Consider the following 144,179-nt stretch of genomic DNA (forward strand, 5'->3'; position numbering starts at 1 on the left):
CCCAGACTCACTAATTCAGGTGCTTATTTTTCTTTCTCCTATATGGTTCTGCTTTAAGTTAGATTATTTTCTCTGGTCTCCTTGTCTCCAGATGTGTTCCGTCAATCTCCCCTCCATACCTCTGCTTGTATATTTGTAAAATTAAATCTGACCTTATGTATCCCCTATTTAAAACCCTTCAGCAACACTACAGGATTTGATCCAGGCTCCTTGATCTAATATGTGTAAGGCCCTTCCTGTCTGCTTCTCTGACCCTTAGGGCCCCTCCTACCCCCACCTTTGTTTCCCTCATCATCATCTTTGCTACTGCTGGCCTTTCTGTCTTAAATGTGGTCTCCTTTTGTTGTCAACCCCCTGTCCCCACATAGATAATACTATTCATCATTTAAGATTCAGCTCAGACATCACTTCTTCAGGAAGGAAGCCTTCCCTGATTAGTCCCATCCCCTGGTCCATTAGGTGCTTACATATCTATATATACCTCTATCGAGGCACAGACCTCATTCATTATTGTTATTTACGATTTCTTATAATTACATTATACTTATATGTCTCTTTTCCTGAACCGTAAGCTCTTTGCAGACAGAGACAATGTCTTTATATCCTCCATTTCTAGTATAGTGCATAGCATAAACTAAGTCCCCAATAATTGTTTGAATGATTGAATATCAGAAAGGTATTCGTAGGTTTAAAAAATATCTTTAATAAACAAACTAGAGGGTATTATGTTAAGCAAAGTAAGTTAATCAGAGAAAGACACGTATCATATGATCTCACTGATATGAGGAATTCTTAATCTTAGGAAACAAACTGAGGGTTGCCGGAGCGGTGGGGGGTGGGAGGGACGGGGTGGCTGGGTGATAGACATTGGGGAGGGTATGTGCCATGGTGAACTCTGTGAATTGTGTTAAGACTGATGAATCACAGACCTGTACCTCTGAAACAAATAATACATTATATGTCAAAAAAAAAATAAAAAAGAAGATAGTAGGAAGGAAAAAATGAAGGGGGGGGGAATCAGAGGGGGAGACGAACCATGAAAGATGATGGACTCTGAGAAACAAACTGAGGGTTCTGGAGGGGAGGGGGGTGGGGGGATGCGTTAGCCTGGTGATGGGTATTAAGGAGGGCATGTATTGAATGGAGCACTGGGTGTTATACGCAAACAATGAATCATGGAACACTGCATCAAAAACTAATGATGTAATGTATGGTGATTAACATAATAAAATAAAATTTTAAATTTTAAATTTAAAAAAAACTAAAAAAAAATCTTTAATAGTAGAAACAAAAAAATTATTTTAGCTAAACCTCAGTCACCTGATGTTCTCTTGCCCCAAATCCCTGAGCATTTTAGCTAGTGAACTGAATTGATTTTTCTGACTATATTGTGCCAAAATTACATAGTGACATTGCAAAAAGACATTTCTTAGACATTTCAGTGCCCGATTTGGTGATTACAGATCTCTTGGCTTCTCCCCTTGTCTCCACACTACTGGGTCGCCAAAGAGCTGGAAGAGTCACACATATCTCAGATATCCTTCTCCCCAAACCAAGTTGGGGGGCAGAGCTCTGGTGTGGTCACCTGGGGGCAGTGCAGACTTGCAGATGGGTTTCACAGCTGAGCCTGGGGAGCCCCAGTCCTGAGCAATCCCAGTCTTGTGTGCCACTCTACCCAGCAACCTTTCCTCCCACTTCCAGGGGATGTCCTTGGTCAAGTCTACCTTTGACTCAGGCTCCCATTGAATTGGTAAGAGAGGGACCAGACCGGAATAGGCATTTTCATAGAGCAGCATGCACACCCATACACACATATCCTGGAATACTTCCAGCTTCCAACTCCTGAGAGGCAGGTTAACAAATCAAATTGGAGGTTTCTTTGAGCCAAGAAACCTAAATACTTTAAAGGAAGGGGTGAAGGCTGGTGTTAAACACTGTTAACAGGTAAAGCTTTGTTCCATGATATACGGGTCACATTTCTTTAGTTTTCTAGATTAAATATCCTTTGCTCCCATCCACCAATGGATATAAAATCCAACCTTAGTCCTTTTTCAGGGGCTTATGGGTATTTGGGGGAAACTCTGTAATCAGTGCCTGCCACCCTTGGAACTCTTTGCCCAGGACAATTGTCTATTCTAGGACCTTTTCTCTAAGTCTAGCTGGGGCATAGAGACTTCTGCCGAGGCTCCCAAATAGCACTGCCTTTGCTCACCTCCCTGAGCACTCGGTCCTCCCCATTCAAGGTTCTGTCATGCCAGGGACCTGTGGGAGAGTGGGAGAAGGACCTGGCTGTACAAGAAGACTGCCATACCCTTTAGCACCGTTCCCTCCAGAGCCAAGCTCCCGAGATTCTCTCTCCTCTGCCCTCCTCTAATCCTGAAAGCACCTCCTTCTCTCAGTAAAAACAGCTTTGTCACCTCTGAGACTCTAGGCTGATTTCAAAAACAAAAGCCTGTTGAATTTGTTTGTTTGTTTGTTTGTTTGTTTTCTGGAGGTGAGAAAAGTCCTGATCTCCAGAACAAAAGGCCCTGGTCACTCTTTTGGGGTGGGAAGTGTAGAGAAAGGTAGGAATGATTCATTCTTTCACAAAGAAAAAATTGGCTGATATCACAGAAAATAAGACCATTAATTCCTCAAGCAGGTTAGCCCGTCAAACACTGAAAAACAGCCTATCTCATACCTTGTTCCCAGAGTGTGGGGCATCTCCAGGAAGAGGTAATAGGCCAAACCGGTGGTGGAGATCCATGCTGATACCATACCAGCCACTGAGGAGTGTTTCAGGTTGGAAGTAAGCAGCAAATGGCTCTGCCATCTTCTGCTATGTCCCAGATTAACTGGGGAGGGCCGCGCTGGTACTACTAGGTTCCAATTCCTGGGAGGTGGTCTGGTTTAGGCCTTCTCATTTCCTGATCTGAGGAAAGAGTTTGAAGAACCCATGAAAGAATTACCCCAAGATCACATCTAAACCTTGAATAATGAGCTGGATAATGGAATAATAGAAGAGAGCCTCCCTGATCATTGATTTCTTTTGCATAAATTTTTATCTTAATAATTCATTTAAATATTATTATTTTGATTACTAAGATTTTTGGCACCCCCTTAAATTTTAAAGATTTTTTTATTTTTAAGTAATCTCTACACCCAATGTGGGGCTCAAGCTCATAACCCTGAGATCAAAAGTCATGTGTTCCACCAACTGAGCCAGCCAGGCACCCCAACATCCCCTTAAATCTTATACCTTTGATGCATGTCTTGCTTATCTCACCCTAGTCTGTCCATTGACAGCTACCCCTGCCTTAGCTACCTGGAGCCCTTATAGTTCGAGGGAGGTGGGGAGTAGCCTGGGCCTAGCTGTGTGTGAGACCCTTGGTGGGACAAAACCATATCACCCTGACCTTGGGTCAGAGTTGGGGGCCCAATATCCTGGCCTAGCACTTCTCCCAGACCCTCAGCTGGACTGTATTGAGGCTACACCTGTGAGGTGCATTGAGACCTCTGGGCATCAAGCCAAGAATCCTTTGATTAATTTTTGTCATAGATGGAGAGAACTTGCTAACACACCACCACTCATCAGGGGTCACGTAAGATCACTACTGAATCGGGGTTGTTCTGATATGACTAAATCCATATTCTTTAGCATGGCCCATAATAAGACAGCCCTTCACATTTCATCCATGTTTCTAGCCTTATCTCTAGCCATTTTACCATGTACACTCTGTTCTCATCTCAGGGAACAATTTGGTCTGCCTGCTGTTTTCCAGGCATAACAAGTACTTTTACGCCTCCACACCTTTGCTCATGCTGTTTCCTTGTCTGGAATACCCTTTTTCTTTCTGCCTGATGAGTTCTTTACTTATCTTCAAGGTGCAAATCATATGCCATCTCCTCTGTAGTTTCCCCTGAATGTTCCCTTACTGAATTCCATAACACTCCTGATAAACTCTGCCCCATTTTCATGTAGCTGTTTCTTCTGTGTCTCCGTATCAGGTGGTGAATTCAAGGAAATGGTTTGAAAACTCAAAGAAGAGCCTCTCCCCCTCGTCTTCAACCTATTAGTTCATTCACCTTTGTATCTGTAGCTCTTAGTACACAGGAAGTACTTACCAAAAGTTTATTGACTATGATGAAAACTGGAAGGTATCAGACAAAATATGGTTGTTCTTTTATTTTCACTTTCTAATTCCCCTTCTCAGAAGATTGGTTACTGGTCCCAATTTCCTCTCCTGATCATTTCTGTTCTTTCTAGCCATATGCATACCATTCCAATTCTACTTAGCTTTCCTTGGCTAGCTCTCCCAGTCCTTACACTCTACTCATTTATTCATATATTATTGTTCAGCACATATTGATTGAAGATCCGCTGCTCTGCAGGCACCATTCTAGGCACTGAAGATGCAGCAGTGAACAAGATAGATGGGATATTTTCATGGAGCTTACATTATGGTTGTATAACTCAAACCAAAACAAGTAAACAAACAAGATACAGGCATACCATGGGAATATTGAAGGTTTGGTTCCAGTCTACCATGATAAATGAGTATCTCAGAGTAAGTCAAATGAATTTTTTGGTTTCAACCATAGTGTAACATAACTATACTGTAGTCTATTAAGTGTGTGTTGTATCTAAAAAAAACATGTACATACAGTAATTAAAAGACATTTTGTTGCTAAAAGGATGCTAACCATCATGTGAGCTTTCGGTTAGTCCTGATCTTTTTGCTAGTGGAGGGTCTTGCCTTGATGTTGATAGCTGCTAACTGATCAGGGTGGTGGTTCCTGAAGGTTGGGGTGATTGTGGCAGTTTCTTAAAATAAGACAACAATGAAGTTTGCCAAAATAATTGATTCTTCCTTTCACAATTTCTCTGTAGCATGCAGTGCTTTTTGATAGCATTTTACTCACAGTAGAACTTTCAAAATCGGAGTCAATCCTCTCAAACCCTGCCACTGCTTTATCAACCAAGTTCACGTGATATTCTAAGTTCTTTGTTGTCATTTCAACAATCTTCAGATCATCTTCACCAGGAGTAGTTTCCATCTCAAGTAATCTCTCTCTTTACTCATTTGTAAGAAGCAACTCCTCATCCATGTAAGTTTTATCACGGGATTGCAGCAATTCAGTCACACCTTCAGCTCCACTTCTTATTCTTTTTCTATTTCCACCACATCTGCAGTTACTTCCTCCACTGAAGTCTTGAACCCCTCAAACCCTGAGGGTTGGAGCCAACTTCTTTCAAAGCCCTGTTAATGTTGATATTGTGACCTCTTCCCATGAATCACAAATGTTCTTAATGGCATCTAAAATGGTTAATCCTTTCCAGGTTATTAATTTGCCCAGATCTATCAAAGCAGAGGAATCACTATCTATAGCAGTTACAGTCTTATGAAATGTATTTTTTAAATAATAAGACTTGAAAGTCAAAATTACTCCTTGATCCATGGGCTGCAGAAGGATGCTGTGTTAGCAGGCATGAAAACAACATTAATCTTGTATATCTCCATCAGAGCTCCTGGGTGATCAGGTAGGTGCCTTGTCAATGAGCAATAATATTTTGAAAGAAATCTTTTTTCTGAGCAGTAGGTCTCAATGGTGGGCTTTAAATATTCAATAAATTGGGATGCCTGGGTGGCTCACTTGGTTAAGCGTCTGCCTTCGGCTCAGGTCATGATCCCAGGGTCCTGATCCCAGAGAGCTTGTGCTCTCTCGCTCTGACAAATAAATAAATAAGTAAATATTAAAAAAAATAAAATAAATATTCAATAAATCTTGTAAATAGATGTGCTGTCATCCAGGTTTGTTGTTCCATTCATAGAGCACAGAGTAAATTTAGCATAATTGGTTTTTTTTAAAGATTTTATTTTATTTGGGCGCCTGGGTGGCTCAGTTGGTTAAGCGACTGCCTTCGGCTCAGGTCATGATCCTGGAGTCCCTGGATCGAGTCCCGCATCGGGCTCCCTGCTAGGCAGGGAGTCTGCTTCTCCCTCTGACCCTCCCCCCTCTCATGTGCTCTCTCTCATTCTCTCTCTCTCAAATAAATAAATAAAATCTTTAAAAAAAAAGATTTTATTTTATTTACTTGACACAGAGAGAGAGACAGAGAGAGAGCACAAGTAGGCAGAGCAGCAGGCAGAGGGAGAAGCACGCTCCCTGCTCAGTGGGACTCGATCCCAGGACCCTGGGATCATGAGCTGAGCTGAAGGCAGATGCTTAACTGACTGAGCCACCCAGGTGTACCAATTTAGCATAATTCTTAAGGGCCCCAGGATTTTTAGAATGGTCAGTGAGCACTGGCTTCAACTTAAAGTCACCAGCTGCAGCCTCTAGCACAAAAGTCAGCCTGTCCTTTGAAGCTTTGAAGCCAGGCATTAACTTCTTCTCTATACTATGAAAATCCTAGATGGCATCTTCTTCCAATATAAGGCCATTTCATCTAAAACCTGTTGTTTACTGTAGCCACCTTCATGAATTATCTTAGCCAGATCTTGTGGATAACTTCCTTCAGCTTCTACATCATCACTCACTGCTTCACCCTGCACTTTCATGTTATGAAGACACCTGTTTTCCTTAAACCTTTTGAACAAACCACTACTTGCTTTGAACTTTTCTTCTGCAGCTTCCTCACCTTTCTCAGCCTTCAGAGAATTGAAGAGTGTTAGAGCCTTGCTGTGGATTAGATTTTGGCTTAAGGGAATGTTGTAGTTGGTTTTATCTTCTGTCCAGACCACTAAAACGGTCTCCATATCAACAATAAGGCTGCTTTGCTTTTGTATCATTTGTGTGTTCACTGAAATAGCACTTTTAGTTTCCTTCAAGAACTTTTCCTTTGTACTCACAACTTGGCTAACTGTTTGATGCAAGAGATCTAGCTTTTGGCCTATCTCAGCTTTTTTTTTTTTTTAAGATTTTATTTATTTATTTGAGAGAGAGTTAAAGCAAGAGAGATCACAGAGGGAGAGGGAGAGGGAGAAGCAGACTCACCGCTGAGCTGAGAGCCAGAAGCTGGCTCGATCCCAGGACCCCAAGGTCATGACCTGAGCCTAAGGCAGATGCTTAACTGAGCCACCCAGGCACCCCCTATCTCAGCTTTTGATGTGCCTTTCTCACTAAGCTAAATCATTTCTAGCTTTTGATTTCAAGTGAGACACATGCGATTCTTCCTTCCACTTGAGCACTTAGAGGCCACTGCAGGGTTATTAATTGGCCCAATTTCCATATTGTTGTATCTCAGAGAATAGGGAGGCCTAAGGAGAGGAAATGAGATGAGGGAACAGCCTGTTGGTGGAATAGTCAGAACACACACATTTACCAATTAAGTTGCCATCTTGTATGAGCACGGTTGGTGGCACCTCAAAACAATTACAACAGCAAAGATCACTGAACACAGATCACCATAACAAATATAATAATAATGAAAAAGTTCGAAATATGGTGAGAATTACCAAAAATGTGACACAGAGTCACAAAGTAAGCAAATGCTGTTGGAAAAATGGCACCAATAAACTTGCTCAATGCAGGGTTGCCACAAATCTTCAACTTGTAAAAAATGTAATATCTGCAAAGCACAACAAAGTGAAGCACAATAAAATGGGGTATGTCTGTAATATCAAATAATGATGAGTTTTAGGAAGGAAATAATTGATATGATAGGGAGTGAAGTAGGGATCACCTGAGAGAGGTTGGTTAGGTAAGCCCTCTCTGAGGAGGAGACATTGAAATCTGGAGGACAAGAAGGAGATAACTAACAAAATATAGGAGATGCTTGAAGTATTTGCTAAATCAAAAAAAAAAAAAAAGGAGATAACTCTATGGGGATCGGCTTTAAAAAGCATTCCAAGTGGAAAGGCAAATGCATGGGTCCAGAAACAAGACCAAAAGACTAATAACTATAAAACATTATATAAATAAACAAAATGTTACTTCTGGGTTTTTCTTAGCCTGTCACCATCCCCTCACCCCTTTCACGTAAGAGTATCTTTGATCACTTCTGAGAAGTGATTAACTTCCCCTAACCTTCACCTTCCTTACCACTCAAATCACAGAATTTTCTTCCACTGACTCCCACGGAAGCTCATCCGAAGTTAATCTGACTGCAGCTGTTTTGCTAACTGAAGCACCAATTTGTGGGATTAGAATCTTTGTGTGGTCCCTAATGTCAGACAATACTTCCCTATCTTTTCCAGAAGGACTAGGTCCTGCTCTCACATCTCTAGGGAAGGTCATCTCATCAGAAGACTCAGATGGAAATCTGGGGGGAAAGTCAGTTCTCTGGACAGACACCCAAAGGTGGCTAAATTGGAGTCCACCTCTTTGAATCCCAGGAATGTCTCCCCACCCCTACAGCCATTCTGGGCACCCCTCCTCCACACTGCATGTTACCCTCCATTGGGCTTTTATGCCCAGCTGGTGAGAGAGTCCAAAAGAACTGGCATCCTCTCTTAAATGCCAGAGCAGCTACTTAAAGAGGCCAGAGGGCTTCCTGCCACCAGAGAGACATGAAATGCTCTTAGTAAGTCAGAAGCCAGAATCAAAACCATATGGTTTGCTTTGCAGTAAAGATCACAGGGCTTGAAAAACTACAGGAAGGGGGCCCAGCCAGGGGACAAGATTTTGGGTAAAGGGGAGGCACCTACCCTAATCACAGCAGCCCTGAACTCAAAAGTATAGCCCTCCTGCCAAGGGGCCTCCTGTCCTTGAACTTCTGGCCCACTCGGACTCTTCTCAGGCCCAGACTGGTGGAAGTTCAAATAATAAAGGATGGAAGATTGGGACTACTACTGCCTAGAACATCAGGATTCCCTAAAAGCCTCCGGACCAGATGCCCCCCAAATGGAAACTATCCCTATTTGCTCTTGTCTCTAACGAACGGACATATCCCACATCTTAAAAATATTTAAGAAGCAGCTTGCTTACCATGTATCTAAATAGATTCAGGTTGTCTAAGAGGGGGTCTTAGATTTTTCCAAGCTGCTCCTGAAGGAGCATCCACAAGTATTAAAAAGAAATTCATGCTAATAACCCCTTCTACAAGGGTAGACTACATGGACCCAGTGTGGCGAGCCTGGATTTGGATCTGCTTAGAACTTTAAATGTGAGGGCTGTGTTGGTTCCAGTGGGTTCCTGTCCTTCCTGATACGTGAGCAGGAATTATTTATGGACAAACTGGGGAGGAGATGCTGCATGCTTGGAACTGGGGTAGCTAGCAGTGTCTTTTCCTTTGCAGACCAAGACCAGGGCACCTGAGGAAAGGTTGAATCCTAATTCTCACTGTCCTCCCACTACCTCCCTGCTCCCCATCCAACACACAGTTTCAGTGACTCCATGCAAAAAGCAGCATTTGTGGGCAAAGATCTATGTTCACGTCCCCATGTGCATGCAGAAGAGTTTGGGGCAGATGCCTTTGCTTTAGCGCCCAGGCTGACCTATAAATGAGAGGAACATTCCAGGCAGCCCTTTGATACAAGAAAGGGATAGACCTTCAGTGCCTTAGAATTGATAGCCTGCTCCATAAGCCTCTCCCATAATCTCTTCACCCAGGGCAGATCTGCAATATGCTGGGTCGTGGAAGAAAAAGCAGAAGCAAAAAATAAGACAAACATTGGGTTTTCCTAACTTTCTTCTATAAATATTTTCTTGGATGGGAAGGGAAACAAAAAATCTGATAAACAGGACCATTCTCCTTCTGGGTTGCTGTTGAAAGTCAGTGTTTACAGGGTTCTGGGTGATGAGTGATTTGAGGGTAGGACTTTGTCTTAAGCTTCTCAAAGTTGCAAGGTTGATCCCTTCCCTGCCTGCGGAATCTCCTGACTTGCTCCACTATATACATATTTTTTAAAGATTTTATTTATTTATTTGACAGAGAGAGACAGAGCGAGAGAGGGAACACAAGCAGGGGGAGTGGGAGAAGGAAAAGCAGGCTTCCTGCCGAGCAGGGAGCCCGATGCGGGGCTCGATCCCAGGACCCTGGGATCATGACCTGAGCCGAAGGCAGACGCTTAACGACTGAGCCACCCAGGTGCCCTTGCTCCACTATATTTTAAGGTCAGAGCAGAGAACATCTCCTGAAGCCGTTAGGCTCCAAACATGCCCCTCAATACTAGCCGTCAGAGACGTGGCTTAAAAACTTCAAACATGCACACACGGGAGACTTAGAAAAGCTGCAGCTAAGCCTTTGTTCATCTCCTAGTATAATTTCTCATTGCCCTTCAAGGACTACACTCAGAACCCAAGGGACTGGCTATTTGGGTGAGTTCAGTGAAGGCATTGCCAGTTATATTCTGGTCAGCCACAAAAATAGGATTAAATTAAGTTTCAGACAAGCTTGCCGCAGCATATTAGACACTGCTGGGTTGGCGGGATTCTTTTGAAGTTTTTGACTAATATAAGTTGTATTTTTATTTTTATATGTTTTATATTTTCTTGTATAGACCCCATCTTATTTAAGCTTCACAATTATACTATGCTTTGGAAAAGGAAAGTATGAATAACACAATTATATAGGTGAGGAAACAGACGCAAAGAGACTAAATGACTTGCTCAAATTTATCTAGCTCTGTTACCAGAATCAGGACTAGAACATTAGTTTCCTAACTTCCTGTTTAGTACCTTTTCCATTCTGCCTTAGGAGCAAATATCCTCCGAAAAGTTGCATTAAGACAGGAGTATTTGGCAGTCATTGGACTCCTTCCTTAGTTCCCATTATAACTGTGGGGTCTTCCTTTTTCAAGGCAGAGTTCTCCTTTGCCATAATGTACTCCCCCAGGTTCATATGCTGTTCATGTGCATTGAGCCCCACCATCACGTTACATACCATTATCTCAATTCATTCCCCAGTATCTCCATTGAGGATATTTACCCACATTACTGATAAAGAAGCGGAAGCTCAGAGAAAGCAGATAAATTAGCTTAAAATCCCAAGGCTTGTAAGTGGCAGAACTGAAACCAGCTCTTCTAACATTTTGGTCCTCTTTCTGCTTTACCCTAGAAATCCAGAAACATTAGCCATAACTGGAATCAAACATAGATCTACTGCTCAAGACATGAACATGTTTGTGGCCTTTACCTGCATGAGTCATATTCTAGGACTGGGACACCACACTATATAGTAGAGAACCTCCAGTTCTCCAGAAGTGGCAAATACTCCTCCCACTGGGTATCCATACAGAAATATGTGAGCATGCTCACATGGCATGTGCTGCCCCACCTCCCCCTGCCAGGGATTTGGTCACAGCTACAGCATCTTGACAACCTATTTAAATAAACTTGTAGTAACAGGCAGCACAGTATCATTCTCTGGCAGGCTGAGTCATTGAGCCTCTGCGACTTTGGAAGAGAGAATCATTAGCCGAACATTCAAGAGCCGGGGGTCCCAGAGAGGTATGTAATAAATCCCATCCAGATGTTGGGATTGTTTTTTTCCTTTTCCTTTTTCTTTCTTTCTTTCTTTCTTTCTTTCTTTCTTTCTTTCTTTCTTTCTTTCTTTCTTTCTTTTTTTTTTTCCCAATCACACTGAAAGAGTGAACAAGTTGTTTTCACCTTATCAAGCATGGTGGGAAGAACATCATTTCCTTTATTCTTGGGTGAGTCTGCACCAAAGGATTAAGAGGGCTAACAGAATCTAGGTAATTCAGGGTGGCATCTGAATTATCAGAGAGCACTTTGTACACATGAAGGAATTATCCAGATAGGTAAATAATATTGCACATACTTCAGCAAAATCCAATTAGAGGTCTCCAAGTCCATTCCAATTTACAGCTTCCACACCATTTACCTATGGGGTAGTCAGCCTGTTTTGAAATCCTTCTAAGAAATTATGGCTGTGCAAATTGGTCCAACAAATAGCTGAATGTGTGCGTTGCTCTGTTAGAGAAGGAAAGGCAGACCTATCCATAAGTACTAAATTTTATCTCATGGCATGGTAGCTTTGTCATGCTTTATAGCTAATAACTGGGGCATTAGGTAACTCAAAAAGTCCTCTCCAGCAGTCCAGGCTCTACTGGGGTTAACTTTTGCTGTGGGGCTAAGATGAGGAAATACAGATCATCCTAAGCTACAGCCTCAGTTGACATCCTTTTCACCCCACACCTGAGCTCCTGCTCCCTGGAAGAGAAACCTGAGTAAAGACAACTGTGGCCGCAGAAAAAGGTTCTTCCTGGCAGTGGCTGCTTCTGACTTCAGGGATGTAGGCATTGAACTAAAAAGCAGTGCTGAGAGAAGACCAGGAAGTAAATGACACTGGGAAATGGAAAACAGGGAAGAAAGGACCTGACTTTCCTCCTCTGGAAAAGATGTGCTTTGCAAGGTTCACTTTTTTATCTGGACTGGTGAGTCTTAAAAGAGTTTTAGTCCTTAGACTACCTGAGCAGGACAAAAGAGTCTTACCTGTTTAGTAGATTAAATAAATAAGCCAGCAAACAAACAAAAGAAAACATTTTTGAGGTGTTTTTGCTTAAATCCTGTCAATTATTTGTAGCTCCCTTTAAACATGCTTGTTTTGGTGCTTTTAAGTTTTGATTGAAATCCACAGTGGAAATTATGTTTCAAAGGGAAAAAAGAAAAAAACATCCAACACACTACTACGCCTTGCATTTTGACCCAGCCCACAAAACGATTGGAAGAATCTTTGCAGACCCACCAGAGATCCCTGGATTCACTTGGATAATCATTGATCTAAAAACAACATCTTGATTTCAGAACCCTTCTTTTGACCTGGAATTATCTGTTATTGACCACAGAGAACTGCTACTGACGACTCCTGGGACAGGGCCCTGTATAGTGAGAGGTGAGCCCAGTGTGGGAAGAAGAAATCTCTTTCTCTTTCTCAACGGGTGTTTTGGTATAGTACGGTATCTATGCTTAGTATATCTGTGGACTCAATTTCTTTCCCTCCTCCTCCTCCTTCCTCCTTCTCCTTCCTTCCTCCTTTTCATCTTCTTCTATTTTTTGTTTGTTTGTTTCTTCTATAGTAAAAATTTCCCAAGCCCTTGGTGCCTAGATGATTTTTGCCTGGCACATTTCACTGATTGGAGTTTCAGAATCACAGTTTCTTATTTGCGTGCAGAATTTTTCTAAATATCTAAGCACCTAAATTATTGTAAAAGCAGCTAGCCACCACCATGCCTTGTAGACAGGTAGGTGAGATGGTACCAGAGAAGAGAAGGCTTCAGGTCTCTACCCTTCACTGCGTCAGAACTCGGAGCTCTATTGAGATACATGTAAGAAAGAAGAACCTTCATGGAGGGAGCAGCCATGTTGCAATGAGCTGAAAACATGGACAAAATAAAGAGCAAGTCCAGGGAGTAATGGAACCATACCCTGGAAGCATGAAGTTACAAATCTCCCAACCACGCTGAGCCTTGAGAATGAAATAGTTCCTTTGGCCAAACTGCTCTGAAAATAAGGGAAAAGACTCTGACTCACATTGAAGGTAAGGAGTATGTCTGCGTCTCTTTAGCTTAAACCACGGGGATCTCATTAAGGATCGGGACACTTTGGGCACAATTCTCAGCAGAAAGGCCCCATGCAAAGGTAATTACCAGGAATGGGAGGGGGGGCCCCATTATAGCCTTTTGATTTGGTCACTCAAACATCCTGTTAGGCAGATGTAGAAAGGAGATTGACCCTTACCTCAAAAGAAGTAAATTGTAGGTTGAAGTATTTGGTTTCAGTATCTGTCAGGTTGAGGCTTTGAAAGGCAAACCTGTGGTCTAGGAAACCACATACGGAATTCTGTTGCTTTGGAGCTCTGAAAATTCAACAATATAAGGAAATGTATAACCCAGATTGAGACAATTACTTTTAATTGGCTGTTTTACTGTCGAGTGCAATAATCCCCATTTTGTGTAAGTGGCCCTGGGTTAGAATGCAATCTTTCTAGAAAAAGAGCTGTTTCTAGTTCTTCAAGACTGTCTAGAGGAATTTCAAAAGTTAAAATAACATAAAACTTGCCATCTTTTGGTTTTACCATGAATGTTTCTTTATTCCAAGCACTTCTGCATATAGGTAAGCATTCTAACAAAAGTACCGTTACAGCCCGGCACCGGGAAGCAAAGTCAGATGTCCAGAGTTGGGCAAAAGAGGTAAAGAACCAGAGCCACAACACTAGTCCAAAAGAGAGAAGAGTTCTTATAAAAGAGAAATAGAAAATAGGAACCAAAAAGATCAGATGGGGGGTGAGGGGAAGGGCCCAGGGTGTCATCTTTGACTGAAATAAAAAAAGAATACAATTCAGAGAGGAAAATATACACAAAGAAATAGATTATGATTTGAGAGAAAACTGACTTCAGCTGGATAGGGAAGATTTATTCAGATTTTAGGGAGGAAATTGGAAAGAACTGTAAAGTTAGAGTTATCCAACTTAAATACCTGTGTAGCTGGGTCTGGGGGCCAAAGTAATCCCTCTACCTCTTAGAGGTCTGTGTGTTGTTCATAAGCAGCTATCTTGAGGAGAAAGAAGAAAAATGGGGGCATGGGAGAGGGTGGAGAGTTCCATAAGCCCCCCTAATGGCCTCCACAAGGCAGGTTTCAGCCATAAATTGCCTGCTAGACAGCCACCAATTCTGTCTCCCTCTGTTCCTCAAAACTTTGCTTACAGATTCTTTTTTTATATTCGGGTGTTTTTAAAAAAGAATCAGCTTGAAGCAAAAGTACTACACTCAAAACATTCTAAATCACAATTTGAATCTTGTTTAAAAGATGAAAAGATAAGAAGTGTAACTCTATTCACTTGTTTAGAAATAGTCGATGCAGATGGGTGTTAAGTGTTTTACTCTTCCCTAGGTTTATTCTGTTCTCAAGTGCCATCAGGCCTCATTTAATAGTCAGTAATTGGGCTTTGAGAAGGGAGAAAAGTGGTTATTTCAAGTTTTCTCCTTATGTTCTGTAGCTGCACCACTTGACATTTGCTTCCAGGGAAGTGTACGCAGTGATAACTGACTGGATATCTGCTTTAAGTCTGTTCAACTGAAATAAATTAGGAGGCCATCCCCATCTTTGCCATCACTATAAATTAAGGACACAGAGAAAAACTCACTGGACCCTAGTGAAGGCATTCATGGCTTAGAGCCTAGCCTCAGAGTGGTCAGGTGGCCTGGCTCACAGGAGTAGCAGGTCCTGGTTCACAAAGCTCAGGAGCAGATATTAGGGGACCAGTTTTTGGTACCGCATCTACCCCTAACTGACTGTGAGGCTTTAATCTAGTCATTGGCCTGCTCAGGGCTGCCATCCTCCTGAGCATCCAATGGGAAAACATAGACTAGTTTCCTCTACTTGCAAGGATGCTTGTGGATAAGAGGACAACCGAAAGTAACTGCCTTAGCTGGGGTAGAGAGAGCTGGGTCAGAGAAAGAATGTTGTGGTAGCTGAGTTTATCATTTCATTGCTTAATTTTTAAAATCCTCATCTCCTTCTTCCCTGAGCTCCTGAATGGTCTGGAAATACTTTTATTTTCTTTTAAGTAAAGTTTTCATTGAAAATTTTTCTGTTTTTATTGAACAAAAAAGTCTCCACCATGTGAACACACTCAGGAAACCAGAACCTAGATATAGAAATAGGACATGGGGCACCCGGTGGCTCAGTTGGTTGGGCATCCGACTCTTGATTTTGGCTCATGTTGTGGTCTCGGGGTTGTGAGACTGAGCCCCCATGTTGGGCTTGGTGCTCCTTGGTTAGCGGGGAGTCTGCTTCTCTCCTTCTGCCCCTCCCCCAGCACACACCCATGAGCACACTCTCTCCCCTTCCCTCTCTAAGATAGATGGATGAATCTTTAAAAAAATAAATAGAAATAGGACATTACCAGCACACAAAGCCCCCTTAGGTCCTGTAAGTCCCTTCCTTTCCAAGGGTAACCACTAACTGACTTCTAACACCATGTTTAAGTTTTGCTTGTTTGAGGGGCTTTATATATATGTGTATGTACTTTTTTAATGTGTGACTTCGTTTGTTTAATATTGATTTGTAAGATTTGTTTATGTTACTTTATGTAGTCATATTTTGTTTATTCTCAATGTTGTATAGTATTTCATGAATTAATATGCCATAGTGTGTTTATCCATTTCCTTATTGGTGGATGGTTAGATTTCCAGTTGAGGACTATTATGACCAGTGCTACTAGGAACATTCTTGAACAGTTTTTTGATGAATATATGAGTACATTTCTATTGAGTTATCTAGAAGTGGAATTGCTGAGTCACAGAACATATGTTAAGTTCTGCTTTAATAGCCACTGCCAGTTTTCCAAAGTCCAAAAGCATTTTACACTCCCACCAGTCATGTCTGGGACTTCTGTTTCTTCTACATCCTCATCAACAGTTGGCATTGTCTTTTACATTTAGCCATTGTGGAATGCTTTTGTTTTTAATTTTAATTTTCTTGATGACTAACAAAGTTGAGTATCTTTTAATATTTATTGGCCATTTGGATATCTTGTTTTATGAAATATCATTCAAGTCTTGAGCCTGTTTCTTCTGTTGGATTGTCTGACATTCTTATCCGTCTATAAGAGTTCTTTAAATATTATAGATACTTGTTGTGTACATGTTGCAAATATCATTTCCCATAATGTTGTCAAGTCATATTGGGGCTTGAGGCAAAAGGAAACATCAGAAATACTGATACTTATCTTTATTTAAAATTTTGATATTTTGTTTATCATGGCAGTTTTTTGCATTAATTATGATTTTTTAAAATATTGCATTAACATCTCGCTTGTCTTGATTACTGAGTTTTGGGCATCCCCTTAAAAATTTGTGTCCAAGCCAAGTACTTCACTTGCTTCACCCTAGTCCTGGCTCTTATCCCATTCTGTATCTTGTATTTTCACTCTCTATAGTGTTATTTGTTGAAAAGGAGTTCCTAATTTTTTTAAAAGATTTTATTTATTTATTTGAGAGAGAGAAGAATGAGGGGTGGGGAGGGGCAAAAGGAGAGAGAGAGAAGCAGGCTCCCCACTGAGCAGGGAGCCTGATGCTGGGCTGGATCCCAGGACCCGGAGATCATGACCTGAGCCGAAGGCGGACGCTTAATGGACCGAGCCACCCAGGCACTCCAGGAGTTCCTAATTTTAATGAGGTCCAATTATTCAAGCTTTTCTTTTATAGTTAACATCTTTTTTTAAAAAAATTCTGTTTAGGACATTTTTTCTTACCTAAATTCATGAAGATATTCTCTTACGACTTCTAGAACAGTGCTGTCCAATAGAACATTCTGCAATGATGGAACTGTTCTGTAGCTGTGCTGTCCAGTATGGTAGCTACTAGCCCCATATGTCTCTTGAGCACTTGAAATGTGGCTAGTATGTCTGAATCACTGAATTTTAAATTTTATTCACTTTTAATTAAATTAATTAATTGTGGCTAATGGCAATATAGTCTGACAGTGCTGTCCACCTGGAATAATTTTGGGGTATGGCATGATGTGAAATTTCCTTTTTTTTTTTCTTTATAGATATCTAGTTGACCCGGCATCATGTACTGTTAATTCCTTACTTTTATAATTAACCATTTGTTTATATGTGAATCTGGTTCTGGAATATTCATTCTTTTCTATTTGTCTGTTAGTCTGTCTTTGTGCCAATTCCATACTGTTACAATTATTATACATGATAGAAAAACTTCTTTTCTGGTGTTCCCCAAAATTGTATTGACTATTCTTAAACTTCTGTGTTTCCACATAAATTTTAGAATAACTTTTCAAATTCCACCAGAAAAAAAAAAAAGCCCTCCTGAGATTTTTATTGGGATTGTATCAAATCTATACATCAACATGGGAGTCTTTACAATATTAAAATTTCCTATCCATGAATATGGTATAGTCCTCCATTCATTGAAATCTTTTTAACATTTTTTTATAATGTTTCATAGTTTTCTGTGTAGAGGTCTGGCATATCATTCATTGGATTGATTCCTTATTATTTTATATTTATTGTAGTTATATGATTGGCATGTTTTAATGTCCAGTTTTTTAATTTTTATTTTTTATTAAGTTTTTAATTTTAATTGCAGTATAGTTAACATAAGTGTTATATTTGTTTCAGGTGTACATGTAGTGATTCAACAATTCTGTATCTGACACAGTGTCCATCATAATAAGTATACTCTTTAATCCCCGTCACCTATTTCACCCATCCATCCCAATCCCACCTCCCTTCTGGTAACCATTGGTTTGTTCTCTATAGTTAAGAGTCTGTTTCTTGGTTTCTCTCTCTGTGTCACTTTTCTTCTTTGCTAGTTTGTTTTGTTTCATAAATTCCACATATGAGTGAAATCATATGGTATTTCTCTTTCTCTCACTGACTTTTTTGCTTAGCATTATATTCTACCTCCATCCAAGTTGTTTCAAATGGCAAGATTTTATTCTTTTTTATGGCTGAATTATATTCCTCTGTGTGTGTGTGTGTGTGTGTGTATCACATCTTCTTTATCCATTCTTCTATTGATGGACACGTAAACTGCTTCCATAATTTGGCTATTGTAAATAATGCTGCAATAAACACAGGGGTTCATATATCCCACTGAATTAGTGCTTTTGTATTTCTTGGGTAAATACCCAATAGTGTGATTACTGGATCATAGGATAATTTTATTTTTAACTTTCTGAAGAACCTCTATACTGTTTAGAGTGGCTACTGCAGTTTGTATTCCCACTAACAGTGCATGAGAGTTCCTTACTCTCCACATCCTCTCCAACACGTGCTGTTTCTTGTGGTTTTTTTTAATTTTAGCCATTCTGACAGGTAGAGGTAATATCTCATTATAGTTTTTTTACCCTATTTAGTTTTGATTTGCATTTCCTTGATGATGAGTGATGTTGAGGATCTTTTCATGTGCCTTTTGGCCATCTGTATGTCTTCCTTGGAGAAATGTCTGTTTATGTCTCCTGCCTATTCTTTGATTGGATTATTTGTGTTTTGTGTTTTGAGTTTTGTAAGTTATATACTTTGGATACTAACCCTTTATCAGATATTTCATTTGCAAATATCTCCCATTCTGTAGGTTACCTTTTAGTCTAACAAGATTGTTTCCTTCACTGTGCAGAAACTTTTTATTTTGATGTAATCCCAACTTTATTTTTCCATTTGTTTCCCTTGCCTCAGGAGACATAGTTAGAAAATGTTGCTATGGCCAATGCCGGAGAAATTACTCCCTGTGCTTTCTTCTAGGATTTTTATGGTTTCTGGTCTCACATTTAGGTCCTTAATCCATTTTGAGTTTATTTTTGTATGTGATGTAAGAAAGTGGTACAGTTTCAGGGCACCTGGGTGGCTCAGTTGGTTAAGCTTCTGCTTTTGGCTCAGGTCATGATCTCAGGGTCCTGGGACTGAGCCCCACATCAGACTCCCTGCTCAGCAGGGAATCTGCTTCTCCTTCTCTCTCTGCCCCCCACCCCAGTTGTGCTTGTGCTCTCTCTCTCAAATAAATAAATAAAATCTTTTTTTTTAAGTGGTACAATTTCATTCTTTTGCATGTAGGTGTCCAATTTTCCCAATACCATTTATTGAAGATGCTGTCTTTTTCCTATTGCACATTGTTGCCTCCTTTGTCAAAGATTAATTGGCCACACAATCACAGGTTTATTTCTGGGGTCTCTATTCTGTTCCATTGACTTGTGTGTCTGTTTTTGTGCCAGTACCATACTGTTTTGATTAGTACAGCTTTGTAGTATAACTTGAAACCTGAAATTATGATACTTCCAGTTTTGTTTTTCTTTTTCAAGATTGCTTTGGCTATTCGGGGTCTTTTTGTTTCCATACAAATTTTAGGATTCTTTGTTCTATTTCTGTGAAAAATGCTGTTGGTATTTTGACAGGGATTGCATTAAGTCTGTACTTTGCTTTGGGTAGTATAGACATTTTAACAATATTTGTTAAAATCCATGAGCATGGAATGTCTTTCCATTTGTTTGTGTTGTCTTCAGTTTGTTTCATCAGTATTTCTTAGTTTTCACCTCCTTGGTTAAATTTATTCTTAGGTATTTCATTCTCTTTGATACAATTGTAAACGGGATTGTTTTCTTCATTTCTCTTCTTCTGCTTCATTATTAGTGTTTAGAAATGCAATGGATTTCTGTACATTGATTTTGTATCCTCAACTTTACTGAATTCATTTATCAGTTCTAGTAGTTTTTGGTAGAGTCTTTAGGGTTTTCTATATAGAGTATCAAGTCATCTGCAAATAGCGAAAGTTTTACTTCTTCCTTATCAATTTGGATGCCTTTTATTCCTTTGTGTGTGTGTGATTGCTGTGGCAAGGACTTCCAGTACTATGTTGAATAGAAGTGGTGAGGGACGCCTGGGTGGCTTGGTCAGTTAAACATCTGCCTTCAGCTCAGGTCTTGATCCCAGGGTCCTGGGATCGAGCCCTGCATCAGTCTCCCTGCTCAGTGCAGAGTCAGCTTCTCCCTCTCCCGCTCCCACTCCCATTGCTCGTGCTTTCCCTCTCTCAAATAAATAAATAAAAATCTTTGGGAAAAAAAAGGAAGTGGTGAGCGTGGACATCCTTGTCTTGTCCCTGATCTGAGGGGAAAAGCTCCCAATTATTCACCATTGAGAATGATGTTAGCTGTGGGTTTTTCATATATGGCCTTTATTATGTTGAGGTATGTTCCCTCTAAACCTACTTTGTTGAGGGTGTTATCATGATGAATTTTCTATTTTGTCAGATGCTTTTTCTGCATCTATTGAAATGAGCATATGGTTTCTATGCTTTCTCGTGATGATGTGATTTATCACACTGATTGATTTGCAAATATTGAACCATGCTTGTATCCCAGGAATAAACCCCACTTGATCATGGTGAATGATTTTTCTAACGTATTGTGGGATTCGGTTTGCTAATATTTTGTTGAGGATTTTCGCATCTGTGTTCATCAGGGATGCTGGCCTGTAGTTCTCTTTTTTTTGTAGTGTTTTTATCTGGTTTTGGGGTCGGGGTAATGCTGGCCTTGTAGAATGAATTAGGAAGCTTTCTTTCTTCTTCTATTTTTTGGAATAGTTTGAGAAGAATAGGTATTAAGTGCTCTTTAAGTTTGGTAGAATTCACCTGGGAAGCCATCTTGTCCTGGTCTTTTGTTTGTTGGGAGTTTTTTGATTACTGATTCAACTTCATTGTTGGTAATCTGTCTGTTCAAATTTTCTATTCTTCCTGATTCAGTTTTGGGAGGTTATATGTTTCTAGGAATTTACCTATTTCTTCTAGGTTGTCCAATTTGTTGGGATATAATTTTTCATAATATTCTCTTATAATCCCTTGTATTTCTGTGGTGTCAGTTGTTATGTCTCCTTTTTCTTTTCTGATTTTGTTTATTTGAGTCCTCTCTCCTTTTTAAAATTTATTTATTTATTTATTTATTTATTTATTTATTTATTTATTTGGATGAGTCTGGCTAGAGGCTTATCAAGTTTGTTGATCTTTTTTTTTTTTTCCCAGAGTTTTATTGTATTGCAGTAAAGGAACAGCAGGACGGTTATACAATGTTCTCTCTCATTCAGTTTTGAAAATCTAAAGTACTTGCAAATTCTTAAGAATACCCTTACCACCAGATTAGAACAGTTAAGTATAATAACCAATTTCTTTATAAGTGATATCTTACAAATTAAAACACATTTATAATAGCTTTAAATGCCTTCTTCACAAGTAAATCAGCATATAGTTTTATATCATGTTCACTTCTGCTTAAGAATTAAAGCAAGTATATTACTCTGATGGAAATATGGGAAATCTCTCATTCATATGCAATATACAGGGATAATATTCAAGTTGGAGGGAAAAAAATCCCACTCTTCTCATTTTGTAAATATGTCCATATATAATCACATACATGATAAATGAGGAAACCCATGAAGTTTCCCACAAGTCAGATATATATTTTCAGTTCATCAGAAGCACCTGATATCTACAGCTAATTTATATTAGATGGCATTTCAGTAAAACCAAAATGAGCCCTACAAGTTCCTATATATAACAAAAGCTTCCAATGGACTAAGGATAGTCAATAATTAATGCAGTCATTCAAGGGATTATGGCTGTTCCTTAAGGAGTGCAAGTTCAAACCTGTCAACACCAGAGGTAGTCATTTTATATTAATTTATACGTAATTCCATGAAATTCTTTATCCAAGTATAACATATGGAAACAGTCCACAAGCAAAAAATGTGGAAACATTTAAAAAATAAGGAGTCATTTTTTAAAGTAACTGATCAGATTCCATAGACTACTCTTAGAAAGAGGATCTTGCTGGATAGAATCCCTACATTTGGTGGCTTTTTGCATGCACTTTGGACCAATTCTTCTGTGTGTTGTTCTAAGAGCTCACCAAAACATAGATCATGCTGTATAGGTAGTAAAAAAATGCTAGAAGATAAAAAGCTAATTTGCACCAGCCTTCTTTCTGACAATACGCTAAAATGTCTGCATTCATGATGGTCGTAGGGTCATAGAGTTCTGGTCCACTCATCACTCATCTACTCATATACCTCCAAATATGATATGCCAAGAGGGGCATATTGAGACCCAGTGTAAGCCACTCTGCTGCACAAAGAAACATGACACAGAAGAAAGCATGGATGAGGTACTCTGGAAGTACAAGAGGATTCAGGGTATTACACTGGTCTATAGGATTCCTGTAATCAGTCTTCAGTTCATCAAATGCTATAATGTGCCAGATGGTGAAGAAGATGAGCGCGGCAGGGAGCAGCAGTGCCAGCATGTAGCAGAAGGCCGCGAACATGAACGCCATGGCTGGGAAGGAGGGACAGGCAGCAGCACTGGTGCCAGTGGAGGAAGGTGGCGCATGGCCCTCTCAAGTTTGTTGATCTTTTCAAAGAACCTGCTCCTGGTTTCATTGATCTGTTCTGTTGTTGTCATTGTTTCAGTTTTAATTTTATTTGTTTCTGATCTAATCTTTATTAGTTCCTTCCTTCTACTCATTTGGGGTTTTGTTTGTTCTTCTTTTTGTAGCTCCTTTAGATTTAAGATTAGGTTGTTTATTTGAGATTTTTCTTGAGGTAGGCCTGTATTGCTATAAACTTCCCCCTTAGAACAGCCTTGGCTGCATCCCAAAGATTTTGACCATTGTGTGCTCATTTTCATTGGTCTCCATATACTTTTTTATTTCCTCTTTGATTTCTTGGTTGACCAAGAGTCAGTAGTCGGTAGTTAGTAGCACGTTATTTAACATCCATGTATTTGTGCTCTTTCCATATTTTTTCTTGTGGTTGATTTCCAGTTTCTTTCTTTTTTTTTTTTTTTAAAGATTTTATTTATTCATTTGAGAGACAATGAGATAGAGAGAGAGCATGAGAGGGGGGAAGGTCAGAGGGAGAAGCAGACTCCCTGCCGAGCAGGGAGCCCGATGCGGGACTCGATCCCGGGACTCCAGGATCATGACCTGAGCCAAAGGCAGTCGCTTAACCGACTGAGCCACCCAGGCGCCCCTGATTTCCAGTTTCATAGCATTGTGATCAGAAAAGATGTATGGTATGATTTTGCTCCTTTTGAATTTATTGAAACAGTTTGTGGCTTAATATGTGGTCTGTTCTGGAGAATGCTCTGTGTGCACTTGAAAAGAATGTGTATTTGGGCACCTGGGTGACTCAGTCAGTTAACCGTGGACTCTTGACTTTGGCTCAGGTCATGATCTCAGGGTTGTGAGATTGAGCCCAGCACTGGGCTCTGTACTGGGCATGGAGCCTGCTGAAGATTCTTTCTTTCTCTCCTCTGCCCCTCCCCACTCTCTAAAAAAGAAAAAAGAAAAAAAAAAAGAGAAAAGAATTTGTATTCTGTTATTTTAGGATGGAATGTTCTGAATGTATCTGTTAGATCCATCTGGTCCAATGTGTCATTCAAAGTTTCCTTGTTGATTTTCTGTTTGGATGATCTGTCCATTGATGTAAGTGGGATGTTAAAGTACCCTACTATTATTATATTACTATCAATTAATTCCTTTATGTTTGTTGTTAACTGGGTGCTCCCATAAATATTTACAATTGTTATGTTTTCTTGTTGAATTTTCCCCTTTATTATTAAATAGTGTCTTTCTTCATCTCTTGTTATAGTTTTTGTTTTAAAATCTGTTCTGTTCTGGGGCGCCTGGGTGGCTCAGATGGTTAAGCATCTGCCTTTGGCTCAGGTCATGATCCCAGAGTCCTGGGATCGAGTCCCGCATCGGGCTCCCTGCTCCTTGGGAGCCTGCTTCTCCCTCTGCCTCTCTCTCTCTCATGAATAAATAAATAAAATCTTTAAAAAAAAAATCTATTGTTCAGTATAAGTATCGCTGCCTTGGCTTTCTTTGACATCCATTTGCATTACAAATGTTTGTCTATCCCCTCATTTAATCTGTGTGTATCTTTAGGTCTGAAATGAGTCTTTTGTAGGCAGCATAATCTATACTGGTTTTTGGTTTTTATCCATTCCATCACCCTATGTCTTTTGACTGGAGTGTTTAATCCATTTACATTCAAAGTAATTATTTGGTAGATATGTATTTATTGCCACTTTTAAGTTTTTATTTTAATTCCAGTTATTTAACATACAGAGTTTATTTGTTGCCATTTTGGTACTTGTTTTGTGGTTGTTTTTGTAGTTCTTCTCTGATCCTTTTCTTGCTCTTTCATGGTTTGCTGTCTTTCTTTAGTGATATACTTGGATTCCTTTCTCTTTGTTTTTAATTACTTGTTTTTGATTTGTGGTTATCATTAGGTTTGTATATAACATTTTCCACATATAGCAGTCTATATTAAGTTGAGGGTTGCTTAAGCAAGTTAGGTCGTGAGTGTCAGCACTGTGCTGGTTCCTGCAAAGGGCTGTGTGTTTATGCTGGGGAGCAGGGGAGAGAGATGGCCCTTGCTAACTCCTTTGTTCCTGGAGAAGTCCCTCTGTGTGATCCCTGCCCCTTAGGACACACTTTGAAATGAGTAAACTACTCTCCCTCCCCTATGCCCCAGGCGTTTTGCAAACTGCTACTTTATACTGTATACTATATTCTCCCCTTCCCTTGGTTTGTCATGTGGTTTCTTTTCTTTTCTTTTTTTTCCACACACAGGCAAAATTGGCTTATATATTCTTATAATATATACATACATAGGTGTAAAACTTCAATGAAAATAAGGGAATGATTAACACAAAATATGATTTGATGGTTATCTTTGGATTTGGGGAGGAAGGGAATGCAAGCAGGGAGAAAGGGAATTTCTAATGCTGTTTCCTAACCTGTGTGATGAAGACATAGTGCTGATTATTCTTTGAATAATTTGTATATATAATTTGATGAAATTTTAATGTGATTAGCATGATATTTTATTTTTAAAAATTTTAGCATGATTTTTTGGAACTTAAACTTGTAAGCACCTTATACACCTTCCCTTACTTGACCATCTAATTAATACCGTTGCGATTTTTCTTTTATAGTATCATAAAATGATATTCTTTTTTTTTCTTTTTTTCTTTCATAAAACCTACAATTTGTAATCATATATTTACTTGGATGTTTAGATGTTTTACTATCCATTTCTCCCACTAAGCTGCATGTTCCCTGAGAGCTCAAACCATGTCTGTTTTGCTTAACACTGTGAGATTCAAAATGATTTCTTCTACATGAAGTTGCATATGGTTGAATTCTAGGGTTTTGAGAACTTTTCCATCCACAGATATGAGTTTTGCCAAAAGTTGGAGGGGGAGGCTTTGCTAAAGCAGTTATGCAACCACTCAAATAAGTAAGGTAACGTATAAATAGATCAGCACAATACATGATACATGGTGAGTACTCAATACATATCAGTACATGCTGGTATTGGTGTCAGTTCTGCATCTTTTTATTTAACTCTAGTGGTTGTCTAAGTCAATTTCATTCAAATTTGTTCATCAGGGGCACTAGTTATGTTGTAGTCACTCTTTCTTGCTGTCCAGTATATAAATGTAGACTATTTTGCCAATTCATGAATAGTGGTTGTAGCATCAACAGCTGAAAACCAGCAAGTCCAATAAGGTTGAGTGTAACTGTAGTCTTCCTAGTGGAAAGGAAGATCCATAGATTCGGGTTAGAGGTTGAGAGATGAAGCACTCATTTGCTAATTCTAATTCTCAATCGCAAGTATCTTGGAATGGTTTGTTTCACTATTTTAGAGGTAGGGTAACATCTAAAGTCTTCTATCAGGGCAAGTCCCCATTAAAAAAATAAGAAATTACACTAACACCAAATAAAGGGACAACTTTATAAAATGGATTAGGACCCAAGAGTTGGTGGGGAGATAAATTTAATGAGTTTCAACCAATACTTGTTGTAATGAGATAAAATGAATAATAAATAGCAGAGCACAAATAATTTATGACACTTCTGCTTTTGATATATATACACCATTTTTAAAAAATCATCTATTCATTGTGAGAAGCATGCTAACATCAGGGATGGTAACATGAAAGAATGGTCAATGGCAATTGTAAGAATTGTTGATTGAAAATTGAGAAAAAATTCTTCTTTCACAGATGTTAAAATATGATAAAAATTTGTATATTAGAATCAATAAAGTAAGGCATAAATACATATAAATACTAGTCTCTGATATTTAATATATTTCTTAGTGTGGATAGTGGCCAAAACATTTGAAAGCTAATGCTCTAGAAAATGTATTTTCTGGGCGCCTGGGTGGCTCAGTTGTTGGGCGTCTGCCTTCGGTTCAGGTCATGATCCCAGGGTCCTGAGATCAAGCCCCGCATCGGGCTTCCTGCTCAGCGGGAAGCCTGCTTCTCCCTCTCCCACTCCCCCTGCTTGTGTTCCCTCTCTCGCTGTGTCTGTCTCTGTCAAATAAATAAATAAAATAAAATCTTAAAAAAAAAAAAGAAAATGTATTTTCTGTTCCTTAGATTAGAGTTGTATGGAATATTGCAAAATCATACACATATCAGACTGTGAAATCACAGTGTCTATAAGAAACTTTTTGGTAAATTAAAACTAAAATAACATTTCTAAAATTGACACAAAAAATTACACATATATTATGAAGTTGTCAGTCAAATTATAAATCAAATCAACATAAAACATTCACTGACCATGAAATGTGACAGCTAGATGAGACTGTGTACATAATACTTGGATCAGTGAAAACTTTGATCCACCAAGCATGAAGAAATTGGACAGACATGTGAATTTCTCAAAATCACAGACTCTTGGAAAAAATATATCAGATTTTTCTGTAAGGTATGTAATTCATTGCCAGTTATGTGTAAGCGGTTTTGAAAAACTTCCAATTATTAAAATTTGAAAATAATAATAATATAACCATAGAAGCTTTCGGTAAGAGTTGCTTAAGTTGTTCTAGAAACACTGCTATATTTTGTTTCTGCAAATTCAAATGCAGAACCGAACAGGTTGATAAATTTATAAACATCATGAAAAGAGTTGTAGAGAGGAACTGGAGCCACTTGGATGCCGTTTGGTTCTCGCTTGTCACATACCACTCCTCCTTTTTCTAGTTCTTGGAAAACATATTTTATTGGAACAGTGTGAGCTGGCAGCCGTGATCCACTATGCGGGATGGAGTAATTATGTTTATAAATGGTTTCTTGGTATCTGCTTTATCTTTGTTATAGTAATGCTTGATCAAGTATTCCAGATAACCAGTTAGCAAAAAAGATTTTCTCCTCAATGTTTTCATAGTTGCTTGCTTAAAGATCTCTAAACTAGCATGTAAGGAACAGACCAACAAAATGGGAGGGTTTGAAATTCGAAATCCACTGACCCCAGAGATTAACTGCAGTTTATTATCCACCTTAAATTAGGTGCTGAGTTCATGGCCAAACCATCCCACTAATGCAGATTTAATTGTATGGGCATGCTTTTTATGGACAAAGGCACAGCAAGACCTCTTGCTCCTGAGTTTAAATACTTGTAGGAGTACCAGCAGGCAAAATCAACTCCCCAGTCATGTAACTGGAGTTCAACATTTCCAACTGCATGTGCTAGATCAAAGCCAACGAAACAACCCTTTGCCTGTCCAGCTCTTGTGATGGCAAATATATTAAAGAGCTGTTCAGTGTAAAAATGCAGCCCACTGAACAGGATCATTGCAATTGAGTCTCCTTCCTTCTCAATTACTTCAAGGATATCCTCTATTCTCAACGTTTTCTTCCCCGTCTCTTGGCTTTATCATCCACACACTTTCCTCAGTGTTAAGACCATGAAGTTGAAGATGTGACTCGATAGCATAATGATCTGAAGGGAAGGCTTTGGCTTCCAGAATTTTATACCGTTTTGGTATAGGCTTAAAAAAGGATAACAGTAGAAGATATAAATTAGCAGTTAAACCATTCATTAGGACCTATTTCTTTCTCATTGGGCTCCTACGATGTCATTCTTAAGGCCTAGAATAGTCTCATCTCCTGTAATCCAAGGATGTTTTCCTAGGCCATGTCTTGTGGTTTCTTTAAGGGTGGGTACTCAGCTTCCTATCACCCTCCAGGCTCTCCCAGAACCAGCCACTGATTTTTAAAATTCCAGGTTTTAAGTCCCACTGATTGTAAGACTTTATGAAATTTGGCCCCTCCCTTTCAAAACCAAATGTTATGGGGATTTGTCTTCCCTTTGTTGGCACTCTGGTGTGATAGTCTATTTCTCTCTTCTCCATTCCCAAGGCCCACCCCCCACACCCAGCTGATAGTGGAGGTCCATTTTGCTCCCCACCGTGTCTCTGTCCATCCTACCCTCTCAATGTGGCCTCTTCTTTACCTTTTGTTGTAGAGTTGTTCTGCCAGTCTTCAGGTTGTTTTCTGGGTTATTTATGCTGATGTGAGTGTTACCTAGTTGTATCCATGGACCAAGGTGAGCTTAGGGTCTTCTTACTCCCTCCTATCTTCCCAGCCTCCTGTATTAAGTTTTAAAATCTAGAAGTATAAGTCCTTCAGCTTTGTTTTTCCTTCTCAAGATTATTTTGGCTGTTTGAGTCCCTTGATATTCCATGTGAATTTTAGGATGATGTTTTTCTATTTCTGCCAAAACATCATTGGGTTTTTGGTAGGGCTTGCATTGAATCTGTAGGTCACCTTAGGTAGTATTGACATTTTAACAATATTAAGTTTTCTAATCCATGAACATGGGATATGTTTCCATTTATTTTTTTTTTTTTTAAAGATTTTATTTATTTATTTTAGAGAGAGAGAATGAGAGACGGAGAGCATGAGAGGGAGGAGGGTCAGAGGGAGAAGCAGACTCCCTGCTGAGCAGGGAGCCCGATGCGGGACTCGATCCCGGGACTCCAGGATCATGACCTGAGCCGAAGGCAGTCGCTTAATCAACTGAGCCACCCAGGCGCCCTGTTTCCATTTATTTATGTCTTCTTTAATTTCTTTCAGCAGTGTTTGTAGTTTTCATTTTTTTAAATTTAAATTCAATTAATTAACATATAGTGTATTATTAGTTTCAGAGGTAGAGTTCAGTGATTCATCAGTTGTATATAACACCCAGTGCTCATTACATCACATGCCCTCCTTAATGCCCGTTACCCTGTTATCCCATCCTGCCCCCCCCAGCAACCCTCAGTTTGTTTCCTATGATTAAGAGTCTCTTATAATTTGTGTCCCTCTCTGATTATGTCTTATTTCATTTTACCCTCCCTTCTTCTATGCTCCTCTGTTTTGTTTCTTAAATTTCACATATGAATGAGATCATATGATAATTATCTTTCTCTGATTGACTTATTTCACTTAGGATAACACCCTCTAGTTCCATCCATGTCATTGCAAATGGTGATTTCATTTTTTTTTTAATGGCTGAGTAGTATTCCATTGTGTGTGTGTGTATATATATATATATATATATATATATATATATATATATATATATACTACATCCTCTTTAGCCATTCATCTGTCAATGGATATCTGGGTTCTTTCCATAGTTTGACTATTTGGACATTGCTGCTATAAACATTGGGGTGCAGGTACCCCTTCGGATCACTACATTTGCATCTTTGGGGTACATACCTAGTAGTGCAATTGCTAGGTCATAGGGTAGCTCTATTTTTAACATCTTAAGGAACTTCCATACTGTTTTCCAGAGTGGCTGCACCAGCTTGCATTCCCACCAACAATGTAGGAGGGTTCCCCTTTCTCCACATCTTCGCCAACATCTGCCATTTCCTGACTTGCTGATTGTAGCCATTCTGACCAGTGTGAGGTGGTATCTCATTGTGGTTTTGATTTGTATTTCCCTGATGCCGAGTGATGTTGAGCATTTTTTCATGTGTCTGATGTCTTCTTTGGAGAAATGTCTGTTCATGTCTTCTGCCTATTTTTTGACTGGATTATTTGTTCTTTGGGTGTTGAGTTTCATAAGTTCTTTATAGATTTTGGATACTAGCCCTTTATCTGATAAGACATTTGCAAATATCTTCTCCAATTCTGTAGGTTGTTTCTTGGTTTTGTCAACTGTTTCCTTTGCTGTGCAAAAGCTTTTTATCTTGACGAAGTCCCAATAGCTCATTTTTGCCTTTGTTTCCCTTGCCTTTGGAGACGTGTCTAGCCAGAAGTTGCTGTGGCCAAGGTCGAAGAGGTTGCTGCCTGTGTTCTCCTCTAGGATTTTGATGGATCCCTGTCTCACATTTAGGTCTTTCATCCATTTTGAGTCTATTTGTGCATATGGTGTAAGGAAATGGTCCACTTTCATTCTTCTGCATGTGACTGTCCAATTTTCCCAACACCATTTGTTGAAGAGACTGTCTTTTTTCCATTGGATATTCTTTCCTGCTTTGTCGAAGATTAGTTGACCATAGAGTTGAGGATCCATTTCTGGGTTCTCTATTCTGTTCCATTGATCTATGTGTCTGTTTTTGTGCCAGTACCATACTGTCTTGATGATTACAGCTTTGTAATGGAGCTTGAAGTCCAGAATTGTGATGCCACCAGCTTTGGTTTTCTTTTTCAACCTTCCTTTGGCTATATGGGATCTTTTCTGGTTCCATACAAATTTTAGGATTATTTGTTCCAGTTCTGTGAGAAAAGTTGATGGTATTTTGATAGGGATTGCATTGAATGTATAGATTGCTCTGGGTAACATAGACATTCTTTTTCATTTTATCTTTTTATTTTTTTTATTATGTTCAATTAGCCAGCATATAGTACATCATTAGTTTTTGATGTAGTGTTCAACAATTCATTAGTTGCATATAACACCCAGTGCTCATCACCACACATGCCCTCTTTAATACCCATCACCCAGTTACCCCATTTTCCCACCCCCTCCCTTCTGTAACCCTCAGTTTGGTTCCCAGAGTCCAGAGTCTCTCATGGTTTGTCTCCCTCTCTGATTTCTTACCATTCAGTTTCCCCTCCCTTCCCTTGTGGTCCTCCACACTATTCCATATGTTCCACATATGAGTGAAATTATCATATGAGTTCCACATATGATAATTGTCTTTCTCTGCTTGACTTATTTCGCTTAGCATAATCCCCTCCAGTTCCATCCATGTCACTGCAAATGGTGGGTATTCATCTTTTTTGATGGCTGAGTAATATTCCATTGTATATATGAACCACATCTTCTTTATCCATTAATCTGTTGGAGGGCATCTTGGCTCCTTCCACAGTTTGGCTATTGTGGACATTAGCATAGACATTTTAACAATATTTGTTCTTCCAATCCATGAGCATGGAATGTTTTTCCATTTCTTTGTGTCTTCCTCAATTTCTTTCCTGAGTGTTTTATAGTTTTCAGAATGTGATTGTTAGGTAATTGTAAGTGTTAGGAAGTCTTTCACATCCTTGGTTAAGTTAACTCCTAAGTATTTTATTCTTTATGCTATCAATGGGAAATTGTTTTTGTTCATTGTTAGTGTTTAGAAACACAACTAAGGGCGCCTGGGTGGCTCAGTTGGTTAAGCGACTGCCTTCGGCTCAGGTCATGATCCTGGAGTCCCGGGATCGAGTCCCGTATCGGGCTCCCTGCTCGGCAGGGAGCCTGCTTCTCCCTCTGACCCTCCCCCCTCTCATGTACTCTCTCTCTCTCATTCTCTCTCTGTCAAATAAATAAATAAAATCTTAAAAAAAAAAAAAGAAACACAACTAATTTTTGTGTTGATTTTGTATCTTGCTACTTTGCTGAATTCATGTATTAGTTTAACAGTTTTGTGTGGAATCTTTAGGGTGTTGTACATATAAGATAATATCTGCAGACAGAGATAATTTTACTTCTTCCTTTCCAGTTTGGGTGCCTCATTTCTTTTTCTTGCCTAATTGCTCTGGCTAGAGCTTCCAGTAATATATTTTTTTAAGATTTTATTTATTTATTCATGAGAGACAGAGAGAGAGGCAGACGCAGAGGCAGAGGGAGAAGCAGGCTCCCTGCTAAGCAGGGAGCCTGACACAGGACTCGATCCCAGGACCCTGGGATCATGACCTGAGCCGAAGGCAGACGCTTAACCATCTGAGCAACCCAGGTGCCCATTCCAGTAATATTTTAAATAGAAGTGTTCCCGATTTTAGAGTAATAGCTTTCACTGTTTTACCATTGAGTATGATGTTTGCTGTGGATTTTTCATATATGGCTTTTATTGTAGCCATATATAAAATTATATTGAAATGTATGAAATTGTATATGCAACTGTATTATATATGAAGTTGTATTGTAGTCTCCTTCTAGTCCTAGTTTTTTAGTGTTTTATTTTTAATCATAAAAGGGTATTGAATTGAATTGAAACGTGCTTTTTCTGAATCATTTGAGATGATCAAGTAGAGGTTTTTTCCTTCTTTCTGTTAATATGCTGTATAATATTGATTGGTTTTTGTATATTGAACCATCCTTGCATTCCAGGAATAAATCCCACTTAGTCGTGGCATAATCTTTTAATATGCTGAATTTGCTTTGCTAGTATCATGTTGAGGATTTTTGTATCAATGTTTATAAGGGATATTGGTCTGTAGTTTTCTTGTAGTCTCTTTGTCTGGTTTTGATATCAGGGTAATGCTGGCCTCACAGTTAGGAAGTGTTAGGAAGTGTTCTTTTCTCTTTAATTTTTTGGAAAAGTTTGAGAAGGATTGGTAGTCTTAAATGTTTGGTAGATTTTGCCAGTGAAGAACAAAGGTTCAGAGCTTTTTTTGCTGGAAGATTGTATATTATTGATTCAATCTCCTTATTAGTTATAGATCTATTCAGATTTCATATTTTTTTGTGATTTAGTCTTGATAGGTTTTGTGTTTATAGGTATTTGTCCATTTCATCTAGGTTCTCCAATTTGTTGGCATACAGTTGTTCATAGTACTCTCTTAAATCTTCTTTATTTCTGTAGAATTTGTGGTAATGTTCCCACTTTCATTTCTGATTTTAGTAACTTAAAGGTTCATCAATGTTGCTGATCTTTTTGAAGAACTAACTTTTGGTTTCATTAATTGTCTCTATTGTTTTTCTATTTTACTTATCTCTGCTCTAATCTTTATTCTTTCCTTCTGCTAAATTTATGTTTAGTTTGTTGTTCTTTTTCTAGTTCTTGTAAAGTTAAATTGTATTTTAGTTCTTTTTTGTTTTTAATGTAACCATTTATAGCTATAAATTTCCCATGAGCACTGCTTTCATTGCGTCCCATAAGTTTTTGTTTGTTGTGTTTTTGTTTTCACTCATTTCTAAGTATTTCCCTTGTAGTTTCTTCTTTGAAACACTGGTTGTTTAAATATGTTGTTTAATTTCCACAGATTTGTAATTTTTTCATTTTACTTCTGTTTTTGATGTATAACTTCATCCCATTGTGTTCAGAGAAGATATTTTGTATGATATCTACCTTTTTTAATTTCCTGAGACTTAATTTGTGGCCTAACATATGGTCTATCCTGGTAAATGTCCTATGTACATTTGAGAAGAATGTCTGTGCTCTTGTTGGATAGAGTGTTCTGTATATGTCTATTAGATCTAGTTGATTTATTGTGTTGTTTAAAATCCTTTTTATCTTCTGTCTGGTTGTTTTATCATTTATTGAGTGTGGGATATTGAAGTCTCCAGCTATTATTTTTATGTCTATTTCTCCCTTCAGTTTTTTCAGTTTCTGCTTCATAATTTTGATGATATGTCTGTCATTAGGTAAGTAAATATTTATAATTGTTATATCTTCTTGTTGAATCTTTTATTAATGTAATGTCTTTCTTTTACCTTGTAGCCTTTTTTTATTTAAAGTATATTTTGTCTGATATCAGTATGGCCACTCCTGCTCTCTTTTGATTACAATTTGTATGGAATATCTTTTCCTATCCTTTCACTTTCAATCTGTGTGTCTCTTTGAATACAAATGGAGCTGCTTGTAGACAGCATATTGTTGAATCATGTGTTTTTATCCATTCTGCCAATCTTTGTATTTTTTTTGTTTTATTTTTTATTTTTTGCCAATCTCTGTATTTTGATTGGAGAGTTTAATCCATTTACATTTAAAGTAATTACTGATAAGGAGGGACTTAATTCTGTTATTTTGCTATTTCTTTTCTATATGCCTTATAGCTTTTTTGTTCCTCATTTCCTGTATTACTGTCCCCTTTTGTATTTAGTTAATTTTTGGTAGTGAAATGTTTAAATTTATTTCTCACTCCTTTTGGGTATATTTTATAACTGTTTTCTTTGTGGTTACCATGGAGATTACATTTCACATCCTAAAGTTATAACACTCTAATTTGAACTTGTACCAGCTTAATTTCAATAACATACAAAAACTCTGCTCCTTTACAGCTCCATCCCTACCCCTTTTGGTTGTTGATGTCACAAAATTCTGTCTTTTTTTAAGTAGATTCCACACCCAGTGTGGAGCCCAACATAGTGCTTGAACTCATGACCATGAGATCAAGACCTGAGCTAAGATTAAGAGTCTGATGCTTAATCAACTGAGCCACCCTGGCACCCCACAAATTATGTCTTTATTCATTGTGTGCCCCAAAACATAAATTATTAATTCTTTTAAATTCATTAGTCTCTTAAGTTATGTTATAAACAAAATGTAGAATTATCCCAAAGTTATAATACCAGCTTTTAGACTAATAATTATTTTCAAATGTCTCTTTTAGATACCAGCTTTTAGACTAATAATTACTAGCTTTTAGACTAATAATTATTTTCAAATGTCTCTTAAATCATCTAGAAGACAAAATTAGAATTACAAACCATTGTTACAATAATACTAGCTTTTATAACACCCATGCATTAACTCTTACTGAAATCTTTATTTCTTCATACATCTTCAAGGTACTGTCTAGTGTCTTTTCTTTTCACCTTGCAGGCCTCTCTTTTTTTTTTTTTTTTTAAGATTTTTATTTATTTATTTGAGAGAGAGAGAATGAGAGACAGAGAGCATGAGAGGGAGGAGGGTCAGAGGGAGAAGCAGACTCCCCGCCGAGCAGGGAGCCCGATGCAGGACTCGATCCTGGGACTCCAGGATCATGACCTGAGCCGAAGGCAGTCGCTTAACCAACTGAGCCACCCAGGCGCCCCAACCTCTCTTAAGCATTTCTTGCAGGGTAAGGTCTAGTAGTAACAAACTTCCTCAGCTTTTATCTATCTAGGAATTAGGTCTGTCTATCTGGGAATTTATTTCCACCTCACTTTTGAAGGATGATTTCACCAAAAATAGGATTCTCAGTTGACAGGTTTTTTTCTTTTTGTACTTCAAATATATCTGCCCACTGCTTTCTGGCCTTTAAAGTTTGTGATGAGAAAGATGCTAATTATCTTATTGAGAATCCCTGTATATAATAAGTAGCTTCTCTCTTGCTAATTTCAAGATTCTGCCTTTGTCTTTTGAAAGTGATTATAAATGTGTTTTGGTGTGGGTCTCTGAGTTCATCTTAATTCATTGTATTTGTTGGACTTCTCATTTATATCCATGCCCTTTATCAAATTTGGGAAGTTTCCAGCCATTATTTCTTCAAATATTCCCCCTACCCAATTCCCTCTCCAACCCAACCCCTCTCTCTTTCTCATGCCCCTTCTCTTAAAATGCATATGTTGGTCAACTCCGTGGTGTCCCACAGGTCCCTTAAGTTCTGTTCACTTTTCTTCCATCATTTTTCTTTCTGTTCCTTAGATAAGATAATTTCCACCATATTATCTTCAAGTTCACTGATTCTTTTTTATTTTTTAAAGATTTTATTTATCCACTCATGAGAGACAGAGAGAGAGATGCATAGGCAGAGGGAGAAGCAGGCTCCCTGCAGAGCAGGGAGCCCGATGCGGGACTCGATCCCAGGACCCTGGGATCATGACCTGAGCCAAAGGCAGACGCTTAACTGACTGAGCCACCCAGGCATCCCCACTGATTCTTTCTTCTGCCTTTGAATTCCTCTAGTGAATTTTTCTTTACTATTATTGTATTTTTCAGCTCCAGAATTTCTTTTTGATTTCTTCTTAGGTTTTCCAACTCTTTGTGGACATTGCCATTTTGTTCACACATTGTTTTCCTGACTTTCTCCACATCTTCCTTTAGTTCTTCAAGCATCTTGAAGATGGTTGTTTTATTTTTTTAAATATTTTTATTTATTTATTTATTTATTTATTTATTTATTTATTTATATTTGACAGAGAGAGAGAGAGCGCGCACAAGCAGGGGAAGTGGCAGGCAGAGGGAGAGGGAGAAGCAGGTTTCCCACAGAGCAGGGGAGCCTGATGTGAGACTTGATCCCAGGACCCTGGGACCATGACCTGAGCCGAAGGCAGTTGCTTAACCAACTGAGCCACCCAGGCGCCCAAGATGGTTGTTTTAAAGTTGGCTGGTATATCTGACATCAGGTCTTTTTCAGGGACAGTTTCTGTTGATTTTTTTTTTTTCCTTTGAATGGCCATATTTTCTTATTTCTTTATATACTTTGTGATTTTTTTTTTTGAAACTGGACATTTGAATCTAATAATTTGCTATCTCTGGAATTCACATTCTCTTCCTTTTCCAAGGTTTGCTGTTTTTGTTATTTTTTATTTTGTTCTATTGATTGTGGTAGGCTGTTTCTTTGCCCAGGATCAGCCTGAGGCATAAACTTAAGGTCTTCTTAGGTCTTTCCTAAGCCTTTCTATGGTCACTCTTTAATTTGCATATGTGGTTGTATATGTGGTTGTTTTTGAATGTCCTAGTATGACTTCCATAATGTCTGACTTCCAAAAAGGGAAAAAAAGAGAATTGAAAGGGGGAATGGGTGCTGGCCCTTTAAATCTACTGAAAGTCACTTTGACTATAGAGCTAGGGGGTTGCAACAACGTGGGGAAGTGCAACAACATTGACCACCCACCTTTTTGTCTGTACCTCTGTGACCAGAAGCAGGAATCAGCAATCAGAGCACAGATCCTGATATTTGGAGGACAGGGTTCTTTTTTGCCCACCCTGGTTCAGCAAACTAAGTGCAAGCTCCTCCAGGAACATGTGCACTGCTGTCTGCCACAGGTAACTGCTACTGTGCTAAGAGCCAAAATTAAGCACAACTTACTGTGCGAGCTTTCCCCTGGAAGTCCTAAGCCTTCAGTAGAGTTTAGAATTCCTACATAGTTACTTAGACAGATTCTGTCAGTTCTGGGATCGTGACCTGAGCCAAAGGTAGTCATTAACCACTAAACCACCCAGGCACCCTGTCATTTCCATTTTTAATTTAAGGCTCTAAAAGGCCCTACGAAAGGTCAAATAACTAGTGCATTTGCAGAGCCATGAGTCTAATAAACTTTGGAGCCAGGCAAACCTAATTCTGCCTGACTCTAAAGCCTATTCTCTGAAAGTATGAAAATGTGGCAGAAGTTCTTATTGACAATTAGACTATGCACAAATTTCTAAACAGAAGTATAATTAAAGAATTTGTTCATTGTTTTTCTCTCACAGTGGCCATCAGTATTAACCTGTTAAGAGTCTGTTGAGCATTTAGTAAATGCTCAGTAACTGGGGTTTGATGGGCAAGGGTAAGGTTATGAGTGGGTGGTGAGAAGAGCAGAGCACAGAAATGTTAACATTAACAAGCTTTTTCTTAACACCTAAACACTGAGCTTGTTATTCATAATATAAGAACAAGAGGTGTAAAACCCTTGTTTCCTACCCTCCGAAGCTTACAGCCTAGTTACTTCAGGGGCCATTTCTGTAGCATCTACATGTACAGAGTCTATAGAGATAATACAAAGACAAGTAAGCCTGTCTCATGAAATTCATAGTCTAAGGGTGAGTCAGACTCACAAACAAACACTTTCAATATAAGATATTGAGTTAAAAGGAAACACCAGGTTCTCGTGGGAGCATGGAGAAGGGGGCATTTAGCTCAATATGGGCCACCAGGGAAGCAGGAAGAAATGAATCCTGAACCTACAGGGGGAAGCAGAATGAATGCATCTGAAACACTTAGCAAGGAACACTGATAGTATATGTGTTCTGAACAGAATGATACTGATGATATGGTACTGTAGAAAGCCAATGAATATTCCTAATTGAACTGTTTCCTGAATAGCTTCAAAGTGGAAGTTATCAGACTACTAGCCTTTCCTTCTCTTCCCTTTGCTTTTGTAACTCCTAAAGCCAATTCTCTGTGGTGTGGAACTTTTCTTCCCCCCCTTTCCTCCTTTCATTCCTCTCTTCCTCCCTCCCTCCCTCCCTTTTATACTCTTTTTGTTTCTGTTTTTGTTTGTTTGTTTGTTCTCTACCTAATAAATATGGAGGCCATAAGAGCTAGAGAAACTCAGGAAGTCTGTAAGCAGAATATGATACTGAATGGTTTGTGAGATTAAATATAAAAAGGGAGGGCATCAAAAGGGAGACAAATGCCAACTGCTGGCTCACATTTACTGGACCCCTATTCTGACCCCTCATACCATGCTTTGGGAACAGAGATAAATCTGTCCCATGGGTTGAAATGAGCAGGCCGTGTGTATGGGCAGTAAATGGAAAGTATGTGTGCAATAGTGGGAAATAAAGCAAAATGGGATACATTGTGGGGCGCCTGGGTGGCTCAGTCAGTTAAGCGTCTGCCTTCGGCTCAGGTCATGGTCCCAGGGTCCTGGGATCGAGCCCCATGTCAGGCTCCTTCCTTGGCGGGGAGCCTGCTTCTCCCTCTCCCTCTGCCTGCCACTCCACCTGCTTGTGCTCTGCCTCTCTCTATCTATGTCAAATGAATGGATGAAATCTTAAAAAAAAAAAAAAAAAACGGATATATTGTAAAGGGCCTGGAAAACAAACAGGAGTTTAGACTTGATATGGTTAATATCAAGAGTCCTTTTAGGCTTTTGAGCAGGTGGGCAGGGGGTAGTAGGTGGGAAAGATTTGAGAGAAGGAAGACTGATGTCGTACAGACTAACAAAAGGCTGTGTCTGAGTCTAATTATGGTGATAAGGGTCTCTAGGGTATGGCAGCCGGAATAGAAAGGAGTAGGGAACATTTTAAAGAAAGAATGGACAGAGTTTAGGGCGCCTGGGTGGCTCAGTTGGTTAAGCGACTGCCTTCGGCTCAGGTCATGATCCTGGAGTCCCTGGATCGAGTCCCGCATCGGGCTCCCTGCTCGGCGGGGAGTCTGCTTCTCCCTCTGACCCTCCCCCTTCTCATATACTTGCTCTCTCATTCTCTCTCTCTCAAATAAATAAATAAAATCTTAAAAAAAAAAAAAGAATGGACAGAGTTTGTGGATATAAAGAATGTTTACCTCTAGGATATCTGTTTTTACCTTAGAAATGTCCAGTTACAGGGGCGCCTGGGTGGCTCAGACAGTTAAGCGTCTGCCTTTGGCTCAGGTCATGATCCTGGAATCCCGGGATCGAGTCCTGCATGGGGCTCCCTGCTCAGTGGGGAGTCTGCTTCTCCCTCTGACCCTACCCCCTCTGTGCTCTCTTTCTCTCAAATAAATAAAATAAAATCTTTAAAAAAAAGAAGAAGAAATTGTTTTGAATTGATTTTTTTTTTTTTTAAGTCCATTCCATAACCACTTCTATTCAACATAGTACTGGAGGTTCTAGTTAGGGCAATTAGGCAAGAAAAAGAATAAAATGTCCAGATTTGAGAGAAAGAAGTGAAATTATTTCCATTGACATGATTTATTCCTCCATGACATCATTTTGTATGTAGTGAATCCTAGGAATCCACAAAAAAACTATTAGAACTAATAAGCAAGTTCAGAAGATTATAGGATACTAGATTAAAATACAAAAATCAATTATATATATATATACATATATTTTTTAAAGATTTTATTTATTGGGGCGCCTGGGTGGCTCAGTCATTGAGCGTCTGCCTTCGGCTCAGGTCATGGTCCTGGGATGCTGGGATCGAGCCCCGCATCGGGCTCCCTGCTCCGCGGGAGGCCTGCTTCTCCCTCTCCCACTCCCCTTGCTTGTGTTCCCTCTCTCGCTATCTCTCTCTCTCTGTCAAATAAATAAATAAAATCTTTTTAAAAAAAAAAGGAAGAAAGAAAGTGAAAAGATAACCCACAGAATGGGAGAAAATATTTGCAAATCATTTACCTGATAAAGATTTTTTATCCAGGATATATAAAGAATTCTTATAACTCAACAACAGAAAGACAAATAACCCTATTTTAAAATGAACAAAGGATTGGGGCGCCTGGGTAGCTCAGTCAGTTAAGCATTCAACTCTTGATTTTGGCTCAGGTCATGATCTTCAGATCATGAGATCAAGCCCTGTGTCAGGTTCCAAACCCAGCACAGTCTGATGTCCCTCTCCCTCCCCCCAACTTGTGTGCCCCCTCTCTCTCCTTCTCTCTCAAATAAATAAATAAAATCTTTAAAAAAAATAAAATGAGCAAAGAATTTGAATAGATATTTCTCCAAAGAAGATATACTAATGGACAAAAAGTACATGAAAAGATGCTCAATATCATTTGTCATTAGAAAAATGCAAACCAAAACCAAAATGAGGTAGAATTGCACACCCATTAGGATGTCTACAATCAAAAAAATAGTAGCAAGTGTTGGCAAGATTGTGGGAAAATTAGAATCCTTATGTGATGATGATGGGATTGTAAAATGGTGCAGCCATTTTGGAAAAGTTTGATAGTTCCTCAAAATGTTAAACATAGCGGTACCAATGACCCAACAATTCCACCTCTAGGTGTATACCCAAAAGAAAATGAACATACATCCACACAAAATCGTGTACTCAAATGTTCATAGCAGCATTATTCATACCAGCCAAAAAGTGAGAACAACCCAAATGCCTGTCAACAGGTGAATGCATAAATGAAATATAGTACATCCATAAAATGGAATGTTATTCAGCCATGAAAAAGAATGAGTACTGATACATGCTACAACATGGAGCATGTAAGTAACTAAGTAAAAGAAACCAGTCACAAAAGACTACATATTGTCTGATGGTTGAACAACTCTGAATATGCTAAAAACACTATATTGTACATTTCAAAAGGATGAATTTTGTGTTATGTGAATTATATCTCAATAAAGTTATTTTTATTTTTTCATTTTTTAAAAGATTTCTTTTAGTTTTTAAGTAATCTCTACACCCAATGTGGGGTTCAAACCCACAGTACTGAGATCCAGAGTTGCATGTTCCACTGACTGAGCCAGCCAGGCACCCCAAGTCTACAAATTTTTAAATGATTAGTATCACACAGACCATATCCTGGGGACACAAAGCAATTAAGTTAGAAACCAATAATTAATGGAAAATTTGGAAAACTTCACATACTGGGATTTTAAAAACATACTTCTTAACTACTTCTAGGCTAAAAATTAAATTATAATAGAAACTGGGGCACCTGGGGGGCTCAGTCAGTTAAGCATCTGCCTTTGGCTCAGGTCATGATCCCAGGATCCTGGGATCAAGCCCCACATCGTGCTCCCCGCTTGGTGGGGAACCTGCTTCTCCCTCTCCCTCTGCCTGCTGCTCTGCCTACTTGTGCTCTCTCTCTCTCTCTCTCTGTCAAATAAATAAATAAAATCTTAAAAAAAAATTATAATAGAAACTAGAAAATACTTATAACTAAACAGTAGAAAAACTACTATATATCTAAATTTGTGGGATGCAACCAAGCACTGTTTAGAGGGAAATTCATAGCCTTAAAGGAAGAAAAGGGAAGAAAGTCTTAAAATCAAAGAACTAAGCATTCAACATGTGAAATTAAGGGAAAAAATAGCAGAATAAGCTCAAAGCAAAAGAAGTAATAAAAATGAAGCATAAATTAATGAAAAAGAAAGTAAACATAAATAGAGAAGATCAACAAAGCCAAAATTTGGTGTTTTGAAAATATCTCTGGTAAGATTAATTAAGTAAACAAAGAGAATGTGAAAATCAACAATACTATAAATGATATAAGGTGATATGGTAGGCGGTGAAGAGATTAAATAGATAAAAGAATAATATAAACAATTTCAGGCCAACAAATTTGAAAATATGAAATAGATAAATTCCAACTGATTGATGTAGAAATAGAAAACCTGAATTGTAGGGATGTCTGGGTGGCTCAGTCAGTTAAGCATCTGCTTTCAACTTAGGTCATGATTCCAGGGTCCTGGGATCAAGTCCCCCATTGGGCTCCTTGCTCAGTGGAGAGCCTGCTTCTCCCTTGCCTGCCTTGTGCTCGCTCGCTCTCTGACAAATAAATAAAATCTTAAAAAAAGAAAGAAAGAAAGAAAGAAAACCTGAACTGTCCTATGACCATTGAAGAAATTGGATCATAGTTTAAAAATCTTGCCATACTCTGTATGATGTTCTTTCAGAGGCCTGGATGGTAAGTTCTACCAAACTTTCAAGGAATGACAATCTTACATAAAGTTTCCAAAGAATTAAAAAAAAAAAAATTTTTTTTTTTAAAGGAGAGACATTTCCAGGGCACCTGGGTGGCTCAGTCAGTTCAACATCCATCTTCGGCTCAGGTCATGATCCTGAGGTCCTGGGATCGAGTCCGTTGTAGGGCTCCCAGCTCAGCAGGAAGTCTTCTTCTTCATTTCCCTATCCCCACCCCCTTGCCCTCTCTCTCCCAAATAAATAAAATCTTACAAAAAGAAAGGAGAGACATTTCCCTGTTCTTCTTATGAAGGTAGAATAACTGATACCAAAACCAAGCAAGGATAGTGGTAGAAAACAGGACAGGAAAAAAACACTGTACTACATCACCAAGTTGGATTTATACTAGGAATGCAAAGTTGGTTTAACAGTGGAAAATAAATTAATTTGCCACATTAACAAATTAAGGGATAAAAGCCATTTGTACCAATTGATGAAGAAAAACCAAGATCTGTTCGTGGCTTAAAAAGGAGGGGGAAAAAAGCAACAGAAAGGAACCTCCTTAATCTAAGAAAAAGCATTTCTAATACCACATATAATGATGAAATGTTGAAAGTATATCCTGTGTTGAAAGATTAGCAAAAATTCTTCACCTTATTCAACATGCTGAAGACCATAGCCAACACAATAAGATAAAAAGAAATAAAAGATATAACGATTGAAAGGAATAGAAAAAATGGTGTTTTTTGGAGGATGTATGTTCATCTATGCAGAAAATCCAAAAGAATCTGTAGGTGAATTATTAGAATTAAGAGAATTTAGCAAGGTTTAGCAGATGGGTATAAATCTGTTTATAAAATCCTATTGCTTTTCTACATGCAACAATAATTAGTAACTTGAGTTTATATAACATAACAACAATAGCAACAAAAAATAAAAAATACTTAGGAATAAATCTAACAAAAGTTGGGCAATTCCTATGGAGAAAATTTTTAAACCCTATTGAAAGACATTGAAGAATACCTAAATAAATGGAGAGATCTGTTCACATGAAAAGATATTGTAGGGGTGCCTGGATGGCTTAGTCAGTTAAGCACCCAACTCTTGATCTGAGCTCAGGTCTTGATCTCAGGGTCGTGAGTTCAAGCCCTGCATTGGGCTTCATACTGGGTGTGGAGCTTACCTTAAAAAAAAGATATAAAGTGACATTTCTCCTCAGATTGATCTATAGATTTAATGCAATTTTGATAAAAATCCTAACAGTCTTTTTTGGTGGAATTTGACAAGCTGTTTTTATGATTTTTATATGGAAGAGCAAAGGACCAGGAATAACCAAGACATTCCTGAAGAAGAACAAAATCAGGGGCGCCTGGGTGGCTCAGTTGTTAAGTGTCTGCCTTCAGCTCAGGTCATGATCCCAGGGTCCTGGGTTTGAGCCCCACATCGGGCTCCCTGCTCTGCAGGAAGCCTGCTTCTTCTTCTCCTACTCTCCCTGCTTGTGTTCTCTCTCTTGCTGTGTCTCTCTCTGTCAAATAAATAAAAAAAAGGGGGGGGAACAAGGGCGCCTGGGTGGCTCAGTCGTTAAATGTCTGCCTTCGGCTCAGGTCATGATCTCAGGGTCCTGGGATCGAGTCCCTCATCGGGCTCCCTGCTCAGTGGGAAGCCTGCTTCTCCCTCTCCCACTCCCCCTGCTTGTGTTCCTGCTCTCGCTATCTCTCTGTCAAATAAATAAATAAATAAAATCTTTAAAATAAATAAATAAAATAAAAATTAAAAAGAGGAACAAAATCAAAGGACTAGCTCTACCGGATATCAAGATTTATAAAGCAATAGTAGTTATGACAGTATCTTAAGACAAATAGCACTATGAAACAGAATTCCCAGAAACAAACACATGCATATGTGAAAACTTGGTTTATGACAGAGGTAGCATTGCAGAAAGGAAGGAAAAAGAGGGATTGTTCAATAAATTGTGCTGGGACAATTGTTATGATATGGGAAAAATTATATTCCTAGTTTATACTATATACAAAAATTAATACTAGTTTGACTAAAGATTTAAACATGACTCTGAATAGATATTTGATGGCATTAAGAAATTTTAAATATTTTTAGGTATGATATTAGTATCACAGTTATGTTTTTCAAAATAGTTCTTATATATTAATGGGTAAAATACTATGTTTTGAGGGGTGTAGTGGTTAACAATATAGATAAAACAAGATTGGCCGTGATTTGAACATTTTTGAAGCTGAGTGAAGAGAAATAGGGGTTTAATATACTATTTTCTCTAATTTGTATATATTTGGAATTCTCCACTATAAAAGTTAAAGAGATTTTAGTGTGAAAGAAAAACTATAGAACTATAGAAAACTTTTAGAAGGCAATATAAGAAAATATCTTTATGACCATGAGATAGAAAAAGATTTCTTAAGGGGCGCCTGGGTGGCTCAGTCGTTAAGCGTCTGCCTTCGGCTCAGGTCATGATCCCAGGGTCCTGGAATCGAGCCCTGCATCGGGCTCCCTGTCCCGCAGGAAGTCTGCTTCTCCCTCTCCCATTCCCCCTGCTTGTGTTCCCTCTCTCGCTGTCTCTCTCTCTGTCAAAAAATAAATAAAATCTTTAAAAAAAAAAAAAGAAAAAGATTTCTTAAATATACAAAATGAAAAATACTGATGAATTTGACTACATTAAATGAAGAATTTTGATTCTTCCGAAGATATAATAAAGAGAGTAAAAGGGCAAGCTACAAATTAGAAGAGAAGATTTGTAGCACATATAACCAACACAGGATTTGTGTATATTTATGAATCAATGAGAAAAAGACAGTCAACAGGGAAATGGGGAAAATACATGAACTGGAATTTCACAGAAAAGGAAGTTCAAATGCTCATAAAAATATGAAGAGGTGCTTGATCTCTTTAGTAATCAAGAAAATGTAAGTTATACTATAATGAAATACTGTTTTAAAACAGAGGGGCAAAAATTTTTTAAGTCAAAAAATAACCAAACGTTGGTGACATAAAGAGCAAAAGCAATTCATACCCACTTCTGACTAGAGTATAAAATTGGTAAAATGAACTTGGAAAACAGTTTGGTATTACCTAATAAAGTTGACCATACACATAACCTTATAACCCATCAATTCCATTTCTCAATATATGGAGTAACCACTACATGTGTGCTCAGGAGTCCTGTATAAGAATGCTCAAGGAGCGGGGCGCCTGGGTGGCTCAGTTGGTTAAGCAACTGCCTCCGGCTCAGGTCATGATCCTGGAGTCCCAGGATCAAGTCCCGCATCGGGCTCCCTGCTCAGCAGGGAGTCTGCTTCTCCCTCTCCCGCTCCCCTCTCTTGTGCTCTGTCTCTAAAATAAATAAATAAAATCTTTAAAAAAAAAAAAAAAGAATGCTCAAGGAGCATTGTTCTTAATAGTCCCCACTGGAGCAACTCACATGATGATCACAGTAAAATATGCAAAAATAAATTGCAGGATATTCACTATATAGCAGTAAAAATATCTAAATCACAACTTCACACATCAACAGGTAAAACAAAAGAAGCAAGTCCCATATTACGTACAATATTATTCCATTTAGATAAAGTTCAAAAACAAATTAAATTAAACTATTGTTGAGGTGCCTGGCTGGCTCAGTCAGTAGAGCATGGAACTCTTGATCTCAGGGTTGTGAGTTGGAGCCCCACGTTGGGCATGGAGCCTACTTTTTTAAAAAAATTAAATATAGTTTAGAGATTCATTATGTGGTAAACCATAAAAGCAAGCAAGGGAATTATTCAATTGAAAATCAAGGTGGTAATTTTGTAATCCCTAGAAGACCCTTAAAGGGTAGTGCTAATTCCAGATAGAAGTAAGTTTTCATTATGGAAAATATATATATATTTTTAAAGATTTTATTTATTTATTTGAGAGAGAGAATGAGATAGAGCATGAGAGGGGGGAGGGTCAGAGGGAGAAGCAGACTCCCTGCCGAGCAGGGAGCCCGATGCGGGACTTGATCCCGGGACTCCAGGATCACGACCTGAGCCGAAGGCAGTAGCTTAACCAACTGAGCCACCCAGGCGCCCCTGAAAATATTTTTTGATAGAAGGTTTTGGGCCTCCTGAATAGCACCAGAGGGGGTCTAGGCTCTTACCCCTTTAAGAGAAGTTCAGGCCTCACCTTTCGAAGCCACTTTTTTCCAACTAAGGAGAGATGAGTATGACCCTCAGAGGCAGTCTTGTCCCCAGAAAAACTATTCCAGTCAGTTCTAAATATGGTGCAGAAACAGTGTCATCACCACAACAGGCAGGCCACATGACCCCTACCTAACTCACCCCACACAGGAAACTATATCCTGAATGAGGCAGCCCAATGGCTTGTTCAGTCTCTCCTAGAAATAAGGGGCACTAGGTCAGCATTTCAGAGGTTTTAGAGGTAGTTCACAAGCATCCCCTCAGGCCTTCACAACCCTATGACATGCTCCTTGATCTTGAACTTCTCAAAACTCACACTTATTAGAGGTTATCTGGTCACCTGCATTATAGCCCATCTATAAAAACTAGCCAATAGCCTCCTGAGAAAGGAGCCACTCAATTCTACCCAATATAGGAAAACCATGAGAGTCTTCAAAACTAATTGAAATGTCAGTATTCTTGGAGAGTTTAATTATTTATACTTGTACCAAGAGCCATAAAAAAACCACAATGGAATGCATCAGAAGATATCTGTAAGACCTCAACCAACTTTGAGAAAGAGAAGGAAATTAGTATTTATTAAGCAACTATTATGTGCCTGGCACTGTGCGGGGGAGCTGTAAATGAATAAATTTCTCACAATAACAATGTAAGATACCCCATTTTCAGATGAGAGAGTCAGAGAGGTTTATTAACTTGTCCAAAATTACACCACTAGCAGAGCTGGAATTCAAACTCACATTTTCTGGCTTGCTCTTTCAGCACACCCCACTGCCTTTAAAGAGTTGGAATGGTAGAAAAGGTAAATAGAATACTTCCTCTTTTTTTTTTTTTAAGATTTTATTTTTAAGTAATCTCTACACCCAACGTGGGGCTCAAACTTAAAGTTCCGAGATCAAGAGTTGCACTTTTCTTCTGCTGCCTGCAGAGATCCCATCTTCTTCTCTGGGTTTAAGTTTCAAATGACCTGAGTTGTTAGAGAGCCCCTCTGTAAAATAAATGCTACCCTTCAGTTTTGCTTCTCTTGTAAAACCTGGCATGCTCTCCTGGTCTGCTTACTGATGCTTTTCAGCTGATGAAACAGTTCTTCTTTTCACTGCGCGTCAGTGAGAATCTTCCTGCCCATGAGATGGAGTGAAGTTTGGAATAATTTTTGTAGTATGATTGGTTGTTTTCTTATTCTTATCTTTGAAATTGCAGACAAACAAGCAGCAAGGCTATTCTGCTACAAGGTCAGAAACAAAGTTCCTTTGGCCTCTGTTCTTTGAGGGGAAGCATATGGAGTTTAGTTGGCAACTTAAATATGCTTTCAGAATGAGTGAAGCTGCTACTACTTTGGAAAGTTTAAAGAACTTGTTAGTCGAAGCAGATTACCTTCTGCTAACTAGTAGCTTCTTACTTTTCTTTACTCTGCTTTTTCCATTTCTTAGTAATAAAAAAAAAATTTTTTTAAGTCCTTAGGAAGAAGTACTCCAAAATCTCAACTCTGACTCCAGAGTCAAACTTTAGCACTTCATTAATGTCTTCAGAAAGATAGTATCAGATTTCTAATGATTGTCACAGAGCAGAATTTAGGATTTGGGGTCAATCTGCCTGTGTAGAACTGGTTTGTTTCATATTTATTAAAGCCAAAACAGATAGCCAAAAGTCCATTCATGGCAAAGCCTCCTTTTCCTTTCTAAATGTTTGAGTTTTCAGAGTGGATTCCCATTTTGGCACATTTTATTGGCCCAGAGGAAAGCTCAGGTTAATATTTTCTATTGTGGTTGAATTTGCTCCACTTCAGCAACACTGGACATTTGTTCTGCCATTTCCATTGAAGAGACGCTAGGAGAAGGAATGGCATGCTAGAGCCACTTTTGGTTTTCTTTGGTTATTTTAGAGGACTTTGTGGGATTAAAAGATCTTGACCTACTCCAGAAACACTTGCATGGGTATCTGTTTCAAAACTTGTTCTACTTTCTCTTGGAACTAATTCATACATAGTCTTTTTTTCTTTTTAAGATTTATTTATTTGAGAGAGCGAGAATGAGAGAGAGAGAGAGTACATGAGAGGGGGGAGGGTCAGAGGGAGAAGCAGGCTCCTCGCTGAGCAGGGAGCCTGATGCGGGACTCGATCCCAGGACTCCGGGATCATGACCTGAGCCACTTAACCAACTGAGCCACCCAGGCGCCCTGTTGTTGGTCTTCTTTGCTACGCATTCATTCATTCACTCATTCACCAGATATTTATTGAGAGTCTGCTATGTACCAGGCATTGCCTAGTAGCAGGGGCAGCAAAATGAATATGACAACAAGGTCCCTACCTTCTGGGAGTTTAAATTCTACAAGAAAAGGAAAGCCATTATGAAGATAAACATAGATAATTGCTAATTTGTAAGAGCTATGAAAGAAATGGATGATGGGACAGACAGAAACTGGAGAAAGTACACTTTCAGATAAAGTGGTCAAAGAAAGAGGTGATATTTGTATAAAGATCCAAAGGTTGCCAATGATCCAGCCAAGTGAAGAGCTGAGGGAATCAAGTTCAAGGCCAGGGAATGAACATTTAGGGTTAAGGGAATGACAGGTGTAAAGGCCCTGAGATAGGAAAGTTTAGCATATTCTAGGAACAGAATATGTCTGGAATATAGTGATTACACAGGAGAGTCTATCAGATGAGTCCAGAGAGAGTAACAGGGCTTTGCAGGAAATTTTGATTTTATTTCAAGAACAATGGGAAGCTCTAACAGGTTTTAAGCAGGGAGTGATGTGTGATTTGAATCATGACCCCCAGGGCCTCCTGGGTGGCTCAGTCAGTTAAGCGTCTGCCTTCAGCTCAGGTCATGGTCCCAGGGTCCTGGGATCGAGCTCTGCAGGGAGCCTGCTTCTCCTTTCCCTCTGCCTGCCCCTCTGTCTGCCTCTCTGCCTACTTGTGCTCTCTCTCTATATATCAAATAAATATATTAAATCTTCAAAAAAAAATGAATCATGCCCCCCTTCCCCAATCACTGGCTACTATTTGGGGAATGGATGGAACGGGACAAGAAAGGAGGCAGGATGTCAATAAAGAGACATTCACACACACGAGATATTCACAGTTGTCTAGGCAACAGTGTCAGTGGCTTGGCTTAGGGTAGCTTTGGTTAGCAGTTCAGCAGGGATGCTGAACCTCTGGGACTGGGTTAACCAAAGACAGAGCAAGAACTGTGAAGTTGGTGAATTCCTCATGCTCTGTTGGCCTTGTCTTTCTAACGTTTTTCAAACATGTTATAGATGAGGTTAATTAAATGATCCCTTGGAATGTTGGGCTCAGTCCCTCAAGTGCCTTTCTTCAGGCCCTTCCCGTCAGTCCCTTCCCCCCTTTTGGTGTCCCATCCCCACCCTCAGCAAAATCTGCTCTCCTAACACCATGTCCCAAAGTTCTCTGGACCCTTCTTTCTATGCTTCTCTTTCTCTTGCCCTTCTCAGAGGTCTGCCTAATCCTGTAACACTAACTGCCATGGGAAGAAAGCCTCAGAAAATATTTGTTGCTTGATTGGCTATTCTAGGAGAAAACTAAATAGGTAAAACATATTGACACCTTCATGCTACCCCAGAAATTACCATCACTGATAAGCCTGAGGGAACATTAAGGAATGAACCGATAGCCCTAATGGAGCCTCCTAAGCTCAACACAGCCAGACACCTGTCATGGATGCATATCACCTGTTGCTCAAATGGGTCAAAGATGTGTAGGGTGGTAGGATCCCTATGCAGCCACTGAACATCTTGTGGGGGGAATCTAGGTAATTACAAATGAGAGGTATTTCTCCTGTAGTTCTGACGTTCAGTATTTGGTATAGCTCATTTGGCTGAGAAACAAATCCATAACAAAAATTGTGTGTTACCTCTCCTAGGTTTTGGCATATCAGAAACAGTGGCTGATGAACCAGAACGGTAAAAGGCTTTGAGATCTTTCCAGGACAGAGAAGGGTAAAAGGAAGATAATGCTATGAGAAAGCCCTAAATTTTGGTGACAGAGTAGTAGGTGCTGAGAGCAAACTGTACCTTGAATTTGAGGTACAAATGGGGAGGAGGGCCCTGCAAATTCCACAGCCGCAATGTCAGAAATCAAATATAACTCTCCATCCATCTTTTTTAAATCCTTTGATGTTATGTCAAGTAGCATTCAGTATTTTATTTCTATCATCTTTTTTTTTATTACAAAGTAATAACATTCTTTTTTAAGATTTTATTTATTTATTTGAGAGAGAGAGAGAAAGAGGGGGGAGCAGAGGGAGAGGGGGAAGCAGAGTCCCCGCTGAGCAGGGAGCTCGATGCAGGACTCAGTCCCAGGACCCTGGGATCATGACCTGAGCTGAAGGCAGATGCTTAAAAGACTGAGCCAACCAGGCGCCCCAAAGTAATAACATTCTTGAAAAGGAAATTCAAATACAGAAGTACACGTCTCTACCTCACTCCCCATCCTCAATTCCACTCCTAAGAAGTATTCATTATTAAAATTTTAACGTGTATCCTTCCACTCTTTTTTCTTTGCATATGTAAGCATATTTACATTTGAGGGAGTTTTGGTATTTGTTCACAAATGGAACTATAGGGTTTATATTTTTTTGTTTGCTTCATTATTATATTTCTTTATTTTATACCAGTACTGGAATAATATGCCCCTTCCAACAAGCACACTTTCCCAGGTATAGAACTCAGTTATTGCCTGAACAGAAAAAAAATGACAGTATCCTCTGTTCTCATGTGCCTGTGGTTCTGGATGAGCCTCACTCAAATTGCAAAGAAGGAGTTCTGAGCTTTTTAGGGGCCAGAGACCCCCTTATAGATCCAGAGAAAGCTATGGACCTTCTCCCCAGAAAAAAAAATGCATATTTGGGCAAAGGTTTGCAGACAATTTCAAGGTTAAGATTCCCTCCTGGTTTAATTTCCTTTTCTTCCCAAGTATATGTTTTGTTCCAAAAGATTGATCAGGGGAGAGTCTGCCTCCAACACCACTGGCCTGTATGAGATGCTCCTCCATGTTAGGCCTCTACCAAACACTACTTTGCTTCTGGCCACTTTTTTCCTCCACAGGGATGAGCTTCACCCAGACCCCCATGTACCTGGCAATTGGTGCTTGGCAAGATTGGTAGAAGCCACTATTACAACCAACAGAGCCCAGTCACCTTCCCAGCAATGCCAACTTGCTGGCTTCCCAGACACCCTGGCTCCCCTCACTGATGCCACAAGCAAAACCCAAGGCAGGCTGTCAGGGCTGCTCCTCATTTATACCTAGTATGGTCAGCAACTAATATTGTTTACTCTTTTCAAGAAGACTCTGCTGCCTTCATCTCTTCCTCAGCTCTTATCTCTCACTATACCTCTGTCCCAATAGGTGTTAGCCCTTCCTCATCACTGGGAAATTATAATCCTTTCTTTTGCTTTGGGGACCAAGGCCTTGACCCTAAAGGATTAAGATATCAGGCTATCTCCAGTGCCATAGCTAAGGGGATATCTGCAGTGCACATACTGATACACTGCGTACTCATTTTATCAAACTCAGAGATGATCTGGATACTGTTGTCTCCCACATTCCCTCAATTGGAGCCATTATGCATTAGTACCCATGTGCTCGCACAACACACATACATGCACATGTGCACACACATCAGCAAGACTCCTGAGACACACAGCCAATTGCATTTAGCCATGACTTCCCATGCCCTCTTTACCAGGGTTTAATCAGATTCAGTCACATTCATGCATTTTCAAATCCTCTAACTCTTAAGGATATACAAGTGGCCTTAACAAAATCTTTGTACAACTGTTTAACCTGCTCCAAAGTCCAGGAAGCAAGAATCAGAAATCACTGATTCATAGGATTTTAGAAAGGTCTTAAGAAAGGTCTTAAGATTCTTTCATTCATTAAACAAATCTTTATTAAGTTTCAACTCTGTGCCTCATAATGTGTACTAAGTCATGTAGTCCTATCCTCTCTTTTTACAGAAGGGAAAGCAGAGGCCCAGATGGACCCAAGGTCATACAGCCACTTAAATAGCAGGTACATCCAGGGGAGTTAGGTCACCTATCCACCATGCTGAACAGAAACTCATCTTAAATCCTAAGCAGTAACTTAAACTAGATGATGAATTTAAGAGAAGGAACTGTCTCCAGTGATACCACAGATCAAAGAACAGTCTTCACCATGACAGAATGGAAGGACGAATTACTCTTGAGAAACACAATTGCACAGGTAGTCGTTGCTGTCAGTGTTATTATCCTGTATTAATAGCAGGAAGTGTGTGTCCCATGTTGAGCAGTAACAGCAATGAGGGTTTGTACGGGTCCATAATCCTTTACCTGAAATTGCAAAATCCCAAAAATCTGAAAACTGTCAGAATTTTTTTTTCCTTTGGCAGCAAAATCTGACCTTACCTGAAGTCTCTTGGCAACAAAACTTATCCTCAGTTGATGCAAAACAATCCATAGTCTTTGTTTATCCTGTTTATTATGAATATCCCCAACTTTTTGCTGCAGAAGTATCAAAATTTTTATTATGGGTGCTCCCAGACCCCTTGTATGTGGTTTAATATAGTATATAGATGATATTAGTTTTCTAAAATCCACACAATTCTGAATTCTTAAAAAAAAAAAAAAATCTGACCCTGAGGATGATAATACAACTAGGCATTATAGGCCTGTATTACATTTAGGACATACATATCCCTCTCCAGATTTGGTGCAAGGAATGCTCATTCTTTGCCCTCTCCCAACACACAAATAAGATTAATTCCACTGAGATTTCACCCTTCTCAGACTCAGTTTAGTTATATAGTTCCACTAAATTACTTAGGTTCTAAGAAATTGTATTTTATTAATTGTAGTTTATTAGGCTGGAAGGAGTAGGCTAGAAATTGTCAGGCTGCTGTAAGGGGATCCCAGGAGTGGGCAAGACCAGCATGAGCAGATTGTTTCTGTTTTTGTTTTTAAAGATTTTATTTATTTATTTGAGAGAGAGAGAATGAGAGAGAGCGAGCACATGAGAGGGGGGAGGGTCAGAGGGAGAAGCAGACTCCCTGCCAAGCAGGGAGCCCGATGCGGGACTCGATCCCAGGACTCTAGGATCATAACCTGAGCCGAAGGCAGTCGCTTAACCAACTGAGCCACCCAGGCGCCCGAGCAGATTGTTTTTATCCTCCTCTCACCCACGGTGCTTTATGGCAGGGCAAAGAGAACTTTGGAAAAGCAGCCTCTTTTTTCCCAGACTGGAGAGAACAATGCACAGAGCAAGGAGGAGTGGGGATCCCACACTCAGAGAAGGTGAAGATGTTAGTGAAGCTTTGAGCCCTAATTAAGCCAAACGGAGGATGCATGGGAAGAAATCCACTCTAGGATCTGTCTGCTTCATCAAAATCCAGCTAGCAATAAGTCAGTAAATGCAGTTAGCCTATGTCAACAGGTCCATCCTTCTCACACAAACCATACCTGCATCATTCCCTCTGGGCATGGGAATACAGCATATGCAACAACATATACACTTGTCTGAAGACGCCATTTATCACTGCATCTTTCTCAGAGAGTCTTAAGAGTTCTATCCTTTGCACCTTAGTAAAACCTCTGCCACTGTAAGGCACTACTGGGGACCATTCAACAATTCTGCCCAGGCCTAGGGTCTTCTGAGACCACTGACTTTAAAAAAAAAAAAAACAAACCATCACCCCACCCTCTGGATGACAGAGACCAACTGCAATGCATTCCTTTTCTCTTTGCTTCAATCTCCCTCCTTTCCTTGTCTCTCTTCCTCTCCCTATCACTTCTTTTCTCTCTTCTTCCTTCATCAGGTCCCCTTTCCCGTCCTAAGCCTTGGTGGTCCTCCAGCTCCACTGGGACACTTATAAAACGCGGTCAGAGCACCAGCCCAAAGAAACACAAGGAAAGCAAGAGGGCACATCCTCTTGCCAGGACCCCTGGCCCACCAACCTGACTGCCTTCTCTGTCCCACTCAGGCCTCCAAGAATGAATATCCTCCGCCTACTCCTGGCCACACTGCTGGTCTCCCTGTGCTTCCTCACTGCCTACAGCCACCTGGCACCTGAGGAAAAGCCCAGGGATGACAGGAGCCTAAGGAGCAACTCCTCCATGAACCTGTTGGATTTCCCCTCTGTCTCTATTGTAGGTAAGTAGCCTGTCTTGGTGCCTAGTCTCTGTACTCTGGCCCATGAGAGGGGGCTACAGGATGTCAAACATGCTCCCCAGGATTCATTGACATACATCAGAGTTCCTTTGTGCTTATTCTTCAAAGTAATGCTAGAGGAATAAAGTATTCCTTGACTCATGGTTTTAAAAAGCCCTGCATACCACTAATCTAATATGCAGCTTCACATGTTAGAGGCTCTGAGAAACCCTGAAGTTAAGACACTTTGTGAATTTGGTTTAACTTAGCATTTCTGAAACCTACTGAATCACAGAACTGTCAATAACAAAAATGTTAGAGAATGCTGCGGAATATAACCGAGTGTGGGATGAACTAGTCCTTTCAGGGTTGAGAACTGAGAATGACCGCTCAGGGGAAAATATCAGAGGCATTACAGCCTGGTATCAAACATCTTCTAGTTCAACTTCTTCTGATAAAAATAATAGTAACAGATATACTCCTTGTGTGCTAGGCACTGTAAAGTGAGTACTATTTTTTATTCCTACTTCACAGTTGAGGAAATTGAGGCTTAGCAAAGTTAAGTGACTAACATGAGATCACACAGTTCTTAATTGGTAGAGCCAGAATTCAAACCCAGGTGTTTAATTCCAGAACCCAAGTTCTAAACTAATGTCCCTCACTGCCTTGACTCTCACTACGAAAAGAGAATATTCTAGATGTATCAGGAAAGTAAGTCTCACCTTTGATCACCTTTGATGTGCCGGACTTCTCACTTTATAAACATATCTTTTTTATCCTCAAGACAACCCTGCAAGGTGGATATTACAGTACCCTATTTACAAATGAGAAAACTGGATCTTAAGAAGATTAAGTAGGTTGCCTAAGGAGACACAGTTGTTAAATGGCAGAGTCAGGATTCAAATCAGGTGTGCCTGGCTCCATAGCTCTGAGAAATGAAAATTAGGAATACAGGAAACACAGGTCCATCCATGTACATGACACTGAATCCATTTTTCAGGGCCTTCTTGGATTTCCTCTTTGCCTTCCCTCAGAGGACACTTTTCTTTCAGTCCCTGGCTCCAGGTTAGCAGCCAGGCTAACAAGAACCTGTTGGCCTAAGTCCCAAGTTGTGATTTATCCACCCAATCCTTCTTTTCCCCCACCCTGAGACTTCCTGGAGGCCCCTCCGATTCCTCCCGCTTCACTGCAGTTCATGGCCTCCAGAAACATCTGGCTTTGCTCCTTCTGTCTCTCTTTGAAGTGCTGAACAAGAAACCCAAAAAGATCAGCAGAAAAGAGGCGGAAAAGAAAAGATCTTCCAAGGTAGGACTGGAAGTTCTCATTGTGGGGGTGGGACTGGACTTAAAAGAGAATTCTAGCTGGGAACTAAATGAAAGATTTTCCATCCTTACATGAACAAAAGAAGCTGAAAGCTGTCTAAAGGCTTCCTGGCCTCAAGCCCTGAATCAGACTCCCACAGAAGCCCAGAGAGCTAAGGTTCACTAAGCAAAATAGCTTACTTGCTAAAAAGCATCTTGTATGAGCTAGCCCTCTTACTGAAATATCACCATCACTCATTCTTTTGAATGAATGCACTGTTTCCTAAAGCTCAGTTATTTCAGAACCACTTCCCACAATTTTTTTTTTTGAAAGCTTTCATTTTTAAGTAATCTCTACACCCAGCGTGGGGCCTGAACTCACAACCTCGAGATCAAGAGTCACATGCTCCACTGAGCCGGCCAGGCACCCCCCCACAATTTTTGCCATAACCGAGTTTCACTTATTTACTTAATATATTTGTTTGGTTTTTTTTTTTAAGATTTTATTTATTTATTTGAGAGAGAGAGAGAGAGCACATGAGAGGGGGGAGGGTCAGAGGAGAAGCAGACTCCCCGCCAAGCAGGGAGCCCGATGCGGGACTCGATCCTGGGACTCCAGGATCATGACCTGAGCCGAAGGCAGCCGCTCAACCGACTGAGCCACCCAGGCGCCCTACTTAATATATTTGTTTAAAATTAAAACCTAAGGGACCTGGGTGGCTCAATCGGTTAAAAAAAAAAATTAATTAAATTAAATTAAAACTTAAGGGGCACCTGGGTGGCTCAGTCAGTTAAGTGTCTGCTTTCAGCTCAGGTCATGATTCCAGAGTCCTGGGATGGAGCCCCAGAGCGGGCTCCCTGCTCAGTGGGGAGTCTTGTTCTTCCTCTCCCTCCCCCCACTTGTGCTCTCTTACTCTCTCAAATAAATAAATAAAATCTTTTAAAAAATTAAATTAAATTAAAACTTAAAAAATATGTAACTATGATAGAAAGTCAGTATCACTTGCCATAAATATAAGGTAACCATAAAAATAAGTATAAAGAAAATAAAACATTATTAGTGGATTTTAGCTGGATGGGGTTGCCTGCCAAATGCTCTCAAGCTGAGGCTTGTTCTCTGTATTAAAAGTCAGATTAGAAAGTGTTGGGAGAGGGCGCCGGGGTGGCTCAGTCAGTTAAGCTTAAGCGTCTGCCTTCTGCTCAGGTCCTGATCCTGGTCCTGATCCCTGAGTCCCCATGTCCTGGGGCTTCCTCCCTGTTCAGTGGGGAGCCTGCTTCTCCCTCTCCCTCTGCCACTTCCCCTACTTGTGCTCTCTCGCTCTCTGTCAAATAAATTAATAAAATCTTAGAAAGAAGAAAGAAAGAAAGAAAGAGAGAGAGAGAGAAAGAAGGGAGGGAGGGAGGAAAGAAGGAAGGAAGGAAAGGAAAACAAAGGAAGGGAAGGAAGGGAGGAAAGAAAGAAAGAAAATAGGAAAGTGTTGGGAAAGCATTAATGATATATCGGCACCAAACGGAGCCTTTAAAGTTGAAAGAGACTGAAAAAAGAATCCTTTCTCACTATGTGATTTAATGTCATTTAATACTCATGTACCACCTAAAATCATACTACCATGGCACAGGTTCCCACACTGTGGGAAATACTGGACAGAGGCATTGTTGAAACGCACACATTATTCCTTAGACCTGGCACTGTGTGATTTTGAGCAAGTCCCTGCTCCTCTCTAGACCTTCTGTAAACAAGCAGATCAGATGATTGACATAAGAATACATAGCTGACAAATATATTTGTATGCTAGGTATGGGGATTATAGAAGTGAACAAGAGAGGGACGCCTGAGTGGCTCAGTCGGTTAAGCGACTGCCTTCGGCTCAGGTCATGATCCCAGGGTCCTGGGATCGAGTCCCGCATCGGGCTCCTTGCTGAGCAAGAAGCCTGCTTCTCCCTCTGCCTGCCTCTGTCTCTCTCTCTCTCTCTGATAAATAAATAAAACCTTAAAAAAAAAAAAAAAAGAATTCTGACTTTCCCTAAACTGGAAAAAAATTTAAAAAAAAAAAGTGAACAAGAGAGATATATCCCCACTATCATGGAGTTTATATTCTTGTGGGGAAAATAGACAAAGAGCAAGTAAGCCAATAAATAGGTAAAATAAATTCAGATAATAATAAACACTGTAAAAGAATTAAAGCATGATAATGAAAATGAAGAGTGGTCTCAGAAGCCCTCCCTGAGGAAGCAGCACTTACATATTGAAAAATTCAGTAATCTCAAGCAGCAATTCCCAATAGAAATACAATGTGAAGAGCACCTGGGTGGCTCAGCGGGTTAAAGTGTCTACCTTGGGCTCAGGTCATGATCCCAGGGTCCTGGGATGGAGCCCCACACCTGGCTTCCTGCTCAGTGGGGAGCTTGCTTCTCTATCTCTCTCTGCTGCCCCCCCGATTGTGCTCTCTTTCTCTCATGTAAATAAATAAAATCTTTATAAAAAAACAAAAAATACAATGTGAGCCACATATATAAATTTAAATTTCCTAGTAGCCACATTAAAAAAAAAGTAAAAAGTACGTGTAGTTAACTTTAGTAATATTTCATTTAACCCAATATATCCAAAATATTATCATTTTGATATAAAATGATATAAATATAAAAAGTGATATATTTTATTTTGTGTGTGTGCTAAGTCTGAAACCTGGTGGTGCATCTTTTCACTCACAGTACGTCTCAATTCCGATGCTAATTTTTAATAAAGTCAACTGTAGTGCTAACAAAAAAAAATTGTTTAAAGAAAAAATTTTACACTGCTATTTTAAAATGTAAATTAAAATTAAATTTGAAGATTCACTTCTTCAGTTGCACTAGACACATTTCAAGTACTCAGTAGCCTCCTATGGCTGATGGCTACGTGGATTGAACAGCACAGCAAAGAATGGTTTCAGGAAAGTGGGCAGCCAGTTCAAAAGCCGTGCAGCAGAAACTCATTTTCTGCGTTTGGTGCACGGAAAGAAGGCACTGTGGGAACAACAGCTCAGCTCATAGAGGTGGGCGGGGCCAAACCTGAGGGCCTCAAGAGCCAAAGTGAAGTTTACGGTTTATTCTAAGTTCAAAGAAAACCCACTGGGGGCTTTAAGCCAGAGTGGTTGCCATCATAGGTCTTCGGAGAGGTCCGTTTGGTGCAACGGAGGATGGACTGTAAGTGGGCCAGAGCAGCAGACCCAAGAAAGTGGCTTGGCCTAGGGTAGCGAGGTGGTGAAGAAGTGGGTGGATCCGGATTTAATGTGAAGGCAGGACTGACAGGAGATTTGGGAATACACTGGAAGGGGGAAGACGCAGAGGTGGTGAAAACTCTAGAACTGAGTGGGATCCCCTAGGGAGAAAAGTGGGCCAAGCCCATCCAGGTAAGTAAATGTTAATGGGTTTGGACGCAGAGGGTGGATGACTGGGGGAGGCAGGGACCCCTGGGGCCACTTGTGGACATGAAGTCCAGGGGACAGTGGTGCAGCGGGTGGGGATGGCTGGTCTGGGGCCTCCACTGCCCAAGGAGCTCCCAGGCCGACGTGAGGACTGGTGGGGTGGGCGTGGCCGGCTTGGGCAGCCCCGGCGCTTCCCCGCAGAAAGAGGCTTCCATGAAGAACGTGGCTCGGCCCCGGCCCCCGCCGCCCAGCCCCTGCGTGGCCACTCGTGACAGCTGCAAGTCGCCGGCGCCGGCCTGCTGCGACCCCTGCGCCTCCTGCCAGTGCCGCTTCTTCCGCAGCGTCTGCTCCTGCCGCGTGCTCAGCCGCCTCTGCTGAGCGCGCCCAGCCGCCTCCCGAGGGCGGGTGATTTCTAATAGGTGTGGCTTCCCCGGTACCCTGGCGCGCGCGTAGTTACTTGGTTGGGGCGGAGCTTTCAGGAGGCGGGACTTCCAAGAAGACTTGGCTTTGGCAGGGCTAAAACCCAAGCATATGGAGGCTACTCCAAGGTGTGTGGCTGTTTCTTTAAAGGACCCCAAAGAGCCTTTCCCTTCCTCCTGGCCCCTTCACAGCCGAAAACCCGTGGACTGCGCATGCTCTGTCGCCTGGGCCTGGGAAACCCGCTTTCCCCGGCCCTAGGATTGCATTCTCCTTAAGCGCTTCTCTGCTGGAGCCGGATGTTCCTCCCTACCTTTAAAACTGGGAACACACAAGGGGCGCCTGGGTGGCTCAGTTGGTTGGGCGACTGCCTTCGGCTCAGGTCATGATCCTGGAGTCCAGGGATCGAGTCCCGCATCAGGCTCCCTGCTCAGCGGGGAGTCTGCTTCTCCCTCTGACCCTCCCCGCTCTCATGCTCTCTCTCTCATTCTCTCTCTCTAATAAATAAATAAAATCTTAAAAAATATAAAAAATAAATAAAAAAAAATAAAACTGGGAACACACGAAGCTGCCTGTCAGGAGCTCGCTATGAAGGCTCGCACATGAGCTGTGTCTTTCCACAATGTCAGCTTTTTCAGTCATAGAGCAAGGTTAACAATTATAAAGCAGGTTTGGTATTCTAAACGCAGTAACATTTCACCACGTGTTTAACTTGGCTTCTTAAAGGTCACGCAAAGCAGAAGCCACACAACAAACAATATAGAACAGAGGACAGGAAGTTAACAAGCCAAAGGTGTAAATCTGTGAGCCAGCAGTTGAGATAAGGCCTCACTCCGGTCTGGGTCAGCTCTTGGCACTTACTGCTTATTATGTTCAAGCATAACATAACAAGAAGGATCTCTGTTCTTTTTGGACATCAGGCAGCCTTCAGCAGCAGCTGCCTTTTTGAAGTGACCAGACATAGGTCAGTGTCTGAGGAATCTGACAGTTTGCTGCAAATATCCTCTTTTTTAAAGGGTTTAATCAGTCTTGAGCCTTTGCAGACCTCCTCTGTTTCCCATTGGTTATCACTTCTGAATGTGTCAAGAGCTGGTGCTGGTCTCAGTGATATCTGGTCTTAGCTGCAATGCCCTTAGCTGCTTGCATCACTGCTTGACACGGGCCCCTGCTTGACATGAGTGATTCCATCTTGCTCTCTACATTCTACCCCATGATTCCTTATGACAAATCTTTAAGGGTCATACAGGAATCAAATACGTCTTAAACTAGGGTCAGCAGTACTAGTTTGCTAATGTGGAAGAAGGTAAATCCAAATCATTCAATTGTGTTTTCAATGAGAATCAAATGAAATCAAATAAATCTCAAATCATATGAAATGTCAATTGACAGAAAACAAAGATCACATCAAATCCAAACAAGTTAGATACATTAAACTGAGTCAAATAAAGTAAAATTAAGTAAGGATTAAATTTTAAAACTCCAACTCAAAGTCACATCTAATAAGAATTAAGTCAAAAAGAAGAAAAACTAGATCTAAACTTTATTAAGGTAAGTTAACAAATCAACAAAGCAGTCAAATAAATGAAATAAGAATCACATTGCCAACTATAGGCAGATAAAAGTACAGAAATACATATGGAATCTTCAACATAGGCTCTCGGCACATCTAGAAAGGAACGGTGAGGGTATGGTTAATCAGTCTTGTAACTTTTCCTACTTAAGCTTGAGGGAGCACAACATTTTAATAGCATGTTTAATAAGAACTATAACAAAAATAATAGCTAAAAACAACAGAAGGATTTCCCTATTGGATTCTGAAACGTGTAGAGAGAGAATTCCTTTAAATATTTTAAAGGGTTATCGTCAGACCATGAGCCAGAACAAATCATGTGTTTGAAGGGTCTTGTTAACAACTCTAGAAAGGAACATTTATTGCATAAGTTTTGTATATTTTTGTTCAATGCAGCTAAGTTGGTGTGAATGACGGCTGAGGCTGCTTGAATGGCCTTTGTATCATGTTCAAAGTGGGTTAGCTTGTTGGTCAAGGTTTTATGGGCTGCTTTGAGCCCTTCTAAGTTTTCATCTAAAAGTTTATCAATTTTGTTAATTCTCACCCAAGGTATTTCTATTAGTATAAAATATTGAAAAATTTTTATATGAATATTCTGAGACAAAGGTACCCATTTTGGTAACATTACTAAATGTTACACTAATAGCATACAATATTTTAACACACTCATTGTCTACGGTTATGATAGTATCATTCATTCTGCTATGATTAAAGAACATGACCTCTGAAGGGCACCTGGGTAGCTCAGTCAGTTGGGCAGCTGACTCTTGATTTCAGCTCAGGTCATGATCTCAGGGTCCTGGGATAGAGCCCCAGTCGGCCTACACACTCAGCGGGGTATCTGCTTGAGGATTCTCTCTTCCTCTCCCTCTGCCCCTCTCCCTGCTCACATGCTCTCTCTCTCTCTCAAATAAATAAATAAACCTTAAATAAAAGAAAAAGAACGTGACCTCTAAGAAGTTATGACCACAAGTTATCCAGTTAAAGTGTCCCATGTCCAAAAGTAAATTTTCAATAGATGTTCTTGTTAAAGGAAAAAGATTAGCATTGATTTCCAATTCATGGCAGGTATAATACATGTTATTAGACCATTGAAATACCATCTCTTTGGATAGTAAATATCCATTAATCCATGAGGGTGTATGTGTTGCCAGAAGTGCTGTACTATAATGTATTTATTGTGGTACAGCATCTGTATCATATGCTAATAAGCTTTGACCCCCTAAAAGTCTTTTTTTTTTAAGATTTTATTTATTTATTTGACAGAGAGACAGAGAGAGAGCACACAAGTGGGTAGAGCAGCAGGCAGAGGGAGAGGGAGAAGCAGGCTCCCCCTGAGCAGGGAGCCCGATGTGGGGCTCGATCCCAGGACCCTGAGATCATGACCCAGGCCGAAGGCAGATGCTTAACTGACTGAGCCACCCAGGCGCCCTGACCCCCTAAAAGTCTTAACAATGAAAGTTTACATTGTCCTATATTGTCACAACCTGATGGTCTGGAGGTGTCTAATTGTAAGAGAGACTCCATCCAGTCAGAAGAATACTTTTTCCTGCTACACGAAATGCTTCTGATATCATTCTGTGCTCTCTCCAGTAGGTTATTGATTCTGCAGCAATTATTTTTTAGTTGTTCTCTTATGTAGAAATGTCTAAGATCAAGTAAATTTTGCTGGAGGGCCTGAACTTTATGGACAATGTTATAGTTAAATTCCAGTTGGTGGGCATGATAATCATGCACGGTTGAGACAGTGGAATGTGGTTCTCTGAATGCTGAGGAGATCTTGGAACCTAAACATCCTACTGGATTTAGTAGCAGTTCACATGTTTTTTAAATGCAAATAGTTCCTGCTTAAGAGTCTAGATGTCTGCTTTCTGAATTCCAGAGAAAATTAAGTTGGAGGTAATGCCTAGCCCCACCCAGGATTGTAGGCTTTCTAACTCTACCGATGGGTGGTTGGTTGGGCCATTCATGGGTGGTTGTTCCTAGCTCTGTGGCATAAATTTTACATTCGGGTTGTAAATAGAACAAATTGAGTTGTTCCTTTTGGAAGGTTATTTCCAATCTCTGTGGCATAGGTTTGTATACAATTCTCAGAGGGTTAAGTAATTAGGTTCAAACATATTTGGCTTGAGTTTTGGTGGTGTGTTGCATGTCATGCGTCCATTGTGGCTTCCAATGGAAAATTCTCATACACACCGTGTAGTATTCCAACATCCTCTCTCAGTAATACATGGGCCTGAACTATTGGGTAGTACACCACATTTGTCAAAGGTGATTCTTTTAGCTATGTAAACTGGTATTGATGAATCAGTTCTGGTTATATTCTCATAGATATGGTGCTGTGCTGACCGTGTATTTTCCATGCCTTGTGGTTGGATGGTTGGATCCAATCTGATGGTTGGATCAATGAAAAGAAATATTGCTGCATATCTGGATCAATGTGTGTCACTAAATTTGCATTAAAATCACTTCCCAATGTTCCCCACCATGCTGGTGATTTTCCTTGTATAATTGAGGTTTTATTAACCAAAAGATAGTAAAAATGTATTGGGCGTAATTGTTACAATGGACATATCGGTATGATCTCTTCCTTTGTTATGTAGTATAGGTTGACTTCAGATTTTGATATTAAGGTAGCATTGTATGTGCCATTGAGTTGTCTTATACCCTGTAGGTGTGAAAGGACCTAAGGTGACTGGACTTAGAGCTGCAATGCCTTTAGCTGCTTGCATCATTGCTTGACACAGTCCCCTGATTGACATGAGTGACTCCATCTTGCTCTGTACACTGCCTCCAAAACCAGGGAATGCAGACCAGCTAGGCAGAAAATACACATTAAGGACCCTCCAGTCCCTTACCCTTTCCCCCTTTTAAGAAGCTCCCCTGCCCGCCCCTCCCCCCCAAAAAACAAGAAAGGCTAAAACTCCTTACACGGTCTCACTGGGCTTTCTGTCCTGGGAGGTCTGCAGATAGAAATTGGGGTGGCTGGTTGTGACATAGGTCCCTGCAGCCAGAAGTCTCTGGCCTGAGAATCCTAGTTTTAAGAGGCTCCTAAACAAAGGTACCACTTGTGCCCACTCGTCCCTTTCTCCTAGGAGTTTACAGAGATTCTGGGGCTGGAAGGAATTTCTCCCACTTCAAGGCAAAATGAACACTGACCATTCGTCCCAGGCATTTTTAACCCTGATGGTCCAGAGTGTGTACTCCCAAGTAAGAAGCAGGAGTTCAGGAATACTTCCCCACTCCTCACCCCAGCTCTGTCAGCCCAGTAACCAGGCAATGAGCCTAGGCTTGGTGAGTTGGCAGCAAACTTTGTCCTGGTTTATCAGAGGCGCTGTCACCTAAAATGTCCCAAGCTGTTGCCTGAAATTCTGTCCTTAGAGATTCTTTGAATCTGTGAGAAACTGAATGAAGCATTGTATCTTTAGAAAGACCCTGGAAGCAGGAGCACCTGAGATACTGGGGAGAGAGAGGGTAGAGGTGGGAGCAGGGTCTATGAGGAAGGACCAGCCAAGGTCAGGGGTCACATGGAAGCTTGAGGGGCAAGGGCTCCAGATGGCAACATCTACTTTGCACTTCATGGCTGAGGGCATCCCTGCCACTAGGGAGAAAAGCTGAGCTGTCACCTATCTGTGCTGTGCTGTGATTTCCAACAAGAAATCAATATAAGCAAGAAAGAGGAAGCAGCAAACAATGGTGGCCTAAGAAGATGATTTTTAAAAAGCCTGTGCACAAGAAAGATCCTATGTGACAGAATAATGTGGAGCAGTTGCCTCAGCCCTGATAACTACCATGTTTCTTTGTCCTTACACATGAGGATAGTGGGGTGAGCACAGGTGAGGCTACCCCTCCTGGCCCACTTGTCTACTTGGAACCTTCCAGCTTTCAAATGCCTTAAAACTCTCTCCTTTCCAAGGACCTTTTCCCAACTAGAGACCCCGGTTGTGTCTGTAGTGATATAGTCAGTATGGAATGGAGGAGGCAAACTGCAGACCCTGGACTGGATAGAGCACAAGAAAAAAGGTGGACACTCCAGGCTAGGCTGGTGACACAGTTCTGCACACCAAGTTTCTGTGTTTCTCTGGGCTTCCATTTACTTGTGTGTAAAAGGGGAAATAATCATTTTTGCTGTTCTCATTATAAATCTGAGATATTGGTGCTTCCTATACCTTAAAAAGACAAGAAACAGGGCGCCTGGGTGGCTCAGTTGGTTAAGCGACTGCCTTCGGCTCAGGTCATGATCCTGGAGTCCCTGGATCGAGTCCCGCATCGGGCTCCCTGCTCGGCGGGGAGTCTGCTTCTCCTTCTGACCCTCCCCACTCTCATGTGCTTTCTCTTTCATTCTCTCTCTCTCAAATAAATAAATAAAAATTTTTTTAAAGATTTTATTTATTTATTCATGAGAGACAGAGAGAGAGAGAGACAGAGGCAGAGGGAGAAGCAGGCTCCCCGCGGAGCAGGGAGCCCGATGCGGGACTTGATCCCAGGACCCTGGGATCATGACCTGAGCCGACTGAGCCACCCAGGCGTCCCAATAAATAAAATCTTAAAAAAAAAAAAAAAAAAAAGACAAGAAACACACATATACACAGAAAAGCTGTCAGTTGCTTGTTTTGTTTTGTTATTTAGGCTACAAACCCACAGGGCAAGAACGTTCTGTTTGTATCACAGCTGCCACTGAGGAAATGTCATCCGTAATGAGAACACTGGGAACACGTTGCAGCTGCGGCACCTGTGTTTTCCAGACATTGGAAAACAGGCACCAGCCAGGCACCATTTGAGGCCAGGGATGCAAAGCCACAGATCCAGTCCATTAGTGACAAAATCACTTGGCTGCTGGGTCTAGACAACAACATGGAAGTCCAACCCATTCACTCATTTAGCAAATGTGTACTGAGCACCTACTATGTGCCAGGCATTGTGCCAGGTGCTGTGAATACTCTAACCATTGTCCCTTTATTAGAGGTTAGAATCATTGTTAGCATATATGGTCTATTCCCTCAGACTCTCAATTGTCACTTCCCTTGTCTCAGATCCCTGGTAAATTATTTATACACCCAAGTGCTCCTTCAGCTTGAGATCCTAAGATTCCTCCACCTTTTCAGAATTCTTCTTCAAACCTTAGGATACTGATAACATGGTTCTGAGCTTCTGCAAAACCCTATCTGAATGACCAGAACTGAAACACATCCATGGCTCAGACTTATGATTCCAGCATTGTGAAGATCTGCCCCTCCCCAAGTTAACACAGCATTATTCATTCATCCTCCCCTCCACGACCCACACACACATATTTCTGTCTCTCATATAGACACAGGGTGAACTCTGTCCTGGGAAGATTTGTTCTACTTTTGTGGTTACTGATTCAGAATAATTTCTTCCTCTAGGACATGGCCTTCAACTTGTGCCCAAAGTTCTCACAATATAGCCTTGGACAAGTTACTGACTCCCTGATGCTACTACCACTTTGCCGTTTGCAAAGTGAAGAGTAAATCATTCAGTGTTATGATTGCAAACAGCAGACGTAATTCTGCCTACCCTAAGCAAACAATAAAGGGGGGGGGGCAGTAATCTACTGGAGTGACCTGGGGACCTCAAAGAATCAAAGGAAAAGCCATATGACAGGCCTTAGAAAGGACAGTACCCTAAGGGGTGCTAAGAGAGCCAGGTCAAAGAAACCAGCAGACAATGTCTTCAGGGCAAGGCCATAGGACAAGTCAGCTCCAACCACTTCAGTTCTTGCATTGGACCACTCATAATTCCAATTCCCAGGAGAGAGGATCTGACTGACCTGACGTGGTGCCCAGGAACGTGTGGTCCATTTTGATGAACAGTCCCACAAACCCTATTTGTCATGTAGGAGGGGTAATTCTCCAAGAGAAAAATGAAAGATAGACTTGCTGGGGGGTAAAATCTGCAACTGGTCACTATGAGAGAGCTAGACTCCAGATTCATTCTGAGGATACTTCCAGCCCCAGAGATTCTGCAACATAATCTGAAGCAATGGTTTGCTTTGCTTTGCTTTAATTTTAAAGACGTACCCTTCCTCAGCTGAAATCTTAAGGCGGATCCTCATTATATAATAAAGCAGTTTCAAGTTAGTAAAACATGATAATGATGCACACAAAAATTTGAAATTGGGGGGCGCCTGGGTGGCTCAGTCGTTAAGCATCTGCCTTCGGCTCAGGTCATGATCCCAGGGTCCTGGGATCGAGTCCCACATCGGGCTCCCTGCTCGGCAGGAAGCCTGCTTCTCGCTCTCCCACTCCCCCTGCTTGTGTTCCTGCTCTCGCTCTCTCTCTCTCTGTCAAATAAATAAATAAATAAATAAATCTTTAAAAAAAAAATTTGAAATTGGGGATTCGAGATTAACAGTTGCCTCCTGTGTCAGCCTCAGCAACCAGTTTGTTTCTGTCTTGTTTTGGTTGCACAGTACTGAGAAAGATCTGACTCACACAGAGAAGTTACTGCAAAAAGGTTTTAACAGCTCACCCTGTGATCTCCAAACAATCTTCTATTAAAGAGAAAGAGCAAATAATTTTTTTCAAAATCTGATCCAGGGGGTCTCCAATGTGTTAAAATTTGGATGCAATAATAAAAGAAGAAACTGCCAGAACAGTAATAAAACATGCAAGTTCTTACATCTTCTAAAAGTCTTCAATGTTTTTAAAAGTAGAAATTGAAGCTTATGGTTCTACAGAAGTAATGTTCTTCAAAAACCATGACCTTCAGGGCCTGAAACCCCTTCCTGGATTATGGACCATAGGCCAACCTAATTGGCAATCTTTGGCTCCTTATTATAAGATCCTTCATCTGTATGAACAACCGCAGATGTAGCATCTCCACCCACTGTCAGGACGTTACCCCCCAGTCATACCACAGAAACTTTATAGAGGATTCTAACTTCAAGAGCTAATTTCTATGTGTGAAGGGGGTAGGAGAGGGGAAGAAAAGAATTTGATTTTAACTGAATTAGCCAAATCATTTGTAGTAAATTTCAGGTTAGCCTGAAATAAACTTGCTCACCTCTTTCTTCTTCCATGCACCATGCACCAAATATAGTTACAATGGGGTGGGGTGCATGTGTTGAAGGGGTTGAAGGTGGGGCAGGAATGTCCTTTGTTTTATTGGTAAAAATCTTCAAATGCTTATGTTCACTCCAGAAAGCTTTCCCTTAATGGCAGAGAGACAGTTCCTGTTGCCAGCTCTCCCAACTGGCTATGGGAGTTGTAGAGTCCGGGAGGTGGCACCACCTAATGGTGATGATGATGATGGTGGTGGTGGTGCCTTCCTGTTGCCTGGGGAGCCCAGCAAATAGCTTCACTCCTTAAGCACCTGAAGGTTTCCACACTCTCCAGAACTCCTCTTTAGAATTCCTGGACCCAGTGGCTGCACAAACTGCCAGAACAATAATAGACAACTCCAGAAATACTAATATAATGATAATGATGATGATAAAAAATAACTTTTCCAAGTCACCTAATTTGGTGAGGTCACATTTGTAAGCCATTGGGTGAACTGATTCTTCCCCAAATCAAAAAACAGAGCTTTGTGACTTTGGGGGAAAGTTTTCTCTCTCCCTTTCTCTCTCTCTCCCTCCCCCTCTCTTTTTAATAAAAATGCAATCTCAAATTTATTTTTTTAATTTTTAAAAAATTTTAATTCCAGTATAGTTAACCTACAGTGTTATATTAGTTTCAGGTGTACAATACAGTGATTCAACAATTCTATATATTCCTCAGTGCTCATCAAAATAAGGGTACTCTTAATCCTCTTCACCTGTTGCACCCATCCCCCCCCACCAACCTCCACTCCGGTAACCACCAGTTTGTTCTCTATAGTCAAGAGGCTGTTTTTTGGGTTGTCTCTTTTTTGTTTTGTTTCTTAAATTCCACATGTGAGTGAAGTCATATGGCATTTGTCTCCCTCTGACTTATTTCACTTAGCATTTTACCCTCTAGATCCATTCATGTTGTTGCAAATGCCAAGATTTTATTCTTTTTTATGGCTTAGTAATATTCTGAGGTGTGTATGTGTGTGTGTGTGTACCATATCTTCTTTATCTATTCATTTATTGATGGACACTTGGGCTGCATCCATAATACGACTATTGTAAATAATGCTACAATAAAATATAGGGGTGCAAGATCCTTTTGAATTAGTGTTTTTGTAGTCTTTGGGTAAATACTGAGTAGTGGGATTACTGGATTATGTGGTAATTCTATTTTGAATATCCTGAGTGGGTCTCAGGAACAAGAATCTGGATTCCTGAGGTTTCCTGAAACTTTGGAGTCCCCCAAAAAACAGTGGTGACCCCTGCCTGCTGTCTCTCCTAGTTCCCACTGGTATCAACAGGCCCACATGACCCCTCCAAGCTCATTACTTATCCCCAACATGACTTGAAAAGGATGCCAGCTAGACCCCAGCCTAGTAGGGCCCTGTCAACACAGGGATGTGGGCAGAGGGGCCTGGTTGGTATTCAGGAAAGAGCTCTGATCTGGAGGCAAGATGGACACCTGGATCTGCAGATTGACTTTGCGTGTCACTTAAGCTCTCTGAGCCTCGACTTCTCCATATACAAACGCTGGATTTGGCTCTATAGATGCTCTAAGGCCTTTCCTGGTTCTAAGAGCCTATGGTTTTTCTAAAGTATTGTCTAATTTTCCAAGTATTCTAAATTCTCTGCCCTCAAAACTGCTCCTTCACACCCACTGTGCTTGACACAACACTAAAAACTTGACATGAAACTCTTCATACATGTTACATCGTTTGACCCTCAAAACAGCCACCTGAGGTAGATACTTGTCCCTGCCCCAAGTCACATGGTGTTAACAGCAGACCCACGTCTCCTCCTTTCAAAGCCCAGCCCCCTGCTCCACAACCCCCACCCAACCCCCAAATGCCTTAACCTCCTTTCTCCATTTCCTGGGGCGGGGGGCAGGGGGGAATGCGGAAACAGCCATGACCAGGTTAGATACTACAGGACCCTTAGCCAATTCCTTTTCTCCCCATGAAGCTTTGATGGTGGAGCCCAGACATCAGGAGTGGGGATTGGGGACATAGGAGACACATCATCTTTCACAGGAGGTACCTGGTCAGTGTTAGACATGTGACAGATTAGCAGACCTGAGATCAGAGGCAAGGCTAAGACCAGATGTAAAAGGAGGGGGTTGTTTTTATACACAGTGTAGTTTTGAGTTTACCTGAGGCCATCCCCATTTCTACATGTAAGTGTACAAACATTTGTGTCTTAATGAGTGAGGATGTTGCTCGAAAGATACTTATACACAGTGTAGGAGAGGGTGTTTAAGAAGAAAGATTCTAAGAACTGGCAGGACATTTCCAAAGAGGAAAGGGGAAAAAAAAAAGGCCTGGATAACAGAAACCAGAACTCCTGGGAGACTGGAGGTGGGGGACTGCATGGGATCTCACAGGAGGGAACTCTAGAAAGGTTATTTCCTAGGTCTGGGAGGAGGCGGACTTGAGGGAAGGGAATGTGCTTACACAAAGGCAGGACGGGCGCCGGGGTGGCTCAGTCGGTTAAGCGACTGCCTTCGGCTCAGGTCATGATCCCGGAGTCCCGGGATCGAGTCCCACATCAGGCTCCCTGCTCGGCGGGGAGTCTGCTTCTCCCTCTAACCCTACCCCCTCTTGCGCGCGCTCTCTCTCTCTCAAATAAATAAATTTTAAAAATCTTTTTAAAAATCTTAAAAAAAAAAGGCAGGGGCTTCTTGGAGGGAGCAGCATGACTGCCATGTGTCTAACCTCTGGCTCAGAGGAACAGTGGCCTGCCCCTCTTTTCCACTGAGAAGTCATTGTCCCAAAGACCACAATGGTAGAGTTGCTGAGGTGGGTGCTGTGGGCAGCACTCTCTAGTGGAAGTCTTGCCGTTAGGGGATCTGTATTACAGTTCCAGAGTTACTGATCCAAATGTTGGGAAGTCCTAAACCTGGGCCTGTGGGTATGGATAGGGCTTGGATCGGGGCTCAGAATCCTACCTAGTACAAAAGCCAGTTCACTCTCATGGCCCCTCTCAGAGCCTGTTTCCTGATCTGTAAAACAGGAATTCAAGTCCCTACAAGGTTATCACAAGGAATAAATAAGCACTTTCTTAGCACAATGCCTGATGGACAATTAGGTATGCAGGAAACAGCGGTGGGCATGGTAATGGATCTTTCTGTTTGACCATTAGTGTCACGATCAGTTGAGAAGTGGGTCCTAGGTCATTTGTTACTGGTAATCATTGAAGTACCAAAATTCGTAAAATTATTTACAGTGGAGTCATATCGTATATGCATACAACGTCTTGTATGATCCGGAGTCAGGCCACTTGGCCTCTCTGAACCTCTGCCCTCATTAGGAGGACATGGGAATGATAATACCACCTCATAGCCAGAGACTGAGAATACAAAAAAGAACAAACCACATTTGTGGAATGTTCAGTCAAGTAGGGACATTTCAGGAGTCTGTGCAGCTCAAGAATTAAAACCAGAGATCTCATCTTAGTGTTCAAAGCCTATCCTTCCTATCCCCCAGGCCACCTTTCGAGCCCTTGACCTCAGAGCTCCCCCTAACTATAGCCAAACAACTCCTTCCTACCCCATCCCCTCAACTCACTCTTGCTTAGCGGTTCTTCTGCCTGGAATGCCCTTGCCATCAATTCCTCCTGTTAAAAATCATCAGTTCTTTCAAAATCCATTTCAAGCATCACCTCTTCCCTGCTGCCTTTCTCCTACTACTGGCAGGGACTGAATTCTAAAGCTGGGCAGAGAAAAAGGAATGCCAGCAGATGGCAGCTGTTTTGGAAGTGCATTCTCCCTCTAGCTTGAGATCCCAGAAGGCTAGGGTCAGGTCTCAAATATCCCAATATCCCCATCAGGCCCTCCATCCAGTGAATGACCCTTAGAATAGTCTCCAGTTACCCTTTCCAGGTGGGTTCTTGACTTCCAAGACCAGCACAGAGTTCAATATACGACCATTTCAGCAAATAGGAGGGACCTCAATTTCCTGTAAGTGGCCTTTTATAAACTGTGGGACTTTACGAAAGACATTTAATCTCTGAGTCTCCACTCTCAACTTTTATTTTATAAAATTTTATAAATTTTTTTTATAAAAAAATTTTATAAAATTAGGGTAACATTATTACTAAGCTTATTGTGAGAATAAAGAAAATCAATTATGAAGCACCTAGCATCCAGTAGATGCTCAATAAATAATAGCTTCCCCCGCCCCGGCAAGTAGCACTGGATCAACCCAAAGTATAAAGGGGGAGAAAAAGAAAATATGAAGGGAACACACAAAAATATATGGTAGAGGAAAAAATTTGAATAGGGACTACAGTAAATATAAGTGGGCTAAATTCACCTGTTAAATGATAGATTAGGTTAAAAAACAGGCTGTTTACAAGACATATCTCAAGAGATAGAATTCTCTCTTCACTTTACCCATTCTTCCAAGTCCAAAGATTTGCCTGCAGCCTTTATCACGCCACACTGCAGACAACCCCTTGTCTTCATCAGCATTCAACTATTACTTCTTACTCATGCCATATATTGTTGGCTGCAGATTATCTACATAATAAAGGCTCAGAATTCTTTTAGGCACCAAAATTTTTATTTACCCACCTTCCTGCTCTCTTTTAACATTATAAACATTAATTAAACATTATAAGCCAAATTAATCTTTTTGATCCAGGGTTGTGATAGGAACCATCATGTTACAAAGAGGTGGTAGATCTATGCCTGCTTTTAATGATTCTCTGGCCTCTCTCAACCTCTGGCAGTCACTTCTCTTACCCTTTTTTGGCTGTCCCTTAACAGTATATTCTAACCTCTGTAAAATAGAAATTCAAAGTACTAACCTCATTGTTCTGTGAAACCTCCCCCAGCACTAAGGCGGGCTCTCAGGGGCATCAAACCCTCAAAAGTTCCTCCCTGTTCTCATCTGTCATGGGCTGAGGAACCAGTGAACCAGTAAACTAAGAACATGTGTACAAAGTCCATAGGCCAGGTGAGGGTCTAGATGGTAAAGTGCATGCACTTTGTGACCACCATTGCTGACTTCCAACCCAAGTAAGGACTAAGTGAGCAGTTCCAAAACCCCTGAGCTCATGGTTCCCTGTGGGTATCTCCTGTGTACTTCTATCATGACCAGGGCTTGAGAAGGGGCTTCTCAATTCCCTCTGCCACACTCACAACAGTATGAGGGATGCACCAGAGGCCAAAGAAAGAGTGACTAGCTCTGGGGAGTAAGTGGGGGACATTAACAAAACTATCTCAAAGTTGGTGCCATTTGCTCTTGGGGAAGAGAGGTGGGACCCCAGCAAGGCCAGCAGTTATAAGGCAAACAAAAGGCCTGGTTCTCAGTAGCGGTAATGATCAGGCTTGAAGGGGCCATCACGGGACAAGCCCAGGTACTGGGCCTGCTTCTCAGTCAGTTTGGTCAGCTTCACATTCAGCTTACCCAGGTGGGCTTCAGCCACTGCTTCATCCAGCTGGAGAGAAACACAGGAAGATCTAGAATCAGTGCCATGCTCTGGGACCCCTTACCTGCATCCAGCTACCAACAGAGACAAGAATTACTCTTGAGGTATCTGTCATACATGTTGTAACACGTATGTGTACATATTACCTCATTCTATCCTCACAGCCAGCCTCAGTGGATGTGGTTTTTGGCTGCCCAGATCCCCTTCCTCACGAGGGAATCATGCAACGTACCCCCCTCCAAGTAGCCTTGGTGAGACCATCAACTACATCTCCTTCCTCACCCTCCACCAACCCAAGCAACCAGCCAAATGCCGCTCTGGAATTTATCTATGGACAGAACATATTTTCTATGACAGAGACAGGGATTCTTCAATTTCTGTAACAGGGAGGGAACTTTAAACAGGGAAGGTATGGGTCTCAGCTCGTCAGTGGCAAGTCTTTTTGACAAGTGAAGTGAATGTAAAGAAAACAGCCACGACACAGAGGAAGATGAATCCCTAGGTCCACTGTCTGACTCTTAGACTTCTCTGTTATATAGCCAAGAGTTCCCTTTTAGATTAAAATGGTTGTGATTGTTTTAAAATATATCCTTAAATTCTTTGTCCATAAATTCATAATACCCTTTCCTTCAAGAGGTAGAGCCAATTCCTCACTCTCTGAGTGACTCACTTCTAATGAATAGAATAAAGCGGAAATGACGTTGTGAGACTTGGAGACTAGGTCCTAAAAGGCACTTGCAGCTTCCTCCTTTGCTCTCCCGTAGATCACTCACTCTAGGGGAAGGCCAGCTGCCACCTCGTCAGGACACTTAAGCAGCCCCATGGGGACAAACCCATGTGGTGGTCCTCATCAGGACACTTAAGCCCTATGGGGATAGACCCATGCGGTGAGGAACTGAGACCTGCCAACACTGACATGAAGTGAATATTCCAGCCCCAGTCAAGCCTTCAGATGACAAGAGCCACTCTCTGGGAGTCATTCCCTGCTTTTGGGCCTCAGTTTCCTTTTCCCTTAAATGGAGAGAATGATTTCTGCCCCATGGAGGACCCTGGGAGGACCCCTAAGAGGGCAGAAATCCAAACCCACCTTCTTGGGCAGGAAGTGGACCCCAACAGAATACTTGTCTGGGTGGGTCCACAACTCTATCTGTGCCAGCACTTGGTTGGTGAATGAGTTGCTCATCACAAAGCTGGGATGGCCCGTGGCACAGCCCAGGTTGACCAGCCGGCCCTCGGCCAACAGGATGATCCGGCGCCCATTTTTCAGCCAGTAGCGGTCCACCTGCAACGGGCAGAGCAGCAGTGAGGGTAGGCGGGGCACTCTTCCCAATGTCCATCCCTGCCTCATCCTACCTTCTTGTCCAGCAGGCCTTCCTGCCTCCAACAGTGTCTGTGAAGGGACTGGACTGTCCTAGAACAACCCCCAGCACAGGGCCTGGCACTCACCATTAGTAAGATATTAATATTATTAATATTAAGAATATTAATATTTATTAAGATATAATGTTTATTAATATTTATTGTAGCTCTGAGCTACAGATCTCACGGGTCTGCTGTGAGAATTTAATGAGCTGACACGTGTAAAGCACTTGACACATGGCTTGGCAGATACTAAGTACTTAGTAAGTATTAGCTGATGTTGTTATTATTATTGCCATGTGCCCTGGGCTAAGAGCATACACAAACTAATTTTATATGTATATGTACGTGTGTGTGTGTATTAATTATCACATTTGATTCTACTAACAACCCTATGATTTAAGTACTATTATTATCCTCATTTCACAGATAGAGAAACTGAAGTTTAAAGGGTTAAGTTGCTGCACTTTGAGCCTGGACATTTTGAAGACAAATCCCATGTTCTCAATCATCATGCTTAGTCAAAGTTGGAGTGGTGCTCAACCTTAGCTGCACAGCAGAATCATCTTGGGAGCTTTAAAAAAAAAAAAATGGGGATGCCTTGGTGTCACTCTAAGATTCTGATTTAAGTGGCCTTAAAACCAGGCCCTCGTCCTCTCCCATTCCACTGCCCAGGCTGCCAGAGCCTTCTCATCTACCCTCCTTGGTGACCAGCCCACAAACACATCCCCCTCTGTCTTCCATCTGCCCACCCTGCTGGGGCTTCTCACCTGGGGCTTGATGTTCACCTTCTCCACAGCATTTTCGTTCAGCCACTTGACATCAATCTCCACGTCAAAGTGTCCAATGTTACAGACAATGGAGTCATCTTTCATCTGCTCAAAGTGCCTGTTGGGGAGTGCCGACCCATGGAAGACCGTCAGGAACAAAGAGCAGCCCCAAGCCTGCCTCCTTCCTCGCTCCCTGTGACCCCCAACGGGGCACCTACCGGCCAAGGATGATGTCAGTACAGCCTGTGGTGGTGACAAATATGTTGCCCTCCTGACAGGCCTCATCCATAGTTGTCACCTCATAGCCTGTGCAGAGACGGTGTCCACGGGTCATCCAGGGTGGCCCTGCCCCTCTGGCCCCAGTGGCTGACATCCAACCCTTGCCCTATCGTACCCTCCATGGCAGCCTGCAGTGCGTTGATGGGGTCGATCTCCGTGATGATGACGCGGGCCCCAAAACCCCTCAGGGCCTGGGCACAACCTTTGCCCACATCGCCATAGCCTGCCACCACCGCCACCTTGCCTGCGATCATCACATCTGTAGCCCGCTTGATGCCGTCTATAAGAGACTCCCGGCAGCCATACAGGTTGTCAAACTTGCTCTGAAAGAAGAGGGGGCCGAGGGGTGGCGGGGGCAGGCAAGGCCCTGGGGCCTCGGACCTACTCTCAGCATCCTGGCCTAGTGGGTCTTGGGCCGATCACTTCTCGTGACTTCTCCCCACCAGCTAATGTGCTCATATGCCCCTTGTTCGGATCAGCCCAAGACGTTCTCCCTCGCCTTGCTATGCCAGTCTAGAAGGCTTCCTAAGGATCAACTGCTAAGACAGATTGCCTAGAATCTGCTTCACTTTAAAGCTCTTGCTGCCCAGCTCTAAAACTCACGGTATCGTTCCCCCCTCTTTAATGCACTTATTACCCTCAGTCGCTTATTACCCCTTTACCCCCCCCCCAGATGAAGGCTTCCAGTCCCCAGCCTACAGCCTCCCCAGGGGCCTTTCTTCAGAGGCCTACTCCTGAGCTGCACTGGGAATGAACAGCTGAACGTGACACTGCCCCACAGACTCACCTTGGTGACAGAGTCATTGACGTTGATGGCAGGCACCTTCAGCTTCCCGTTGGCCATCATCTTGTATAGGTTGTGGACCCCCGTTGTGGTCTCTTCAGAAATGCCTCGGACGCCTGGACAAGAGAGGAGGGGATGAGGCTAAGGCCAGGAAGGGATAACGGCGGTGCCTCTGGGATGAGACCCCGAGAGCCTCAAAAAGCCCACACCTCAACTCACCCAAATTCCTCATCTCTGCCCCCAAAAGCTGCTTTTCTTTCTGGGTTCCCATCTCTGACTGATACCAGTCACCCGATCCTCCAGGCCAGCATGCAAGACGAGTCACCACCATCACCAGGCCTAAGGATTCTGTCTCCCAACAATCCCTAAGCTCTCCATTCCTACTGCCCCCGCCCTAGTCCCTGCCACCATTATCTCTTGCCTGGTCTCCCAGCCACGACCCATCTTCTACACAGAAGCCAGCAGCCATTTTTAATGTATATATTTTCAGATAAATCTTTTTTTTTTTTTTTAAGATTTTATTTATTTATTTGCAAGAGAGAGAATGAGAGAGAGCACGAGAGGGAGGAGGGTCAGAGGGAGAAGCAGACTCCCCGCTGAGCAGGGAGCCCCATTCGGGACTCGATCCCGGGACTCCAGGATCATGACCTGAGCCAAAGGCAGTCGCTTAACCGACTGAGCCACCCAGGCGCCCCAGATAAATCTTTTCAATACCACCCAATTACTTCTCTTTGCTCTCAGAATCAAGCCAAACTCTTCTCTCTCGGCCTGTTAAGTCCTTACACATCTGCCCTTAATTAAAGCTCCAGCCACACCCTGCAATTCTCCCCAGTGAAGGAAGCTGCCAAGCTGGCTTCCGTTCAGTTTCCTGAATAGTCCATTCTTTCCTGCCTCAGGGCCTTTGTACTCACTACCCCCCCTCTACATTCCTTCCCACCCTGATTTAACAAAGCTGACTCCTTCCCAGCTGTTCCCAGCCCTGGCCTTATGCTTGCCCTCAAACCAGACCTGAGCCAGGCCTCCCCCCACTGCCTCAGCCCCACACCATCAGAAATCAGGAGGACAGGCCCCAACACGTCTGCAGGAGCCTGCCATCTTCCCATTTTCCACAGAATGGGCTGCTCTAGGCAGTGGAGTTCTGCCAGGCCTGCTGCTTTCACGTGGGCAAGCAGGCCCCATCTAGACTATCAACACCCTGCCCGCCCACCTACCCTACCCCACTTACCTGACAGGAGCTGTGGGTACTTGGTGTGAATGAGGTTGGTGAGGTCGCCTCCGTCATCCAGAATCATGTTGAGGGGCCCGTCCTTGAAGTACAGCGTCTGCTCGATGCACCACAGGTACTCCTCGTCCGTTTCACCCTTCCAGGCGTACACTGGAGGTCGAAGGGCACAGTACATCAGGGCCTGGCCCTCCCCACTGATGCCTGCTCCGGGGAACCACCTGAGCACAGCCAATTCGATCTCCTACCAAATTCCCATCCCCAGCCACCTCCAGCCCCTCTGAGGACTCAGGCGGTGAAAAGAACAGAACTTGGAACCAGATAGATCTGAGTGCAAATCCTGGTTCTACATTCACCAGCTGTGTGACTCTGAGCAAATCACTTTACCTCTGCGAGCCTCAGTTTCTTCATCTCCAATAGTACTGCTTAAGTGAGACGGAAGCCAAGTACCGCCCCCCAGATATAGGTGTCTGGAAATAATTATTTCCTTCCCCACCCCCTTCTGTCTGGGCCCCAAGGATTGGGACATCAGCCTAGTGACCGGGGCTCCCACCCACAATGTCTACCGCTGGAATGAAGGTGCTACAGGATCAGTGAGCCACACTTAGGTGGACCCACGAGCCAAGATCCAAGATGCATTCTGCACTGGAAGGACTTGAGGGCCCAGCAGTCTCTGTGGCGGGTTGTCCTGGGCTAAGTCTGGCCAAAGAATTATTAATAGCAGCCACTATGCACGGAGCACTTTCTCTGTGCCAGACATTAGTCCGACGACCTCATGCTCCATCTCATCCTTCCTCACAGTAACACTCTGAGGCAGGCATGCCCATCATTATCATTCACAGATGCCCAGAGAGGGGCTAAAAGGTGCCCAGGTCACTCAGCATGGGCATTCCAGAATCCAGGACTCCTAACTGCCAGCCCAAACTGGGTCATTGATGTTGGGCTCCCATGAATCTGCTGTGAGCAAACGAAACTGGCCAAACAGGCCCAGCTGCCCCCTCCCCCAAACTACAGCAGACAGTGGTCTTGAAAACAAGGCCTTTCCCAGAAAAGGGTCATGGAGCCAAATAAGGCTAAGGAGTGGGGGACCTGCCAGTCCAGGCTCTGGAAGGCTCCTCCCCCACCCAAACCTATGGCTGGTTAGAGGGAATTGTGAATGTCCTAATTAATCACCATCAGAGCTAACCACTTCCCTCCCCAAATCCCAGCAGACGTGTGCCTGTTTCTCTAGCAGCTTGTGATAAAGTCTTTCCTCAGCCCCCTAGACCATCAGTCCCTAGGCAGCGGACCTCTGAGGCTCTTTTTCTGCCCGGTATCCCTCCCTGATTCTTTTGGAAATAGGCCTACATCTTCCTTTAAGGAACTTCCTCTCCTCAACATCATGTGGTTCCCAACCATAAGATCCCACCCTCCCTGGATACATGATTTGAGATGAGCCAATAAGTGCATTTCATAGGATTTTAGATGACAGTGGGACAAAACAACTCTTTCCTTAAATTACTAGACTAGAATTCTTCAACCATGACTCCTCTCCCCCGCCATGGGAAAACCTGTCGCAGTGGGGGTCAGTGAAGTAAACAGGGAGAAGCAGAGCCCCAGCATGCACTCCCACATCCCTCGGCAGCAAACAGGACTCACCTGGAATGCCAGCCTTGGCAATGGCAGCAGCTGCATGGTCCTGGGTAGAGAAGATGTTGCAGCTGGACCACTGCACCTAGAACGGCCAACAAGACACGGCTGCTGGTCACAGACAGCTTATCCACTGGGTAGAGATCCAGCAAAGCCCTGCATCGAGCGGGAAGAGGCCCGGTAGGTTCTTCAACCATAGGCTGGGGACAACTGGTGAGTGGACTGGAGCCAGAGCATTAACGAAACCTAATTTAGGTTTTAAAACATCACCTGGTGCTGTGTGGAGGGCAAAGGGCTCCACAAGGAAGCAAGGAGACAAGTGAAGAAGCTGCTGTTAAGAGTTCAGACCAGAAATGCAATGGTAGCAGTGGAGGTGATGATGGGTCTATTCTGAAGGTTGAGATGACAGAATTTGCTGTGGGATTAGTTGTTGGGGAGAGAGAAAAAGGAGTCGGGGATGAACTGAGAGAACCTGGAAGGCTGGTGTTTCCATTTACTTACATAAGGAAGACTGCAGGAAGAGGAGGGGAACAGGAAATCATGAGTTTGGACATGTTGAGGTTGAGATGTCTATTAGATCTCTAAGTGGAGATGACTGACACATCGGCTGCTGGAGTTGCAGGGAGAAGTCCAGGCTACATATATATACGTATATTTGGGAGTCATACAGACAGTATTTAAAGCCATAAAATCATACCACTGAGTGTGAATGTTGAAAAGAAATAAGAGGTCCAAGGACTGAATGTTGGTATACTCTGTTAGTTGGTTTTGGCTGCTCTTCCTGCCCCGTCTTGGGAAACCATCTTACTCCAAAACTCCCAGAGAGCTTAGAAGAGCTGCCAGCCATTGGTACTTATAACCCAGGCTGAAACAAGGACAGCGCACCATCCTTCTGGCACCGTGATTGCTCCATGGCGGGCATATGACCCTGGGAGGGCCAATGAGAGGCAGTCGTTAGATGACTCAGTGGGACATCACCGTTGAGTTTTTGCTACCCAGAGCTCCTCAGTCAGGAGGATGTGAGCTCAAGGAACTCAAACTATCTTCCAGTCAGGGCGAAAATATGCATAAGAATAGTCACCACAAAGGGTGGTGGCACTGTGACAAGCTTGGAGCCCCTGCTGGCCCCAGGGGCACCGCATTGGACTTCTCCACCCCCCACAGGAAATGCGGAGGGCCTCACCTCTGCACCCAGGGCCACGAGGGTCTCAATGAGGACAGCTGTCTCCACAGTCATGTGTAGGCAGCCAGCGATGCGGGCACCCTTCAGGGGCTTAGAGGCCGAGTACATCTCCCTCATGCGCATCAGGCCCGGCATCTCATTCTCCGCGATGTCCAGGGCCTTGCGTCCCCAGGAGGCCAGGCTGATGTCGGCTGCAGGGCCAAGATGGATGGGAGTTCCATGAGCCGCCTCCTCCCAACCACAAAACACCACCATTCTCACTCATCCACTTGTGGACACAAAACACTAAAGTGAGCAATCTGGTCACCGCACTCTCACTCATTCAGCAAGGACTTATGGAGCCAGGGCAGTCAAAGACAGACACGGTCCCTGCCTAACCCCAGCTTACAGCCTTGTGGGAGAACACATGTAAACAAAGAATCACACAGGTATGTGAAAATTACAACACAAGTAAGTGCCCCCTGAAAAATAGCTATCAGCCTATAACATACCTCCCACTACCCTTTTTTTTTTAAGATTTTATTTATTTATTTGAGAGAGAATGAGAGAGCGAGAGAGAGCATGAGAGGGGGGAGGGTCAGAGGGAGAAGCAGACACCCCGCTGAGCAGGGAGCCCTGAACTGAAGGCAGTCACCTAAGTGAGCCACCCAGGTGCCCCCCACTACCCTTTCTGATGTCACCTACCAACCCCCTCATTCCCTAAAGATTTTGGCTCCCGGCGCTCCATCTTCCAAGTCATCATTCTGGAGACCTACCTAAGCTCCCCTTGCCTGTACCTGGAGGGTAACTGCTGAATTTGGCAGTTTGTTAGCAGGATCATCGGACTGCAACGCTCATCTACAAAGCCTCTGGCTTTGATGTTATCAGTAATGAGAGTTATATTTTGGCTTCTATCTGCCACCCCAAATGTCTCAAATTTGTCCAAATTCTCAGACAGGAAAGAAGAATACTATAATGAGCTCTCTCACCATCTCAATACTCTTCTCTCTAATAATCTCACCCTTTCTCTCTCCCAGGCCATACTAGCCCATTCCCTAGGTCAGTGGTTACAAACTTCCCTGGTAAGAGTCATCAGGCATACTTGTAAATCTCCCCTGGAAAAAAAGATTCAATAGTTCTAGGATGAGGGGACTCCTGGTGATTTTTATCTTTAGGGAAATTTAGATCCTGCCAATCACCCCAAGAGGTGGTGGGTGGGAGGGAAAGGACCGTAGAGAATTTAATAGTAACAAATAATAAAACTAAGTCCATGGGGCACCTGGGTGGCTCAGTCAGTTAGGTGGCTGCCTTTGGCTCAGGTCATGATCCCGGGGTCCTGGGATCGAGCCCCGCGTCGGGCTCCCTGCTCAGCGGAGAGCCTGCTTCTCCCTCCCCCTCTGTCTGCCGCTCTGCCTGCTTGTGCTCTCTATCTCTGTTGAATGGATAAATAAAAATCTTTAAATAAATAAATAAAACTAAGTCCGCTTCCTACTGTACCTCTAAACAATTTCAGAGAAGAAAATATTCCTCCATCATGGGAGGGACAACTCCCACAGTGCCTCAATATACACCCCCTCCCCTTTCACCCTCCCACCCCACCCCCACCCATCCACCTTGGCAGGCCATCACCAATTCTGACCCCTCTTTGGAAATCTTTTTTTTTTTTAAGATTTTATTTATTTATTTGACAGAGAGGGACACAGCGAGAGAGGGAACACAAGCAAGGGGAGTGGGAGAGGGAGAAGCAGGCTTCCTGCGGAGCAAAGAGCCTGATGCGGGGCTCAATCCCAGGACCCCGGGATCATGACCTGAGCCAAAGGCAGCCGCTTAACGACTGACCCACCCAGGCGCCCCCCCCCCTTTGGAAATCTTGATTTCAAAACCAACTCTGGCCATGTCCCATCTTTCCAATCCTCTCCCTCTGGAGCCCCAACTCCAATAAGGGCAAAGCTGATCAGGTCAGAACCTCTAATGCATTAATCCTACCAATTTCCACAGTCCCTCACCACACCACCTTCTATTCTCAACTTCTTCCACAGTTTTAAAATTTCCCTGTTCCCTCTGAAAACTCCTTGGCAAAACTCCCACCCTAGTTAAACCCAACCCTCCACTGCACCCAAGCCAGTGAGCCCAGCAGGAGGAAAATCACAACCATATGATGATGGTTGCACAACTCAATAAATTTGCTACAAATCATTGAATTGTACCTTTAAACGGGTGGATTTTATGGTATGTCAATTATACCTCTATAAAGTTTTTTTTAAAAATGCATTATATGGGGGCGTCTGGGTGGCTCAGTCCGTTAGGCTTCCAACTCTTGATTTCAGCTCAGGTCGGCTCAGGTTATGATCTCAGCGTTGTGAGATTGAGCCCTGCGTTGGGCTCCATGCTCAGCGTGGAGCCTCCTTAAGACTCTCTCTCTCCCTCTGCCCCCTACCTTGTACTATCTTGCGTGCGCACACACTCTCTCTCTTAAAAAAAAAAAAAAAGAAAAATTTAATCTTTTCCTACTCTGTCCAAACCCTTAACACCTCTCCTCATCAACTAATGACCTCACTTCAGAATTCATTGAGAAGAATTCAGAACTATGCCATATTTCCTTTGTGCAATCCACTAGTCCTCCTCCTCCGTAACAATAGATCAAGCACTCTTATTTTAAGAGAACAGTCTCTGCTGGATGGGGCTTGATCCCCTGTCCTCTCACCTTGCAGAACTTCACTACTCCGCTGAATCTGTTCTCAAGGTCTCCGAAGACTGGCCTGATCCTACATCTAATGGCCAATTATCTATGTTCATGTTTCTCCCTGAAGCAATGCTCCCACTAATTATGTCCTCTTGAGGATTATGCCTATCATCCTGTGGTTTTCTTCCTACCTTCCTGCCTCCTCTTCCTATAACTGGCTCTAATGTTTGGAAGACTTCGGGGCTCCATCATCTCCCTCTTCTCTCTTACCAGATGAGCTCATCACATTACAGTTTTAAATACCTTCCCTACGGCAACAACTCCTATGTTATTTCCAGCCCAAACTTCTCCCCGGGATTTAGAACTCCTATAATCCAATTTATCTACTCAGCATCTCTACTTGGATACCCACCCAGCTGGATCTACACATTTGAGCCCTTGGGACTCCTCCTCCCTGTCAAACTTTTACTTCCCCAATCTTCCCATTTTAGGAAATGAAACCATTTGACCAGCCACTCCAGACAAAATCTTAAGATTTCTTGATTCCTCTTTTCCCCTTTCACTGCCTCCCCCTCTTCCAGCCCCTCAGCAACATTCCAAATGGGCCCTCAACCCTGACCAGCTGATCTTGCCACAGTATGACAAGCCCCCATTCTAGCTCAGGCACTGATGAGACCTTGACTTAACCTTTCTGGGCTTCAGTTTCATGGGGGCAACTGGCTACTTGATAAGCTACTATTTACACAAAATCTTTTTTTTTTTTTGAAAATTTTTATTTATTTGAGAGAGCACAAGCCAGGAGAGGGGCAGAGGGCAAGGGAGAAGCAGACTCCCAATGAGCAGGACCCCAACTCGGGGCTCCATCCAGGACCCTGAGATTATAACCTGAGCCCAAGGCAGCCACCTAACCCACTTAGCCACCCAGGTGCCCTATTTCCACAGAATCTTTACAAGTCCTTCCTACTAGTGCCTCAGTTTCTTCCTCTGTATAATGGGATAAAGTCCACTTCCAAAGACTATTTTGTAAACACATGCAAATCACCAAATACACTGCAAGGGCTCCAAAAATACTGATGCCTTTCTCTAGGTTTAATGGTCTCTCTTTTTTTTTTTTTTTAAGATTTTATTTATTTATTTGAGACAGAGAGAATGAGAGAGAGCACATGAGAGGGGGGAGGGTCAGAGGGAGAAGCAGGCTCCTCGCTGAGCAGGGAGCCCGATGCGGGACTCGATCCCAGGACTCCGGGATCATGACCTGAGCCGAAGGCAGTCGCTTAACCAACTGAGCCACCCAGGCGCCCGGTTTAATGGTCTCTTGAATTTACTTTAAAAACTGCTAGCAGCCTGAACAGGTTCGTGCTGAGAGTTCATTAGGTTTGCTCCAAGTGTGTTCACTTATATACAGTGGTGAAAAGGTGTGCTTAGAGGCCTTCAAGGCCTACGTTCATACCCTGCTCCAACACCTCCCGGCTGTACGATCTTGAGCAAGCTACCTTTATTCCTGTTTCTCTGCATACTCATCATCAAATGAGAAAATAATAGTCCCTTCCCTAAAAAACCGTGAGAATAAAATGAATTGATGTAGAATAAAGGTCAAAGGTGGTACCCATCCCATAGTAAACGCCCATGAAACATTAACTGTCAGTTTATCAACCTCAACCCATAGGACAGCAAGGATTTTTCTAAGCACTCCCAATTTTCGAGATTCTCTGCACGACTGTCCCTGCTGACCAGGAGAGTGACCCCAGAGGCTGAGTAACGAGCCCAAAGTCCCTTGTGGGTGGACTAGTGCCGGCCTCTGGCTCGCTCTCCAGGCCTCTCCTCCGCACACGCCTTACGGACTCCAGTGCCCTCGCCTTCCCTACAGGAAGCCCAGACCGGCATAGGCACTTGTTCGGGTCCACCCAGCTGGCCAAGGCGCCGGTCCAGGCCCAGACGGCAGGATCTTGGCCTCCTGGAGTAGGTCCCTGCAGGTGCCAACAGTCCCAGGCCGCGGCCAGGTGCGCGCTCTCCGGCTGGCCCAGCCTCCTCCAGCGCGACACGCCGCCACTTGGCGGCTCCGCAGCCCGCGCCCCTGCACCGGGCCTCGCGCGGCATGCCGGGACTTGTAGTCCACGGCCGCCTCCGACGACCGGCTCGCTGCAACACGAGAACTCCAACCCCCAGGCGGCCTCGCGCGGCCAAGATCAGCCGAGCCAAAGATTCAGGGGACCTTAAGCGCCCCGCGAGGGCCCCGCGGCCGCCTCCCCGACAGACCCCCGGCGGGCGCGGAGCCGACCCAGCTAGTTGCACTCCTGGAACTCACCGACTTTGTAGGGCAGTTTGTCCGACATGCTGGCAGAGTTTCCGCACAGAATGATGGACGAAGGGAGCTGGCCCTGGGGCTAGGGACTGGCACAGGAAGGGCGGCGCTGGGCAGGGATGTGCGGCAGGCGCTGGCGCCTTTAAATAGCCTCCTCTATCTTGCATATTCATGAGTCCCGCTAGCGCTGAGTGGTCCGGGGCGGGGCCCAACGCAAGGTGGGAGGGCGCAGGGGCTGGAACACACTTCGAATCCTGCTGAGAAAAAAACCCGATTTTGTCCGCGGTGGGTCTGGAAGAGAGCTCCGGGAGAGGCCTGAGAGCAAACCTGAGGCTCCCTTTCTTTCATTCGTTCAGCCGGGAAATCCATAGTCAAAACCTAGTGAAACTGCTATTCTAACCAGCTCACCTCCCTGAGCCGCAATTTCCTCATTAGTAAAATGGACCGAATGATACCTACCAAACGGATTATACGTAAAGTTGCAATATGTCAGATACCCAGCACATCCCAGATAATTCCACCCTCCCCTCCAGGTAACTGCTGTTATGAGTTTAGGTAAATTTGCATGCATTTTACTACTTTTACTACATATGTGTGTATCGTTAAACGTTTCATAGAATTTTTTCTGTATTTAAGACCTTTATATAAATGGTACCATACTGTACTTAGCCTTCTGCAACTTGCTTTTTTCTGTCAATATTACATTTGTACGAGTCAAGCATATAGCTAAAAATGTACTTATTTTTACTTTTGCTGCTGGACAGCATTTCATGTATATGTTCCATGATTATCTGTTCTATTTGCTGATGTGCAGGTTATATACAGTCTATCGCTATTGCATACATGGAGCAATGGACATTTCTGTACTTGTCTCAGTGCACACGTGTGGGTGTCTCTGGGGCAGAAATGTACCCGGGGGTGGAGTTTCTGGGCTGACATATTTGTAACTTTTCCTAGATATTGCCAAATTGCTTTCCAAGATAGTTTTAACCATTTACCACCACCCACCCCCCCAGTATTATCTGAGAGGGTCTGTTTTTCCATATCTCTGTGACCACTAGCAAATTTTTGTTGCTCTGATGGATGTGAAAATGTATCTCCTTGTATTTTTAATTGGCCACCTGAAGACCCTTTAACATCTCTCAAGGAACCCTACCCCCCCCACCCAACCCCCCAGCTGCTGTCTATTTTCTTCCTCCCCTTCTCAAACTTTTAAAGAGTTGTCCCTTTCCGGATCTGCACTTCTCACCTCCCACTCAGTTCTCAGCTGTGTGGCCTCTACCCCCAGGTCTTGGCTGAAATTTTTGCAGCCAAGGTCATCAGGAAACCTGGCTGAATCCAACAGATGTGCCTCAGCCTGCATTCCCACCCTCCTGCAGCACACAATAGACCTTTGGCTTTCTCTTTCCTGTCTCTCCTCCCAGTATTTATTCCTGTTCACTCAGTTCCTTCTCTGACCTTAGCAGCTTCCTCTTTCTCTAGTGCCTTTAGATGTTCCTTTTTCCTCTTGCTCTGCTCCTTCCTCTGCCATTTCACCCACACTTATGGCTGTTGTGACCATTTGTGTCAAGTTGATCCATGTGTCCGTGGATTAAAACAGTGCCTTATGCCAGAAGCCACCTGTTTCCCTTCTCAATCACGTGCCCCTTCTCCCCACTCTGCGAGTTATTGCTACAGTGAATTTTGTCTTAATCATTCCTTTGCTTTTCTCTTTTTTTCCCTTTTCTTTTCTTTTTTTTTTTTTTTTAAGATTTTTATTTATTTGTTTGACAGAGAGAGACATAGTGAGAGCAGGAACACAAGCAGGGGGAGTAGGAGAGGGAGAAGCAGGTTTCCCACGGAGCAGGGAGCCCGATACGGGACTCGATCCCAGGACCCTGGGATCATGACCTGAGCCGAAGGCAGACGCTTAACGACTGAGCCACCCAGGCGCCCCCTTTGCTTTTCTTAATGGGCCTTACTACCTATGTGACTATCCCTAAACAGCAATTTAGTTTTGACTGCTTTTTGCCTTTGTATAAATGAAATCATACTGTATATATTCTTCTGCAACTTGCTTTTCTCTCAACATGTTTTTGAGTCATTTGTGTAGATGGTGTAGCTATGGTTCATTTATTTTCTGTATAATCCATTGTATGAATGAATATACCACAATTTACAATTCATTAAATTGTTGATGGGCCCTGAGTTGTTACAGTTTTTTCTACTACAAATAATGCTGCTCTAACATTCTTCAGGTATGCTCATGTCCAACTTAGGTAATACGAAACTGTTTCCCAAAGTGGTTGCATCAGTCTATACCCCCACCAACTCTGGATAAAAATTATTGTTCTGTCCCATTACCAGCACATCCTGTTATCAATTTTTATTTTTTGCCAACCTGGCAGGTATGAAATGATCTCTTATTGTGGTTTTAATTTGGATGTCTGTGACTACTAATGAGGTTGAGCACTTATTCATATGTTATTCATTTATATGAATCCTATCTGCGATCCTTTCTCTGTAAAAGTTCCATTCGTGTCTTGCCCATTTAAAAATAGATGGTTTGTTTTTCCTTTTCAATTAATAGGAATTCTTTGCATATTCTGGGTACATACCAATCGAACGTGTTGCAGATATCTTCTCCGGGTTTATGATTTATGAATTTCTCCTGTATTGTCTTCCCAAAGTTTTATGATTCAAATATGTATGTGTTTGGTATGAGGTAGGAATTCTGTTTCATTTTTTTTCCCATATGAATAAGCAGTTGTCCCAGTGCCACTGAGTGCGTCCTTTCCCCAGGGGCCTACAGTGCCATCTCCATCACAGATTAAATGTCCATAAATACATGGTTGTTTCTGCACTCTGTATTTTGACACATTGATCTATGCCAACTCTACCCTGTTGAAATGACTAAAGCTTTACAGTAAATAGTAAATCTTTTATTTTTTAATTTTTTCTTAGGTAAGCTCCATGCCCAATGTGGGGCTTGAACTCATGACCCTGAGATCAAGAGTGGCATGCTCTACCAACTAAGCCAGACAGGAGCCCCTAAAGCTTTCTAGTAAATCTTGATATCTGGTAGGGGAAGCCCCCACCCCGGCCACCATGTTCTTCAAGAGTATACAATTTATGGGGTGCCTGGGTGGCTCAGTCGTTAAGCGTCTGCCTTCAGTTCAGGTTATGATCCCAGGGTACTGAGATTGAGCCCCGCATCGGGCTACTTGCTCAGCGAGGAGCCTGCTTCTCCCTCTGCCTGCCACTCCCCCTGCTTGTGTTCTCCCTCTCTTTCTCTCTCTGACAAATAAATAAAATCTAAAAAAAGAGAGTATACAATTGGTAAACAGTGATATACACAGAACTTAAGTATTATACAGATGAATTTTGACAAATACATACATCCATGTAACCTGTACCCCAGCAAGATGAGAGAGTATGTATGAGGATAATTTTTTTTTTTAAGTTTACATGGAGTGGATGTATCACACAGGTTTTTCCATTTTTTCACTATTAGAACTGCGATGAGTTTTCATTCACACAGAGTTCTCTATATATTTTGGATCATTTCCTTGAGGGGAAAAATCCTAGAATTTGGAGTAACTTGATCAAAGGACATAAGCAGCAAGAGAGAAGCAGGCTCCAGGCTGAGCAGGACCCCAGGATCATGACCAGAGCAAAAGGCAAATGCTTAACCAACTGAGCCACCCAGGTGCCCCTAAACATAAGCATTTTTAAGGCTCCTCCTGATTTTATTGCCATAGCTTCTAAAAATTATCTGTGGTGTCTGAGTTTATGTTACTGCATGTTTACCAGCATCTATATTATCCTTGTTTTTGTTTGGGTTATTTTTTATTTTTTTATTTTTTTGCTAATTTAGTAGGTGAAAATGATACATTGTTGAAATGTACATTTCTGCACCATTGGAACAAAATGTTCCTGCTCCAGAATGAACCTAGCGAGAACATTCCACTAAAAGTTGCCCACAATCTATCTGATTCTGTGCTTATATATAGCACAGATACTTTATTTTCCAGTTTGTTTCTTCAGAAGTGATTTCCATCCCCCTTTCACTGTCATCCTTCTCTGGTGGAGAGAACTTCACCTGGCCCATTGCCTGTCAAGTCTCAAACTTCCTTGTCTATGCTCCTGCTGTGAACCTTGGGGAGGCACATCCTCTTTCTGAGCCTCATTTTCCTCTACTCTAAAATGGGAATAAGAATAATAATATCACTTTAGAGGGTTAGTGTAATCAAAAAGTACTTTACCTTCACATGGATACAGCAATTTACAGGTTACAAAGCACTTTTAAGTCCATTTTCTTACTTTGGAAGATTAATAAATTTTTCTGTTAAACAGATGTGAAATGCAAAAAATATAGAAAAGTATAAAAAAGAAAAACTAATTCAGAGAGATGACTATTCAGAGACTATGACTATTACCTTTTTGATAAATTTCCTCCTGGTCTCTTCTCATTATATCTATATGCTTTCTATATCTGAGATCATATTGTATAGACTGTCTTATACCTCTTTTTTTTTTAAAGATTTTATTTATTCATTTGACAGAGAGAGAACAAGCAGAGGGAGAGGGAGAAGCAGGCTCCCCACTGAGCAGGGAGCCCAACCAAGGGACTTGATCCCAGGACCCCAGATCATGACCTGAGCCGAAGGCAGTTGCTTAAACAACTGAGCCACCCAGGCGCCCCTATACCTCCTTTTTTTATACCTAAAATTATCACGTGAGCTAGCTTCATAATGCTCTCAATTTGTGCCTGGTTGTATTCAAAGTGCTTCATAAATAGTAGCTCATTTAATCCTCATAATATTAAGTAGGTTTTCCTCACATTGCAAATGAGGAGACTGGCACAGAAAGGTTAAGTAATTTCCATAGTTAACACAGTTAATAAGTAAACTAGAATTTCAACACAGGTGGTCAGACTCCAAAATTTGTTCCTAACTCCGATATTACGCAGTTTTTCTTATTACAGAAATTCCAGCCTATGGATGTATCACAATTTATGTAGCCAAACATCTCATTTCAGTTTCTCTGAAATAACATGTCCCACCTTTGATACATTGCGGCTTCAGATAAACAAACAGAAATAGAACTGCTTGCTTAAGGAATATCAGTATTTGTCAAAGTCCTTTTTTTAAAAAATATTTATTTTGGGGGGGAGAGCGTGGGAGGGAGGGGCAGAGAGAGAGGGAGAGAATCTCAAGCCGACTCCCCACTGAGCACAGAGCCCAGACACAGGGCTCCATCTCACTACCCAGAGATCATGACCTGAGCCAAAACAAAGACTCGGTCACTTAACTGACTGAGCCACCCAGGAGCCCCAGTATTTGTCAAAGTCTTGATCCAACTTGCCAAATTACCCTCCAGAAGTTTGGTTCCTATTCTTGATACTCTCCAAAATTGGGTATAATTATAAAATTTCAAGTATTTTCTAATTTATTGGGTGAGAAAAACTTGGCCATACACCCTCCAACCATAAGCATTATCCTTTTTTAATAAACTTTTTATTTTGAGATAATTGAAGATTCGCATGCAGGTGTAAGAAATAATACAAAGTGATTCCCATGGTCCCTTTATCCTGTTTCCCCCAATGATGACATCTTGTAAAACTGCACAATATCACAACCAGGATATTGACATTGATACAGTCAAGATACAAAACATTTACATCACCACAAGAATCCCTCATGTTGCAAACCATAAGAGAATCTTAGGAAACAAAGTGAGGGTTGCTGGAGGGGAGGGAGTTGGAGGATGGGATAACTGAGTGATAGACATTGGGGAGGGTATGTGTTGTAATGAGCCCTGGGTATTATATAAGACTGATGAATCACCGACCTGTACCGCTGAAACAAATAACGCATTATATGTTAATTAATTGAATTTAAATTTTAAAAAAAGAATAACAGAAGTTTGTAACATCAAATCTCAGTTTGGTAGGGATACTTGTTAGATCTTGAAATAAATGTGTCATTTAAAATGAAAAAAAAAAGGGGGTGCCTGGGTGGCTTAGCCATTGGGCGTCTGCCTTCGGCTCAGGTCATGATCCTGGGGTCCTGGGATCGAGCCCCGCATCGGGCTCCCTGCTTGGCAGGAAGCCTGCTTCTCCCTCTCCCACTCCCCCTGCTTGTGTTCCCTCTCTCGCTGTGTCTCTCTCTGTCAAATAAATAAAATCTTAAAAAAAAAAAAAATCCCTCATGTTGCTCTTTTATAGCCACACCTACTTCTCTCCTGCTTCTATTCCCCCAACCACTAATCTTTAGTCCATCTCTATAATTTTGTCATTTCAAGAATGCTATATAGGGTGCTTGGGTGGCTCAGTTGGTTAAGCATCTGCCTTCAGCTCAGGTCATGATCTCAGGGTCCTCGGATTGAGTCCCATATCCGGCTCTCTACTCAGCAGGGAGTCTGCTTCTCCCACTCATTCTCCCTCTGTGCGCATGCGCTCTCTCGCGCGCGCGCGCGCTCTCTCTCTCTCTCTCCCTCCCTCTCAAATAAATGAATAAAATCTTTAAAAAGAAAAGAATGCTATATAAATGGAATCCTACACTATGTAACCTATTTGGATGGCTTTTCCCACTAAGCATAATTCTTTGGAGATTCATCCAGGTTGCTGCATTTATCAAAGTTCATTCCTTTTTATTGCTGAGTACTGTTCCTTGGTATGGATGCACTAATTGATTTAACCAGTCACCCATTGAAAGACATCTGGATTGTTTCCAGTTTTTGACTATTATCAATAAAGTTGCTATGACTATCCATGTACAGGTTTTTATGTGAATGTAAGTTTTAATTTTTCAGGGATAAATGCTGAGAAGTAGAATTGCTGGGGGCACCTGGCTGGCTCTGTCAGTGGAGCATGCAACTCTTGATCTTGGGGTTGTAAGTTCAAGCCCCGTATTGGATGTGGAGAATGATTAAAATCTCTTTTTTTAAAAAGTGAAATTGCTGGGTTGTATGGTAATTGCATGTTTAATTTTATAAGAATAAACTGCCAAACTATTTTCCAGAGGGACTGTACTATTGTGCTATGTGCCCACCAGCAAAGTATGAGTGATTTTTTTTTTTTAGATTTTATTTATTTGAGAGAGAAAGAGAGAGCGTGTGCACACACATGAATGGGGAGAGCAGCAGAGGGAGACGGAGAAGCAGACTCCCCACTGAGCAGGGAGCCCGATGCGGGGCTTGATCCCAGAACCCTGAGATCATGACCTGAGCTGAAGGCAGACACTTAACCAACTGAGCCCCCCAGGCACCCCTAAGTTCCCTCTTCTAGTCCCCCGATTGATCCATGTGTCTGTCCCTCTGCCAGTACTACAATCTTGATTTCTGTAGCTATACAATTAGTTTTGAGATCAGGTAAACTGATTCCTCTGACTTTACTCTTTTTCAAAATTGTTTTAGTTATTCTAATTTCTTTGTCTTTCCACAAAAATTTTAGAATAATCCTGTCCATGTCTAAAAAATTCTTGCAGGGATGTTGATAGGAATCGCATTAAACTGTATATGGATTTGAGGAGAACTGATATCTTTACTATGTTGATTCTTACAATCCATGAACATGGTATGTTTCCCCATTTATTTGGATCTTCTTTGATTTCCTTTACTAGCATCTTGTAACTTTAAGCATACAAGTCCTGTACCTGTGGTGTTAGATTTATACCTAGGTATTTCTTCTTTTTCTTCTGCTTCTCTCCTCCTCTTCCTGAATGATACAGCATTTAAAATTTTGGTGGCCATGTGTTCATTGCAAATATATAGAAGTACAATTGATTTTGTGTTTCTTTTGTATCTTATGGATAAAAGATTACCCTTGCTGAGCTCACATGTCATAGACATATTGTGTTTTTTTTTTTTTTTTTTTGTAGATTCTTTGGAATTTTCTGTGTAGCCAATCCTGTTGCCTGCAAATAGGGACAGTTTTATTATTTCTTTCTGATCTGTATGCCTTTTATTTCCTTTTCTTGCATTGTTGTACTGACTAGAACTTCCAGCACTGTGTTGAATAAGAATGGTAAGAACGGACATCCTTGCTTTTTCCTGAGTTTAGGCAGAAAGCATTCAATTCAGTCTTTCCCCATTAAGTATTTTAGCCACAGACTTTTTTTGTAGATGCTCTTTATCAAGTTGAGAAAGTTCCCCTCTTTTCCTATTTCTGTTTTTTTTTTTTTAAATCATGAACAGATGATGAATTCTGCCTTGTGCTTTTTCTGATATTAATTGATATCATGAGATTTTTCTTCTTTAAATTGTTATTATAGTAGGTTATGTTCATGGGTAAAAAAATATTTGCACCCTTGGAATAAGCCCCATTGATCTTGAAAGAATTATATAGTATATAATTCTTTACAATTATTGCTGAATTATATTTGCTAATACTTTGTTAAGATTTAATAAAAAAAGAATTTTGCATCTGTATTCATGAAGGATAATGGGCTGTAGTTTTTTTTCTTTGTACTCTCTGGTTTTGGTACCAAGATAATACAGCTTCATAAAATGAATTGAGGGGTCGCATGAGTGGCCCAGTCGCTTAAGCATCCCATTCTTGATTTAAGCTCAGGTCATGATCTCAGGGTCATGAGATTGAGCCCCATGTCGGGCTCCATGCTAGGCAGGGAACCTACTTGGGATTCTCTCTCTCCCTCTCCCTCTGCCCCTCCCTCCACTCATGAGCTCACATGCAAGTCCGCGCGCGTGCTCTCTCTCTAAAAAAAAAAAAAAGAAAAGAAAAAGAATTGGGAAGTATTCCCTTCTCTTCTATTTTCTGGAAGAGATTGTGTAGAATTGGTGATAATTCTTCTTTAAAACTTTGATAGAATTCTCCAGTGAAACCATCTGGGTCTGAAAATTCCTTCCTTGAGAGTTTTTAAATTATGAATTTAATTTCCTTAATAGTACAGGGCTCTTCGAATTACCTATTTCACATTGTTGTTTGTGTTTTTTGAGGAGTGAGCCATCTTGTTGAAGTTGAATTTATGTGTGTAGAGTTATTTGTAGTATTCCCTTATTATGCTCTTAATGTCTGTGTGGTCTATAGTGATATCCCTATTTTTTCATTCCTGATATTGGTAATTTGTGTCTTTTCTCTCTTTTTTTGGTCTGTCTTCCTAGAGTTTTGTCAATTTTATCAATCTTTTCAAAGAACTGGCTGTGGGTTTCATTGAATTTCCCTATTTTTCTGTTTTCAACTCATTTCTGCTCTTTATTATTTCCTTTCTCTTTTTTAAAAAAGATTTTATTTATTCATTTGAGAGAGAGAGAGCACAAGCAGGGGGAGCAGCAGAGGGAGAGGGAGAAGCAGGCTCCGCACTGAGCAGGGACCCTGATGTGGGACTCGATCCCAGGACCCTGAGATCATGACCTGAGTGTAAGGCAGTGGCTTAATTGACTGAGCCACCCAGGTGCCCCTATTTCCTTCCTTCTGCTTGCTTTGATTTATTTTGCTCTGTTTTTTTATATTCTTGATGTGGGAGCTTAGATGATTGACTTGAGACTTTTCTTCTTTTCTAATATATGCATTTAGTGCTATGAATTTCCCTCTCAGCACAGCTTTGGCACAAGTTTTAATGTTATGCTTTTATTTTCATTATTTTTCAAAATTTCCCTTGAGACTTCCTCTTTGACATAAGGACTATTTCAAAGCCTGTTATTTAGTTTCTAAGTGTTTGGAAATCTTCCCATTATCTTTCTATTATTGATTTCTAAGTTTGATTCCATTGTGGTCAGAGAACACATTCTGTAGGATTTCAATTATTTTAAATTTGTTAAGATTTGGTGTTTTTTTTGTGTGTGATCGAGGACGGGGTCAATCATGGTATGTGTTCTTTGGGCACTAGAAGCAAATGTGTGTTCTGTGGGTAGGTGCACTCTTCTGTGCGTGTCAAGTAGATACTGTAGTTGGTGATATTGTTGAGGTCTTCTGTGTCCTTGCTGATTTTCTGTCCCCTTGTTCTATCAATTGTTAAGAGGTATATTAAAATCTCCCAACTGTAATTATGGATTTGTCTTCTACTTTCAGTTCTATCAGTTTTGTTTCACATATTTTACAGCTCTGTTGTTTTGTGCATATGCACTTAGAATTGCTTTGTCATCTTGGTGGATTGACCCTTTCATCATTACATAGTAGGAAAAAATATATATAAAAAAAAATCAGAGAGAGGGGGGATTCTTTATTAGTGGCACCTGGGGATGGAAACTAGGCTCCTCGTATGGTTTATGGGAGAGTGATCAAATTTCTTTTTACATTTACTATCAGATTGATAAAAATTAAAAAGTGTGATAACAGTTGTTTATCTGTTGGTGAGGCTGTGGGGAAGCAGGCCCGTCATACATGGTACATTGACCCAACTTTCATGGGCAACATCCCAGGAACAAGATTACAAACTCATGTGCCCTTTGGTCAAACAGTTCTGCTTCTTAGGAATTTATCCCAAAGACATAAGCACATGTGAGCAAAATGACGGTAAGAGCAAAAAATTGGAAACAGTCGAAATGCCCTTCAGTAGACTTGTTAAATAAATATGGTACAGTCCAAACGGTGGATTACTGAAGTGCCGCCACTTCTTAAAAAGGAAGGTGTTTATCTATTGATATGGAATATTCAGTCATCAAGATAAAATGTTAAGTGAAGAAAAAAGAAAGCACCCTGCAGGACAGTGTGTCTGGTATGGCATTATTTGTTTAAAAGGGGAAAAAAAACCACAAACAAGTATTTGCCTATATATGTAAAAAAAAAAAAAAAAAAAAAATCAGGCTGAATACACAAGCGCTTCCTGGAGGGTCCTCCACTCATGCCCACTCTGCTCAAGGCCACAGTGGACAAAAAATTGTCAGACTGGCCTTCTCCGAGCCAGGCGCCAGCCTAGGACTCTAGGGAGGCTGTGAGGCACCCTGAATAATAGGCAGAGACAGGCCACATTGTCTGCCCTTTGAACCTGCCCTTTGGGTGTTTGCTTTCGCAGACACTTAGGCCTTCAACTTGGGAAGTGGAGAGGGGTGGAGATGGAAGGAGGCCTCCCATTGGCCAAGGGGCCCTCTGGATTGCCCAAGCTCCAGGGACCAGCTCTTAGACTCTAAATTAATTGGGAGGCTGCCAGATGGGGGGATTGGGATCCAGATCCTGAGGATGCCCATCAATGGGGATGAGATGGAATAATGCAGTTCTGGGGAGACCCCTCTCACTGTTCCACGCCTATCAGGGTGTCTCCCCACCTCCCCAACTCCTTCCACAACCCTCCTTCCAGGCCCTCTCAGATTTGTACACGTCCCTTGGGTGGGCCTTGATGTCACTGCGGGGCGTTGGGTACAGAGGTGGCGGATTTCTTGGAGAGCTTGGAACAGGACTCCCCCAGACCCCCTCAATCCTCTCGTCCTAGACTGCTGTCTGCATCAGGGGTGGTGAGGGGGCCTATGAGAGTCCCAGGAGCCAACTGTGCCCACCCGCAGACACGTTATTTCTCTTGGAGGAGCCCTCAGACTCAAATGGGGGTATGCGCAAATATGTATCATTATGTCAAAATCATCTGATTATGTGTCTGTCTCACTGCTTCTAGGAGGGTCAGGAATGTATCTGGTTTTGCCCACCCCTGTATTCCCATTGTCCAGCTGAGTGCCTGGCACACAGAGGCACCCAATACTTGTGGAATGAATTAACGCTCTTCTACGTAGGCCAGGAACCCACCGTGTGGGGTCTCTTGGCTTCAGCCCACAGACCTGGCTATCCTTGGGGTGGGGGTCAGGAACTCTGCAAATCCAGGTCTCTAACGTCCCCAGCTGAAGCTGGAGCCTTCCCCTGAGGGGGCTGGATGTTTTCTTGGGTTAAGAAATGTTTTCTTACCCAGACATCAAGAAAACATTTCTTGACCCAAGAAAACATCCAGCCATCAAAAAGAATGCAAACTTGCCATTTGCAATGACATGGATGGAACTAGAGAGTATTATACTAAGCAAAATAAGTCAGTCAGAGAAGGATAAAAAACATATGATTTCACTCATATGGGGAATTTAAGAAATAAAACAGATGAACATAGGGGAAAGGGAAGGAAAAATGAAATAAGATGAAAACAGAGTGGGTGGCAAACCATAAGAAACTCAACTATGGGAAACAAACAGGGTTGCTGGAGGGGAGGTGGAGGGGGGGATGAGGTAACCAGCTGATGGTCATTAAGGAAGGCACTCGAAGTAATGAGCACTGGTGATGTATGCAACTCATAACTCACTGGATTCTGCCTCTGAAACTAATAATATAATAAATGTTAATTAAATTGAACTTAAATAAAAAATTTACAGAAAATGTTTTCTTGACTAGAAAATGACTAAAAATTTTTTCTTGACTAAAAAAAATTTTTTTAAATGTTTTCTTGATTCTAGCGTACTAGAATCTGGGCTTCCACGATTCTTTTATTTTTTTTTAAGATTTTATTTATTTATTTGCCAGAGAGAGAGAGAGCAGGGGGAGCAGCAGAGGCAGAGGGAGAGGGAGAAGCAGACTCCCCGCTGAGAAAGGAGCCCGATGCAGGACTTGATCCCAGGACTCTGGGATCATAAGCTGAGCCAAAGGCAGATGCTTAACGGACTGAGCCACACAGGTGTCCCCCACGATCCTTTTACTCCAGCATTTACTGAGAGCCTAGTCCAGGGACCCTAGGAATCCAATGGTCTGGGATGTTGCTACTCCCTTTCATTTCTCAGATGAGTCCTTCCCTCATGAAGAGATAGACATTGTCTAAATAATCACACAGAGGAATGCAAAATGAATACGGTTTGCTCTGAGAACTTGTAACAGGGGTTCCTGGCCCAGGCTGGCTGTCCTAAAGCGAGATCGGAGGAAGGAGGAGTCCAGCAGACAAAGCGGGTCGGGGAGAGGCAGCTTATGCTAGGGAGCTGTAGAAATCCCCTCCCCAGGGCTGTCCCTTTCCCGGCTCAGTTTGCTGGCAGTCCTGACCTATGAGGTCAGCGACTAGTCGGGGGTGGGGGACCTTTACCCCATACTTCCAGGAGAGGGCACCCTGCTCTTACGTTTGGCTTCTGCCTACCCGAGTCCTGGGATCTCATAAACCTCCCAGCTGCCCTGGGAGGCAAAATACAGTTTATTGCTCCCTCTTGTAGAAGAAACTGAGGCTCAGAGAATTTTGACGGATATGGTTAGTAGTCTGTTGACATATTTTGAGGGTTTTTAGCCCATGGAAGCATCCACTCTGGGTGTTGATAGTGACATTCAGGATAATAATACTGGCTGACATTTATTAACTACTTCCTATGCTCCACCCTATAGGTTAGATGCTGCGATTATACCTATTTTACAGACGAAAAAACTGAGGCTTATAGTGGTCACCCGGCCCAAAGTTAGAAGCACTGATGACATCTGACTCTTGGACCCCTGCTGGTAAGTACCGTGCTATTCTGTTTTCCCATAATGCTCTTCCTGATACCCGCCCCCCACACGCACACACATACTGGGGAGTGTGAAGACACAAAGAGGAACAACACAAAGACCCTTTCCCCTGGAGCTCCATCTTAGTGACCGTGTGTGTGTTTACACATAAATGCAATCATATAAACCCTCACACACATATTCATTCACACATATACGTTTTTCCCACCATCACACACAGATATACACACACACATATTCTCACTCATTCACATGCACACACATTCACACACTGCCACATACTCACATACATTCAGACACACACTTACACACAGTTAAATGTTAGACAAGGATGAGCCCTCGACCTGTGCTTTAACTGCCAGAGAGCCCTGGGGCCCAAGGTTCAGCCAGTGATCTGAGTGTTGTTTGTGACACCCCTCCCTTCCTGTTCCCTTCCCTTTAGTCCACAAACATTGCTGGCCACCCACTCGAGGGCAGACTACTGGGGAACATGGATGACTCAGACCTGGTTCATGCCCTTGGGGAACTTCCTAGCCCTGGGGGCCAAAGACTCACCAAGAACCACCACATAGACCTTCGATGATGCCAGGGCACATCTGAGCAAAGCGTCCAGAGGGGAGGGAAGGAATGTTGCACTAGCCTGGGGGCCTCGGAGGTTTCTCAGAGGAAGAAGTGCCCACCTGGGTCTAGAAAGAGCCAAGCAGAGAAAGCAGAAAGAGACCTGCTCCGGAGTGGAAACATTTGCAGTCATGGCAGAGTAAAAAAGTGGGGGGAAATAGCAGCTAACATCATGAACTCTTTCGAACCCTCCATGTAGATTATCCTGTTTAACCCCCTCAACAATCCTATGGGATAAAAATCATTATTAACTGCATTTTATAGATAAGGAAACTGAGGGTCAGGAAAACCCAGGTGGTAAGCTGCAGAGTCAGGATCTGAACCCAGTTTCACCTAGCTCCAAGATGTAGGCTCACGGTGCCAGGGTTCTGCTGATTTGGCTATGATCATTTCTGCTTCCCACACATACACGACCTTCCTCTCTCTCCTTCTGGTGCTGAAGGGGCCCTTGACAGGTGCAACAATATACTGTCCCCCTCCCCACTCCCTTCAAAATTCATCTAAGCATCCTGGAGCCTCCTGCCCAAGAAGAACTTTCCACTAGTGTGCCCTCAGAGACCACATTGTATTGTTTTGGTTTTGGCAAACAGCTTAGTAAAGTGTGTAATAGGCCCCCCCAAAAAAGTATAAAATATGAATTAGTTGCCAATTTTTTTAATTGGGAGAGTTCAAATGAAAATCCATGTTTCTAGGTTCTCTTGAAAAGATGATCAGGTCTGGCAATTGAGTGGATGTTGTCATATAGCAATGGGTGGGCAAGCTGGATGTTAACTGTCCTCTTTAGATGGTGTTTAAGTTCTCTAGGCCAACATACATCCCCGCCCCAGGCCCACTTTAGTTCTGCTGGTCTGATCCCTGACTTACTTTTCTCAACGGTCCATGATCATCCCAGTGGCCACTGGTTGCCATTCTCATTTGCACAGCAACCATTGAGTTGTTTGCCCGTATGCTAGATGTCCCCACATTGCAGGACTTCCTGTGTTGGTTATAAATGTGATAGGTTATAACCTATCTTCTAGTTGCCACCGAGATCCTAAAATGCAAGCATTAAAAATAACCCCTTAGGAGCGCCTGGCTGGCTCAGTCGGTAGAGCATGCGACTCTTGATCTTGGGGTTGTGAGTTCAAGCCCCACGATGGGTGTGGAGATTACTTAATAAAATCTTTATAAAAAAATATAACCCCTTAGGAGCGCCTAGGTGGTTCAGTCATTAAGCGTCTGCCTTCGGCTCAGGTCATGATCTCAGGGTCCTGGGATCGAGCCCCGCATCGGGCTCCCTGCTTGGGGGGAAGACCGCTTCTCCCTCTCCCACTCCCCCTGCTTGTGTTCCTGCTCTCACTGTCTCTCTCTGTCAAATAAATAAATAAGATCTTAAAAATAATAATAATAATAATAACCCCTTAAACTCAAGCTTCCAGGATGGATCCTTGTAGCCTCCCTTTGAGGTGGACAGGGCTGGAATTATTACGCATTTGACAGAAGAGTAAATAGGGATAAGCACTTGCCTGAAGCTTATCCCCGAGTCCACTGCTGACTTGAACAGCTCACACCCAGATAGGAGGTTTGACGTCCAGTGGTCATGTGGTATGAGGATCAGATGATAAGGATTGTGCTCTGAGATCCTGGCCCCTGGCGGTAGAAGAGGAGGGTCCGGAGGGAGGACAAAGAGCTTGGCATTACTTACCTGTGGCGGTCTGAGGCTGAATGTTGGTAAGTCTCTGCCCTGGCATCCATTTATCTACTGCTGTGTACCAAACCACCCATGCTTGGTGGCATAAAACAACGATAATCCTTATTATTATCTTTTGGTGTGGGGGTTGATTGAGCTCAGCTGGGCAGTTCTTGCTCTTGGTCCCTTGTGTGGTTGCGGTTAGATGGTGGCTGGACTGGCGTCATCTTACAGGCTTCCTCGCACGCGCAGCTGCCAGCTGGTGCTGGCTATCAGCTGGGACCTCAGTGAGGCTGTCAGCAGGAAACTGCATGCGGCCTCTCCATGGGGCCTGGGCTTCCTCCTAGCATGGTAGCTGGGTTCCAAGGGGGAGTGTCCCAAGAGAGAGCCAGGCAGAATTGGCATCACCTTTTATTCTTTTCAACTTTTTTTTTTTAAGTTTTATCCATGGGGCGCCTGGGTGGCTCAGTCATTAAGTATCTGCCTTCAGCCTGCGTCGTGGTCCCGGGGTCCTGGGATCGAGCCCTGCATCGGGCTCCCTGCTCCACGGGAAGCCTTCTTTTCCCTCTCCCACTCCCCCTGCTTGTTTTCCCTCTGTGTGTCTCTCTGTCAAATAAATAAATAAAATCTTTTAATAAAAAAAAGAAAAAAGATTTTATCCATTTATTTGAGAGAGAGAGAGGACACGTGGTGGGGAGGGGCAGAGGGAAAGAGAGAAACAGACTCCCCACTGAGCCGGTAGCCCAACATGGGGCTCAATCCCAGGACCCTGAGATCATGACCCGAGCCAAAGGCAGACGCTTAACTGACTGAGCCACCCAGGCACCTCTTTTGACTATTCTTTAAAAAACATTTTTTTTCTAGCTTTATGGAGATACAATTGACAAAGAACACTGTGTGAGTTTAAAGTATACAGGGGCACCTGGGTGGCTCAATTGGTTAAGCGTCTGCCTTCAACTCAGGTCATGATCCCGGGATCCTGGGATTGAGTCCGCTGGTCGGGCTCCCTGCTCAGCGAGGAGCCTGCTTCTCCCTCTCCCTCTGCCTGCTGCCCCCCCGCTGCTCGTGTGCTCGCTCTGTGTCAAATAAATAAAATCTTTAAAAAAACAAAGTGTACAATGTGATGATTTGACAATCATATGTATTGTGAAAAGATGAACACAATAAGGTTAGTTAACCGTATAGCTATCATTCACCTCACTTAATTCTCAGTAATTTTTTTCTTGTGGTGGTAATGGTGGTGATGAGAACCTTTAAGATCTACTCTCTTAGCAACTTTCAGGTATACAATACAGTATTGTTAACTATAATCACCATCTGTACATTAGATCCCAGAACTTATTCATCTTCTAACTGGAAGTTTATGCCCTCTGACCAACATCTCCCCATTTCCCCTACCTCCCAGCCCCTGGCAACCACCATTCTACTGTTTCTATGAGTTTGGCTTTTTGACATTCCACATACAAGTAAGACATGCCTTTCTCTGTCTGACTTATTTCACTTATAATGCCCTCGAGTCCATCCATGTTGTCCCAAATGGCAGGATTTCCTTCCTTTTTTTTTAAAGATTTATTTATTTTAGGGGCGCCTGGGTGGCTCATTTGGTTAAGCGACTGCGTTCGGCTCAGGTCATGATCCTGGAGTCCCAGGATGGAGTCCCACATCGGGCTCCCTGCTCGGTGGGGAGTCTGCTTCTCCCTCTGCCCTTCCCCCCTCTCATGCTCTCTCTCTCTCTCTCTCTCTCTCTCTAATAAATAAATAAATAAATCTTAAAAAAAAAGATTTATTTATTTTAGAAAGAGAGAGAGGGGTGCCTGGGTGGCTCAGTTGGTTAAGCATCTGCCTTCAGCTTGGGCCATGATCCCAGGGTCCTGGGATCGAGCCCCACATTGGGCTCCCTGCTCAGAGGGGAGCCTGCTTCTCCCTCTGCCTGCTGCTCCCCCTGCTTGTGCGCTCTCTCTCTGTCAAATAAATAAAATCTTTAAAAAAAAAAGAAAGAAAAGAAAAAAGAGAGAGTGCGCACACGTGAGTTGGGGGAGGGGCAGAGGGAGAAAGAGAAAGAGAATCCCAAGCAGGCTCCATGCCCAGCACAGAGCCTGGTGCGGGGCTCCATCTCACAACCCTGAGATCATGACCTGAGCCGAAACCAAGAGTCAGACACCTAACTGACTGAACCACCCAGGCGTCCCAGGATTTCCTTCTTTTTATGACTGAATAATATCCCATTGTGTGGGAAAAAGTGGCAGGTTTTTTCTTTATCCATTCATCCATTGATGGATACTCAGGTGTTTCCATGTCTTGGCCATTTTTTGGTATCACCGTTTATGATCTAGCCTTGGAATTTATATTGGCCTCACTTCCACCATACTGTTATTTAAAGCAGTCACAAAGACCCAGTCAAATTCAAGAGAAGGGGCCATAGATTCTACCATTTGATTGGAGAGTGACAAGGTTCTAGAAGAGCATGAGGGATGGGAGATATTGATGTGATCATTATTGAGAAGTATACTCTACCACACCAAATAAGGAGGTGGGGAGCTCTGCAGTCAGATGCCTCGGTTAGAATCCCAGCAGTACCCTTTATGACTCTGAGCCTCGTTTCCTTATCTATAAAACGAGACTAGGGGCGCCTGGGTGGCTCAGTCGTTAAGCGTCTGCCTTCGGCTCAGGTCATGATCCCGGGGTCCTGGGATCGAGCCCCGCATCGGGCTCCCTGCTTGGCAGGAAGCCTGCTTCTCCCTCTCCCACCCCCCCTGCTTGTGTTCCCTCTCTAGCTGTGTCTCTCGCTGTCAAACAAATAAAAAAAATCTTTAAAATGAGACTAATAATAGCACCTGTTCTGTGTGATTGCTCTGAGGATTGAATGAGTCAAAGACCCAAAGAGCAGGGTAACTGGCACCTGGCCAGTGTTCAGTCAATATCACTGTTGTTGGGATAGGTCATCATGCTAAGGTCTGACGAGTGTGAGTCACCATACCGGGCCATTGCCTGTTTGTATGTGTGTGAGGAAGCCTGGAGGATGTTCAAGGATGTGTGTGCACATGGGTCCATGCACACATGTCCAGAGAAGCTGAATGAGTGAGTGTATGTGTCAGTATGAGCACTTACCCAGGTGGGAACCTTGAGTGGAGGCCTGCCCATGCAGGACCATGGGTAAGTGTGGGTATGTGAGACAGGGGAGTGAGAATGACTGAGAGTGAGTGTATGTCCACAGTTGTACACAGTTGGTACTGGATGTGGGTAGATTGAGCCGTGAAGGTCCATGAGAGGGTGGGATATGGCCAAGCATATGTGTTAGATTTTGTGTACGTATGTGCATGAGTCTGTGTGTTTTCCGAAACATATCTGTCCATGCTTGATGCTTGGAAAAAAATGAGAAGATGTAGAAACAAAGAATGCTTTCAAACCTTCCCAGGGTGTTTGAATCAAATGAACCCTTGGGGACTGTGGCCAGCAGAAAGACAAGGCATGCCAGGTGGAGTGGTGTGGAGAAAGGCTTCTTTGAGGCTCCTAATCACACTTGGGCTGAGAACCAGGGGCCCTATTAGGGCCAACAGCTTCCCACACAGAGTTGCCTCTTCATCTTGGATGACAGCTCCACATCTGGGCCCTCCTCCTCCTCATTCCCATCACTATTAGTGGGTAATTTGTTCATTCGTTCACATTTTTTTTTAGTCAACTAGTTTATTCCTTTTTTTTTTAAGCTTTAATTTTAATTCCAGTTAGTTAACATACAAATGTATGGAGCACTTCATGAATTTGCCTGTCACAGGGGCCACGCTAATCTTCTCTATATTATTCCAATTTTAGTCTATGTGCTGTTGAAGCGAGCTATTGATTCAAATATTTATTGAATACCTACTATGGACCAGGAACTATGCTAGAGGCTGGGGATAAAGCCCCTGTCCTAGAGGAGCTAATGTCTTAGTTGGAGGGGATATTATATACATAAACACATATATCATGGACAAAACGTCACATCAAGTGGTGGTGAGTGCCATGAAGAAAAATGAGAGGGTCTCCTGACTTGGAAGATGGGAGATACTCTAGAGAGGAGGTCAGGGAGGCCTGTCTGAGGTGCAGAGAACTGAGTGTCGGGGGGAAGACATATATTTTGGGCAAAGGGAACAGCAAGCACCAAGACCTTAGGTGAGAATATGCCTGGCACATTTCAGGAGTGACAAGGACACCGTTGAGGCTGCAGTGAAATGAACTAGGGGCAGAGGAGAGGAAACTGGGTCATAAAGCTGCCAGGAGATGGAGAACCGTGAGCTTCAGCAGGGGAGGCCGACTCTCCTTCTTTTCCTTTGCCTTTTCCACCATCCTCACATGTTCCTTTCCTGTGGCTGCACTAACTTATCGTGGACTGGTGGTATAAAACAACTGAAATTTTTCTTGCAGAGTGATGGAGACCAGAGTCCAAAATCAAGGTGTCAACAGGGCCATACTTGCTCCGAAGGCTCTAGGGGAGAATCCTTTCTTGCCTCTTCCAGCTTCTGGTGGCTCCGAGAGTTCACTAGTTTATGGCCACATCCCTCCAATCTCTATCTCCATCTTCCCATGGCCTCCTCTTCTCCCTCTGTCTCTTCCCTCTTCTTGTCTCTTCTGAGGATGCTTGTCATTGGATTTAGGATTTAGGGCCCATCCAGATAAACTCATCTCGAGATCCTTAACTGAACTGCACCTGCAATTCACAGGTTCTGAAGTTAGGACATAGGTATATCTTTTGAGGGGCCACTGTTCAACCCACTGCACTTCATTTTTCTAGGATCTAAGGCAGACCAAGTAGGGCCTCTGTGGGTTTGTTTCCACCTTTACAGAAGAGGACAATGGCACGGATTCCTAGGGTTGTCAAGAGGGAAAGATGGAGTCAGGAATAAAAAGGTGCCCCACATACGTTGGTGCTCAATATTGAATTGTTATTATTGGGGGATGTCCTCATGAAATTAGTCACTTTTTATCAAGTTTCCGAGTTTCTATTGAGTGCAGAGCCTCTATTAGGCACCATGGGAGTCGAAAAGGAAGGGGCAGGCCCAACATCAGATCCCCCTTCTGACTCTGCTCTGGTTGGCAAAGAGTACCCGCCACCCTCACCCTTTGTGATAGTTTTTTTTTTTTAAGATTTTATTTATTTGAGAGAGAGAGAATGAGAGAGAGTGAGCACATGAGAGGGGGGAGGGTCAGACAGAGAAGCAGACTCCCCGCCGAGCAGGGAGCCCTATGCAGGACTCGATCCAGGGACTCCAGGATCATGACCTGAGCCGAAGGCAGTCGCTTAACCAACTGAGCCACCCAGGTGCCCACCCTTTGTGATAGTTAATTTTATGTGTCAACTTGATTGGGCCACAGGGTGTCCAAATTAAACATTATTTCTGAGTGTCTCTGTGTGTTTCCAGATGAGAGTAGCATTTAAATCAGTGGACTCAGTAAAGTGGATTGTCTTCCTCAATGTGGGTGGGCATCATCCAATCCACTGAGGGCCTGAATAGAACAAAAGGTGGAGGATGGGAGGATTTTTTCCCTTTCTGACTACTTGTTTGAGCTGGGACATTGGTCTTCTCCTGCTCTTGGACTGAATTACACCACTAGGTTTCCTGGGTCTCCAGCTTGAGGATGGCAGGTCATGAGACTCCGTCTCTGTAATCATGTGAGCCAATTCCTCAAAGTAAATTTCTCTCTTTCTTTTTTTAACATGGATGAATCTCAGATACTAAATTGAGTGAGAAGCCAAACAAAAAGGAGTACATGCTGGATAATTCCACTTGTATGACGTTCAAGAACAAGCAAAACTAAAGTATGTTTATAGAAATTAGGACAGTTGTTACTTTGGCAGAGGGACTGGGGACTCTTAACTAGGAAGGGACATGAAGGAGCCACCTAGTGGTCTGAAAATAGTCTGGGTAGAGGTTACATGGTTTTAACAAAAGTAAAAATGCATGAAGCTGGATGCTTAGGACAGGTGCATTTTATTTACTTAACTGTACGTAGGCTATGTCTCAATCACAACATTAATAAGTCTGCCAATACCAAATGTTGACAACAATGAGGAGTACCAGGACTTCTCATGCTTTGTTAGTGGGGGAGAAGTAAATACACATAACCTCTCTGGGGCGCCAGTTAGCAATAACTTGCAAAGTTGAAGCTGTGCATGCCCACCAATTCCGTTTGCAAGTCTATACCTGAGAGAATATCACACACGTGCACGAGAAGGCATGTATAACACTGTTCATTGCATCACTGTTTGTAAATGTGAAATATTAGAAGCAATCTGAAGGTCCATCAACAGGATAATAAGATGTGGTGTACTCATGTAATGTAATTATACATACCAGGTGGGTTAGAGAGAAGAGGTAGAGAATCATAGGTAGTAGATCTAGAAGGGCCTCAAAGATCAAGTCCATGCTCTATTTTAGACATAATGATACTGAGACCTAGAGAGGCTGACTAATTTGTCCAGGGTCACACAGCAAATTAATGAACAAGTCAGGGGAGGCCTAGGTTTTCATACTCCCAACCCAGTACTCATCCCTAGGGATAGAAAGGGAATTAGTTATAATCCCTGTTCAGGGAGCTTCCTTGGGGGTGGGAGGCAGTTTCACACATGGGGATGGTAAGCACAATCATGTTTTGGGTGTAGGGACACTCTGCCCACAGAGATGTCCTATGGCCAGCTCAAGGTCCAGCTGCCCCATCACAAATCTTGGGACATCTTCACCACTTCTCTGAGACCAGGCCAGGTTTGCTCAGGGACCTTCAGCAGGTGCTGCCACCAAAGGGAGTTGGGGCAGAATGAAGATATGGATGCCATCCTCTTCCCATCAGGATCTAAACTCAATTCCCATCCTGGGCCCATGCCTGCCCTGCCTGTAGCATTCCCCCACTCAGCCATTCCATCACTCCTTGCTGCTTCAGGCTTCCCTATCCGTGGTCCCGCCCACATAGGTCCTTGTTTTAGATGTTTCCTCTGTGGCCTCGGAACCTCTTTTTCTATACAAAGCACACTTCTTGACCTTCCCAGAATGTTTCCTTTCAGGGCCATTGTACTAGAGTAAAAGGGGGGCCCTGACTTGAGGTTGACTTTACTTGGAGGAAGGATACTTTGTAAAATTTGTCCAGAGAGATATCCTAATCTTCACAGAGGTCCTTATAGCAGCCTTATTTCCCCTCCTGAGCCTTCAGAAAGGGTACCACATCCCCTTAAGTCGTCTCAAGCAGAGGGCTCTCATTTCCTGTCAACTCCATGCATCTCAGAACCTTCTCCATTCCCTAGTGTTCCTTGCACATTGTTGCTTCAGTTGAACTGTCTGAACCTCTCTTTTCTCAGATGCAGAGTGGAGATAGTCAAAGTATTACCAAAGAATGCTCTTGGTTGCAAGTAGTAGAAAACTGGACCAATGGTAGGTTAGGGGACTTTGTCTTACAGGAAGTCTCAACACAGGGGGCTGCTTGGGTTGTTTCACTGGCTTAATGATGTCATGGCCAGGGTCTCTGTGATTCTGTTGTGGCCTCATGGAATATGTTGTTCCATGGATAACATCATGTCCATGTGCCAGGTAGAAAAAGAAAGTAAAGGAATGAAGGATGAGCAACCTGAGTCTGTTCTTGGAAAGCCAAGGTGTTCCCAGAAGTTTTACCCAGTGGGCAGTCTCTACTATCTCATCGGCCAGAACTTTACACAGTGCCCCCCTTACCTAGAAGGTAGCTAGAGAGGAGGATATTGATGAGGTCAGTCACTGGCCAACAGTATCCACACACACACACATCTACCTCTTGGGGGTGATATGAGGATTACAAGAGCATAGTGCCACCAGAATAGCTAAAATGTAAAAGGCTGACAATATCAAGTGTTGATGAGAATGTGGAGCAACTAGAACTCTCATACATTATTGGTAAGAGAATAAATTTGGTACAGCCCCTTTGGAAACTATTTGGCAATACATACTAAAGCTAAATCTACATCTCCCTTATGATTCAGCAACACCGCTAGGTTTATATGTCCAAGAGGAGTAAATAAATATGTCCAAAAGGCATATGCATGAGTGTTCATGGCAGCCTTCTTCTCTGAAAACAACCCTGATGCCTGTCAACAGCAAAACAGATCAATTGTGGACTATTTGTACAATGGGACACTGCATAACAAAAAGGGGGGGGGGAGAAGAAGAGGAGAGGAAGAAATTCATACACACAACAGCATGGCTTGTCCAAAGTCATGCTGCAAAGGTGGGATTCAAGCCCAGGTATGGTGACTCCAAATCCTGTGCTTCTTAGAGGAAACAGGATCTCCAACTGGTGGGAAGGTAAATTAGAAAAGCCTTCTTGAGGGAGGTTTGGCAGTGTCATTATTAAAAATATAATGGCCTTTGACCAGCAAGTTCACCATCACAACCTGCCCTAGGAAATATGTCTTTGTGGAAAGAAGCATGTGCAAGGATGTTCACTTCAGCATTGTTTGTCATGGGGGAAAATAGGAAACAATCCAAATACCCACCAATAGGGTACTGAGGCGCATTGTTGCATTTGGAAAGGCTCTTAGAAGTGCAGAAGAGAAGTGTGGACTCTCAGTTCAAATCCTGTTTCATTCACTTGGTAATATACTTACCCTCTCTAGGCCTCACTTTCTTCACACTTATTTATTTACTTATTTATTTATATTTATTTTTTTAAAAGTAAGCTCTACGCCCATCGTGGGACTTGAACTCACAACCTTGAAATCAAGAATCACAGGCTCCACCAACTGAACTGGCCAGGTGCTCCACTTTTTTCACCTTTAAAATAGAAAGAATGCTAGTGATCAAAGGCTGTCCGGTTGAAATCAGATATGCACATGAAGCCCAGAGGGCGGATGGGGCCTGGTCCCTCCGAGGCACTTGGGCATATTTTCACAGCATACACAGTATGAGATCCTGGGCAGTTGTTAAAAAGAACTAGGTTTTGGGGGGAGGGCGGGTGCCTGGGTGGCTCAGTCAGTTAAGCTCTTGATCTCAGCTCATGTCTTGATCTCAGCTCAGGTCTTGATCTCAGGGTCCGGAGTTCAAGCCGCATTGGGTGGAGCCTACTTTAAAAAAAGAAAACAAGAGCTAGGAGGTGTGCCTGGCTGGTTCAGTTGAAGAACATGTGACTCTTGATCTCGGGGTCATGAGTTCAAGCCCCATGTTGTATATAGAGATTACATAAGTAAATAAGTATTTTAAAAATGTTTTAAAAAAATAAAAAGAACTAGGAAATCTCTATGTACTTGTATAGAAAAGTAATCTCTAAGTCCTAGGGTGAAGTAGGAAAAGCTAGTTGCAGAAAAACATTTCTAGTTGCTCTTCCCCTTTGGAAAGGCAAGCATATATTTTCCTATATGTTATGCCACAGATCCATAAAAAACAAGATCTAGCAGGATATGGACCACATGTATGACAGTGTTACCTCTGGGGCAAAGGCAGAATTACCCCTGGGCTCTGTCACTTACTAGTTATGTGATCTTGGGCAAGTTATAGTGCCTCTCTGTGCCTCAGTTGTCCCATCTTTAAAATGGGAGTATGCAAGTAGCTACCCGATAAATGGTTGTAAGGACTAAATGAATTAACACACACGAGGGCGCCTCGGTGGCTTAGTTGGTTAAGCGACTGCCTTCAGCTCAGGTCATGATCCTGGAGTCCCGGGATCGAGTCCCGCATCGGGCTCCCTGCTCAGCGGGGAGTCTGCTTCTCCCTCTGACCCTCCTTCCTCTCATGCTCTCTGTCTCTCATTCTGTCTCTCGCAAAAAAAAAAAAAAAAAAAAAGAATTAACACACACAAATCACCTAGAACAGTGCCTGTAACACAGTGTAGAGAACTGTTAGCTATTACTCATGAAATTTTTTTATTCTTTTGTGCTCTTTCACTCTGCTGAAAATTTCTCTGTCTTGGTCAGAAGTGGGGAACAGCTACCCCCTCACAGCTCCTTCAGAGTTTTATGTAGAGGAAAAGCTTGAGAAAGTTTGAAGGATTGTACTGGAGACACAGGATAAAGACAGGCCCGTGGGTGGTGACCCAGAGTGGGCCTGGGGGTGGGACAGTGGAGGAAGGGATGGACGCAGCCGGACCGGGTCTCCAGGAACAGGGCCTAAGGACTGCATTTCATCCAATTTAAGACCCATCATTGTAATATGTACCATTATTTTGTGCAACACCATGTGCTTTTTACACACACCTCAACTATTACATGCATCCCCATTTCAAAGATTAAAAGGCAAATAGAGGGCGCCTGGGTGGCTCAGTTGGTTGGGCGAATGCCTTCGGCTCAGGTCACGATCCTGGAGTCCCAGGATCGAGTCCCCCGTCGGGCTCCCTGCTCAGCAGGGAGTCTGCTTCTCCCTCTGACCCTCCCCCTTCTCATGCTCTCTCTCTCTTAAATAAATAAAATCTTAAAAAAAAAAAAAAAAGGCAAACAGATGTGCATTGTAGACTCATTAAAATATGGGTCCTTAAAGCACTGAAAAATTATAATGCCCTCACCCCCATTTTTTAACATCCTACTAAGCTGTAAGATAAGTAGAACAGGATTTTCCCTGTAATGATTACTTTGAAGTTTCAGGGTGGGGGGGAATAGTAAATGTCAAATTCTTTCCTTAAACCATATCTCGTCTTCTTTGTTCCCCTGCATGGGCTGAGTCAGCCTGTTGGGTGACCCAGGCCTGCCCTGGGGGAGGGGGGGAAGCCACACAACCAAGTTCTTTGAGCCTCTCCCCTGCCCTGAGGGCAGCAGTGGCTGGAAAACGGCCCGGCTTTATGGGGAAACAATGGTGCCAGCCAGCTGTGGGTGAAGCAGGGCTGAGCAGCCTGGCCTAGCCTGGCCCGGCTCCCAAAAAGTGACCCTTGTACCTCAGGGGTCCACTCCACTGGGGCAAAAGTTCTGAGAGATCCAGGCAAAGAGGAGAGGGGATCGCCTCAACATCCCTGGTGAATAGCTCTGTGCATGAAATCCCGGAATCTCTTAGCCAGGGGCCTGCAGGGCCGGTGGGATTCAACAGTCCCATTGTACAGATAGGAAATCAAAGACCTCAAAGGGGCTGAAACTTACTCCGGGTCACACACTAAGTCAGAGGCAGAGCCGGAGCCAGGACCCAGGTTCCCTCTGACTCACCAAGTGCACTGTCAAGTGATGATTTGTGCAATCCTTTATAAACATGCCAGGTCACGTGGGTTTTTTTTTTTAGTACATCTTTTTTTTTTTTTTTAAGATTCTATTTATTTGCGAGAGAGACAATGAGAGAGAGACAGAGAGCATGAGAGGGAGGAGGGTCAGAGGGAGAAGCAGACTCCCTGCTGAGCAGGAAGCCTGATGTGGGACTCGATCCCGGGACTCCAGGATCATGACCTGAGCTGAAGGCAGTCGCTTAACCAACTGAGCCACCCAGGTGCCCGGTCACGTGGTTTTGATGAAGTGACTGACACTTCAGACACAGTGTCTGGCCCACACGATCTCTGGAATGAGATCTGCACGACCTGAAGTATGAGCATCTCCAGGACAGGGGAGATCTGTGGGCACCTGCCTGTTGCCACTCCTTCCAGCCAATCTGTACTGTGACATAGTAACTGCTTGGGTTCAAAGCCCACCCCTAATACCTCCCCTGTGCATGATCCTGGGTAAATTACTTTGTCACTGCGGTAGCTAGCCTCCATGATGGCCCCCAGTGGTTTTCACCCCCTGGTCTTCCTACTCTTATATAGTCGGTCCCCTCCTACAGTGATTAGAGCTGACCTGTGCAACCACTAAGATACTATAGAAATGACAGTGTGGCTTCAGAGGCTAAGCCAGAAAATGCATTTTGGCTTCCACTTTGCTCTCTTGGATCAGTTGCTCTAGAAGTCAGCTGCCATGTTCTAAGCGCACTCAAGCAGCCCCGTGGCAAGATCCACATGGCAAGTAACTGATACAACTAACAACCGATTTGCCAGACCTGTTCGGGGGCCACCTTGGAACTGGATCCTCCAGCCCTGGTGAAGCTTGAAGATGACTGCAGCCCTGGTTGGCAGCTTGACTGGAGTCTCATGGGGTGCCCCAGGCTAGAATCACCCCATTAATCTGCTCTTAAATTCCCGACCCACAGAGAATGCTTGAGATAATAAATGATTATTGTGGTTTTCAGCTGTTAAGCTTCAGAATAATCTGTTATGCAGCAATAGATAATGACTATAGTCAGTCATCCTCAGCCTCCCTTTCCTTACCTTTGTAATGGAGATGAAGAAACACCTGCTCCAGAGAATCACAGGGAGGATTCGGTAGAATGATGCCTGGGAAGGGTCTGTCTCCTGGCGAACGCTCGTGGAGAGGAGCCAACATTGCTGTATTATTTTAGTCTTTATTCTTTGAGAGCAGAGGTGAATACTGTGTGAGGAAGGGCCAGGAGGGAGGATGACATAGCAACACCGGTATCTTCTCTATCTTCCTGGCCTCTCAGTTCTGACTCTCTACTTGCCTACCCTCTCAGGGGACAGAAGTCCTACGGGAACCTCAGTCTCCTTAGGAGGCAGGGTGGGACTGGGCCAATGCTCCTCGGAGCATTCACCTGACCGTCTCAGTCTCTGGCATCCTCACCCCTGCAGCTGATCTAGTGATTTCTTGCTCATCTGCCAGGCGGCCCGATGCACAGAATTCGCTTCACCTCAGCACTTTGCAGGGATGTTCCCTTACCCCTGGCAGCCACACAGCTAAGGACTGCTTTGCTCCTTATTCTGTCTCTGAGAACTGAGTTTAAATGTTAACTCTGCTCCTGATTTGCCTTTTGTCAAGTCACTCAACCTCTTGAGCCCCATTTCCTCATCTGCCAACCAGAGATAGTGAATTTCGCCTCAGGGTTGTTGGGGGAAGAAAATGAAGCAAGACAGTGAGCTAGGAATGCTTTGTTAGGTGGAAATAATAAACTGTAAATGCCCCCAAGCCTGTCCCCAGCTCCCTGCTCTGTCCCATCCTCCCAACGGCCACACTGAATTCTCACAGGCAGCCTCTGCCTCTCTTTGGGCTTGAGACCAACCTTACTTTTTAATCAGGGGACTATATTTTGTTTTTTTTAAGTTTTTATTTATTTATCTGTTAGAGACAGGGAGAGAGAGAGAGCACAAGCAGGGGGAGTGGCAGGCAGAGGGAGAAGCAGGCTCCCCGCTGAGCAAGTAGCCTGATGCAGGGCTCAATCTCAGTACCCTGGGATCATGACCTGAGCTGAAGGCAGACACTTAACGACTGAGTCACCCAGGTGCCCCGAGATTTGATTTCTTTAATCAGGGGCTCAGCTGTAAGTTGAAAATGTGCTCTAGTACCATGTTTCCTATGCCAAAGACCCGGTTCAAAATAAACTATTTTTAAATCAAAATAATAAAATCACAATATAGAATACTGACCTTAAATCTGGATGGGCACTGAAATTCCCCTGAGGAGTTCATGTTGACGCCAGAGATTTAAATTTAATTATCTAGGGTGTGGCTTGGACATTGGGATTTTTAAAAGCTCCCCTGCCTTACTCTCCTGAATGAAACAATTGTTTTCAAGATACCCCACACCAGGTAATGAAGGACAGTGATCCCCCAGAGCCTGGAAACAAATGAGGTGGGTCCTATGATTTCCCCAGATTACTGTCTTAAGAGGGAGTTTTCAGGCCATATGGTGCAGGGAGGGGGCACCCAGATGGAGCCCAGCAGCCACTTTGATTTGGGGAGACAGAGAGCTGAGAGTCTGGGAAGACCAAAAAGAATACCAAAGAGTAGAGAGAGAGAGAGAATTCTGGAGATCTACTCAAATATTCAGCTGAGTACTTACTAGCACGTGCATGTGAAGAAACTATCCAAGGACAAGGAAAGAACCAGACAAAAGGATTAGAGGGAACAGTGTTCAGTGCTCATGAAGGGCCAAGAATAGTGCCTGATTCCACCAGCCAGACTGGCAAGCCTCATGATTCATAGGGCATTGGGTGGGATACACACATGGGTATTGCCTCAGCAGTGGAGAAAAGCTGGGCCTAGACTAAGCCCTGCTTTGGTCCCACCTATCTTAAAAGCAAGACCCAAAAGGATCAAACTGTTTCCAAATAAGTGCATCCCAGAATAAAGTGTAAGAATACTCAGAGAATTACAAAAATATCCTGCAGCCAACAGGTTAACATTCATGGTATGTGGCATCCAATAAAAACATTTACCAGTCATGCAAAGCAGGAAATAATGAGAAGAAAAAGGAATTGAAACTGACCCAGAACTGACAAAATTAGCAGAGAAGATATTAAGACAGCTATTATAACTGTACATGTCCAAAAAGTTAAGCAGACACATGGAAGACATAAAAAAGAAATCAAGCATCTAGAAATGAGTGAGATTTTATTTATTTATTTATTTATTTATTTATTTATTACTGGGCTGCCTATTTTTAATTTATTTCTTTTAAGACCACCTCCTTGCAATTTCCAAAGAGAAAATACGAAACAAGAAACAGACTTTGTTTCAGATACATAAACAGTATGCTGGAGTTTAAAGCATTACTGATAACATTGTTAAGGAAGAATGTCAGTTTACTCCAGGGCATTTCAGTATTCCTGAGGAATAAACATGATTTCTCTTTTCCTCCCACTGGGGTGTTCTCAGGTATAAGTCACTGCCCGGGCTCTTTGACATATTTTCCATGTAGAAGATGCGGAGCCTGGAAATCATGCTGACAGTTGGAGTAGGCCATTCCCAATCCCATGCCAGAATTAAAGGCTAATGGCCACATTCTTCTTTTAAAGAAGGTAAGTGAGAAAACAAGTCCTACTCAGAAACTAGTCCCGATTTTCACGGACCCCATCCGCCATGCACCGGTCCCATTTCCTGCCCAGCTCTGAATCCCAAGGGTTCCCCACCCACAGCTCCCGCTTTCCTTAAGGTGGGGGTGGGGGGTTGCCCTGCTCCTGAGATGAGTGAGATTTTAAAATATACTGAATGAGGGGTGCCTGGCTGACTCACTCTTTGGAGCATGCAACTCTTGGTCTTGGGGTTGTGAGTTTGAGCCCCACATTGGGTGTAGTGATTACTTAAAGATAAAAAAAAAGGGCGCCTGGGAGGCTCAGTTGGTTAAGCGACTGCCTTCGGCTCAGGTCATGATCCTGGAGTCCCTGGATCGAGTCCCGCATCGGACTCCCTGCTCAGCAGGGAGTCTGCTTCTCCCTCTGACCTTCCTCCTTCTCATGCTCTCTGTCTCTCATTCTCTCTCTCTCAAATAAATAAATAAAATCTTTAAAAGAAAAAAGATGAAAAAAAATTTTTTAATAAAATAAAAATAAAATGCACTGGATGGGATTAACAGCATATTAGACATTATGGTACAGAATAAAAGATTAGTAAACTTGAAGATATAGCTATAGAAAATATCCAAAATGAAACAGAAGAAAAGAGAATGTCAAAATAATGAACAGAGCATTAGTGAGCTGTGAGACAACTTTAAGCAGTCTAATACATATGTAGTTAGAACCTCTGAAGGTGATGAGGGTGGGATAGAAAAATTATTTAAGGTAATAATGGTTGGGGTGCCTGGATGGCTCAGTTGGTTGAGCATCTAACTTTTGGTTTCAGCTTGGGTCGTGATCTCAGGGTCATGGGATCAAGCCCCATGTCAGGCTCCACACTCAGTAGGGAGTCTGCTTGGGATTCTTTCCCTCTCCCTTTCCCCTCTGCCCCTCACCCAGATCTCTCTCTCTCTCTCTCAAATAAATAAATAAATCTTAAAAAAAATGAAGCAGTGGGATCACCTGGGTGGCTCAGTTGTTAAGTGTCTGCCTTCGGCTCAGGTCATGATCGCAGGGTGCTGAGATTGAGCCCTGCAACAGGCTCCCTGCTCAGCAGGAAGCCTCCTTCTCCCTCTCCCACTCCCCCTGCTTGTGTTCCTTCTCTCACTTTGTCTCTCTCTGTCAAATAAATAAATAAAATCTTTTAAAAAAAATTTAGGGGCACCTGGGTGGCTCAGTTGGTTAAGCGACTGCCTTCAGCTCAGGTCATAATCCTGGAGTCCCGGGATCGAGTCCCACAGCAGGCTCCCTACTGAGCAGGGAGTCTGCTTCTCCCTCTGACCCTCCCCCCCCTCATGCTCTCTCTCTCTATCTCATTCTCTCTCTCTCAAATAAATAAAATCTTTTAAAAAATTTAAAAATGAAGCAATAATGGCTAAAAAATTTCCAAATATGATGACATAATTGTCTATGTAGAAGAAAAACCCCAGTGGAATCTACTTTTTAAAAAAACTACTAGAACTAATAAAAAGATCAATATACAAAAATAAATTGTATTTCTCTATACTAGAAATGAATAATTGGAAATTGGAACAAGAATACTATTTATAGGGGCACCTGGGTAGCTCAGTTGGTTAAGCATCCAACTCTTGATTTCAGCTCAGGTCATGATCTCAGGGTCATGAGATCGAGCCCCATGTCCGACTCCACACTGGGCGTGGAGCCTGCTTAAGATTCTCTCTCTCCCTCTCCCTCTGCCCCTCTACTTGCCACTCCCCATTCCCCATGCTCTCTCTCTCTCTGAAGAAAAAACATATATATATATTATTTGTAGTAGCATCCAAAACTATGAAATACTTAGGGATAAGTATGGTAAAGAATGTGAAATATCTCTCTACTCTGAAAACTACACAACATTGCTGAGAGACTAAAAAAGACTTAAATAAATTGAGAAATATACTGTATGGGTAAGAAGACTTAATTCTCCCCCAATTGACCTATAAATTCAATGCAATCCCAATTAAAAATTCCAGTGGGCTTTTTGTAGAAATTGACAAGCTGGTTCTAAAATTCATATGGAAATGCAAGAGCCTAGGATAGTCAAAACCTGATTTTAAGACTATATAAAACTATAGTAGTCATGACAATATGGTCTTGGCAGAAAGATTGAGAAACAGTAATGGAACAGAACAGATTTGAGAAACACATCCACGGAATATATGGACAACTGATTTTCTACAAAGATTCTAAGGCAAGGATAACCTTTTCTACAACCAGTGTTGAAACAACTGGTTATCCCTATGCAAAAGAAAAATATAATAAAATGTAAAAAGAATTTTGATTCATACCTTGCACCATCTACAAAAATTAACTCAAATTGTAGTCCTAAATGTAAAACTGAAAACTTTATGACAATGGGTTAACCAAAGTTTTCTTAGCTACAATACCAAAAGCACAATCCATAAAAGAACAAATTGATAAAATGAATTTCATGGAAATAAAAAACTTCTGCTTTTCAAAAGGCACTGTTAGAAGAATGAAAAGACAAGTCACAGACTAAGAGAAAAATATTTGTAAATCATAAAAAATAAAGTACCAGAATATATAAACAACTCTCAAGACTCATGAAGAGAACAAACAACCCAAGAATGAACAATTTGAATAGACACTTCACCAAAGACGAGATATGGTTGGTAAATAAGTGCATGAAAAGATGCTCAACATAATTAGTTATTAGGGAAATGCAACTTAAAACTGCAATTAGAAACCACTACACACCTATTATGGGGTGCCTGGCTGGCTCTGTTAGAGGACATGCAACTCTTGATCTGGGGGTCATGAGTTTGAGCCCCGTGTTGGATGTAGAGATTACTTAAATAAATAAAACTTAGAAAAAAATGTTAAAAAAAGAGAAACCTTTATACACCTATTAGAATGGCTAAGATTAGTAAAGCTGACCACAGCAAGTGTTGGAGGAGCTGGAACTCTTTTATGCTGCTGGTTGGGAATATAAAATTGTACAATGATTTTGGAAATTAATTCAGCAGTTTCTTAAAAAGTTAAAAGTACATTTACCTTTTGTATAGAAATTTCATTCCTAGGCATGTAGCCAGGAGAAATGAAAGCATATGTCCATACAAAGATTCATATATGAATGTTCACAACAGCTTTATTCCAGTGAGTACATATTCCAAGAACTGGACACAATCCAATGGTCCATCAACTGGTGAATGGATAGACAAATGGTGGTATATCCATTCAATGGTATACTGCTCATCAATAAAAAGAAATGAACTGTTGATACATGCTACAGTATGGATGAAGCTCAGGATAATTGTGCTGAGTAAAGAAACCAGACACAAAAGAGTACATACTGTGTGATTTCATTTATATAAAGTTCTAAAAAATCTAAACTGATCTATGGTGTTAGACAGCAGATCAGTGATCTCCTGGGACACGGCAGAAGGAAGGGATTGTAAAGGAACATGAGGAAACTTTGGGAAGTGATGGATATATTTGGTTTCATGGGTCTTTACATATGTCAAAGTTTATCAAATTGCACACTTTAAATATGAACAGTTTATTTTGTCATTTCCTTCTTAATACAGCTGTTTGTAGGGGCGCCTGGGTGGCTCAGTCGTTAAGTGTCTGCCTTCAGCTCAGGTCATGATCTCAGGGTCCTGGGATCAAGCCCCGCAACGGGCTCCCTGCTCCTCGGGAAGCCTGCTCCTCCCTCTCCCACTCCCCCTGCTTGTGTTCTCTCTCTCTGTCAAATAAATAAATAAAATCTTGGGGCGCCTGGGTGGCTCAGTTGGTTAAGCGGCTGCCTTCGGCTCAGGTCGTGATCCCAAGGTCCTGGGATCGAGCCCCACATTGGGCTCCCTGCTCGGCAGGAAGCCTGCTTCTCCCTCTCCCTCTGCCTGCCTCTCTGCCTACTTGTGCTCTCTATCTCTCTGTCAAATAAATGAAATCTTTAAAAATAAATAAATAAATAAATAAAATCTTTTTTTAAAAAAATAAAATAGGGGCGCCTGGGTGGCTCAGTCGTTAAGCGTCTGCCTTCGGCTCAGGTCATGATCTCAGGGTCCTGGGATCGAGCCCCGCATCGGGCTCCCTGCTCGGCAGGAGGCTTGCTCTCCCTCTCCACTCCCCCTGCTTGTGTTCCCTCTCTCGCTGTATCTCTCTGTCAAATAAATAAAAGTCTTTAAAAATAAAAAATAAATAAAAATAAAATAAAAAAATAAAATAAAGCTGTTTGTAAAAATTTCCCAAGTGATTCTAAGACCCAGCATAGATTTAGAATACTGTTACAGAACATTTAAAGCTTAAAAGAAACCCCACAATTCCATACAATCCCAACAAATTTATTGTTGGTATTCTGATGGATCATCTAATCTTGTCTTCAAATTTGTATACATTTACTTATGACAAGTTCTTTTTTTTTTTAATCAGAAGAGTAATATATGCCCAATGAAATCTGGAAAAATATAGAAAGTAGAAAGAAGAGAAAAGATCACCCATAATCACACTACTCAAATATAACCACTGGTGACATTTTTAGTATATTTTCTCCCAGGCTCAGAGGAAAGGTCTCAGCTGTAGAAACAAAATTTGGAGGGGAGCCTGGCTGGCTCAGTTGGCAGAGCATGCAACCCTTGATCTTGGGGTTGTAAGTTTGAGTCCCACACTGGGTGTAGAGATTACTTACAAATAAAATATTTTAAGAATAAATAAATAAAATTTGCAGTCACTGGCACAGGGATGGTAATTTTGATTTTGATTTTTTTAAATAAATTTTAGGGGTGCTTGGGTGGCTCAGTCAGTTAAGCCTCTGACCCTTGATTTCAGCTCAGGTCATGATCTCAGTGTCGTGGGATAGAGCCCAAGTTGGGCTCTGCATTCATCAGGGAGTCTGCTTAAAATTTTCTCTCTCTCTCTCTGCCCCCTGCCCCGGCTCACACTCTCTCTCTCTTTATTATTTATAAATAAATAAATAAATAAATAAAACCATTATTTAAAAAAAAGGACATCTGATTATGGAGTAGAAATTCAATATTAGGGAATTATTATTCATTTTCCTATGTGCGATAATGATTTGGTTAGGAAGGACACATCCTTTTTGGGGCATGCATGCTGAAGTCTATGTACTGCTGAAGTGTCATGATGTCTAACACTTATTTTCAAAAGGTTTAGGAAAAAAACAACAAAAAAAGTACACACATGCCTATGTGTAGGTAAAGCAAATATGGGAAATGTTAGCAGTTACTAAATCTGAGTATTTGGTTGATCATTGTATTATTCTTTCAATTTTTCTATATATTTGAACATTTTCATAATTAAAATTTTATTTATTTATTTATTTATTTATTTATTTATTTATTTATTTATTTATTTAAGAGGGGGAGGGGGAGGGGCAGAGGAAGAGAATCTCAAGCAGACTCCCTGCTGAGCACTGAGCCCCATGCAGGGCTTGATCTCATGACCCTGAGATCATAACTGGAGCCGAAACCAAGACTAAGATACTTAACCGACTGAGCCACACAGGCAGCCCCCTAATCAGGTAATCAAAATTGCCCATTTTATAGCTTTTTTTTTTTAACAAGAATCCACTGACGTTTCACATAAAGTATTTTGGTCTTACAGCTCTTCAGTCTCCTCTAACCTAGAACAGCAGTGCCCCCTCCCTCCTACTTTCCATGGCACTGATGTTTTGAAGTAACAAGGCCAACTGTCTTGAGTAATATCTTACATTCTGTCATTGTCTAATTGCTTGTGGTGTTATTTAACTTACTCCTCTGTCTTGTGTATTTCCTATAAATTGGAAACTAGGTCTCAAGTCCTCATTATATTTGGGATAAATATTTTGGGGCAAAATACAGAGCTTCATAGGTCATGTTGGGGTACCTCACATTGTATCATTTCTATAGACACATCATGTCAGGGGTCTCTCTGTAAATAATGCTGATGTTGATCAACCGGTGAGGGGGTGACAGATAGCCAGCTCTCACTATTGGAAAAAAGATCTGTTTCTCCTTTGCAATTAACAAATAATCTGTGGGGTGATACATTGTCACAGTGGAAATATCCTATTGTCAAATAGCTAAAATCTAAGTTTTAGCAGGCATTGATGATCTTTCATCAATTATTTCACTGGGGGTTGCAAAATGGTAATTAAAAAAAATTTTTTTAGGGACGCCTGGGTGGCTCAGTCGGTTGAGCGTCTGCCTTCAGCTCCAGTCATGATCCCAGGGGTCGAGTCCTGCATTAGACTCCTTGCTCAGTGGGGAGCTTGCTTCTCCCTCTCCCTCTGCTGCTCCCTCTGCTTGTGCACACCCTCTCTCTCTCTGTGTCAAATGGGTGAATAAAATCTTAAAATCTTTGGGCGCCTGGGTGGCTCAGTTGGTTAAGCGACTGCCTTCGGCTCAGGCCATGATCCTGGAGTCCCGGGATCGAGTCCCGCATCAGGCTCCCTGCTCGGCGGGGAGTCTGCTTCTCCCTCTGACCCTCCTCCCTCTCATGCTCTCTGTCTCTCATTCTCTCTGTCTCAAATAAATAAATAAAATCTTTAAAAAAAAAAAATCTTAAAATCTTTAAAACATTTTTTTTATTCTATCATTCTTTCTGTGTTTACTAGCATCACTCTTTGGTAAAGAGGAGTTTTCTTTCTCTTGAGGATGAATTACAGGTCCTACTAGAAAGATGGGTTAAACACTTAACTCCTTCTAATAACCAATAATCAGAGTAAAGAGCCACTATAATAGTCATCTCCAACAATGGCAAATAACTTTCTCTCTCGCTCTCATTTTATAAACCCATAGATTTTTATTTATTCAGTGTTTTATCATTAATTACATTCTTTTTTTTTTAAGATCTTATTTGTTTATTTGACAGAGAGAGACACAGCAAGAGAGGGAACACAAGCAGAGGGAGTGGGAGAGGGAGAAGCAGGCTTCCCGCTGAGCAGGGAGCCCAATGTGGGGCTCGATCCCAGGACCCTGGGATCATGACCTGAGCCGAAGGCAGCCACTTAACTGAGCCATCCAGGCACCCCAGTTACATTCATTTTTTGTTGTTGATACTCAAATTGTCCCAAAGTCAGGCAGTGAAAGCCTCTTCAGCTGCCTTTGTTTCTTATTGACATACCCTTATTAATCTTGAGTGCATCCCTATTTTTTGGCACAACAAAATGTTCTAGGCTCTACTTATACTCTCTCTGCCCAAGTTCTAGAATCAGGGATTTCTCCAAAGAGCCCTGGCCAATTTTAATGAGAAAAGGTGGGGTTTTTTTAAGATCTTTTTTTTTTTTTTTTTTAAGATTTCATTTAGGCATGCCTGGGTGGCTCAGTCAGTTAAGTGTCTGCCTTCGGCTGGGGCTGTGGTTCCGGGGTCCTGGGATGGAGCCCTGGATCAGGCTCCCTGCTCAGCAGGAGCCTGCTTCTCCCTCTCCCTCTGCCTGCAGCTCCCTCTGCTTGTGCTCTCTCTGTCAAATAAATAAATGAAATCTTTAAAAAAATAAAGATTTCATTTATTTATTTGAGAGAGAGAGAGAGTGCGAACACAAGCAGGGGTGGGGCAAGGAAGAGGGAGAGGGAGAAGCAGACTCCCCACTGAGCAAGGAGGCAGGGAGCCTCTGACGCAGGGCTGGATCCCAGGACCCTGGGATCATGACCCAAGCCAAAGGCAGACGCCTAACTGACTGAGCCACCCAGGTGCCCCTAAGATCTTATTTTTTTTTAAGTAATCTCTACACCCAATGTGGGGCTTGAACTTAAAACCGCAAGATCAAGCATCACATGCTCTACTGACTGAGCCAGCCAGGCTCCCCAGTGGGGAAAGGTACTTAAAGACTATGATTTGGGTTTGGGTTCATTGCTACTGGCTTGTTATTACTTCCAAGCCCTCCTTTTCACTGGGTAAATCTAGGAATATATATGATCATGAGGTTATATTGTTATTTCCAATTTATAAGTGTTTTTCCGAAGTTCTTTGACTTTATATTGGGATCTTTTTTTCTCTTGTATAGAATATTTTTACTCCTGATAATCACATATTTACTTATTTGCTTTATTCTGTACTGTACATATACTAGTTTCAAAATTACCATACCAATATTAATAGTAACAATAAAAACACCAGTTGAAGTTTTGGTCTTCAGAATACATCCCTTTAAGTGTATAGACTTCCTGTGTTCAAAGGTCATTCTATTGTTCCTTATTCATTTTAAGTCATGAGAATGAATTTTATCACTTAGATGGAGAAGAGAACTGGTCCCTGAGGAGAACAGTTGGTGGGAAGAAAAGCAGGAATTTGAGGTGTCACAGGGACTCAGGATAGTTTTTCACTACCATTGGAGGGCCCAAAATTGCACTGACAGCAGCTTAGAGCTCAAACATGACACAGACAGATAGATGCTACCAATAATAACAAAAAAACATATTTAGGGAATAGTTTTCTATATTCCAGTGTGAAATAGAAAAAATATATATGCATAAGTTTCTGCCCCCGGTTCCTGGAACAGAGCTCCTAATACCTTTGTAATTTTCTAAGTGATAAAAACACTAAGAGTATCTTTTGTTCTAATATTTGGCCTTTAACCCTGGTTCCTAACACAGAGGTCCTAGACCCATTGGAATTTTCTGGGTGATAGGAGCATCTTTTATTCTAATGGTTCAACTCTTGGTGGGCTCCTGGATAGCTTCTGAAATGGAGGGTAGTCACCAGAAAGACCAAGCCATGATTAGAGGCTTAGAATTTGCAGCCCCATCCTCCAACCTCAGAGAATGAAGAGCTGGAGTTTGAGTTAATGATCAAGAATCATTAACTATGTGGTTAAGCGACTGCCTTCGGCTCAGATCATGATCCTGGAGTCCCGGGATTGAGTCCCGCATCGGGCTCCCTGCTCAGCGGGGAGTCTGCTTCTCCCTCTGATCCTCTTCCCTCTCGTGCTCTCTGTCTCTCATTCTCTCTCTCTCTCAAATAAATAAATAAAATCTTAAAAAAAAAAAAAAAAGAATCATTAACTATGAAGGGGTGCCTGGCTGGCTCAGTCAGTGGAGCGTGCAACTCTTGATCTCAGGGTTGTAAGTTTGAGCCTCATGTTGAGTGTAGAGATTACTTAAAAATACAATCTTTAAAAAAAAAAAAAGAATCATTAATGATGTAATAAAGCCTCCATAAAAGTCCCCAAAGTTTGGGGTTTGGGGAGCTTCTGAGTTGGTAAGCACATCCACGTGCCAGGACAGTGGTGCACCCCAAGTCCATGGGACAGACCTTTCCAGACCTCACACTATGTGTATCTTCATCTGGTTGTTCATTTGTATCCTTTAAAATATCCTTGGTAATAAATCAGCAATAGTAAGTTCTGGGTTCTGTCCATTCTAGCAAATTACCAAACCTGAGGAAACAGGGTCATGAGAACCTCCAGTTTGTAGCCAAGTGTGACAGAAGTTGTGGTAACCTGGGGACCCACTGCTTGTGATTGGTATCTGAAGTTAGGGGCAGTCTTCTGGGACTGAGCCCTTAACCCGTAGGAACTGTGCTAACTCCAGGCAGTTGGTGTCAGAATTGCTTGGTGTGGAAAACCCACACATGTAGTGTCAGAAGTGTTGTGAGTATGGCTGTTGTAGTGTGAGAGTAAAGGAAAATAGTGAGTTTTTCCTACACAGCCAGGCACTGTGTTTAGTGCTTTACACACTGTTACCCATTTAATCTTTGTAGTAAGCCTATGGGGTCGACGTTATTACCATGTCCATTCTCCACATGAGGAATTGAATTACAGAGAGATTGAACAACTCCCCCAAGACCACACAGCAAGCGAGGAGATCTGGTTTCTCACCCAGGCAGTCTGCCTCTAGTGCAAGCTCTTAATCATGAATGCCCAATGGATTTGGAAACACAGCAGTTGTCAGTCTCCTTAAGAAATGCAATTTCAGGGGTGCCTGGGTGGCTCACTCGGTTCAGTGTCTGCCTTGGGCTCAGGTTATGATCCCAGGGTCCTGGGCTTGAGCCCTACATTGGGTTCCCTGCTCAACTGAGAGGCTGCTTCTCCCTCCCCCTCTGCCTGCCACCCCTGCTCTTGTTCTCTCTCTCTGTCAAATAAATAAATAAAATATTTTTTTAAAAAAGAAACAATTTCATTGGAAAGAAGGGGAGAGAAGCTAGATTGGAGTACAGTAGAGTAGATGTGGAGGAAGAAAGCAGAGACACTGAACTGAGTCAGATTTTTGAAGAAGTCTGGCTGTGAAATGGAACAGAGGATAGAAACGCAGAGAAAGAGGATGTAGAATCAAAGGAGAGTTGCTTACTTATTTTTTGATATGGTAGGATCCAAGAGATATTCGTTTGCTGATAGAATAAGCCAATAGAGAGGGTGAAATTAGTGAAGCAAGAGAGAGGGTAGAATTGAGAAGGTGAAAGGCATGGGACCCTGAGACCCAGAGCATCAACGGTGGAGATGGTTTTAGATAGGGTGAGAGATATCTCTTCAGGACAAATGGGAAAGTAAGTGAGTTCTCTTGACTTGCATTTCTTCAAGAAGCTTGAGACAACATTGCCAGCTGAATGTGGAGAGAGTTCTTGAGAGAGGTTTGAAGGAGAGGAGAATGTATGAAACAGTTGTCTGATAGAATGAGCCAAAAGAGTTATCTCGGTAAGGTTGAGACCCCACTGGGGTTTGTGTACTTGAATCAAAAGTAAAACAAAGCTAAGACATATCATTTTCTCCAGCTGTGTTCAACATGGCTGCCAGAGAAGGCAGATAAATGATGGGCTCATTCTGCATTGGGAATTACCCACGAGAGGATGGGACAAGGATCCTTCATCCATCACAGTGATGGAGCAGGGAATCCAGGTGGACCAGGAGGCACATGGAAACAGAGGGGTGGGTGGGCAGTGTGTCAGGGCCAGTGGATTTGTGGTCTCACGGAGGTCAACGATATGTACAGAAGGAAAAATTCTTCCTCTTCCCTTCAAGGTCTTCCACCTGGACTAAGAATTACATTTACATTAGACAGATTAACAGAGAAAAAAAAAAAACCAGTTTTATTATATGCACACAGAGGCCCGATGATGAAATTGAGACCTAAACAAATGACCATCATAGGCAGTTTTTACACAGTTTAGACAAAGAGACGATAAATTTGTGAGGAATTGACAGGATAAAGAAAATAGATGTTTGGAAGCTTTAATTAGTAAGGAATTTTTTAGAAGATTTTATTCATTTATTTGAGTGAGGGAAAGAGAGAGAGCACAAGCAGGGGAGGGGCAGAGGGAGAGGGGGACCAGGCTCCCTACTGAGCAGGGAGCCCAATGCGGGACTCAATCCCTGGACACTGGGATCGTGACCTGAGCCGAAGGAAGATGCTTAACAGACTGAGCCACCCAGGCACCCCATAATTAATAAGGAAATCTAAGTGGAATTTGTGCTGAGGTAGTAAATTAGTAAAAAATTAACAAGGTTTGTTTCTACAGCTTTCTCGGTTTTAAAGTTTCTCTCTCTGGTGATGAGGTATTTTTACTTCTTAGTACAGGGAGAGTATTTTTCATATGGGAGATTTGTTTCCTGATTTCAGCAGGACAGAGAAGGAAGTGTCCTTCCACCAGTTGCTTCCCAAATAGTTTCAATTCAGAATAATCAGGGTGTTATTGTGGTACATTTTGGGTGGTCTGCCATTGGCCCCTACAGATCAAAGGAGAGGAGGTGGTAAAAGGAAATCAAGGGTTCAGACTTGGCTTTCAGATATGACCTGGGAGACCAAGGTCATTGGAGGAGAGGAGACCAAGGAAAGCTCTGATGTTGAACCAATCATCCTAGAAGTATGTCAGGAATAGAGGTAAGAAGTAAAACAACCAGTTTTTCTTTTTCTTTTTTTTTAAAGATTTTATTTATTTATTTCACAGAGAGAAACACAGCGAGAGAGGGAACACAAGTAGGGGGAGTGGGAGAGGGAGAAGCAGGCTTCCCGCTGAGCAGGGAGCCCGACAAGGGGCTCGATCCCAGGACCCTGGGATCATGATCTGAGCCGAGGGCAGACGCCTAATGACTGAGCCACACAGGCGCCCCAAACAACCAGTTTTTCTACAGGGGAGGAAATGGAGGTGAGAGATGTTGAGGAACATTCTTAAGATCACACAGTGATGTTGGCAGGGGAGCTGGGATCTGAGGCCACCCTCTACCTAACCCTGGAGCCTGGGTCACACCTCTCCTCTGCTCAATCAGTGAGTTCAGCCTGTGAGGCTAGGGCCCTGAAGGCTTCTGTCTCCTCTCCTGCAGGGCTAGCCTTTGCCAGGCCACCTCATGCCAACCGTCAGCATGGGTTACCCCAGCCACCTGCCCCCATCTTCTCTGAATTCTGCATTCTGTTCACTGTCATGGACTTTTTCTCCTCCCCTTTAGCTGATCTGTCTCCAGAACCTGTTCTACCCTGGAGGCTGCGTCAATAGCTCCAGATCATGCTGTTCATGACACAGCCTGTCCCATGGCCAGGCCTTCTTCTGACATGGACTGTGAGGGAAATGATAGTCATAAAGCAGATAACAGCACCTGCTTCTGTGAACCCTCACAAGCACCCACTCTACACCAGACTTGGTATCTGTCCCCTCTTATTTGATCCTCATGACATCTGGTTGTACCCATTTTACAGATGAGAACACAAAGGCTCAGAGAGATAAAGTCACTTGTCTATGACCCCACAGCCAGGAAGTTGCAGAGCTGGAGTTAATCCTGAAAATGTTTAGCTCTCAAAGTCCTTGTCCTTTGCAAATTCTGAAAAAAAAAAAAATTAAATTAAATTAAATAATGGGCATAATAGCATTTGTTCCAGTTATAACACATTTTTATTAAAATAACTTTTCAAAAGAATTGCACGTTTCCTGACCTCCATCTGCCAGAGCATGCTGGCATTCCCTGTCAAATCTCCTTCAAGAATGCTTTAGAATTCTCTGGGGGTGTGTCTCCTGTGTTCCAAAACAGATCCTGTTGGCTGCCACGTGACCTTACCATTGCTCACCCTAATTGAGTAGGTACTTAGAGTGTGCCTGGCATCTGGCCTAGCATTCTATGCACATGATTTCATACACATGTCCACACACCCCTAATATACCTACGTAAAATATAAACAAATTATATATATAAATATAAAAAATACTGTTTCTCCCTCACAAATGAGGCATAGAGAAGTAAGGTGGGTAGCTCCTGGTAGCATCCAGACCTCAGGGTTGGAAAAACAAGCTGTAGTGTCCATCCCCGCAGTAGTGATCCTGGCATCTCTCCCGGCCTGAATTCTCAGTGTGATATGGGGAGTTGTTCCTAACTGTACACAGTCCCCAGGCCTGGTGCTCTGGCTTTCATGGACATTCTATGGGCCACCCAACATCCTTTATTGAATTTCTTTCCTACTCAAACTGAAGAGAGTTGGTTTCTTTTATTTGCAACTAAGCTTTTTTTTTTTTTCTTTTAAGATTTTATTTATTTATTTGAGAGAGAGAGAATGAGAGACAGAGAGCATGAGAGGGAGGAGGGTCAGAGGGAGAAGGAGACGCCCTGCTGAGCAGGGAACCCGATGCGGGACTCGATCCCGGGACTCCAGGACCATGACCTGAGCCGAAGGCAGTTGCTTAACCAACTGAGCCACCCAGGCGCCCCCTTTTTTTTTTTTTTTAAAGATTTTATTTATTCATCTGGGGGAGAGAGAGACAGACAGAGAGAGCACAAGCAGGGGGAGAGGCAGAGAGAGAAGGAGAAGCAGACTCCCCACTGAGCCGGGAGCCCGACATGGAGCTCTATCCCAGGACCTGGTGATCATGACCTGAGCTGAAGGTGGACACCTAACCATCTGAGCCACCCAGGCGCCCCTGCAACTAAGCTTTCTGATTGATATGTTCCATAGCAACTCTATCAGGTGTGTTTTTTGTATTAAAAGTATTTTTGAGTTATTTAATTAATGTTTTAAAGTAATAATATAGGTGCTTGTGAATCCACCATCCCAAAATAAAATGCAGAACCTCACAGTAACCTGTGTCTGTCTGTCCTCCTCCCCACCCAACCCTTTCCCCGACCACAGTGACCATCCTCCTGAACCCTGTGTTCATCATTCCCTCTCTTTTTATTTTAAAAAAATTCTATTGAATTGTAACATATATACAGTAAAGTACACAAATATCAAGCGTACAATTCAAATTTATATGTCTGTATAGGTTTTTGTATAACTAGATCAATATACAGAATATTACCCATGTCCCAGAAGGCTCCTTCATGACCCCTCCCATCTAATTCCTGATGCTCCAGAGAAACCAGTATTCTTACCCCTATTACCTTATATTTGTTTTGTCTGTTCTTAAACATTAAAAGAAAAAGTATACTTTTTATGGGTGTAAATTCTTTTTTTGTCTAGCTTCTTTCATTCATCATTATGTTTGTGCAAATCATCTATGTTTTCACGTGTAGTGGTAGTTTGTACTTTTTATTGTTATATGTATTCCATTGTATGAACATGCCATAATTTATTCATTCTCCTATTGAAAACATTTGGGTTGTTCTCTTACTTTCCTTTGCATATTGCTTTATTTCATCTATATGTATTTCTAAAAGTGTCATCTCCATGTTTACAACTGTGGAAACTGAGGCTCAGAGAAGTTAGGTGACTTGCCTGAAGTTGCACAGCAAATAAGCAGTAGAACCAGGATTGACTCCTAAGTTCTGCATCTCAGCTGCAGAGGAGTGGAATAAAGGCCCTTCCTCTTTTTACCCTCTGGGACTGGGGGATTGCCATGGGTGTCCAAACGACCCAGGTGGCCTGACCGTCCCTGGTGGCAGAGGATTGTGATGCAGCTTGGTGGCTGGGAGCTCTGTGTTTGTGACATGAGCTCATTCTTACCCTCTCAGGCAGCAACTGCAAGTTCCTGACAGCCCCTTTCCCAACCATGGTGTCAGGCAAGGTTTGGAAGGCTCAAGGTTCAGGGGCCCAGCCTCTGTCTTTCTCCAACCCTAGGTCAGGCAGAGTGGGCTGTGGAGTCACCAGGCAGGCAGGCTGAGGCTGGCCACCCTGATGCATGGCCTTGCGTTGGCTCCCAGCTGAACTCATCATCATCTGCCTTAGCAGTTTGTCCTCTTTTGTATATACTCTGTGATGTGACTTATTCTTATTTTCTTTAAATCAACTCCCTTTTCAAAAACAACTTTAGGGACATCTGGGTGGCTCAGTCAGTTGAGTGCCTAACTTTTGGTTTTGGCTGAGGTCATGACCTCGGGGTCATGGGGTCGATGCCCACCTCAGGCTTGGTGCTCAGCGGGGAGTCTGCTTGGGGTTCTCCCCCACTCCCCTCCCCCATATTCTCTCTCCTCTCTCTTTATCTCAAATAAATGGATAAATCTTTAAAAAAAAACTGTTCTTCAAAAAAAACCACCAATTTTAGTTATTTTCAAAATTTGAATTTTTCAAATAGCTAATATAAGCATCTGAGACATTATTCAAAGAGTACGAACAGGTGTAGAAGGGAAAAGTTTTTCTCCTGCCCTTATCTCCCAGCCACCCAATTCCTTTAAGAGATGTCCACTTTATTAATTTCCTTTGGGTCTTCTAGAGATGATCTATGCATATATAAACAAATGGATAGTCTATTTACTTTTATTTTTTACCAAATGTTTAGACTTTATTTCCTAAATAAAATAAATTGGAGACTGTTTCATATCCGTGTATATAGATCTTCCTCGCTTTTTTTTTTTTTTAAGGTTGCATAGTTTTCCAGTACCAAGCTTTATCTCATCCCCTACTAATGGACATTGACCTTATTTCCAGTGTTTTCCTATTACAAACAATGTTATGATACATAACCAAATTCATCTGCTATTTTGCTCTTTGCATATTTATCTGTAAATTCCTAGAGATGGAACTGCTGGAACAACTGGCATATGTGGGTTTTTTGTTTTTTGCATTTTTTTTTTTTTTAGGGAGGGAAGAGATTGAGAGAGCGAGTGCACATGTGCGCCTAGTAGGGGAGGAGGGGCAGAGAGAGAATCTTAAAGCAGGCTCCACCGTGGGCTTGCAGCCCGGGGTTGGGGAGGGGGTAGCCCTACTCGGGGCTAGATCTCACGACCCTGAGATCATCACCTGAGCATTGGAAGCTTAACCAACTGAGCCACCCAGAGGCCCCCACATAATGCATTTTTTTAAAAAAACTTTATAGAGGTATAATTAACATACCATAAAATTCACCCTTTTTTTTTTTAATTCACCCGTTTTAAAGGTACAATTCAATGATTTGTAGCAAATTCATTGAGTTATGCAACTATCATCATAATCTATTTTTAGAATATTTTCAGTACTCCAATAAGATCCCTCATGGTCATTTGCAATTACTTTCCATTCCCATTCTCCGCCACGGGCAACCACTCATCTCTACACATTTCTGTCTCTACACATTTGCCTTTTCTGGGCATTTCATATACTGAACATGGAATCATACAATATGTCATCTCTTGTGTCTGGGTTTTTTTATTTAGCTTAATGTTTCTGCGGTTCATTCATGACATAGCATGTATCGATAACTCATTCTGTTTTATTACTGAATAATATTCCATTGTATGAATATAATACATTTTTTAATTTATTCACCAATTAATGGATATTTGAGTTGTTTCTTTTTATTTTCACTTTCTGGCTATTATGAATAATGTTGCTGTAAACATTTACATGCAGGTCATTGGTAGACATATATTTTCATTTCTCTTGGGTAGATACAAAGAAGTGGAATTATTGGATCATGTGATAAATTTATATTCAACTTTTTAAGAAACCAAGAAACTGTTTTCCAAAGTGTCTGTACCATTTTATAGTCCTATCAGCAATGTATGAAACTTCCTGCTTCTCCACATTCTTGCCAATGTTTGTAATTGTCTGTTTTTTTTATTATTATTATTATTATAACCATTCTAGTGGGTGTAAATGGCATGTCATTGTGGTTTTAATTTGCATTTCACTAATGACTAATGATGTTGGGAATCTGTTCATGTGCTTATTAGTCATTCCTGTACCTTCTTTGGTGAAATGGTAAAAATGCTCATTTTTTAAAATGGGGTTGTTTGTCTTCTTCTTATTGAGTTTTGAAAGTTCTTTGTATATTTTGGATACAAATCCTTTACAATATATGTGTTCTGAGCAAATATTTTCTCCCAGTCTGTGGCTTATCTTTCATTTTTTTCTTTTCTTTTTTTTTTAAGACGTATTCACCCATTTTTATTTTTTAAGTAGGCTCCACACCCAATGTGGGGCTTGAATTCATGACCCTGAGATCAAGAGTCACATGCTCTACCGACGGAGCCAGCCAGGCACCCCTTTCATTTTCTTAATGGTGTCTTTAAAAAATATTTATTGAAAAAAAAAATTTTATTGAAGCAAAAGTCACAAAACATAAAATCAACCATTTAATATTGAACAATTCTGGGCACCTGGCTGGCTCAGTTGAAAGAACGTGCAACTCTTGATCTCAGGGTCTTGAGTTCAAATCCCGTGTGGGTGTAGAGAATATACACATACGTAAATCTTAAAAACAAAAATTGAACAATTCATTAATGGTGACTTTTGAAGAAAAAAATTGAATTTTGATGGTCTAATTTATTAAATTTTTTTAATAGATAATGCTTGTGTCATATCTAAGAACACTTTTCCTAACCCAAGGTCTCAAAGATTTTTCTCCAGTGTCTCCTAAAAGTCTTATAGTTTGACTCTTCTCTTTAGGTTTCTGATCCAATTTAAGTTATTTTTTGTGTATGGTGTAAAATAGGGTCATAAGTCCATCTTTTTACATCTTAAATTTCAATAAATATGGCCAAATTGTCTTCCCACCACACACCTGGCATCACACCAATCAGCAGTGAGCATGGCTGTTTTCTCACACCCTTGCTAACACAACTGAGATATCAAACTTTTTGTTCTTGACCAATCTAATCATGAAAATATAGCATCTCATAGCTTTACTTGCTAAATTCCTACTTTAGCCACAACCTAAGCACTACTGTGAAATATATTGGCTCCGTGTATTAGCTACCTATTGCTTCAGCACACATTACCATGAAATGCAGTGTGACTGGACCATTTAAACTTGCAGGACCTGCCCTTCCTTCCCTCCAACCTTAGAAGGTCCTCAAGGACTGAAAATAAAGTCACACTCCCTGTATATTTGATTGCGCCCCTTGCCACCTCAGAAGTTTACATAAATGGAGGCTGAGTTCTAAGATTCCCAGGATTGTTTCTGGCCTGACATCTTCCCAGCTTGCATAAGGTGACCTGGATGCTTGTTGCTTGACTCTGTCTTTGCCTGAGGAACTGCAGGCATGACTTAAATTTTTTTTAAAGAGATATGAATTCTGGTTTAGGACAGACATTTCCAGTACTATAGGCAAGAAATGATTCTGATCTACAATCTGTAGAGATAGGGCAATGGGGCTTTACTGGGAGAAGGACAACCTTAGGTTTGAAAGCAAGAAAAGAGGGAACTGGGGATAATGAGCAGGAGTAGAAGCTCTGACATACTGTTTATTATCCAAGGGAGTTCTTCAGTCCTACAATTGCTCATCCAAATTTTAGTCCTCCCAAAAACTGCAGGAGGAGTTGCTCAGAGCTCCTTATGGCTATTTATTTTTATGACTTTTTTTTTTCCTATTTCTATATTCAGTACAGAAAATCTGAAGGATACAGAGAAGCACAAAGTCTCTTTTTTTGCACTGATTCAAGAAGAGGGAGTTGTGAAGTAGGTGAAAAAGACAGTCCTAGGTTTAAATATCAGGTCTGTTTCTTACATTCTCTGAAGTTTGGCAAGTCACCCAACCCTTCTGACCTCTGTTTCCTCCTCTAGAAAAGTGGTACTCACAATGCCTCCTCCCTCATTGGGGATGAATATAGGCACATTTAGTTCAGGGCATACAGTGGGCACTCAGTGTGTCTCTGTCTCCTTCTTTCACAATTTATAAGAAATTTTCATTCAAAGATTTTCTGAGCATATTTAAGGTGTTATTACAGGCCAGAGGAAATATAGGGATGGATAAGACTGTGTCTTTGCCCTTGAAGAACTTATGGTTTGGGGAAGGAGAGATTAAATGGTCCAGTCAGCTGCCTTTTGATAAAATAGGCATGTGACTCCAATTTTCAGATGTCAGCAGAGGCCCAGAGAGGCCAAGAAATAGAGCAAGTAAGTAGTAGGGAGGGGACTGGAACACAGTTAAGAGGACTATTGGGACAGAAGCAATGAGAGAGGAATTTTGGAAATAAAATCATGCCAGTTTGTAGTTCAAAAGAGAGGAACAGGGGCGCTTGCCTAGCTGGCTCAGTCAGTAGAGCATGCGATTCTTGATCTCAGGCTCCTGAGTTCAAGCCCCACATTGGGTGTAGAGCCTATTAAAAAAAAAGATAAAATGCAGATGAATGAATGTGTGTGCGAATGAATCAAGGGTTACAAATCCAGCCCTGAAGGTGGACTGCATTTTGTTTGTGCAGGATTTTCCCCTCCCCTCCCAACATTTTATTATGAAAATTTTCAAACATATAGAACAGTTGAAACAATTGTACAGTGAACATCCATCTATTCCACCATCTCGATTCTACAGTTGCTGTTTGGTATATTTGCTTTGTCATGTATTTATTCATTTATCTAGCTCTCCATCCATCCATCTTATTTGATGCAATTCAAAGAAGCTGCAGAGTTCACTCTCCCTCTAGACACTTCAGCACCCCTATCATTAGACCTCGATATTTGTTTTTATTTTTAGGTTCAATTTACATACAGTGATATGCATAGATTTCAAGTATACCGTTTGTGGAGTTTTGACAAATGCATGCAACTGTGTAATCCACACCTCTCACAAGTTACTGAGAGAACATTTCAACAGCAGAAAATTCCCTCCTGCCAAAGGCCACTACCATTGTGATTTTTTTCACCATTGATTAGGTTTTACCTGTTCTAGAACATTATACAAATAGAATTATAGAGGGTATACTCTTTTGTATAAGGTGTCTTTCTTTTAGCATGATGTCTGAGGCTTATCTATTTTTTGCGTATTAGTACTTTTGTTATTGCCTAGTAGTATTCCACTCCATGAGTGACTATAACACAGTTTATCAATTTTCCTGTTGATGGAACACACAGTTGCCGGTGTTGTATGTCTGGCTGCAAATCCTGGCTCTGCTACTTGCTAGATGTGTGACTATGTGCTGGTTACTTTGTCTCTTTGAGATTCAGTTTTCTCAATCTGCATAATGGGAAAACTGACAGCTATTGCTTATTGAATGCTTGCCATGTGCCCGTTTAGCACTGTTCCAAGTGTTAGACATACTCATTTAATCCTCATAATGACCCACAAGATAGTATCTATTACTGTTTCCATTTTATAGATTTGGAAACCCAGCACCCCACCTAGTTGCCAGGAGTATTCAATGAGCTAGTGCATGTAAAGCACCTGAGACTCTACATTGTAACTACAATGTAGACAGTAAACATTAACTGTTATTTTTCTTCTTACTGGCCCTTAGAGGAATTTATTTATTTATTTATTTATAAATATTTTTTAAAAGATTTTATTTATTTATTTATTTGACAGAGAGAGCGCTTGCGTGAGCACAAGCAGGAAGAGTGGTGGGCAGAGGGAGAAGCAGGCTCTCTGCTGAGCAAGGAGCCTGATGTGGGACTCCATCCCAGGACCCTGGGATCATGACCTGAGCTGAAGGCAAACGCTTAAAGACTGAGCTAGTCAGGCATCCCTCTTAGAGGAATTTAAGTTTATTACTCTTAATGGAGAAAGTGTATAAAACCCTGGGAATAGGGTTGCCAGATAAAATGCAGATGTCCAGTTAAATTTAAATTTTAGATAGACAAAGTAATTTTAGCGTAACTATGTTACATCAAATTTGTCACATATTAATGCTAAAAAGTTATTCATTGTTTACGTGAAATTCAAATTTAATCGAGCATCCTATATTTTTATTTTCTAAGCCTGGCAAGTGACTAAGGCAACTAGGGACAGAACTTGTGTACATCATTTTGCAGATGAGGAAAAACTCTTAAAGAGGGCAAATGAGAGAGCCATGAGGTCTTAAGTGGATCCAGATCTTTGGATCCAGATCTTGGGCTCCTAGAAGCTCCATCCCGTGTCTGCTCTTCATCAATGCAAAGCTCTGCCACTTTTCAAGTCTTCCCCTGCCTCTGGCAGTTGAATGCCGAGTAGCTTCAGGGAAGAGAGGGACAGCAGAAATGACTAAGTGTTCTGCAGGGAAAGCCAGTGACAGGCGGCATGTGGGCTGCTGGGGTTTCTCTTCCCACTCCTTCCAGCTCTGCATCCCTGCTTCCTTCCCTCCTTCTCTCCCCAGAGGCCTGGAAAGCTCCTTCCCTTGCTGGTTGGGGCCTCCTCCAGCCCTGCTGGGTCCTGTCCCAGGCTGACCTGGGTGTCCAAGGCAGAAGGAGGGTGTAGGTGGTTCAAGGCTTTATCAATCACAGGGTCTGCATTCTCACCAGGTCTAGACTGACTTCTGAATCAGGGAACCTGGGAGCCAGAGCCACGGCATGGGAGATGAAGAAGTGGCCACACTGGGATTCACTGCTCTCACCAATTCAGCTTCTCCTTGGAGAACCACCAACTACCTACCATAGATTTCCCAGAATCTTCACAATATCCTGAGGTGGAATCTATTATTTCCATTTAGAGATTTGGACACTGAGGTTAAGGGACTTGCCTAAGATCCCTAAAGTAAATTGTTGACAGTCAGGACTAGATCCTTGATCCATATGTTTCTGAAGAAACCTAAATTATTAACTTCTGCTAGGTACTGCCTCCCAGATCAGAGCTAATCCACCCTGTTGGCATTAGCAAGTTAGGATAGCATAGTCCTGTGGTTCTCAAAATGTGATCCCCGGGCATCAACATCACCTGGGAACTTGTTAGAAATGTAAATTCTTGAGCACCTGCGTGGTTCAGTTGGTTAAGCATCTGCCTTCGGCTCAGGTCATGATCCCAGGGTCCTGGGATCGAGTCCCACATCGGGCTCTCTGCTCAGCAGGAGTCTGCTTCTCCCTCTACCTCTGCCTGCCCCCTGCTTGTACTCTCACCCTCCCTCTCAAATAAATAAATGAAATATTAATTAAAAAAAGAAATTTAAATTCTTGGGCCTGAAAACAGAACCTTCTGACTCAGAAATTCTGAGGCTAATACCTGGCAATCTGGTTTTAATAAGCCATCCAGGTGATTCTGATGCACTCTTAAGTTTGAGAATTTTGGTGTATAGTAGAAAGAGGTGCATTTTTTTGAAAAAAAATTATATATTTAAAGCATATTTGTTTTAAGTAAACTTTTTTTTTTAAGATTTTATTTATTTATTTGACAGAGAGAGACACAGCGAGAGAGGGAACACAAGCAGGGGGAGTGGGAGAAGGAGAAGCAGGCTTCCTGCCAAGCAGGGATCCTGATGCGGGGTTCGATCCTGGGACCCTGGGATCATGACCTGAGCCGAAGGCAGACTTAATGACTGAGCCACCCAGGCGCCCCTGTTTTAAGTAAATTTTTATTGACATATAATATAAATACAGAAAAAGACACAAATCATAAGTATACAGCTCAGTGAACTTTCACAAAGTGAGGATGCTTATGTACCAGCACCCAGATGGAGACACAGAACATTATTACCAGCCTGGAGAAGCCCCTTTGTGCTCCTTCCTGGTACTACCTCTCCTCAAAGGATAATCACTATCCTGACTTCAAACACCATAGATTAGTTTTGCCTAACATTATATGTTTTAAAAAATTACAGATGAAGACATGGAGCACCTGGGTGGCTCAGTCGGTTAAGTGACCCACTGTTGTTTCAGCTCAGGGCATGATCTCAGGGTCGTGAAATCGAGCCCTGACTGGGGCTCCCCACTCAGCAGGGAGTCTGCTTGAGATACTCTCTCTCTCTCCCTCTGCCCACCCTTCCTCTCTCCAATAAATAAATCTTAAAAAAAAAAAATTGTAGATGAAGACAGAATCTGGACCCAGAGGACTTTGATTGGATCCCTGGTTTCCTACTAAGTGATCTTGAACCAGTCATCTAATTTCCTTGAGACTCATTTCCTTCTCTGTATAATGGTCATAGAAATATCTCAAACCTTAAAGGGACACTGCGTTTCTCAAACTTGTGTGTTGTCAAGAATCACCTAGGGAACTACTTAAAAAATTCACATTCCCCAGGGCATACATTCTTAATAGGACAAAAATTGGTTGTGGGTAGAGAGGAAAAATTTTTTTTCCTTGCTTATGTAAAAGCACGTATATACATATGGCACATTAATAGATATATAGTATATTTGTGATATTAAAATTTTATGGGGGGAATAATTAGAGAAAAATGTCTAAAAATGTTCCTTAGAGAGCTGATAATTTTTTAAAAAGGTTAAAAACACTGCCCTAGAGCAATGATTCTCCAAGTGTGGTCTGCGGTTAAAAATGCAAATTCAGACCTACTGAATCGGAAATTCTGGGGGTGGGGACCCGCAATCTATGGTTGAACAAATCCTTCAGGAGACTCTGATGGGCACTAAAGTTTTAGAACCACTGCCTTGGAGATTCTGAATGGGGTAGGGTCCCTGAGTCTGGACCTTTAACAAGCTCTCCTAAGTCATATTGCAGGAAACATTGACATAGAGATTTGAATGTACTTTGAAAAACGCAAGTGACGTTCCAGTTGGTAAAATAAGTTCACAAGGAGGAAACAGGCTAAACAATAATAGTGAAGGTCACTAATTACTAGGCACTTAGCTGGGCCTCTGAGTCTACTTGCACAGCCTATTAATTCTCACAAACAACCCATGAAGAAGTTAAGAGGATGGGCTCTGAAGCCAGATTGCCTGGGTTTGTATCCAGCTTGTGACTTGGTTTATGCATCTGTAAAGTGAGGATAATGGAGGTACTTTCCTCATAGATCTGTTGTGAGGATTCAAGAAGCTTATTGATCAGTTCTTCGAACACCTGCCACATTGGCACCACTTACATGTTGGCTATTTCATCATCCTTGAGCGCACCCTGTTAAAAGGTGGATTTGAACCCAATCAATTTAACTCCCGAGTGTACTTTCTTAAGGAATAAACTATAATCCAGTGGTTCTGAAAGTGTGATCCCCCACCAGGAGCACACCAGAGTTAGAAATGCAAATTATTAGATCCCATCCCAGACCTGCTGAAAGAGAAACTCTGGGGGTGGGGCCCCTAAATTTCAACAAGCCCTCAGGTGATTCTGATGCACATTAGCGTTTGGGAACCACAGCTACAGTCTTCAGAGGTTCGGGGGTGGGGGCGTGCTTTAAAAACAAACAAACAAAAAGCCTAGAGTGGCTGGGAGCAATCCCAGAGCCCCTCCCACCTGAGGGCGAGTAAACTGTTTAGAAGCGCTCCCCAGCTCCGGCCAACTCTCCCGGCTGGCGCGCAAGGCCTTCTGGGGCTTGTGGTCAAATACCTCCAGAGCTAGAGGCGCCTGCGCGTTGGCCGCCAACTCGCTCTAGTTGCTGTGGTCGGGGCTCGGGACCGGCTGCCATCTTAGTCGAGGGACTGAAGAGTCGCCGCCGCCCCGAGTCCCGGTAAACATTCGCGGGCGGACTGGGGGCAGTTCTGGGTAGAGGGGCGAGCCTGCATGAGAGTGTCCGAGGAGAGCCAGGGGTGAAGGAGTGCGGCGCGCGGGCGGAGGACCCCAGAGCCGCAACTGCTCTCTTTTCCCTCACAGCCGGTGCCCGTGGGGGGCGCGGGGAGCTCGGGCTAGTGGCCGAGGGGTGGGTTGGCCGGAGGCGCCGAGCAGCCACTGTCTGGCCGGGGTATGGTGGAGCCCCTCGCCTCGCGGGCGCCAAGTGGTGAGAGGGCTGGGCTGTGGCGGGGGCCTGCAGGGTCCGGCCCCGCGCCCCGCAGCCCCGCCCGGGGGCCACTCTCCTGCGGCCCGGCCTACGCGCGGGGCCCGGCGGCAGCGGCCGGAGCGGCCGACGTGGCCCTGTGAGGGGCGGCGGCCGGGCCCACCTGCCACTCGGCTGGCCTTCCCGAGACTTTTTGGAGCTCCCAGTCGCGAGGCGGGCCCAGCACCGCGGCTGCCTCCTCTTTCTTCCACTCCCCTCCTCCCTCCATTGTCCCCCATCGTGGTGGTCCCGCCCGGGCGCCCTTTTCCGCGCCCGCTGCCGCGGCCTCGCCGGCACCTCCCGGCGCAGAGTTTTGCAGACGTGGAGCTGTCACTGCCCTCCCCCTTGAGTGCCCTTTTCTTTAGGCGAGAAAAGAAAAAAGTAGCTATGAACGTATTCTAAGGGTCGAAACGTGATGAGGATATGACTTAGCGGGAACTAAGTGGGGAACTCAAGTTTTCAGACATAGTCCCGGGCCACGACTTAAACAGAAACGCCGGGTCTCTGCACTCAAGGTAGACGTTAGGCCTAAAGTTAGAGACGTAACCAGGTGAACGTGCAGACTACCCGCAATTCAGGATTCCCCAGTCACAACTTAACTTGGTTTTTTGCTTACATTCGCCTCTTCATCTTGTTACATTTTCTGCCATAATTCTACAGCGTCAGGGTACTTTCGGGGAGGGAAAAGTGGGGTTTTTTTCTTTGGAAATTATTGAGGCACTGGAGCCAGCCACTTATCATTGCACCTAGTTGGGGTCTCCCGCATCTACTCCTAATATAACTAGATTTTAAGGAAGTAGTGTAAAGGCAGTGTATTTCCACCCTCAAAATCGGCTAAGGATTTCTCAGCTGAAATAAAATTCTCATGGCAGATAATGCTGAGAGTCTACACTATGTATTCATAGATTTACTGGAGGTACAGTTACAACAGAGAAAGTAAGTTTTTTGGTTGTGAGAGAAGCAATTCTTTCATGTTCAGTGTAAGAATCAAGTCAAAAAGGATATGAAATAAAAAACGAGTGTAGAATACTTTTTTACAGTATTCTAGAGGGAATCATTTCTAAATTCTTTTTAAAAAAACACATCTGTTCACCTATTGGAAGAGATAGACAAACCAATAGTTCCCCAAATTGTCCATTAGAATAATTAGGGGAGCTTTTTAAAGGTAGAAATTCCAGGGTCTCCTTTTCTGAGATTGATTTAGTAGGTCTGCTTTGGCCCTGAAGAATTTATTTTTAAAACATGCCTCAGGCAGCTCTCATGGTCTTGGGAACCAATGAGGCAAACAATACTGTGAAACTACTGAGGAATGCTCAAAAAACCTTGAGACAGAAGTGACCAGTTCTGTCTGGGGTTTGGCCATAGAAGGTGGCAGGACCTACCCCTGCTCCTAAGTTGGGTCTTATATGACGGGTAGGAGTGTGATGAGGATGGGGAAAGGGAAGGACAGGGCAGACAGAGAAAACCCCTTAATGCTTTGTGTAAATGCAGAAGATTGTGGGAGAAAAAGGGTTCTTGGAGCAGGGAGTGGGATGGGGAAGGAGAGCATTGTGGGACGTGAGGTCAGAAAGGTAAAAGGAGGTAACTATATGAAAAGTTACAATGCTAAAAGACTTGAGTTTTATGTTAGCAGTAGATTAAGATTTTGAACAGGGAAGTGATATGAGTTACATGTATGTTGTAGAAAAATGGCTCTAGTGGTGAGTGAAAGGGTGGAAGAGTGGCTATTGCCGAGGTCTAGGTGAGAGGTGAAAAGGCTTGATGTTGGAGAGAGGCTGCAGCGATCAGATTTAGTTTACTAGTGCAATATTGTTGCCATATTTTTGGATGAGAATTTTTAGGACCAGACTGGGTAAAAAGGCTCTTATTCTGTAAAAAGAACCCACTAGCAAATCTGAATAATTTGCCAGGTTATATATATTGATGGTATCAGAGTATATTGTTAATTAGCACTTTTGAAAAATTATTATCAGATTGGCTGCAGTTTGGAGGAGAACTTGGAGATTAGACTGCAATTTATGACTATCAACACTATTGCTCTAAGCTTGTTCAAAGTGTTTTTCTTTTATACTCAGAAACTTGGTATTAGAATTTTAGAGTTGGAAGAGATTGCAGAGATTATCTAGTCCACAGTGGCAAATATATTTTAGCTTATGGACCAGCAGAGTGCTTTGAAGTAGCTGCCAGAGCACTGTATTGAGAAGGATTTTGGTCATTTGTGTTCTCTGGGAAAGGGAGTTACGATTGATTAGTGATGCTTCATGTGGACATAGTTATCTAGTAGGTGATATATGTGCCAGGTATATGCCATCCTTAGACTATTCCAAACTATTAATTTTCTGTTTGTTTATAAAAAAAAAAATCCTAAGCAGGTTCAATAATTTACCTAGAGCTAGTTAAGAATTAGAGCTAGAATTAGAACTGAGTTTAGTTTGTTATTCTCCAGTGTGTCAAGATGAATGTGTGCTGCTCAAGAGCTTTTGGTATTAGACCAAAAGAAAAAAGATATTTCTAGCTTGTGCCTCTTAACTGTTGAGGCAAGAGTTTAAC

The 144,179-nt window shown here is 42.4% G+C and overlaps 3 protein-coding genes and 5 pseudogenes across 5 annotated transcripts in view; 2 read left to right on the forward strand and 6 right to left on the reverse strand.

Moving 5' to 3' along the window:
* Positions 1-4,678: 4,678 nt before the first annotated feature.
* On the reverse strand, positions 4,679-7,213 carry LOC118011050 (annotated as a pseudogene).
* A 5,500-nt stretch (positions 7,214-12,713) lies between these two features.
* ASIP (agouti signaling protein) lies at positions 12,714-60,511 on the forward strand. The gene is made up of 5 exons (XM_035006141.1): positions 12,714-12,778; positions 33,998-34,044; positions 54,816-54,985; positions 56,226-56,287; positions 59,892-60,511. The coding sequence occupies exons 2-5, from the start codon at positions 34,031-34,033 to the stop codon at positions 60,066-60,068; spliced, it is 423 nt and encodes a 140-aa protein (XP_034862032.1). The 5' UTR covers positions 12,714-12,778; positions 33,998-34,030; the 3' UTR covers positions 60,069-60,511.
* Positions 22,208-22,743, reverse strand: LOC118011392 (annotated as a pseudogene).
* On the reverse strand, positions 27,291-28,680 carry LOC118011051 (annotated as a pseudogene).
* Positions 60,512-73,271: 12,760 nt separating the features above from the next.
* On the reverse strand, positions 73,272-86,482 carry AHCY (adenosylhomocysteinase). Its single transcript, XM_035006142.1, has 10 exons — positions 86,355-86,482; positions 81,388-81,578; positions 80,214-80,289; positions 78,579-78,728; positions 77,357-77,469; positions 76,685-76,892; positions 76,509-76,596; positions 76,291-76,408; positions 75,249-75,443; positions 73,272-74,170 (listed from the first exon to the last, which is right to left on the reverse strand). The coding sequence occupies exons 1-10, from the start codon at positions 86,380-86,382 to the stop codon at positions 74,039-74,041; spliced, it is 1,299 nt and encodes a 432-aa protein (XP_034862033.1). The 5' UTR covers positions 86,383-86,482; the 3' UTR covers positions 73,272-74,038.
* Positions 86,483-105,760: 19,278 nt separating this feature from the next.
* On the reverse strand, positions 105,761-105,857 carry LOC118011629 (annotated as a pseudogene).
* A 10,773-nt stretch (positions 105,858-116,630) lies between these two features.
* Positions 116,631-119,097, reverse strand: LOC118011052 (annotated as a pseudogene).
* A 22,134-nt stretch (positions 119,098-141,231) lies between these two features.
* ITCH (itchy E3 ubiquitin protein ligase) overlaps positions 141,232-144,179 on the forward strand; it is a 121,088-nt gene continuing 118,140 nt past the window's right edge. For all 3 annotated transcript variants that reach the window (XM_035006145.1, XM_035006143.1, XM_035006146.1), the window contains exon 1: positions 141,232-141,326. The gene's annotated coding sequence lies outside the window, so the exon portion shown is untranslated. The remainder of the gene's footprint in view (positions 141,327-144,179) is intronic.

Source organism: Mirounga leonina, unplaced genomic scaffold (genome assembly GCF_011800145.1).
Source record: "Mirounga leonina isolate KUSES-001 unplaced genomic scaffold, KU_Mleo_1.0 Mir_150, whole genome shotgun sequence".
In the NCBI taxonomy this organism is placed as follows: Eukaryota; Metazoa; Chordata; class Mammalia; order Carnivora; family Phocidae; genus Mirounga; species Mirounga leonina.

Excerpts from the sequence above, each read along its gene's own strand:
- AHCY (XM_035006142.1), bottom strand. The coding sequence starts at position 86,382 with ATGTCGGACAAACTGCCCTACAAAGTCG. Across the intron at positions 76,893-77,356 it reads TCAATGACTCTGTCACCAAG|AGCAAGTTTGACAACCTGTA; the intron begins GTGAGTCTGTGG and ends CTCTTCTTTCAG. Across the intron at positions 74,171-75,248 it reads TCCACTTCCTGCCCAAGAAG|CTGGATGAAGCAGTGGCTGA; the intron begins GTGGGTTTGGAT and ends GTTTCTCTCCAG.
- ASIP (XM_035006141.1), top strand. Across the intron at positions 54,986-56,225 it reads CCCCTCTGTCTCTATTGTAG|TGCTGAACAAGAAACCCAAA; the intron begins GTAAGTAGCCTG and ends CTCTCTTTGAAG. Across the intron at positions 56,288-59,891 it reads AAAAGAAAAGATCTTCCAAG|AAAGAGGCTTCCATGAAGAA; the intron begins GTAGGACTGGAA and ends GCTTCCCCGCAG.